The sequence below is a fragment of the Mesoplodon mirus genome (assembly GCF_964341445.2).
Source record: "Mesoplodon mirus genome assembly, chromosome: X".
In the NCBI taxonomy this organism is placed as follows: Eukaryota; Metazoa; Chordata; class Mammalia; order Artiodactyla; family Ziphiidae; genus Mesoplodon; species Mesoplodon mirus.
Genome location: NC_138981.1, coordinates 48356685 through 48478580, shown reverse-complemented (window position 1 = coordinate 48478580; position 121896 = coordinate 48356685). Strand labels below are relative to the sequence as shown.

General features: G+C 40.3%; 1 protein-coding gene across 4 annotated transcripts; it reads left to right on the top strand.

Annotated features, from left to right (window-relative positions):
* Positions 1-786: 786 nt before the first annotated feature.
* On the top strand, positions 787-92716 carry PHF8 (PHD finger protein 8). Of its 4 annotated transcripts, none has more exons than XM_082609024.1 (22): positions 787-1615; positions 2523-2712; positions 28936-29021; positions 29412-29520; positions 31644-31804; positions 32433-32574; positions 33297-33483; positions 35544-35706; positions 45069-45156; positions 45524-45630; positions 46870-46961; positions 49475-49564; positions 51280-51567; positions 52331-52434; positions 56709-56887; positions 57182-57267; positions 57780-57913; positions 58515-58828; positions 70304-70399; positions 86394-86503; positions 90206-90542; positions 91470-92716. In XM_082609024.1, exons 2-22 carry the CDS (start codon positions 2615-2617, stop codon positions 91556-91558), a joined length of 3060 nt encoding a protein of 1019 aa, XP_082465150.1. In that variant the 5' UTR covers positions 787-1615; positions 2523-2614; the 3' UTR covers positions 91559-92716. The 4 variants fall into 4 exon arrangements, with proteins under 4 accessions (XP_082465150.1, XP_082465149.1, XP_082465152.1 ...); XM_082609023.1 differs by having other exon boundaries at positions 51265-51567; XM_082609026.1 differs by lacking the exons at positions 90206-90542; positions 91470-92716 and adding an exon at positions 87270-88399 and having other exon boundaries at positions 51265-51567.
* The last annotated feature ends 29180 nt before the right edge of the window (positions 92717-121896 follow it).

The window sequence follows — 121896 nt, the reverse complement described above, 5'->3', positions numbered from 1 at the left end:
GGCCAGCTGAAGGTGCTCAATGAACGGAAACCTGTGAGTACTCGCCCCGCCTCCACCCGGGCCAAAGGCCCGCCCCCCGCCGCCACCTATTAAGTTTGCGGAGCACAGTCAGAGTTCACCTCCTCTCGTAAGAGGAAAAAGATGGTTGGGAGGAGGGAAGGGTGTGTGTGTGAGGGGAGGGTGTGTGTGAGGGGAGGGTGTGTGTGAGGGGAGGGAGTGTGTGTGTGAGGGGAGGGTGTGTGTGTGTGAGGGGAGAGTGTGTGTGTGTGTGTGTGAGGGGAGGGTGTGTATGTGTGTGTGTGTGTGGAGGGTGTGTGTGAGGGGAGGGAGTGTGTGTGTGTGAGGGGAGGGAGTGTGTGTGTGAGGAGAGGGTGTGTGTGTGTGAGGGGAGGGAGTGTGTGTGTGAGGGGAGGGTGTGTGTGTGTGTGAGGGGAGGGTGTGTGTGTGTGTGTGAGGGGAGGGTGTGTGTGTGAGGGGAGGGAGTGTGTGTGTGTGTGTGTAGGGTGTGTGTGTACGGTGTGTGAGGGGAGGGTGTGTGTGTCTGGGGAGGAGGGGAGAGAGTGAGTGACAGTGTGTCAGTGATGTTGGTGGGGGGGCGGGTTGCTTAACTCCCTGCTCGCCCGGAGTAGGGGGAAGGCGAAGGCCGGGGAAGGCGGGGAAGACTCTGGCCCCACTCAAAATGGAGCCAAGCGCCTGCCTCGCCTAAGATGGCGGCCTCCCCGCCTTTCGGTTCCGGGTTCTCAGCGTCGATTGGGTACCTGGGGAGTCGAGCGGGTCCAAAGGTGGCCGAGCCCCGCCCCCTTTCTCAAGGTGACGCTCCGCCCCCGATGGCGTCACGCGGGAGCCGGGGCCCGCCCTTCCCCGCCTGTGCCGCGGTTACCTCGCGTGTCCGGCCTTCATAAGATGGCGGTCGGGTCGCCTACCCGCGGCGGCACCGCCACTCTCAACATGGTAGCTGTTTACCCCGTATTTCTCCTCCCCTCTCCGCCTCAACTTCCTCGTTGTTTTGAATAAACTTTATTGACTACTCTGAATTGCCCATCACCACCACCGGGCTTCTCCGGGCGATTTTTCGGGCTGTTTTTCTCCAACCGGGTCGCCGGTTCATCTCCTTCCTCGTTGGTTTGCTCGCGGCGATCTCCTGCCTGCCCAGCGACGCCGCCGCTTGCCTGTTCGTCAGGCGGCCGCCGGACTAGGCCCGAGCCGCGGGCTCCAGTAGGCCCTGACGGCCGGGCCCGGGGCAGAGCTGTGGAGAAAGCTGCCCTGAAGCACCGCTGGGCGGCCAGGGCCGCGCGACCAGGGCCGCGCGACCCAGCGGGTGGCTCGAGAATAGGGCGAGAAAGGTTCGCCGCGTTGCCGTGACGATCCCAGAATTCGGTGCGCGTCGCCTGTGGGGCCGGAACTGCTGGCCGAACCTTCACTGAGCGAGGCGCTGAGCAGCTCCGGAGCGAGCCCGGCCGCCGGCGCTTCGGTGGGACTGAGCTCCGCGGGCGTGAGGAATCCCTGCGGCTTTGCGGATGAGGAGGTCCCTGTAGGGTTCCGGACCGAATACATTCTTGTCAGGTTTGGGGCGTGAGGAGGTTCCTGTCAGTTTGAGAGGCGTGAAGAGATTCTCGTAAGTTTCGGGGGCTGCAAGGATATTCCTGTCACTCTTGGGATATGTGACGAGATCCCTGTCAGTTTTGGGGGACAGGGGAGTCTTGGTCAGTTTGAGGAGGCTGTGAGGAGATACCTGCCAGTTTCAGAGCTGTGGAAGGAAAATCCTGGCTTGGTTGCAGGAGTGTGAGGAAATTCTAGTCAGTTTAGGGGTTTTGAAGCGATCCTTTCGAGTTTTGGGGGTGCAATAAGAACCCTGTCGTCTTTGAAGTAGAGGGTGAGCTGATCAGTTTTGAGGTTGAGATTTATTTCAGTTGTTGGGGAGATGAGACTCCCGATTGGTCGGGGATGGAATGATTTTGAGAGTGAAAGAGCAGATCATTTAAACTCTCACAGCAGAACCCCAGAACTGTGATTTGAGTTGGGCGCCTAGTCTTGTGTGCCTCGTTGCTGAAGACATCGAGGTAATTGTCGAGTAATCTGAGGACTTCCAAGGATCCCTCATCTCTCTCTAGTTGCGTCTATTTTGGGGGTGAGAGAAGTGGCTTTTTCTGAGGTACCCCCAGCCTCATCCTCTAGGCTATGCTTTGTGTCATAAATATTGAGAGCCCTGGGAAACAAGGTTGCTAACAAGGAGAGGGTGCAGTGAGGGATTAAAGAACCTTCTTGAAAAGGCATCAGATCTTTCCCTGAAACCCGGAAAGAAGTTATCACTGACCCTGGGGGCTGAAGGAGGTAAGGAGGGAAAAAAAGCCTCGATGGCAGAGCGCCGTTCTTTATTTGTTAAAGAAATTCTGGCGGCCGGTGGACTTTCTCCGATTGCCCCCTACAGCCGCACCAGCTGTGTTGCATCCCGGCAGTGGTAACTGCCCATTTGTGAGCTGAGGGACCTGATTCACTCTGTAAAAAGTGTTGTTTGTGCCCAGCCTTCGTCCAGAGAGGACGCGTGCTGCCGCCTCCCGCTCCCTTTGACGCTGAGACCCTGGCCCACCGCAGGACGCTCCAAGGCCAGGCGAAGATGGCCTCGGTACCGGTGTATTGCCTCTGTCGGCTTCCTTACGATGTCACCCGCTTCATGATCGAGTGTGACATGTGCCAGGACTGGTTTCATGGCAGGTAAGGAGGGCAGGGCACGCTGGACAGGGTGTAGTGACCAGGTGCTCACTCGCTTGCTCCTTTCTCAACTCTGGTTCAGGTTCCCGCTCAGAAACTTATTTCCCCTCTCTTGCAGACAGTTAACAGCAACCCACCTCCCAGACCCAGATTCTTACATCCTTCCTTGCAGACTAGGGCCTAGCTGACATTGGCCTCTGGTTTCTCCTCTTTTTTCTTTTCCCATATGTATTTCTTCTTTGTACCCTTCTTCTGTTTCTTTGTTTTTTTCCCTTAGAAAAATAGTTTCTTTCCAGCCACAAAGAATGTATCATTTTTGTATTCTGGCAGTTTTGTTTTGCGTCAGATGCTGTCTTTGGGGGAGACAGTACTGCATTTTTGAGATATCTGAGTCCAACAAATATGGATTTGAGTTGTGGTTTTGCAACTTATTATCAGAGTGACCTTGGGCAAGTTGCTTTGCCTCTCTGAGCCTCTGTTTTCACCCATGAAGTGTATCTAATACATCCTTCCTGTTTACTTAAAGCATTTTGCATGCACTCAGTAAATGGAGGCAGAAATGCAATAGTATTTTATTTCTAGGGTATTTATCTGCAGAACCATCCAGCTAAATTGAATTAAGCAGAGGAGACGTTGGGTAAAACAGGAGGAGTAAAACCACTAATGAATTCCCTCCAGCTAAACATGTGTGCACATAAGCACCTGTCACCCAGGATTCCAGAGAGGTTAGTGTGTGGAATAAACTTGTAATATTATCCCATTATTGGGACTTATATCCCAGCTCTGGAAAGAAAACCATGAGAGGGATTTGTACATTAGAGTACAACAAAACAGTGTATGGCGCCCTCCTCCTGTTGCATGTTGTTAGATTCTAGAATTTTCAGTTGTCATTAGTCCCTTCCAAAGGAGCTGTTCCTGCTATCACACCCAAGACCAAACTGAAGGTGCTGGTGCTACTAAAATTCTGCTCTTAGCAGGGACTGCCCTGTGCAGCACGTCCAAATTCATATTCAGCTGATCTTTGTTGAGTATTACTGTGTGTCATGTTCCCATGGCACTTTGTGTACATCCTTATTGAAAGTGATTATTTCATCATATCATAGTTATAAATACGTCTGTGTCACTCATTAGCAAGAGCTGCCTGAGGGCAGAGATGTCAGCTTTTCATGTTTGGTATCCTCAGAACCTAGTTCAATGCTAAACATATAATAGATTCTGAGTACATTTTTTTTTTTTTTTTTTTTTTTTTTTTGCGGTACGCGGGCCTCTCACTGTTGTGGCCTCTCCCATTGCGGAGCACAGGCTCCGGACACGCAGGCTCAGCGGCCATGGCTCACGGGCCTAGCCACTCCACGGCATGTGGGATCTTCCCGGACCGGGGCACGAACCCGTGTCCCCTGCATCGGCAGGCAGACTCTCAACCACTGCGCCACCAGGGAAGCCCCCTGAGTACATTTTTGAATGAACAAATGAATGAGTTGTCTTGAAAAAAGCTATTGCCTGTGGCCCTTGCTTTGGATTGTGTAGGTTTAAACCTGGAAAGTGAACTCCTACCCACAATACAGACACCCTAACTCTGCAGTCTGGGAATAGGAAACAGGAATGAATGCTTCCTGAGTGCTTACTGTGTTCCAGGCCCCATGACAGAGACTTGGCATACATTTATCTCACCTAATCCACATCCAAGCCTGAAAGTTAGGTATTTCTTTTTTAAATAATAATAAAAAATTTTCCCTGACTATGTGAGACATACTCATTGTAGAACATACAGAAAAAGAATAAAGAAGGAAATAAAAATCATCTGTGAGCCTACTATCCAGAACAATCTACTGTTTAATTTTTTTGTTGCATTAACTCCCATCATTTGACTTAGAATATAAACATATATTTTACAACATGGGGTTGTATTATAAGTACCATTTTGTAACGTGATTTTTATTCCTACTTAACATTATAAAGTTAAGGTCATTAAATATTGATCTAATTTCTGATGTCCCATCGTATATCTGTGTCACCAGTTACTTGGTCATTTCCTCTGAGGTTGGATACTTAGGTTATTTCTACTTTTTTATATTATAAATAATACTATGATGTGAGGGAAACTTTGGGGGTTCTGGAAATGTTTTGCATTTTTATTTGGGTGCTTGTTGAAACAAAAAAAAAACATTGCGGTGAACATCTTTGCATAGTAGAGACTTGACATTTACAAGGAACACCACTGAGGCATTTAATAATTCCAAATTTACAAATATGGAAATGGATTTATGGGCCAGGCCCCTCCTTAATCACATTTCTGTGGCGAGTCCTGTGTTTCTGTGCACACCCTGACATAAGTTAACTGCCTTAATTGTTTTTCCTGTGAAAGAGACCAAGCTTTTATCTCTTATCATGCTTTTCTCTATGGGATGCCAGAGAATAAGGAAGCCAGCTGAGAATCAGGTCCTTGGTGGGTGGCTGTTCTTGCTTACTCAGTGCATTGCGTGTGCGCGCACGTGCATGCACACACACACACACACACACACACACACCAGGCTCATAGTGCTCTAGTTAAGTCTGTACTTTAGCATAATTGAAAATTACTAAATATTGTGGACTTTTCACGGTTGTTCACAATAGGTAAGCCCACAAATGCCTATAGATGATATAAATCTGTTCACATCTCTGATGACTTCCATAGGCCAGATTTCTTAAAGTCCAGTTGGGGATTAGTAATGTCATGTTACTTCCTGGTAAGGTTATAGCAAGGAAGGTGACTATTCCATTTTGCTGGTGGGAATCTGGATCTCATGGAGGTTAAGTTACTTTCTGAGTCTGGATTTGAACTTAGAATTATCTGGCTCCAGAGCCCAGGTTCTCAAAAGTGGGGAAAAAAATGGTATAGCTCCATTCCTCTATTTTAAAGGGCTGGATTTTGAAGAGCATTTTGATTTGTAGAACAGTGGTTCTCAAACTTTAGGGTGTGTCAGAATTACTTGGAAGACCTCTTAAAAGATGAGATAGGTAGGCTCCACTTGCAGGGTTTCTGATTCAGTATGTGAGCAGAGGCCACTCTCAGAACCACTGATTTAGAGTATTATTCTGCCTCAGTTCCTTCCCTTTCTGTAGAGTGTGACAGCTTCTGATATTGGGGGATGGGTGGGCTAACATATCATTACTGTACACTGTTGTTCTCAAAATGTGGTTCATTAACTGGGAATTTGTTAAAAATGCAAATTCTTGGGTTGGGACCTGGCAATCTATATTTTAACAAGCAGGTAGGTTCTGATGTACCTTAACTTTTGAGAAACATTGCTGTACACTGGTGGAGGAAGTTAGTTGGCAAGCATTTATTGATGTCTGGGGCTTTGGCAAAGTCTCACTCCTCTACAGTTTTCCTATCTATAAAGGAAGTATTGGTTGGCATATCCCCAAGGTGGTGGCTGTGGTGTGGACTCTAAACTCTAGAGGAAATGGCACTGGCTTCAGATCTGGGTTCAAATTCTGACTCTGTTACTTTTAGCAAAGGATTTCATCTCTGTGAAGCCTCAATTTCCCCAAGAGTGGTTGTGATGATTTAAATAAAATGGTAGTGGCCCTTGTTTACTGAGCACTAGCTAGTCTGCTAGTCACTATGCTAAACACTTTGCTTAATTATCTTTAACCTTTTTTTGGAGTTTTAAAATTATGAATTCAGTTCATGTAGTAGTTATAGGACTATTTAAATTATCTATTTTGTATTGGATATGTTGTGGTAGTTTGTGCTTTCTAAGGAATTGATCTATTTCTTCTAAGTTGTCAAATTTAAGTGTGTAGAATTGTTCGTAGTATTCCCTTATCCTTTTGATGGCTGCAGGCTGGCTCTGTGGTGACATCTCATTTCATTCCTGATATTGAAAATTTGTCTCTTCTCTCTTTTTTTCTTTGTCAGACTTGCTAGAGATTTGTCGGTTTTATTGATCTTTTCAGAGTGGAAGCTTTTGTTTCATTGAATTTCCCTATTGTCTTTCTGTTTTCAATTTCACTGATTTCTGCACTTTATTATTACCTTCCTTCTGCTTGCTTTGGGTTCATTTTGCTCCTCTTAATGTCTTGAGGTGGGAGCTTAGTTTATTGATTTGAGACTTTTCCTGTATTCTAATATAAGCATTTAGTGCTATTGGTTTCCTTCTTAGTACGGATTTAGCTGTGTCCCACAAATTTTGATATGTTTTCTTTTTCATGTAGTTCAATATAATTTTTACTTTGCTTAGAGACTTCACATTTGACCTATGAATTATATAGAAGTATGTTGTTTACTTTCCAAGTGTTTGCAGATTTTCCTGTTATCATTCTGTTATTGATTTCTGATTTGTTTCCATAGCGGTCAGAGAATATACTCTATACAATTTCAGTTCCTTTAAATTTACTGGGGTTTGTTTTATGGCCCAGGATATGGTCTGTCATGGTAAATGTTCCATGGTCACTTGAAAAGAATGTATATCCTGCTGATGTTGGGAGGGGTTTTCTGTAAATGTTGATTTACTCCTGTTGGTTGATGGTGTTGCTGAATTCTCCTCTCTTTGCTGATTTTCTGTATAATTGTTCAGCCCGTTGTTGAGAAGGAGGTGTTGAAGTGTCCAGCTATAATTGTCAGTTTATTAATTCTTCCTTTCAGTTCTATCATTTGCCTCACATCTTGCAGCTTTGTTGTTTGAAAGCAGATGCATTTAGGATTAATGTGTCTTGGTGGACTGACCCTTTAATTACTATGTAATGTCCTTCTCTGTCTCTGGTAATTTTCTTTGCGTGGAAGTCCACTTTATAGGATATTAATATAGCCGTTAATATACCCACTCCTGCTTTGTTTTGATTAAAGGTTGCCTGGTATCTTTTTCTATCCCTTTACTTTCAACTTATGTCATTATATATGAAGTGAGTTTCTTGTAAGCAGCATATAGTTCAGAATTAATTTTGTCCACTCTGCCAATCGCTTTTTTTTCTTTTTTACATCTTTATTGGAGTATGAATGCTTTACAATGGTGTGTTAGTTTCTGCTTTATAACAAAGTGAATCAGTTATACATATACATATGTTCCCATATCTCTTACCTCTTACATCTCCCTCCCTCCCACCCTCCCTATCCCACCCCTCCAGTCGGTCACAAAGCACCGAGCTGATCTCCCTGTGCTATGCGGCTGCTTCCCACTAACTATCTACCTTACGTTTGGTAGTGTATATATGTCCATGCCTCTCTCTCACTTCGTCCCAGCTTACCCTTCCCCCTCCCCATATCCTCAAGTCCATTCTCTAGTAGGTCTGTGTCTTTATTCCCGTCTTACCCCTAGGTTCTTCATGACAATGTTTTTTTTCTTAGATACCATATATATGTGTTAGCATATGGTATTTGTCTTTCTCTTTCTGACTTACTTCACTCTGTATGACAGACTCTAGGTCCATCCACCTCACTACAAATAACTCAGTTTCGTTCCTTTTTATGGCTGAGTAATATTCCACTGTATATATGTGCCACATCTTCTTTATCCATTCATCTGCTGATGGACACTTAGGTTGTTTGCATCTCCTGCCTATTGTAAATAGAGCTGCAATGAACATTTTGGTACATGACTCTTTTTGAATTATGGTTTTCTCAGGGTATATGCCCGGTAGTGGGATTGCTGGGTCATATAGTAGTTCTATTTGTAGTTTTTTAAGGAACCTCCATACTGTTCTCCATAGTGGCTGTACCAATTCACATTCCCACCAGCAGTGCAAGAGTGTTCCCTTTTCTCCACATCCTCTCTAGCATTTATTGTTTCTATATTTTTTGATGATGGCCGTTCTGACTGGTGTGAGATGATATCTCATTGTAGTTTTAATTTACATTTCTCTAATGATTAATGATGTTGAGCATTCTTTCATGTGTTTGTTGGCAGTCTGTATATCTTCTTTGGAGAAATGTCTATTTAGGTCTTCTGCCCATTTTTGGATTGGGTTGTTTGTTTTTTTGTTATTGAGCTGCATGAGCTGCTTATAAATTTTGGAGATTAATCCTTTGTCAGTTGCTTCATTTGCAAATATTTTCTCCCATTCTGAGGGTTGTCTTTTCGTCTTCTTTATGGTTTCCTTTGCTAAGAAAAAGCTTTTAAGTTTCATTAGATCCCATGTGTTTATTTTTGTCTTTATCTCCATTTCTCTAGGAGGTGGGTCAAAAAGGATCTTGCTGTGATTTATGTCATACAGTGTTCTGCCTATGTTTTCCTCTAAGAGTTTGATGGTTTCTGGCCTTAAATTTAGATCTTCAATCCATTTTGAGCTTATTTTTGTGTATGGTGTTAGGGAATGATCTAATCTCATACTTTTACATGTCCCTGTCCAGTTTTCCCAGCACCACTTATTGAAGAGGCTGTCCTTTCTCCACTGTACATTCCTGCCTCCTTTATCAAAGATAACTTGACCATATGTGTGTGGGTTTATCTCTGGGCTTTCTATCCTGTTCCATTGATCTATCTTTCTGTTTTTGTGCCAATACCACACTGTCTTGATTACTGTAGCTTTGTAGTATAGTCTGAAGTCAGGGAGCCTGATTCCTCCAGCTCCGTTTTTCGTTCTCAAGATTGCTTTGGCTATTCGGGGTCTTTTGTTTTTCCAAACAAATTTTGAAATTTTTTGTTCTAGTTCTGTGAAAAATGCCAGTGGTAGTTTGATAGGGATTGCATTGAATCTGTAGATTGCTTTGGGTAGTAGAGTCATTTTCACAATATTGATTCTTCCAATCCAGGAGCATGGTATATCTCTCCATCTATTTGTATCATCTTTGATTTCTTTCATCAGTGTCTTATAATTTTCTGCATACAGGTCTTTTGTCTCCTTAGGTAGGTTTATTCCTAGATATTTTATTCTTTTTGTTGCAGTGGTAAATGGGAGTGTTTTCTTGATTTCATTTTCAGATTTTTCATCATTAGTGTACAGGAATGCCAGAGATTTCTGTGCATTAATTTTGTATCCTGCTACTTTACCAAATTCATTGATTAGCTCTAGTAGTTTTCTGGTAGCATCTTTAGGATTCTCTATGTATAGTATCATGTCCTCTGCAAGCAGTGACAGCTTTACTTCTTCTTTTCCAATTTGGATTCCTTTTATTTCCTTTTCTTCTCTGATTGCTGTGGCTAAAACTTCCAAAACTAGGTTGAATAAGAGTGGTGAGAGTGGGCAGCCTTGTCTTGTTCCTGATCTTAGTGGAAATGGTTTCAGTTTTTCACCATTGAGGACAATGTTGGCTGTGGGTTTGTCATATATGGCCTTTATTATGTGGAGGAAAGTTCCCTCTATGCCTACTTTCTGCAGGGTTTTTATCATAAATGGGTGTTGAATTTTGTCGAAAGCTTTCTCTGCATCTATTGAGATGATCATATGGTTTTTCTCCTTCAATTTGTTAATATGGTGTATCACGTTGATTGATTTGCGTATATTGAAGAATCCTTGCATTCCTGGAGTAAACCGCACTTGATCATGGTGTATGATCCTTTTAATGTGCTGTTGGATTCTGTTTGCTAGGATTTTGTTGAGGATTTTTGCATCTATGTTCATCAGTGATATTGGCCTGTAGTTTTCTTTCTTTGTGACATCCTTGCCTGGTTTTGGTATCCAGGTGATGGTGGCCTCGTAGAATGAGTTTGGGAGTGCTCCTTCCTCCACTATATTTTGGAAGAGTTTGAGAAGGATAGGTGTTAGCTCTTCTCTAAATGCTTGATAGAATTCACCTGTGAAGCCATCTGGTCCTGGGCTTTTGTTTGTTGGAAGATTTTTAATCACAGTTTCAATTTCAGTGCTTGTGATTGGTCTGTTCATATTTTCTATTTCTTCCTGATTCAGTCTTGGCAGGTTGTGCATTTCTAAGAATTTGTCCATTTCTTCCAGGTTGTCCATTTTATTGGCATACAGTTGCTTGTAGTAATCTCATGATCTTTTGTATTTCTGCAGTGTCAGTTGTTACTTCTCCTTTTTCATTTCTAATTCTATTGATTTGAGTCTTCTCCCTTTTTTTTCTTGATGAGTCTGGGTAATGTTTTATCAATTTTGTTTATCTTCTCAAAGAACCAGCTTTTAGTTTTATTGATCTTTGGTATTGTTTCCTTCATTTCTTTTTCATTTATTTCTGATCTGATTTTTATGATTTCTTTCCTTCTGCTAACTTTGGGGATTTTTTGTTCTTCTTTCACTCATTGCTTTAGGTGCAATGTTAGTTTGTTGATTCGAGGTGTTTCCTGTTTCTTAAGGTGGGATTGTATTGCTATAAACTTCCCTCTTAGAACTGCTTTTGCTGCATACCATAGGTTTTGGGTCGTTGTGTCTCCATTGTCATTTGTTTTTAGGTATTTTTTTGATTTCCTCTTTGATGTCTTCAGTGATCACTTCATTATTAAGTGGTGTATTGTTTAGCCTCCATGTGTTTGTATTTTTTACAGATCTTTTCTTGTAATTGATATCTAGTCTCATAGTGTTGTGGTTGGAAAAGTTACTTGATACAATTTCAATTTTCTTAAATTTACCAAGGCTTGATTTGTGACCCAAGATATGATCTATCCTGGAAAATGTTTCATTAGCACTTAAGAAGAATGTGTATTCTGTTGTTTTTGGATGGAATGTCCTATAAATATCAATTGAGTTCATCTTGTTTAATGTATCGTTTAAAGCTTGTGTTTCCTTATTTATTTTCATTTTGGATGATCTGTCCATTGGTGAAAGTGGGGTGTTAAAGTCCCCTATTACAAATGTGTTACTGTCAGTTTCCCCTTTTATGGCTGTTAGTATTTGCCTTATGTATTGAGGTGCTCCTATGTTGGATGAGTAAATATTTACAATTGTTATATCTTCTTGGATCGATCCCTTGATCATTATGTAGTGTCCTTCTTTGTCTTTTCTAATAGTCTTTATTTTAAAGTCTATTTTGTCTGATATGAGAATTGCTACTCCAGCTTTCTTTTGATTTCCAATTGCATGGAATATCTTTTTCCATCCCCTTACTTTCAGTCTGTATGTGTCTCTAGGTCTCATGTGGCTCTCTTGTAGACATCATATATATGGGTCTTGTTTTTGTATCCATTCAGGCAATCTGTGTCTTTTGGTGGGAGCATTTAGTCCATTTACATTTAAGGTAATTTTTGATATGAATGTTCCTATTCCCATTTTCTTAATTGTTTTGGGTTCGTTATTGTACGTCTTTTCCTTCTGTTGTGTTTCTTGCCTAGAGAAGTTCCTTTAGCATTTGTTGTAAAGCTGGTTTGGTGGTGCTGAGCTCTCTCAGCTTTTCCTTCTCTGTAAACGTTTTAATTTCTCCATCAAATCTGAATGAGATCCTTGCTGGGTAGAGTAATTTTGGTTGCAGGTTTTTCTCCTTCATCACTTTAAATATGTCCTGCCACTCCCTTCTGGCTTGCAGAGTTTCTGCTGAAAGATCAGCTGTTAACCTTCTGGGGGATTCCCTTGTGTGTTATTTGTTGTTTTTCCCTTGCTGCTTTTAATATGTTTCCTTTGTATTTAATTTTTGACAGTTTGAGTAATATGTGTCTTGGCATATTTCTCCTTGGATTTATCCTGTATGGGAATCTCTGTGCCTCCTGGACTTGATTAACTATTTCCTTTCCCATATTAGGGAAGTTTTTAACTATAATCCCTTCAAATATTTTCTCAGTCCCTTTCTTTTTCTCTTCTTCTTCTGGAACCCCTATAATTCGAATGTTGGTGTGTTTAATGTTGTCCCAGAGGTCTCTGAGACTGTCCTCAGTTCTTTTTATTCTTTTTTCTTTCTTCTGCTCTGCAATAGTTATTTCCAGTATTTTATCTTCCACGTCACTTATCCGTTCTCCTGCCTCAGTTATTCTGCTATTGATCCCATCTAGAGTATTTTTAATTTCATTTATTGTTTTGTTCATCGTTGCTTGTTTCATCTTTAGTTCTTCTAGTTCCTTGTTAAATGTTTCTTGCATTTTGTCTATTCTATTTCCAAGATTTTGGACATCTTTACTATCATTATTCTGAATTCTTTTTCAGGTAGACTGCCTGTTTCCTCTTCACTTGTAAGGTCTGGTGGGTTTTTATCTTGCTCCTTCACCTGCTGTGTGTTTTTCTGTCTTCTCATTTTTCTTATCTCACTGTGTTTGGGGTTTCCTTTTTGCAGGCTGCAGGTTCGTAGTCCCCGTTGTTTTTGGTGTCTATCCCCAGTGGCTAAGGTTGGTTCAGTGGGTTGTGTGGGCTTCCTGGTGGAGGGGACTAGTGCCTGTGTTCTCGAGGATGAGGCTGGATCTTGTCTTTCTGGTGGGCAGGTCCACGTCTGGTTGTTTGTTTTGGGGTGTCTGTGGACCTATTATGATTTTAGGCAGCCTCCCTGCTAATGGGTGGCATTGTGTTCCTGTCTTGCTATTTGTTTGACGTAGGGTGTCCAGCAGTGTAGCTTGCTGGTCGTTGAGTGAAGCTGGGTGCTGGTGTTGAGATGGAAATCTCTGGAAGATTTTCACCATTTGATATTATGTGGAGCTGGGAAGTCTCTTGTGGACCAGTGTCCTGAAGTTGGCTCTCCCACCCCAGAGGCACAGTACTGACTCCTGGTTGCAGCACCAAGAACCTTTCATCCACACAGTTCCTCAGTTTGGGATGATTTGTTGTCTATTCATGTGTTCCACAGATGCAGGGTACATCAATTTGATTGCGGAGCTTAATCCGCTGCTTCTGAGGCTGCTGGGAGAGATTTCCCTTCCTCTTCTTTGTTCTCACAGGTCCTGTGTCTTAGCTTTGGATTTGGCCCCGCCTCTTCGTGTAGGTGGCCGGAGGGCATCTGTTCTTCTCTCAGACAGGACAGGGTTAAAGCAGCAGCCACTTCGGGGACTCTGGCTCACTCAGCTGTTTTATGTTATTGAGCTGCATGAGCTGCTTATAAATTTTGGAGATTAATCCCTTGTCAGTTGCTTCATTTGCAAATATTTTCTCCCATTCTGAGGGTTGTCTTTTGGTCTTGTTTATGGTTTCCTTTGCTGTGCAAAAGCTTTGAAGTTTCATTAGGTCCCATTTGTTTAGTTTTGTTTTTATTTGCATATCTCTAGGAGGTGGGTCAAAAAGGATCTTGCTGTGATTTATGTCATAGAGTGTTCTGCCTGTGTTTTCCTCTAAGAGTTTGATAGTTTCCGGCCTTACATTGAGGTCTTTAATCCATTTTGAGCTTATTTTTGTGTATGGTGTTAGGGAGTGTTCTAATCTCATACTTTTACATGTCCCTGTCCAGTTTTCCCAGCACCACTTATTGAAGAGGCTGTCCTTTCTCCACTGTACATTCCTGCCTCCTTTATCAAAGATAAGGTGACCATATGTGCGTGGGTTTATCTCTGGGCTTTCTATCCTGTTCCATTGATCTATCTTTCTGTTTTCGTGCCAGTACCATACTGTCTTGATTACTGTAGCTTTGTAGTATAGTCTGAAGTCAGGGAGCCTGATTCCTCCAGCTCCATTTTTCATTCTCAAGCTGTCATTATCTTTTAATTGGTATATTTTGATGATATATACCTAATGCAGTTATTGATATGTTAGGGCATAAGTAAGTCATTTTCTTTTTTTGTTTTCTGTTTGTTCCCTCTGTTCATTCTGTTTTCTTTCTACTGCTTTCCTTTGGGTTACTTAAATCTTTTCAAGAATTCCATTTTGATTTATCTATAATGTTTTTGAGTGTAATCAACTGGTATTGACATTTTACCGGTTTGATTGAAGAGCAGGAACCTTACTTGCCTTTAAATTCCTTTATGCTCCCCTGCTATAATTATCTTAAATATTTCACCTACATACTTTGAGAACCATATCATATAGTGTTACAATTTTTGCTTCAACTCTCAAACATAATTTAGAAAACTCAAGAGGAGAAGGAAAGTATATTGTATGTACCCATATTTTCACTCTTTCCCTTGTTCTCACTTACTTCCTAGTGTTCCTAAGAGTCCTTCTTTTATCATTTCCTTTCTGTTTAAACAACTTCCTTTAGCCTTGCTTTTAGAATTGGTCTGCTGGCAACAAATACTCTTAGTTTTCCTTCATATGAGAATGTCTTGATTTCCCCTCGAATTCCTGAAGGGTCCTTTCATTTGATATCAGATTCTGTGTTTCCAGTTCTTTCAGGCCTTGAAAACTTGTGCTACTTCCTTTTGGCCACCATGGTTTCTGCTGAGAGATCCTGTGTCATTTAAGTTGGTGTTTTCCTTTGGGAAATGTCATTTTTCTCACTGATTGCAAGATCTTTCCTTTGTCTTTTGTTTTCAGGATTTTGATTATGCTATTTTTTTTGGCCACACTGCATGGCTTGTGGGATCTTAGTTCCCCAACAAGGGATTGAACCTGGGCCACAGCAATGAAAGCTCTGAGTCCTAACCACTGGACCGCCAGGGAATTCCCTGTTTATTGCTGTTTCTCAGTGTGGATTTCTTTGTTGCTGAAGCGCTATTCATTTTTTTCAATCTATTTTCCTTCAGTTTTATTGAGATATAATTGACATATAGTACTGTTTAAGTTTAAGGTATAGAGTATAATGACTTGAATTACATATACATATATTGTGAAATGATTACCACAATAAGTTTAGTTAACATCCATCATCCCATATAGGTACAAATAAGAGAGAAAGAAAGAAAAATAAGTTTTTTTGCTTGTGACGAGAAGTTTTAGGATTTACTCTTAGTAATTTTCAAATATACTATACAGCAGTAGTCATCGTGTTGTACATTACATCCTCAGTACTTATATATCTTATAACTGGACGTTTGTACCTTTTGACCACCTTCATCCACTTCTCCCACCCCACCCCCAGCTCTGCAGGGTAACCACAAATCTCACTTTTTCTATGAGTTTGGGTTTTGTTTTTTTAGATTTCACATATAAGTGAGATCATAGAATATTTGTCTTTCTCTGACTTATTTCGCTTAGCATAATGCCTTCAAGGGCTGTCCGTGTTGTTGCAAATGGCAGGATTTTCTTCTTTTTTATGACTGAATAGTACTCCATTTTGTGTGTGTGTGTGTGTGTGTGTGTGTGTGTGTGTGTGTGTGGTGTATTTATATATACATGTATTACATTTTTTTATCCATTCATCTTTTGATGGACATTTAGGTTGTTTCCATGATTCAGTTATTATAAATAAGTCTGCAGTGGACATGGAGGTGCAGATATCTCTTTAACATAGTTTTTGTTTCTTTCAGATACATACCTAGAAGTGGAATTGCTGGATCATATGATAGTTATATTTTTAATTTTTTGAGGAATTTCCATACTGTAAGTGGCTGCACCAGTTTGCAATCCCAACAGTGCACAAAGGTTCCCTTTTCTCCATGTCCTCACCAACATTTGTTATCCCTTGTCTTTTTTATAAACCATTATAACAGGTGTGAGATGATATCTCATTGTGGTTTAGGTTTGCATCTCCTTGATGATTAGTGATGTTGAGCACCTTTTCATGTACCTATTGGACATTTGTATGTCTTCTTTGTAAAAATACCTACTCAGTTACTCTGCCCACTTTATAACCAGATTGTTTTTTTTTTTTTTGCTATTGGGCTGTATGAATTCTTCATTTATTTTGAATATTAACCCATTATTTAACATATGATTTGTAAGTATATTCTCCTATTCCATAGGTTAACTTTTTATTGTGATGATTTCTTCTTTCTTTTTTTTTTTTTTTTGCTGTGCAGAAACTTTTTAGTTTGATGTGGTCAAACTAAATTTTTAATTAATTAATTAATTTATTTATTTATTTATTTTAGATGTTGGGGGTAGGCGTTTATTAATTAATTAATTAATTTTTGCTGTGTGGGGTCTTCGTTTCTGTGTGAGGGCTTTCTCTAGTTGTGGCAAGCGGGGGCCACTCTTCATCGCGGTGCGCGGGCCTCTCACTATCACGGCCTCTCTTGTTGCGGAGCACAGGCTCCAGATGCGCAGGCTCAGTAGTTGTGGCTCACGGGCCTAGTTGCTCCGTGGCATGTGGGATCCTCCCAGACCAGGGCTCGAACTCGTGTCCACTGCATTAGCAGGCAGATTCTCAACCACTGCACCACCAGGGAAGCCCTTTAATTTATTTTTGATTTTGTCACTGTGTGCTTTAGATGTCATATCCAAAAAATCATTGCCAAGATGCATGTTAAGGAGCTTTTTTCCTATGTTTTCTTCTAGAAGTTTCATGGTTTCAGGTCTTACATTTAACTCTTTAATCCATTTCGAGTTAATGTTTGTGAGTGGTGTAAGTCAGGGGTCTATTTTCATTCTTTTACATGTGAATATCCAATTTTCCCAGCACCATTCACTGAAGAGACTGTCTTTTCTCCACTGAGTATTCTTGGCTCCCTTGTCAAATATTATTTGAATGTGTATGCATGGGTTTATTTCTGGGCTCTCAATACTGTTCCATTGGTCTATGTGTCTATTTTTAATGCCAGTACCATACTGTTTTGATTACTGTAACTTTATAATACAGTTTGAAATCAGGAAATGTGATGTTTCCCACTTTCTTCTTCTTTATCAGGATTGCTTTGGCTATTCTGGGTCCTTTGTGATTCCATATGAATTTGAAGATTGTTTTTTCTACTTTTGTAAAAGAATACTGTTGGAATCTTGATAAGGATTGTTTTGAATCTATAGATGGCTTTGGGCAGTGTGGACATTTTAACAGTATTGATTCTTCCAATCCATCAGCACAGGATATCTTTCCATTTCTTTGTGTTTTCTTCAGTTTCTTTCATTGATGTCTTGTGGTTTTCATCAGGGATATTGGCCTGTAGTTTCCTTTTTTGTAGTGTCCTTATCTGGCTTTGGTATCAGGGTAATGCTGGCCTCATAAAATGAGTTCTGGAGTGTTCCCTTCTCTTTGATTTTTTAAAGAGTTTGAGAAAAATTGGTGGTAATTCTTCTTTAAATGTTTGGTAAAATTCACCAGTGAAGCCATCTGGTCCTAGGTTTCTCTTCGTTGGGTGGGTTTTTTTTTTTATTACCGATTCAATCTCCTTACTAGTAACTGGTCTCTTCAAATTTTCTATTTCTTCCCGATTCAGTCTTGGCAGATTGTATATTTCTAAGAATTTATCTGTTTCTTCTAGGTTGTCCAATTTGTTGACTTATAGTTGTTCGTAGTTCAGTCTGTTTTCTTTCTGTTGTTCAGATTGGATAATTTCTATTGTTCTATCTTCAGGTTTACTATTTTTTTTCTCTGTTGTCTACATTCTGCTATTGAGTCCATGCAGTGAGTTTTCATTTAAGTTGCTATAGTTTTTTCTAGAAGTGCCATTGGTTCTTTTCTATATATCTTCTATTTCTTTGTAGAGATTCTATTTTTTGCTAACACTTTTTATTTATTCATTTGTTTCAGGCATGTTTGTAATTGTTTTTTTGAAGCATTTTTGTGGTTGCTCCTTTAAAATCCTTATCAGATAATTCCAACATCTGTGTCATCTCGTTGTTGAGATTGATTTTCTTTGCTCATTCAAGTTGTGATTTTCTTGTTCTTGATATGATGAGTGATTATTTTCATCATATCTTGAATATTTTGGGTATTATGTTATGAGATTCTGGATATTATTATATCTTATGTTTTTGCGGGCCTCTTCAGACACTGCACTTCAGTGGCAGGGGAAGGGGGTACTACTTCTTTACTGCCAGGTAGGAGTGGAAGTCCAGGTTCCCCCAGTTGCTCTCTGTTGGCACTCACTACCTCAGATCCTGCTGTCATCTAGTCAGGCTGCCTTCTCTCCATCTTTCAGAGTCATCTTACCTTTTTTTTTTAATGTCCAAGTGTTTTAGCTTTATTTAGTGGGAGTAATAGGGAGAAGTGTGTTTACTCCATTATTCCAAAACCAGAAGTGACCAATTAATCTTTAAAATAGCTCTTTGGAGCTATTATTTTCTCTCATGAGACTAAATAGCTTGCTCAAGCACACAGCTAGTTAGTTGCTCAACCACAAGTCAAACCTGGGTCCCTTGGACTCTTGCTATAGGATATAATACTATAGATAGTATAAAGCACTGTTCAGGTTAAGCCATTTTCAAGGTGTTGTGGGAGATAGAGAAAATCAGGCTTATAAAGTCACATGCACTCCACATTTTTGTTCAAAGTGAAATCAGGTTAAAATGGACATCAGTCTTTTTGAAGCAGCTGAAGCAGCTGCTACACAGCTTTAGGAGTGTGTAGCAAAGGGAAGAGAAGGCCTAGCATTCATATTCAGGGTTTACTACGATACAGTGTATGGGCTGCAGAATCCCTGCCCTGGAGAAAGTCTTATAGGGTGTGGAGTTAGAAGTATCAGAAGGACAGTTTGCTCTGTCAGGGCTCACAGGATGTCTCTTGGAGTGACATATTTAAAAAAAATAAATTTTATTTTTTAATAATTATAGATTCATAGGAAGTTGCAAAAAGTGTATGTGGAGGGCCTTTGTACCTTTACCCAGTTTCCCCCATGGTGATATCTTATATAACTACAGTACAATATCAAAACCAAGAAACTGACCTTGGTACAATCCACCAATCTTATTTCAATTTCACCAGTTTTACATGCACTCATTTGTGTGTGTGTATGTGTATTTAGTTCTGTACAATTTTATCACACTTGTAGATTCATGTAACCACCACAATCAGAATACAGAACAACAGAAGGAATCAGAATTCCTTCACCAGTGGGGTAGCATAATTTTTCCTCCAACCCACCTAGAAGAAATTTGGGATGGCAAACATTTACCAAAGGATGGGTGGTCAGTATCCAAGAGGAGTATTATGAAAATTCAGATTAGGTCTGATATGCATGATGCCCAGGACTGAGTTATGGGAGCTAAATGAAAATCTGCTTTTGGAAACAGAGGCATCACTGAGTGGGGAGCACACCTGACATGTTACCATTCCAGTTATAGCAAAGGGACCAATGTTATTAGACAGAGTGAGGGGAGAGTAGCAGAAGCTGATGATAGGGGCTGAGGGTGCAAATCATGTAGGGCAGTGGTTCTCCAAGTAGGACCAGCAGGATCAGCATCACCTGGGAACTGGTTAGGCAAATTCCATTGTCCTACCCCAGGCCTACCAAATCAGGAACTCTGGAGGTGGGGCCCAGGAATCTACGGTTTAACAAGCCTTCCAGGTGATTCTGATGCACACTAAAGTTTGAGAACCACAGGTATTGGGTCCTATGGGCCATTGTAAGAACTTGGTTTTCACTCCAGATAGGATGGGAGCCATAGAAGGATTTTGAGCAAAGGAGAGTTGTGATCTGGTTTAGGCTTTGGCTGTTGTGAGGACAGACTCAAGGTGAGTATGGGATGAAGCAGGGAGAGTTTGGGGATCACTGTAGATCATTATTTCTTAAAATGTGGTCCCTGCACCAGCAGCATCAGCATCACCCGCAACCTTGTTAGAAATGCACGTTTCTGGGCCCCACCCCAGATCTACCAAATCAGGATCTCTGGAGATGAGGCTTAGGAATCTGTCTTAACAAGCCCTCCAGGTGTTTCTGATGTGCCCTAATGTTTGAGAAACACTGGTCTAATTAGGCAATGGTGACTTGGACTGGAGTCAGTGGTGATGAGAAGTGGTTGGATTTTGAATGTATATTGATACAGGATTTGCTGACAGATTGGATTGGGGTTGTGAAAGGACTCAAGGATGACTCCGTTTTGAGGAGTTTTGGTATACAGGGGAACAGAGTAACGGGGCAGTGACAGAAGGGGTCACAAGAGGATTTTTTGTTTGGTTGGGTTTTTTGGGAGATAGAGATTACAGCCTGCTTGCCTGCATGTCCGTGCACATGGAGTGATTCTGTTGGTGCATCCAGCATTTAGCGAAGCCTGTTATTGGCAAACTTATGTGCCAGGGACTGGGTAGAACAAAAAGAAACATCCCTGGTGCACTGAAACTTGCTCAGTGTCCTTTGCACTCCTCCAAGTCCTATGTGCTTGGAGGCGGGGGGGCCACTGGTGCGAATGGTGGGTGCCTCAGCATCTCGGGATGGGTCATCCCTGTTTTTATACATTGTGCTTGGCCTAATCAAGGTGTTGCAGGAAACTAGAAATTGTCTTGGATTTTCTGATATTTTTTGAATAATGAAGAAAGGTAAAATATGTTCTTTTTCCTTTTTATTGATGAATGAAGACATTGTTTTTCCAAGGCACAGGTGGTGACAGGACCTGGCTCTTTGGGAATCCTCAGAGAGCAGAGGTTGAGCAGATAAGAAGCTAGACAGGATCCTGGGCAATCTTGTCACCTCTCAGGCTTCTCCAGCCCTCAGCCCCCACCTCAGTTCCACATCCCTGGAAGGATTGAATGCCCACTTTTGTGTTCTCATAGCACTCGACTCTACTAATAATCCCACATTATATTCTAGTTATGTATTGTAGTGGTATAGTGGAGTCAATGGATCTGCATTTTTATCCTGCTCTGCTATTTATTAGTTTTGTAATGACCAACAAGTTCCCTAACCACTCAGATTTCTTATCTGTTAAATTAGAATAATATTAGTAATGTTGATAGCTAATACTTTGTCCCAAGTACTCTCAGTTCTTTACCTACTTTAGCTCATTTAAGCCTAACAACTCTATGAGGTGGGGTACTATTAATATTCTTCTTTTATAGATGCAGAAACTGAGGCACAGCAAGGTTAAGTAAATTGCCTAAGTTCACACAGCTAGTAAGTGGCAGAGGTGAAATTTAAACCCAGGCAGCTTGGCTCCCAGGTCTGCACTTTTAAACTCTGTGCCTCTAAATACTGTACAGAATGCCCTGATTTGTTGTAGAGATTAGATGTGTTAATATATGTGTGATAATATATTCACAGTTCACTTTTCTCCTCAACTCCTTTTATGCAGGCTTCAAATTCACTTACCACCCCCTTACCCTGCTTTATTTACTTTATAAATAAAGTAAATATACTTTATTTACTATAGCGCTTATGAAACTGTTCTGGTACCACCTGTCTCCCTCTCTAGAATGTCCACTCCATGAGGGCAGTAGCTATTTTCAGTCAATATTTATTGAATTTATGCACCCACTTACATCCAAATACTGAGTGCCTACCATGTGCCAGGTTCTGTGGCACATGTTGGGGATAATTCATCTTAATGTTGAGACCTGGTGCTGTGATAATTGTCCTCTTTACTAAGGAAGCAAAACAGCATTTAGGAACCTTGGTCCAGGTAATAATTATTGAGACAGTGCAGCCAGAAGCCTGATTTTCATCCATATGCCTTCCTGATGTGAGATATTATCTAGCCCAATGAATTGGGTTGAATAATAAAAAAAAGCAAGACTGGGAGATGGATAAGGTGAGGACTTGGGGTGAACAAGAGATGCTGTCTGCTGTATGTAGTAGGGGCAGATAACAAGTAAATGGGCAGTTGCAAGTCTGCAGGGTGAGTGCTAAAATATGGATAGTTAGGGGGGCGAGGCATGGCAGTAGGGAAGAGGAAGGGAAGGAATGTTCTAGGCACAGGGAGCCATGTGTGATGAGTCCCAGAGACCAGAAAGAGCATGGCACTGAGAGTCGAGCTGGGTTTTAGAGCAGGGCTGGCTTCATGGGTGTGTGACCGCTGTAGTCACACACAGCCTCATATTTGGAAGGGGGCCCCATGCCCATGCTTGAAGTTTAATGCTCTGTGGTTGTAGTCTTGAAATTCTTAATAATTTTACCTTTGAATTTGTGTTTTGTATGTGAGGTTCAAGGGACAGTGGAGTTTATCCTGGGGGCCTAGAGCTTTAGCTCACCTGTGGTCCTGCCTCTTGCTGCCTCCCTGAACGGATTCTCGACTGGCTGCTTGGGTTGCCGGGCCTGGGTGCAGGTGCTGGAGAGTCAGGGTCAGGTGCATGCACCCTACACACTAAGTCATAGTGCGTGGCCCGTGAGTGCCTGCACTTGCCCCTTGAGTATCCCCATGCCCAAGGGAACATGACAGTAATTAACAAATAAAAAGCCCCACAGCAAGTTGAGAGAGATCATGGAAGAGAGGAAATAGCTTTTCTTTGCCAACTGGGGGCCCCTGATTTTCATTTGCACCAGCCCCACAAATTTTATAGCCGATGCTATGTGTGAAGGGCAAGAGGTGGGGTCTTTTAGGCCATGATAAGTTTATACTTTACCTTAAGAAAAATAGGAAGCATGTGAGGGTTTTGAACAAGGGTTGACAGGATCAAATTTACATTTTAAAAAGATCACTTTGGCTGTACTGTGGAGGGCCATTTGGGTGAGGACAGAGTAGAGGCCAGGAACCCAGTTAGGAGGACAGGACAGTAATCCCAGTTAGAGATAATAGTGGCCTGGATTAGGGCAGAGGCAGTGAGGATGACAGAAGGATACAATTGATAGCCAGTTAGGAGATAGAAGTGATAGGACATGGTGATAACTTGGATGATAATAGCATCACATACAGAACACTTACTCTGTACCAGGCACTGTTCTAAACACTATATAAATTAACTCATTTATTTTTGAGAGCAACATTATAATACACATACAAATTTTTATCCCCACCTTAGAGACGAGGAAACTGAGGCATAGAGTTAAGTAACTTGCCTGAGATCTCACAGGTAGTAAGTGGAAAGTATAGCTAGGCTGTAAACCCAGGCAGTCTGGCCCTAAAGTCTGAGGTCCTGAGATTGAATACCTACTCAGGTATTCAGTGGAGGGAGAAGGTGAGAGGCAAGTCATCAGTGGCTGCCAGGTTTCTGGCTTAAACACCTGGTAAGGTTATGGTGCCTTAGAGAGGGAGCAGGTTTAGGGGCCAGGCAGGGGGAGAAATTGAATTTGGACGTGTTAAATTTGAAGTACTATGTAAGTGGGCTATCTAGTAGAAATATCCAGGAGAAATTTCGAGGGAGGGTCTGAAACTCAGCAGAGAGATCTGGCTTGCAGTTATAGTTATATAGAGGGCACATGGAGCCCTGGGAGTTAGTGAAACCAACGAGAGAAAGTGAGGAGAAAAGAGAGCCTAGAAAAGAGGACCTAAGAAATGTCAACATTTAAGGAGTGGGCAGGAGAAAAAGAATGCACTGGGAAACAGAAGGAGCAGCCAGACACATAATTAAGATCACATCACATCCCTGCTCATAATCCTCTGGTGGATTCCACCCAGTTCTTCACTCAGGTAAAGCCAAAGTCCTTTATGATGTCCTACAGCCGTGGTCCCCAACCTTTTTGGCACCAGGGACCGGTTTCATAGAAGACAATTTTTCCACGGACCGGGGTTGGAGGGGGATGATTCAGGCAGTAATGCGCACAATGGGGAGCGATGGGGAACGGCAGATGAGGCTTCCGCTTGCTCGCCACTCACCTCCTGCTGTGCGGCCCGGTTCCTAACAGGCCACGGACCGGTACTGGTCCAAGGCCCCGGGACTGGGGACCCCTGGCCTACAGGACTCTACTGCATGAGCCTTTCTGACCTATTATTGTCCCCCTTTGCTCTCTCTATTCGAGAACACTGTCCTCCTCTCTGTTGGCATAATAATCTAGGCACACTCCTGCCACAGGGCTTTTGTACTTGCTGTTCTAATTGGGATACTCTTCCCTCATATACATATGGCTTGCTCCTTTACTCCCTTCAGGTCTTTATACAAAAATTGTTTTGTCAGTGAGTCCTTCCCTGGCTTCCCTACCTAAAATTTCAACACCATTGTCATTCCCCTCACCTCCCACTGTGTGTATGTATACTTACATATACATGCATACATATTCCTCTTCCTGCTTTATTTTTCTACTTAACTCCTCTATCTAACGTACAGTATATTTCACTGATTACCCTGATTTATCTTGCTTCTTGTGTGCTTCATCCACTAGATTGTCAGCTCCATGAGGGCAGGGATTTTTGTATGCTTTGTTCTGTGTCTTTGTCTCTCCAGCACCTAGACCAGGGCCTGGCAGATGCTCATTAAATGTTAGCTGGAGGGATGGACCCCGGGCAAATGGGGTGTTACGAAAGTCAAGTAGACAGAGCACAGGGTCAGCACTGTGATAATGCTGCTAGGAGGTCAAATGAGATAAAGGAAGGAAGTACTTATTGCATGTTTCAGTAAGGAGGTCAAGATATCAGTGAAGTGTGTTTTAGAGAAGGTGGGGACTAAAATCAGACTGCAGCAGTGGGTGAGAAAGTGTACACAGCAACTCAAAAAAATTCTTTTCTTAGGTTTGGCCCTGGTAGAACATCTACGGATAGTACAGTGTGGCTAAGAGTAGGAGGGAGACTTTTCACTGTATACAATTCTGTACCTTTTGAGTTTCATAAAATGTATAATCAATACCTATTTAAGTAAAAGTCATTGTGAAGCTGCATAGGATTAAACAAAGAAGATATTTAGCTCTGAAGTGGCAGAGAGGGGCAGAAAGGAGGCAGGGAACGTCTTGCAAAGATCAGTGAGCTAGTTTAAATGCTATTGTGAAGGAAAAGGTAGAGAGGGAGAGGTTGAAGATACTGCAGAAAGAAAGAATTTATTGAGAAGGTAAAAAAAAAAAAAAAAGATGTGACCCAGGTGGAAAAGCTGACTTTACAAAGAAGGAAAGATAGTTCTTTCGTTGTAACAGGAGGAAAAGAAGGGTGCAGAAGGAGGTGGATTTGGTGTGAGAAGTTGAGGTAGTTCCCATCTGATTACTTCATTTTGTCTAAGAAGTAGGAGGCAGGGTCATTTGCTGAGAGAGAAGAGGAAGGCAGTGTGGGGGGGTCAGAGATTTGAAATAGCCATTGTGGATAATGGTGGAGAGAACTGAGCAGGGAAATACAGGAGAATTGTCAGGCAGCATGACCCAGATTTTTTTAAATAGACTTTATTTTTTAGAGTAGTTTTAGGTTCCCAGCCAAATTGAGTGGAAGGTACAGAGGTTTCCCATATGCCTCCTGCCCCCACATGCATAGCCTCCCCCATTAACAACATCCCCCACCACCAGAGTGGTACATTTGTTAAAGTAGATGAACCTACATTGACACATGATTATCACCCCAAATCCATAGTTTACATCAGGATTTACTCTTGGTGTTATACATTCTATGGGTTTGGGCAAATATATAATAACTTGTACCCACCATTACATCATTTTAGTAGCAGAATAGTTTCACTGCTCTAAAACTTCTCTGTGCTCCGCCTGTTCATCTCTCTTCCCCCCCAATCCCTGATGACCACTGATCTTTTTACTGTCCCCATAGTTTTGCCTTTTCCAGAATGTCATGTAGTTGGAATCATATAATATGTAGCCTGACTGGCTTCTTTCAAAGTTTCTTTCATGTCTTTTCATGGCTTGATAGCTCTTTTTTTTTAGTGCTGAATAATATTCCATTGTCTGGACGTACCACAGTTTATCCATTCACCTACTGAAGGACATCTTGGTTGCATCCAAATTTTGGCAATTATGAATAAAGTTGCTATAAACATCTGTGTGCACGTTGTTATGTGGACATAGTTTTCAATTACTTTGAGTAAATGGCAGAGAGCACAATTGCTGGGTTGTATGGTAAGAGTATGTTCAGTTTTGTAAGAAACTGCCAAACTGTATTCCAAAGGGGCTGTTTTTTGCATTCCCACCTGCAAAGAATGAGAGTTCCTGTCGCTCCACCTCCTGGCCAGCATTTGGTGTTGTCAGTGTTCTGGATTTTTGGTTATTCTGATAGGTGTATAGTAATATCTCATTGTTTTAATTTGCATTGTCCTATTGATAAAGGATGTGGAGCACCTTTTCATGTGCTTATTTGCCATCTGTATATCTTCTTTGGTAAGGTGTCTGCTCAGATCTTTTGCCCATTTTTTAATCAGGTTGTTCATTTTCTTATTGTTGAGTTTTAAGAGTTCTTTGTATATTTTGGATAACAGCCCTTTATCAGATATGTCCTTTGCAAATATTTACTTCCAGTCTTTGGCTTGTCTTTTCATTCTCTTGACAATGCCTTTCACAGAACGGGTTTTTAATTTTAATGAAGTCCAGCTTATCAGTTCTCATTTTTCATGGATTGTGCCTGTGGTGTTCCATCTAAAAAGTCATTGCCAAACCCAAGGTTATCTAGATTTTCTCCTATGTTGTCTTCTAGGAGTTTTATAGTTTTGCATTTTATATTTAGGTCTGTGATCCATTTTGAGTTCTTTTTTGTGAAGGATATAAGGTCTGTGTCTAATTCCATTTGTTTGCATGTCCAGTTGTTCCAGCACCATTTGTTGAAAAGACCGTCTTTGCTCCATTGTGTTACCTTCGCTCCTTTGTCAAAGACCAATTGACTATATTTCTGTTGATCTATTTCTGGGCTCTCTTTCCTGTTCTATTGATCTGTTTATTCTTTCATCAATACCACACTGTCTTGAGTACTGTAGCTTTATAGTAAGTCTTCAAGTCGGGTAGCATCAGTCCTCCAACTTTGTTCTTCTCCTTCAATATTGTGTTGGTTTTTCTGTGACTCAGATATTTTGGACAGTGTGAATTTATTGTGGCACCAATCCAATGGATGATTTTTCTCTAGCCATGTCCAATGGTCCAATGTTATATAGTTGGATTGAGCCAGGGTTGGGATTTGCACGTGGGAGTAATGTAAAGGCAGTGGGGCAAGTGAGTTGAAGCTATCTGTAAGAGAATGGTTGAAGTGAGGAATGATGAAACCTATGAACTAGATAGGGAAGAACGCTGAAGGCAACAGTAGTTGAATAGGTGAAAAGTAGGATCAAGGGATTTTGAGGGCAAAGAACAGGTGTAATGAATGAGAGCTGGATGGATGTACTTGTGGTCAGAGTGTGATGTATGCATTTCATATTCCAGAGGTGAAGCAGTTGCAAGTGTTGACAAGGTCTGGGGGATGGCCATGAGAGTTGGTAGCTGAAATAGGAGTGGAGGCAGCAGACTCTGAAGATGAGAAGGTCAATGAGCTAGGAGGCTGGGATATTAGGCCTTTATATCCATAATTATGCCACATGGGAGGCTGGCAGGACTTGGGATGAAGAGGAATATGTGAGCAGGTTCTTCCGTGAGTGAAGAGGGTATGTTGGGGAGATAAGTAGCTGATAGTGAAGAGGTATGTTGGGGAGATGAGTAGCTGATAGTGAAGAGGAGTGGGAAGAGCTATTGTTGGATGATACGAAACTCAGAGGAATAGGAGATCTTACACAAGGATAGAGGAGAGATGATCTCAGAGTCTCACTGGAAAGTGAGGGGGATGTTCACCCCCAGCCCAGCCCTGAGTTACAAGGGTCTGGGAGAATGTACAGCTTCTACCTGACCGGGTTCTAACACAGTGCTTCTTAGACTTTCTGAGGTGAAGGACCCAGGGTATTTTGGTTTTTTTTTTTTTTTTTAATTTCCAATTCATAATAGACCAATCCTTTTATAAAATAAAATGTCCTCAATTTATTGATGTGCAACAGGTTTACAGGGTTAGCAGTCAGGAAGGTGGTGGGGTCCTGATCCTAGGAAGTCAGTCTTGGTCGAAATGGTTGGAGCTCTGCCTTATTTTTATGCTCCCTGTTCTCTGTGGCTGACCAAAGATTTTAGATCTTAGCCAGAAGTTTTTTGGAGGGATGCCGATGACTTCTTTGGTGAGGAAGGCTTTAAATTTTGTGAGATTACCAGCTCACATACATGCAAACTTAGATTTTCAAAATTAAATAAATCTTTCTCAGACATTACAGTATGAAATAAATAACACATGTTCATTGTAGAAAATTAGAAAATACATATAAGAGAAAAATGGTTACCATAATCCTTCACTCAGAGAGAACCACTGTTGACCATAAAATACTATTTTCATTCCTTTTCATTTAATAAAGTAAATAGCTCAATAAAGTTTAAATGTTTGATTTTATGTTGAAATAATATTTTAGATATATTGGTTAATAAAATATTAAATTATTATTAAACTTAATTTCACCTGTTTCTTTTTACCTTTTTAATGTGGCTATTAGAACATTTAAAATTACATATTTAACTCACATTATATTTCTACTGGACAGCATTGCTCTAGAGGCTCTTCCAGCTTTGACCATTCTGAGTCTTAATGAAGCTTTATTGTCTGTACATTTTTAGCTCTGTCATAATTATTGTAGACCATTTGGTCCAATAGAACTTTTTGCATTGACAAAAAAGTTTGATAATCTGCCCAATATGGTAACCACGTGTGGCTACTAAGCACTTGAAATGTAGCTAGTGTGATGGAGGAACTGCATCTAAAATTTTACTTAATTGTGTACTGAACAGCACAGTTCTAGACCTTACGAAAAGTAAAATTTCCACAAACCTTGGCTGATTTTCTCTTTTCTAGTTGTGTTGGTGTTGAAGAGGAGAAGGCTGCTGACATTGACCTCTACCACTGCCCCAATTGTGAGGTCTTACATGGACCCTCCATCAGTAAGTAGATCTTGGGGTTTTTAAGAGAAGGCAGTCCAGAGGAGAGACAAAGCAAAGGAAGCTTGGAAGGAAAATTGCCTTTTCGTGAGTGCTTCAGATTTGTCTCCCTTGGGAAATAGCAGAAGCCTGTGTAGGCCCTGCAGGCCAGCAGCTGCTCCACTGAGAGGGCAGAAATGCAGAGTTTCACCTCCCTCCCTTACTTAGGGATTCCCCAGAGGAAGCACCTATCCTCACCAAGAGCTTTCCTGAGACTGTGACGGCCTCCTTGACTCCAGATGATCCAAGGGGTTGTTAGATTGGAAGAGAAGCAGGATCTGCTGAGGCGTTTGCTCTTGGAACCATAGCTTGTAGCCATTTTGACTGACAGTGTCTTGTCTTTTACTGGCTTAGTGAAAAAACGCCGTGTATCTTCAAAAGGCCATGATACACACAAGGGGAAGCCAGTGAAGACGGGAAGCCCTACGTTCATTCGAGAGCTTCGGAGTAGGACCTTTGACAGGTGAGGACCCTGTACTCCAAGGGCCAGTGAATGCCAGGGCTCTGGGAAGCTGGGGCCCATCTCTTCCCAGCTTTCCCACTGGCTGTCGCACTGGGTACCTCCACCATCTGGGGATGTCTGCAGGGCTCTGTGAGTTCCCTCTGGGGAGGGATCTTCTGTTTTAGTCAGTTTCTGAGAAACATTGCTAGAGTTTCATTTGATGTGCAGAGTACATTAAGGTCCACTTGTAGAAACTTTTGGTAGATAGGCAGTTTTTGCCTCAGTCAGGGGAAGATATTTACATGCACCCAGGGAATGCTATAACTAGAAGGAGTCATAAAAATCAGAAAGTTTAATTCTCTCATTGTAGAGAAGACGAAACTCTTCAGAAAAAAAATTTTTTTGAGTAGTCATGTATTTCTTTTAAAATCAAGAAAAAAATTTTTTCTTTTAGAAAATTAAGATGGGCTTATTAAATAAATTACTTGAATTGAGCAAAAATAACGTTAGAAAAATTAATGAATAAAGCATTCTCTTTTGCTTAGTTTTTAATTCATTTGACCTTTTCCAGCTTTCCTGTAATTGAAGTATTATTTAGGATTATAAGTGTTTCTTCAACTTAATAATTTTTGTTTTATTTATTTAAAGGCAGTGAGTCTCCTTTCTACCCCAGACCCCTCAGGTCCCTTCTCCAGAGTCAACCAATTTCTTGTGCATTCTTTCAGAAATAGTTTTTGCTTATACAAACATATATGTGTGTGTGTGTGTGTGTGTGTGTGTGTGTGTGTGTGTGTGTGTGTGTCCCCTTTTTTATTAAAAAACACAAACAGAAACACTTATTTTCCTACATCTTGCTTTTTTTAAAATCTAAATTATGTAGATCAATCCTAACAGCATATACAGATGATCTTCATTCTTTTTCATGGATGTTTAGTACTCCACTGTATGGATGTATAATTTATTTAACCAGTCCTCTGTTGATGAACATTTAAATCAATTCTGGTATTTTGCTATTAGAAAAAAAAATGCGCAGTGAATGTCTTTGTACTTAGGTTTTTGCATATGTGGGTGAGTATATGTGTAGATTTACTACCTGAAAGTGAAATTGCTAGGTCAAAGGGTATGTGCTTTAAAAATGTTTATAAATATTGCCAGATTGTTTTCAAAGTGGCCACACTATTTCATACTCCCACTAGACAATGTGTGAGGGTACATGTTTCCCTATATCCTGGCCAACACTGTTTATTATCAAACTTTTTTGCCTTTCTGATAAGATAAAAAATGAGATTTAATTGTTTCCACTTGGATTTCTTTAGTTATGAAGGAAGCATATCTATTATCATACATTTATAAGTCATCTTTATTTCTCTGTTAACTGCCTTCTCAACATTGTTTAACAGTTTTTCTGTTGGGTTACTGCCTATTTCAGACAGATTTGTAATAGCTTTCCTTGCAGAAAATTTTAATTTTTACATAAATTTACTTATTACTATTTATAATGATTACTGGGCCTTGTCTCTCTGATTATTTTTCTACTACTCTATGGCTTTATTTTTTCTAATTTGATCTTTGTTCCATCTAGAATTACTTAAAAAGTGAGATAGACTTTGATCTTAGTATTTTTCCAGATGTTTGTCCCAACACAACTTGTCAAATAGCCAGTCTTTTCTCCAGCATGATCTTAAGAAAACCCAAAACTCCTGTTTTCTAGTTAACTAAGTATGTGTGTCAAGAGAGTGGCTGTAAAAATTGTTTTTGTTTTTTAAATCAGTCTTTTCTCTTTATTTGCCAGTGTTTAAAATGGGGTAGTGCTGCTCTGGGTTAGAGTAATTTAGCTAGACTTGTCAGATATGTCTTTTCTTCCTGGGCAGGCTGTTGAGTGATTTCTTCCTTTGTCATCTAGAGAAGAGCACCATATTGACAGGCTATCCTGGATTTAGCTTCCCGCCTCTGCCAGTGACCTGGCTTCTTGCCTTCTATAGGTCATTTCTTCCCTGGCAGGTGAAGTTTATGCCACTCATTAGTTGCCAGCCAACATTAGGTCCCCTCAGGAAGACCCCACCCCTTGGGTGAGTGACAGCATCCAGTGAGGCCTTCAGTAGCAGGGCCTCTAGGGTTCAGGCTTTCTCTCATGTGGCCCACAGCTCAGATGAAGTGATTCTGAAGCCCACTGGAAGTCAGCTGACCGTGGAATTCCTGGAAGAGAATAGCTTCAGTGTGCCCATCCTGGTCTTGAAGAAGGATGGATTGGGGATGACACTGCCCTCACCATCATTCACTGTGAGGGATGTGGAACACTATGTTGGTAAGCACCACAGACCCTCTTAACTGTGACATTGTTCACTCCCATCAAAACGTATGACCCTTCCCCTCCAGTCTACGTTGTGCATTTCCTTTCTAGCCATCTTGGGAATTTGAGGTGAAGTGCCTTGCCCCAAGTCATTCTTAGGCAAAGCTAGAACCAAAATCCTAGCCTACCCTTCCTTTTCCTCCTAACACACCACAAAATCCAAGGCTGAGCCCCATCTTTTACCTGGGGAATTCCAAGGATTGTTATGGCCTCTCTGTCCTCTGTTGAGATGAGAAAGCCTTTGACTTTTGCCCTCACATGCTAGTTGTGTTCTGGACATGAGTTTTGGGGGATAGGAAGAGAAGTGAGGAAGCAGGGCCCAGGCAGGTGGATAGTACTGTGAGTGAGACACTCTCCTTAGACCTATGTGCCAGGTCCAGGCAGTTCTGTTGCCCTAGCAAGCCTGGACCTGGCACATAGGTCTAAGGAGAGTGTGAAGAATACCTACCCCCACTTCCCATTTATGCACGTACAAATACAGTGAGAAGTTTTCAGTGTAAGTTCATTTTAGGGACTGGTTAGAGGACGTGAGAGTCTTCTCTGATCCCTGGGACTTGGTGCAGAATCCATCTCTTTACTCCAGGTTCTGACAAAGAGATTGATGTGATTGATGTGACCCGCCAGGCCGACTGCAAGATGAAGCTTGGTGATTTTGTGAAATATTATTATAGCGGGAAGAGGGAGAAAGTCCTCAATGTCATTAGTTTGGAATTCTCTGATACCAGGTAAGAGGGAAAGGGGTAAGTAAAAAGCCTCACAAAGTGCCTAGGACTTGTGATATACTGAGTGTGTATTAGTGTTCCTTTCCCTTCTTCCTGGTGGTTTCTTCCTTTGGGATGAGGAGCTGGTTTATACTTTCTAGGGTAGCTGCTCACATTATAACAACCAAATCATATTTCTCCTTTACAGTTTCTAGCATAGGATAGATTATACAGTAGCTATTTTAATTAATTTTTGTTTCCTTCAAGATTTAGGACAGCGTTCTTAGACCTTTTTTTGGTGTTTAGATTGTGGCATGGTCACTGTTTAACTCCCAGGATAGGTCCTCTGTCCCAGGTAAACACTTCTTTACCTGGAACTGAGCCCTGAGAGGTTTCTCTAATTGTTCCTCATAAAGAAGACACTACAACATGGGGACAGTAAAATACTGTTAAACACCATGTGCCAAGTGAGTGGGCCCGGGTGTGGAGATTCTGAGCATTTAGTGGAGGAAATGATCACCTTTGACTGGGGAAGGCTGTGGAGCTGGGACTTGGCAATTCCAGAGCTGAGTGGAATGAGGATGCTGACTGGACTTACAAAAATGTGTCCTATGTGCTCTTTGGGATTCTGTGGAGAGAACTTCTTTCTCTTATCTGAGTCTCACTGGGATGGGGGGCATTTTATTCAGGCTTCAACCTTCAATTCCCAATCAGCTGACATCTGCTCTCCATGCCTTCCTTGATAGGCTTTCTAACCTTGTGGAGACACCCAAGATTGTTCGGAAGCTCTCATGGGTGGAGAACTTGTGGCCAGAGGAGTGTATCTTTGAGAGGCCCAATGTGCAGAAGTACTGCCTCATGAGCGTGCGGGATAGCTATACAGACTTTCACATTGACTTTGGTGGCACCTCGGTCTGGTACCATGTGCTCAAGGTAAGAATGGCTATGGCTTCTGAAGACAGCCAGGCCTTGGGCCTCCCTGTTTGTTTCAGGTGGCAGCATAAAGACAGGCTGCTAAGGCCTACCTGCGTCCCAGATTCTATTTGGGTGACATTTCCACATAACTGCTCTATCAGGGTTGGGTACTGAGTGGATATGCCATATAAACTGTCTCTACTTTACAGTTTTGATGGTTAACTTATTTTTTTTAATAACAGCAGATGCCTAAGGTTTTCTCTGACTGTTATCTTAATTGAACCAATCTGTACTCCTACCGCTGTGTATGGAAATGGCCATATTTACTGCAGAAATTTCTGGTAACATGAGAAATTCCCTCTCCCCTCCAAGTTTACTGAGTTATAATTTGTATACTGTAACATTCATCTGTTTTAAGTGTATAGTTTGATGATTTTTGGCAATTGTATAAATAGTTGCATGACTGCCACCACCATCAAGATAGAGCACGTATGAGATGTTTTTTTTTAATGTCAGCCTTTCTATAGTTTCCCTTTTAGTGGTCGTTACAATTTTATAATTAGCGTATTGATTGTCAATGACTATAAAGGATTTTTGAGGTCTGGAAAACAAATTTCTTAAGTAAGTTTTATTGTTTTCCACCACTGTTCATGCTATTTAGCTTTCTTATCAGAAACGCCAAGGAAAGAGCAGAAAACTTGGATATGGCTCTTGTCCAAATGATCACAAATCCTGAACTAGTTGTTTTCATTGGTTTATCATGAAGAAATTGGAGTGTGTAAATGAAAGTGCTATTATGCAAATGTTAGATTTAACTTTTTTATTTTTAAATAGTTTCTTTTTCATAGAAAAATTGCAAAAATAATAGGAAGATTTCCTGTGTGCCCTTCACTCAGATTCCCATGTTACTATTTTATTATACTCTCTTTCTCTGAAGCAAACATAATAAAATGGTTTTACATAAATATTTTTTCTGAAACACCTGAGAGTAGTTGCAGACAAGGTGTCCCTTTATCTCGTAATAATTCAGTGTGTATTTCTTAAAAACAAGGGTATTCTCTTATATAACCACAGTATAGTTATCAAAATCAGAAAATTAATATTTTTTTTTTTTTTTTTTTTCGGTACGCGGGCCTCTCACTGTTGTGGCCTCTCCCGTTGCGGAGCACAGGCTCCGGACGCGCAGGCTCAGCGGCCATGGCTCACGGGCCCAGCCGCTCCGCGGCATATGGGATCCTCCCAGACCGGGGCACGAACCCGTATCCCCTGCATCGGCAGGCGGACTCTCAACCACTGCGCCACCAGGGAGGCCCCAGAAAATTAATATTGATATAATACTGTTATCTAATCAACGGATCTGATTCAAATTTCTCTAATTGTACAGTAGATAATTTCTAGTAGATAATTTTCTACATTGAAATGTATTATGAAATATTGGTTAAACTAATCAAACTATGGGTTGGGGATATTTTTGTGCTAGTGGGTTTTTTTCTTTTCTACCAAATTATCTATCTGGTGATTATCCAGGCAAAACATAGTTAGGAAATAATATGTTCTTCCAACAGATAATCACCCAACATATAATCTTACAGAAGTCCTTGGGTGATTACTGAACTTTTAAACTTTTATTATTTTTGATTGCAGGTGTGAGAAGGAACACTCTCTGTAAATGGCATTTAAAGGCAAATTCAATTTTCTTCTCATTAGTAATGTGGCCTTAAATTCTCCTAGGGCTAGTAATATTGATCTACTCATCTATAGAGGCCATTTTTCATTTGGCATTGCATCTAAAATAGGAGCCTTTGGTGTACATTTGTCTTAAGTTGACAATTTTGTTTGAAATGCCCTTTCCTTTCCAAATTGTTTTTGTCAGTTTTATAGAAGCTTAAAAGTACAAAGTGCAAAAGGACTTTTGAAGTTTTCCAAATATATATATATAAATGATCCTTGGACAGAAGGAATTCTAGCATACTACATGGTCTTGGAACATGAGAGAGAGAATATTCTTTTGGAGACTCCCAGAAGACTTCTCTGGAAACCCTTGATATTTTTGACATGTCAATCTTTCTTTGTTTCAGGGTGAGAAGATCTTCTACCTGATCCGCCCAACAAATGCCAACCTGACTCTCTTTGAGTGCTGGAGCAGCTCCTCTAACCAGAATGAGATGTTCTTTGGGGACCAGGTGGACAAGTGCTACAAGTGTTCTGTGAAGCAAGGACAGACACTTTTCATTCCTACAGGTCTTCCCTGGTCTCCTCTGGGAGGGTTTGAGGAAGGTGGGAAGAGGAAGAGAGCTTGTGGCACTGGAACCAACCCCTTCCCATAATGTGTTGATCTGATTATGTGAGATATCCCTCCCATATCAGTTGAAGGCTCAGAAGTGGACATCAAGAAAATTCTAGTGGTGGCCAGTGGGCAGTGTGGTTTCTTGGGGAGGTCCAGGAGGAAGTTGATAGGCTCCTTTGCACTGGACTGATGTCAATTTGGTGGACAGATAGAAAACAGGACTCTCAGCCCCGTGACTCTAGAGATAGTGACTGAGAGACTGGCATTGTAGACTCTAAGTCAGAATGACCTGGGTGGGGGTAGGTTTTTTTTTCCCCAAAACAAAAAATGCCTAGGCTTCACCCCTAAAATTATAAATTCGTTGGTCTGGGGTGGGGTCTGAGTGTATTTATTTTGAAAGAGTCCCCATAGTTGTCTCAATTTGGGGAAAGTTGACATCTTTAGTATGTTGAATCTTCCATGAACATATATGTCTTTCCATTGATTTAGGTTTTTCTTGACTTTCTAATTTCTTAATTCCTTGATTTCAGAATTAGTGTTAAATTTTCTCAGAATGTTCAATAGAATTCTCTACTGCAGCCACATGGACCTGGAGATTTCCTTTTTGGGAAATTTTTAATTAACATTCAATTTCTTTAAACCTGTATTAGGCTATTCAAATTATCTGTTTCATATTGAGTGAATTGTAAGTTTGTGCTTTTCGAGCAATTGGTCCATCTTATCTAAGTTGTCAAATTTATGTGTGTAGAGATAGTATTTCTTTATTATTCTTTTGATATCTTCCAAGTCTCTAGTGCTACCCTGTGTTTCATTCCTGATGTTAGTAATTTGTGCCTTCTCTTTTATTCTATGTTAGTCTTAATGGAAGTTTGTCAGTTTTGTTGAACTTTTTAAAGAATCACTTTTTGTTTCATTGATTTTTCTCTGTTGTCTTTCTGTTTGCAATTTAATTGATTTCTGCTTTTATCTTTGTTTTTCCTTCTTTCTGCTTGCTTTGGGCTTATTTTGCTCTCCTTTTCCCAATCTTGAGATGAGAGCTTAGATTATTGATTTCAGACTTTTCTTCTTTTTTAAAATAAATTTATTTTATTTATTTATTTTTGGCTGCATTGGGTCTTCATTGCTGCGGATGGGCTTTCTCTAGTTGTGGCGAGTGGGGGCTACTCCATTGTGGTGCACAGGCTTTTCATCACGGTGGCTTCTCTTGTTGCGGAGCACGGGCTCTAGGTGCGCGGGCTTCAGTAGTTGTAGCACGTGGGCCCAGTAGTTGTGGCTTGTGGGCTGTAGAGCACAGGCTCCATAGTTGTGGCGCATGGGCTTAGTTGCTCCACGGTATGTGGGATCTTCCTGGACCAGGGCTCGAACCTGTGTCCCCTCCATTGGCAGGTGGTTTCTTAACTACTGCACCACCAGGGAAGCCCTTTTCTTCTTTTTTTTAATATAAACATTTAGTGCTATAAATTCCCCCCTCAGCACTGATGTAGCTGTGTCACATATTTTGATATGTTATATCTTCATTTTGTTAAATGTGCTTTAAAAAAATTGAGATATAGTGCACATACCATAAAAATTACCATGTTAAAGGGTACAATTCAGTTTTTAAAAAAATATTCATGAAGTTGTACAAACATCACCACTATCTAATACCAGAAAGTTTTCATCACTTCAAAAAGAAACCCTGTACCTATTAGCAGTCACTCCCCATTCCTTCTTTCCCCTCAGCCCCTGTCAACCACTTCTGTACTTTTCTCTGTGTATGAATTTGCCTTTTCTGAATATTTTATGTAAATGGAATCATGCAATATGTGGTCTTTTATGTCTGGCTTCTTTCACCCAACATAATATTTTCAAGGTTCATCCATGTTATCATACTTCATTCTTTAAATAGCTGAATAATAATTCCATTGTATGGATGTACCATATTTTGTTTATCCATTCATCATTTTATAGACATTTGGGTTATTTTCACTTTTTGCCTATTATGAATAGTGTTGCTATGAACATTCATGTACAAGTTATTGTGTTAACATATATTTTCAGTTCTCTTGGGTATATCTACCTAGGAGAGAAATTGCTGAGTCATATATATGGCAACTCTGTGTTTAACTTCTTGAGGAATTGCCAGACTGTTTTCTAAAGCAGCTGCATTTTCCACCAACGATTTATGAGGGTCTCAATTTTTCCACATCCTCCCCAACACTTGTTTTTGCCTGTCTTTATGATTATAACCATCCTAGTGGGTGTGAAGTTGTAGCTCATTGAGATTTTAATTTGTGCTTCTCTAATGGCTATTGATTTTGAACATCTTTCCATGCACTTATTGGATGTTTATATATCTTTTTTTGAAGAAATATCTATTCAAAACTTCTGCCCATTCTTTTTATTTATTTATTTACTTGATTGTGCCAGGTCTTAGTTGAGGCAAGCAGGCTCCTTAGTTGCAGCTCACCGGCTCCTTAGTTGCGGCACACGAGCTCCTTAGTTGTGGCATGTGAACTCTCAGTTGCGGCATGCATGTGACATCTAGTTCCCTGAGCAGGGATCAAACCCAGGACCCCTGCATTGGGAGTGTGGAGTCTTATCCCCTGTGCCACCAGGGAAGTCCCTGCCCATTCTTTAATTAGGTGATTTGTCTTTCTATTGTTGAGTTGTAAGAATTCTTTATATATTTTGGTTTAGACCTTTATCAGATGTATGATTTGCAAATACTTTCTCTCATTCTGGAGGTTGTCTTTTCACTTTCTTGATGTTGTTCTGTGAAGCCCAAGAGTCCAGTTTATCTGTTTTTTTCTTTGCTTGTGCTTTTGGTGTCATATCTAAGAAACAATTGCCTAATTCAAGGTCATGAAGATTAATACCTGTGTTTCCTTCTGAGTTTTCTTTTTAGTTCTTACATTTATGTCTTTCATCCATTTCAAGTTAATTTTTGTATATGGTGTGAGATATGGGTCCAATTTCATTCTTTTGCATGTGGATGTCCAGATGTCCCAGAACAATTTGAAAAGACCATTCTTTCCCCCATTGAATTGTCTTGACACCTTTGTCAAAAATCAGTTGACCATAGGCCATGTATTGGTTTATTTCTGGACTTTAAATTCTGTTCCATTGATCTGTATGCCTGTCTTTATGACAGTATCACACTGTCTCAGTTATTGTACACTTGTAGTAAGTTTGAAATTGGGAAGTGTCAGCCTTCCTGGGCCCCTAGAATTTCCATATGAATTTTTCAGCTTCAGGTTTTATATAGATTTTTTTTTTTTTTTGTGGTACGCGGGCTTCTCACTGTTGTGGCCTCTCGTGTTGTGGAGCACAGGCTCCAGACGTGCAGGCTTAGCGGCCATGGCTCACGGGCCCAGCCGCTCCGTGGCACGTGGGATCCTCCCAGACCGGGGCACGAACCCATGTCCCCTGCACCGGCAGGCGGACTCTCAACCACTGCGCCACCAGGGAAGCCCTATATAGATTTTTTTTTAGTGTTTGCTCTAGTTTTATGTATATATGTATACATATATAGATATTTATGTATATATGTATACATATATAGATATATATGTATATGTACATAGACATAGACATATACACATATATCTGTATATGTACATATATAGATAAATATGTATATGTATATGTATATGTGTATATATGTATATATGTACATACAGATCTATATGTATATATTTATTTAATTAATTTTTTTACATCTTTATTAGAGTATAATTGCTTTACAATGGTGTGTTAGTTTCTGCTTTATAACAAAGTGAATCAGTTATACATATACATATGTTCCCATATCTCTTCCCTCTTGCGTCTCCCTCCCTCCCACCCTCCCTATCACACCCCTCCAGGCGGTCACAAAGCACCGAACTGATCTCCCTGTGCTACGCAGCTGCTTCCCACTAGCTATCTACCTTACGTTTGGTAGTGTGTATATGTCCATGCCTCTCTCTCGCTTTGTCACAGCTTACCCTTCCCCCTCCCCACATCCTCAAGTCCATTCTCTAGTAGGTCTGTGTCTTTATTCCTGTCTTACGCCTAGGTTCTTCATGACATTTTTTTCTTATATTCCATATATATGTGTTAGCATACGGTATTTGTCTTTCTCTTTCTGACTTACTTCACTCTGTATGACAGACTCTAGGTCTATCCACCTCATTACAAATAGCTCAATTTCCTTTCTTTTTATGGCTGAGTAATATTCCATAGTATATATGTGCCACATCTTCTTTATCCATTCATCCGATGATGGACACTTAGGTTGTTTCCATCTCTGGGCTATTGTAAATAGAGCTGCAATGAACATTTTGGTACATGGCTCTTTTTGAATGATGGTTTTCTCCGGGTATATGCCCAGTAGTGGGGTTGCTTGGTCATATGGTAGTTCTATTTGTAGTTCTTTAAGGAACCTCCGTACTGTTCTCCATAGTGGCTGTACGAACTCACATTCCCACCAGCAGTGCAAGAGTGTTCCCTTTTCTCCACACCCTCTCCAACATTTATTGTTTGTAGATTTTTTGATGATGGCCATTCTGGCCGGTGTGAGAGGATATCTCATTGTAGTTTTGATTTGCATTTCTCTAATGATTAATGATGTTGAGCATTCTTTCATGTGTTTGTTGGCAATCAGTATATCTTCTTTGTAGAAATGTCTATTTAGGTCTTCTGCCCATTTTTGGATTGGGTTGTTTGTTTCTTTGCTGTTGAGCTGCATGAGCTGCTTATAAATTTTGGAGATTAATCCTTTGTCAGTTGCTTCATTTGCAAATATTTTCTCCCATTCTGAGGGTTGTCTTTTGGTTTTGTTTACGGTTTCCTTTGCTGTGCAAAAGCTTTTAAGTTTCATTAGGTCCCATTTCTTTATTTTTGTCTTTATTTCCATTTCTCTAGGAGGTAGGTCAAAAAGCATCTTGCTGTGATTTATGTCATAGAGTGTTCTGCCTATGTTTTCCTCTAAGAGGTTGATAGTTTGTGGCCTTACAAGTAGGACTTTAATCCATTTTGAGCTTATTTTTGTGTATGGTGTTAGGGAGTGATGTAATCTCATACTTTTACATGTACCTGTCCAGTTTTCCCAGCACCACTTTGAAGAGGCTGTCCTTTCTCCACTGTACATTCCTGCCTCCTTTATCAAAGATAAGGTGACCATATATGCAGGGGTTTATCTGTGGGCTTTCTATACTGTTCCATTGATCTATCTTTCTGTTTTTGTGCCAGTACCATACTCTCTTGATTACTGTAGCTTTGTAGTATAGTCTGAAGTCAGGGAGCCTGATTCCTCCAGCTCCGTTTTTCATTCTCAAGATTGCTTTGGCTATTTGGGGTCTTTTGTGTTTCCATACAAATTGTGAAATTTTTTGTTCTAGTTCTGTGAAAAATGCCAGTGGTAGTTTGATAGGGATTGCATTGAATCTGTAGATTGCTTTGGGTAGTAGAGTCATTTTCACAGTGTTGATTCTTCCAATCCAAGAACATGGTATATCTCTCCGTCTATTTGTATCATCTTTAATTTCTTTCATCAGTGTCTTATAATTTTCTGCATATATGTGTATATTTATATATACATATATATCTATCTTATGACAGTCTACTAGTATTGACATTTTACAAGTTTGAAGAAAGAGTTGAAACCTTACCTCTTTTCACATCTCTTTACCCTTACCATATGTAATGTATTTGTCTTAAATATTTCCTCTGCATACATTAGAGCCATGTCACATAGTGTTTTAATTTTTGTTTCAGCTGTCAAACATAATTTAGAATACCCAAGAGCAGGAAAGTCTATTGTATTTACCTGTATTTTTACTCTTCCATTGTTCTTCCTTTCTGGTGTTCCAAGATTCCTTCTCTTATCATTTCCTCTCTGTTTAGAGTTTCAGGGTAGGTCTGCTGGCAACAGATTCTGTTAGTTTTCCTTCATCTGTAAATCTCTTGATTTCCCTTTCACTCCTGAAGGGTATTTTTGCTGGGTGTAGAAATCTGGGTCGATATTTTCTTTCAGCACTTGAATGTTGTGCTGCTTCCTTCTGGCTTCTGTGGTTTCTGATAAGATTTTGGCTACCCTTTAAATTGTTTTTCTCCCTGTATGTGTCATTTCTTGCTACTTCCAATATTTTTTCTTTTTTATTTAGTTTTCCAGCAGTTTGACTATAATGTGTCTTGGTGTGGATTTCTTTGGGTTTATACTGTATATGTTCATCGAGCTTCTTGAATGTGTAGGCTTATGTCTTTTGCCACATTAGTGAAATTTTTAGGTATTATTTCTTCAAATACTTTTTCATTCCCTCACTCTAACTTTTCTTCTGGGTCTTTGATTATATGAATATAACACATTTTGCTGTAGTCCCACAGGTTCCTGAGGGTTTTTTTTCTGTACCATTGCATGGTTCTTTATTTTTTTGTGTCTTTTTTTATTTTTACTGGCATATAGTTGATTTACAGTGATTCAGGTATACGGCAAAAAGAGACTCAGTTATATATATAGTATCTATCTTTTTTCAGATTATTTTCTATTATAGGTTATTACAAGATATTGAATATAGTTCCCTGTGCTATACAGTTGGTCCTTGTTGGGTTCCTGAGTTTATTTTTCTCTCAGTCTATTTCTTCTCTCTTGTTCATATTGGGTGCTTTCTATTGTTCTGTTTTCAAATTCTCTGATTCTTTTCTCCATTGTCTCCATTCTTCTGTTGAGTCCATTGTTTCATTATATATTTCAGATGTAGTATTTTTTAGTTCTATAATTTGTACTTGTTTCTTATTTATAGCTTCTCTTTCTTTTGTTTGTTTGTTTCCAGCATGCTTGTAATTGTTTGTTGAAGCATTTTTATGATGACTCCTTTAAAACTCGTGTCATATAATTCTAACATCTTTGTCTAACATTATATTGTATAATTCTGGATTTTCTTTTCTGTTACTCAGATCTGTTTGTCTATTCATATATCAATATCATATTGATTTGATTACATTGGTTTTATAGAATGTTTAATATATGATGAGGCAAGTCATGCCCCCCTCCTCCTACTCCCATACCCATCTGCTTTTCTCTTTTATAGTTTTCTATTCCCATGCATTTATTCACCCATCTTTGAATTTTTTTGCTGGGTCTCACATGATTTTTTTTTTTTTTTGTACACTGGGCACTTGGTAACTGGTGAATTGAATTTGTCTACCAGAGATTTGAGTTGGATTCATTTGCATCTTGGTAGAAATTCCCAGAAACTGGGTGCAGTCTACTTAGTTCCACGAGCATTTCATGTCTACTGTCTGCCCCAACATTGGGCTAGGTGCTAGAGATAGAAGATGGATAGGCCATTTCAGTATAATATTCTAATCGACACAATAGAGGTATTCACCAGAAGTTTTGGGAGCACAGAGAAGAGCACTTAGTCTGGCCAGAGGTTTGTAAAAATCTTCTCAGAAGAGTGACACCTGAAGAGTAAATAGACTGACCAAGGAAAGAAAGGCAGGAAAGTCCTCTCAGATAAAGGGAAAGGCATAAACAAAGCAAAGATGTTTGAAGCAGTTTATGGATACTGGAGCCTAAAGACCAAGGGCTGGGAGCAGATGAAGCTGAAAAGGTTGGCAGGCTGAACTTACTTCAGAGGCAACTGGGGACTACTGAAGATTTATTTGTTTATTTAATTTCTAATGAAATATTTCAGATGGAGCAAAAGATATAAAGAATAATATAATGAACATTTATGTGTTTATAACTCAACTAAAAATATAACATATTACAAACATATTTGAAGCCTTGTATATACCTCTCCTCAATTACATTCCCATTCTGCCCTCTCAGAGCTAGCTGTTGTCCTGAAGTTGATGATATCATTCTCATGCATTTTTATTCCTTTATTACATAGGTATGCCTTAGTAAGCAGTATATAGTATTATTTTACATGTTTTTGAATGTTATATAAATGGAATCATATTAGATGTATTTTTCTCAACTTTTTTCTCTGAACATTATGATTGTGAGATCCATGTTGATACATGTGGCTATTGTTCATTCATTTCACTTGCTTTCTAGTATTCCATTGTATGAGTATACAGCAGTTTATCTATTCTTCTGTGGATGTACATTTCATTGAAGAGTTTCAAGCAAGAGGTGACATGGGCAGATTTGCATTTCAGATATACCACTTAGGGTTGAGATGTGGAGGATGGACTTCAGAGGTTGAGATTGGTGTGGACCAGTGGTTTACAAACACTTTGGACTCTGGACCTCTTTATACCCTTAAATATTATTGAGGACCCCAAAGAGCTTTTATTTATATGGTTTATATTTATTAATATTTACCATATTATAAATTAAAACTGAGAATTTAAAGATATTTATTAGTTCATTGAGGAAAAAACAAGAATAAGCCCATTACATGTTAGCATAAGTAACAATTTTTATGGAAAATAACTATTTTCAAACTAAAAAAATTTAGTGAAAAGATTGACATTTACATTTCTGCAAATCTGTTTAATATTTGGGTTAGCAGAAAACTTGTGTCCTCAAATCTGCTTCTGTGTGTTGTGATATCATGTCATGTACCCCTTGAAAAACTCCACTGTATACTGAGGGTTAAAAAGACAAATAACATCTTAGTATTATCATGAACATAGTTTTGACCATGCATATGCATATACTCTGAAAGAGTCTCAAGGAGCCCCAGGATTCCCTGGATCACACCTTAAAGAACCACTGGTGTTAGAGGAGCCAGTTTGTAGGCTGTTGCAAATAGCGTAGGTGAGAGATAATGATGGATCTGAGCCAAGCCATTAGTAGGATGGATGGATGAAGAAGGGGAGATGAATATGAGAGAGATGTAAGAAGAAAAATCAGAAGATCCCAGAAGGCAGTATAGGGTCAAGGGCAAGGAAAATAATTTAGTTTCAACTAGGTACATCCTCCACAACCAACGTGTAAAGTGGATATTTAGCTATAGGAAACGGCAAGATTTGAGCCCAGGTCTATCTAACACAAAAGCTCTTCGTTTTACCTAGCACAGAGTTAGAACGGGTAGTCATGGCAAGGAGGTGATGCCTTTCTTAGCAATAAGACAGAGGATGGGTGAGGCAACGAAGAGATTTTGAAGTGCAGAGAAGGGAAGTAGGAGTTTATTAACCCCATAGGTTGGCGCAGTTCAGGGTTATAATGATGGCAGACTTGGCTAGGATGGGCGTTGGGAGAGTGGAGGAAGCTAGAATGTTCTGAATTACTGCCAGGCTGGCTGGTCTAAGGAGATGTGTTTGAGCTGAGTGGGCAGTGGTGATGTCCAAAGAAGAAAGGCCCTCTGCCAGCTATGTTTTTTGCCTTGTTACACTGCAGGATGGATCCATGCTGTGCTGACCCCCGTGGACTGCCTTGCCTTTGGAGGGAACTTCTTACACAGCCTTAACATTGAAATGCAGCTCAAGTGAGTCCTGAAGCTCTGGTGATCCCGAGTTGGCCATTCCCATCTGCTAGAGTCCTTGAGTTCTCTGCTATTGTGAGGAGTGCAGCATAGAAGGGAGGCAAGATGATCAGAAAGGAATGGATACTGGTTTCTGATGATGTTCAGTCTGAAGATGAATACCTCTTCCTCACTTAGTAGTTATGTGAATTTTGTCAAGTCACATAATCTTTGAGCCCAAGTTTCCTAACCCTCTGTAAGGTCTTAGAGGGTAGTTGTGAGGATTAGAGATAATGGATACAGAGCATCCAGAGCAATACCTGATACATAGTAGGTGCCCAGTCAACAGGGTCCTTGTTATCATTGTTACTGTTGTGCCCACTTCCTCCAGAGCCTATGAGATTGAGAAGCGGTTGAGCACAGCAGACCTCTTCAAGTTCCCCAACTTTGAGACCATCTGTTGGTATGTGGGAAAGCATATCCTGGACATCTTTCGAGGTATGGAGCCCTTTGCCAACTGTCCTTTTTGCCCTGCTGCCCTGACCATGTGTGTGTGCACATGTGCACATAACCATCACCTCAAATCAAGATACAGTACCCATCACCACAAAGATCTCTGTAGTGTTACCCTTTTATAACCTCACCCACTCTCTCCCCCTGAACTGTCCATAACTTCAGGAAACCACTGATCTCTTTTTCATCTCTGTAATTTTGTCATTTCAAGAATGCTATAAAAATGGAATCAAAGGATGTGATCTTTTGAAATTGGCTTTTTTACTAATCGTAATGTAGGGTAGGGCATGGATTTTAACTTTTTTATTTAGCAAAGGGGACTGAGAAAATTGGATCACAGTGAAATTATTCCTATTTCCTGCCAATTAAAGTAAGAAACTCAATCGGTATAGTGTCAGGGTTCCCTGGACGTGCTTCCCCTGGGGACAAGGCCCAGTCCTGACTACCCATCATTGGCTTGGTTCCTGGGTATCAGCCCAGGTAGAAGCCAACCTGCTGGGTTTCCTCTTTCCTGGTCTGCTTGGAAATAGAGTGGCTCCCTTACTGAGACCTGAGATTCTTCAAGGTGACTTGGCCAGGAAGAGTTACAAAGAACCTCAGAGGCCAATGAGTACAGTCTCTTATGCAGTACCTCAATCCCTTATTCTGCCATCTAGGCAGACCATCACTTAAGTGTTCATTCAGAGGCTGGATGACTAACTGCTTATTATTTTCTGTTCTGAACAGCTTAGTTCAGTAGAAAATTCTTTACTGAGCCTAAATCTGGATGTTTGTTATAACCTCCTCCTGGAGTAACTCAGAACAAGGCATTAATGGCTCTTCAGATCTGTGTAGGTGGCAGTTGTCCTGAGTGTTCACATTTTGAAACCCAAGAGGCAGAGTAGTGTAGAAGGAGCACAGGCCTCAGATTTAGACAGATGAGGTTTCAATCTTGGCTTTGGCACTTACCAGGTGTGGCCTTTGGTTGTCTCTCTGCCTCTCTGAGCCTCATTTCCTGAACTATAAAATGAAGATAATGATATTTGGCTTATAGGGTTGGGTATAGGATTAAATGAGATAGTAGACGTCAAGGTAGTCATAAAATGAACACCATTATAAGAACTGAGATCTGGAGTTGTGCTCAGAACCTTGAGCATTTTCTCTGGTTGCCTGAAAAAAACTAACAAGTCCTTCACTTCCCTGCATGGCTTCTTTGACACTCTACCTTCCTCTTTCCCCCTTTAGGTTTGCGAGAAAACAGGAGACACCCTGCCTCCTACCTGGTCCATGGTGGTAAAGCCCTGAACTTGGCCTTTAGAGCCTGGACAAGGAAAGAAGTAAATATACTTATTTCTCTACCTACTTTAGAGGTCTACTCTCAGCAGGGACTGGCTTTGGGAAGATCCTCTGGGAACATGGAGGAAACTAGGGAGGTTTATGGGCTCCTAGGATTAGAGTAGAGGACTGGGCTAGGACTCCTTGGATTATATTTTTAAACCTTTCTTTCTGATTATAAAAATTAATACATGCTTACTGTAGAGAATTAGAAAAATACAGAAGAGTGTAAAGAAGGAAAAACTTCACCTGTAATTTTAACTCGGGGAATAAACATTAACATTTGGGTATACTTTCTTTTGTTTTTTTAATATTCATTTTTAAAACATGATTGCTCTCACCCTGTACATATAATTTTGTATCTGAATTGGTTGGCTTATCTTAATTTTTCTGTGTCACCAGAGTTCTCCACAAACATTAATAGTTACATGATATTCTTTTGCAGGGATGTACCATCCTTACCTAACCACTTGTTTATTGTTGCTTATTTATTTATTTGGGAGATAGTTCTAGAAAATCATGCAGTAAATAGCTGTTTGCATTAGTCTTTGTTCCTCATCTCTTGATTGTTTCTTCAGGATAGATTTTTAGAAGAGCGATCACTAGATCAAAGTATGTGAAAAAATGTAAGACTCTTGATGTATACTGACAAAATGGCTTTTTAGGATTATACCAATATCCATCTATCCAATTGAATACTAAACAGCTCTAAAAGAGATTAAGAAAGCTCTTTATGTACTGATTTGGAAAGATCTCCAGAATTTATCATGTAAAAGTGTAGAACTATGTGTATAGTGCGCTACCTTATGTGTAAAAGGGGGGAAAAGAAGAATTATATTTGTATGTGCTTGTATTTGACTGAAGACACAATCTGGAGGGATGCAGAAGAAACTAATAAAAGTGGTTACCTGTTGGGGTGGGCTAGGGGAGCTGATGGCAGGGTCAGATATATACTGAGGCTTTTCAATATATATCTTTCTATATTGTTTGATTTTTGAACTACGTGAATGGATTACCTACTCAAAATGTTGAATTTATTTAAAAACCAATTTTAAGAAGTGCAAAAAAAGGAAATATCAATATACTCTTTTATGCTTCTGATACTCTTTGTAGATTCCTTCCCCTGCATACAGTAGCCTGAGGAGACTTTTCAGCCACTGCAGGCTTAAATGTGCACAATCTCCCCATTTCCTGTTGACAGCCTTCCCCCCAGGTATCCTTGGACTTCATGTTTTGGGCCTTTTGCTCCCTGGACTCAACTGCACCTGGGCCTTAGCCTTCGATTCTGTTTTGCCACATCCCTCAGGTGTGGCTACCTTGGGTTTCATCTCTGACTCTGCATCCACACCTGACCCTCCCACGAAGTGAACTTCAGAGTGACTCTGTCCCAGGAACACCAAAAGGGAGGGAGGTGGGTAGGTCCTAAGCACTCATGTCCTGAGCCAGGATGGCCTCAGGGACCAAGGGATGGCCCCAAACAGTGTGACCAAAGGGAGCTGGAAGAGAGTAGGACACAGAACTGAGGAGCCCACACTCATGGGAGAAGTCTTTTGTGAAGTGCAGACAACTTCTCTTTTGTGAAGAGAAGGAGTTGCTCCTTCACCCTTCCAGAGCCCCTGGGCTGGGAGGAGAGAGCTGTCAAGGTTATCCAGCTGGGTCACATGGGTTCTCAGCCCCCATCACTGCCCAGCCACCAAAATAAATTCCAGATGGATTAAAAGAGTTAAAGGAATCAAACCATGGGAAGCAAGGAGGAAATGCTGAGGAATTTTTATCAGTCCTCTGGATACAGAATTCAAGTCAAAACTGGTGGAAGAAGTCACAGAGGAAAAGTTTGAGCTGTCTGTCTGCATAGAGATGTATTGATAAATAAGATTGCAAATGAATTAAAAGAGAGACAATCAATAGGTCTCTCCCTGGGTTGCTGTTGGGCTAGCTGTGGGCTTGTAGCTGCTCAACATTGAGTTCTGTCCTCACAAGTGGAGAGGCTGGGTTGTTCCCAGGGATCTTGCTGATGTTCTTGACTTTCTGAGGGGTGTGGTTCAAGCCACAACTAAGTTCCTCACACCTCTTGACACTGTCCTTTATTTTATTAGATATATGTTTTGCAAATATTTCCTCCCAGTCAGTGGTTTGTCTTAACAGTGTTTTTCTAAGAGAAGTTTTTATTTTTTAATAAGTCTAATTTATCCGTTTTTTCTTTTATGGTTCATACTTTTTATGTCCTAAGAAATCTTTGCCTAACCCAAGGTCCCAACGATTTTCTCCTCTGTTTCCTTCTAAAAGGTTTATAGTTTTAGATTTGACATTTAGGTCTGTGATCCATTGTGAGTCTGTGTGTGTGTCTGGTGCAAGATATGGAATGAAGTTCTTTTTTTGCATGTGGGTATCTGATCGGTCTAGTACCATTTGTTAAAGAGACTACCCTTTCTCCATTGAATTGCCTTGGTAACTTTGTTGAAAATCAGTTGTTCATTTATGTGTGGATCTATTCCTCATGCCTTTTGTTTGACAGGCTCTGCCAGACCACGAGGATGAGATCCCGGAGACAGTGAGGACCGTACAGCTCATTAAAGATCTGGCTAGGGAGATTCGCCTGGTGGAAGTAAGAAGCATGGGAGCAGGGGAGGCGTTTGGGAAGGGCTCAAGGCTCAAGTGGCAGGTCAGGCTTTTGCAGTTGGCATGAATGAGAGCTCAGGGGAAGGATTGGGAAGACCCCGCCAAGTACCCTATTCATTCATTCATTTATTCATTCATTCAGATAATTATTATGCGCCTCAAGTGTGCCACACGTTGGGCTAGGTGCTTAGGATACAGAAATAATACAGTGCCTGCCCACAAAGAACTCACAATCTAGTAGAGGAACCTGAGGAAAGTTAACCTGTCTGAGCCTCAGTTTCCTCATGTCTAAAGTGGGGATAACTAATAACTACTGAGGGATTATTAAGAGGATTGAGTAAAATAATACAGGTTGAGCACTAAGTATAGGGCTTGGCACACAGTAGGTGCTCAGTAAATTCTGCTGGTGGGTCATGGTGGTCGTGGGTGGCAGAGGTCATAGTAGTAGTAGTAGTAGTTGTTGTTATTAATATTTTGACTCAGTCTCTACATTCTACAAAATGACAGTTCTCCCGGGTTGAAGATGATTACAAAGCCATGTTTCAACAGGTGGCATATACCACGAGACAGTAAGGTGCAGTGGTAAGAGACTCAGAGAAACTTGGGTTCTGGTTCCTGCTCTGTCATTTGCAAGCCTTTCAGAGCCTCAGTATCCTTATCTGTAAAGTGGGGATAACACCACCTTTTCAGAGTTTTGTTATGATTAAGAGCTAATGTATATAGAGCCCCTCGCACAGTGCCTGGCAGAGTAAGTACTCAATAAATGTGAGCCATTGTTATTAATAGACTACAGCAAAGAGAGAACTCAGTGTGGGCTGGTGAAGTAGCAGAGGCACCAGAGGAGAACTGGATTTGAGGAAGTTTCAACTTTCCTTTAGCTCAGAAGCTGTAAGGTTCCATTTAGTGCCCAGGATATAGGCACTAAATCTGTGCTGAAGGGTGGTCAGAGTGAGCTACTGGGAAGTTGGGGTTCTAGCCTCACCTCCTGCAGCATGTTTCACTGCCTACACCATAGCTTACATTGTCCACCTCCTACCTCATTTTCCACCACTTCCATCTGTCAGAATCCTTCAGGGTTTTAGGCCTACCTTTTCTCTGGCTCTTCCCACTTAAACCAGTTTTATATACACAGAACTTTGGGCTGGTTGGAAGAGGGCTTAAGAGATGGATCATATCTTTTTCATTGGCTTTCAAATGTTTTGAAGCAATGAAATCCTTTTTTTCAAATGAAATCTTAATGTGGAAGCTCAATATATACAATCAATCAAAGCATAACTGCTATGACTAAGATGAAGGTGGGAGGCTAGTAGAATTAGGACTAGAACCTCTCTCCTGCTCTCAAATCCTGTGGTCCTTAGAGTTGGAACCACACATTTTAGTACTCAGTTATTTTCTGTCTCATGTCAGCTGCTCTTGGAGTCTTTTCCTCTCCGGTTTTGACAGTAGTGCTGAGCTTTTCCTCTGCTCGTCTTCTCCTTACTCGTCAATGGCTGGGTAAAGAAATGCCACCCAGTAAATTCTTGATGACTTATTGTGCCAAAACTAGGGTGTGCATAAGTGCATATGTGGAGCATCTTTAAGCCCCTTCATGGCAGTACTGCCAGTGCCATGAACAGACCTCTGCTCTTAGTGCAGAGTGAACCCTTGAGTAAGCTCTAACCCCCTCATGTACTAACACTCTTGTAGGATATCTTCCAACAGAACGTTGGGAAGACAAGCAATATCTTTGGGCTGCAGAGGATCTTCCCAGCCGGCTCCATTCCCTTAACCAGGCCAGCCCATTCCACTTCAGTATCCATGTCCAGGCTGTCACTGCCCTCCAAAAGTGGTTCAAAGAAGAAAGGCCTGAAGCCCAAGGAATTCTTCAAGAAGGCAGAGCGAAAGGGCAAGGAGAGCTCAGCCTTGGGGCCTGCTGGCCAATTGAGCTATAATCTCATGGACACATACAGTCATCAGGCACTGAAGACAGGCTGTTCCCAGAAAGCAAAGGTGGGTGCTGGCCCTTGGGTTCAGCCCAACCCTTTTGGGTCCCTTGGAAGAGCAGGGTATAAAAAGGATAGGCTCTCCTGTCCTCCCACCTCCCTTAGGGCCCCTGGTGTTTGGCTACCAGTCCCACTCATTTAACAGGCATTTATTGAGATCTTGTCTATGCTGGGCACTGTGATAGGTGCTGTGGACATAACCCTCAAGAGGCTGACAGGCTAGTGAGAAAGATAGGCATAAAAAGAAATGAGTGCAATGAAGTGTTGTGGATGCCACGATCAAGGGTGCGTGTGGTACCCTGAGACATGGGAGGGGATGATTCTATCTGGGTAGGGGCGATGGTCAGGAGCTCTTCTCAGTAAACGTGACACTTGAGATGAATCTTGAAATGCTGGGATGGGAATGACATTTGAGAGCATGGTATACGAGTGGCAGGTTGGAATCTTGAACAGGTTCTTGAGAAAAGCCCTCCTCCAGGGCTCCACCTTGCTTCAAGATTGTGGCGCCCTCCATAGGCATGTGAAGATGCTCCACCTCTTTTTAGGGAACATGTTTTGCAAGATTGATAGGTTTCCCCTGAGCCAGCCATACATTCTCAGCCTTCTGCTCCTGTGATCATTTGGGTTGGGGGTGGGGGGACAGCATAGCAGAAGGCCTTGGTTCAGGTGGTTTTGACAGTGAACTCAACCAGTGAAACCAGAGGGAACTGGTCATTCTGATTCACATGGGAGTTCCAGACAGGTGACAACTGAGCCTCCTCCTCCTACAGTTCAACATCACTGGTACCTGCTTGAATGACTCAGATGATGACTCGCCAGACTTGGACCTTGATGGGAATGAGGTCCCGCTGGCCCTGTTGATGTCTAATGGCAGGTGAGGTGGGGAGAAGAAGCAGAGATGCTGGGATTGTTGGTGGCAATATGCCACTAAGACAAGGCATGGAATTGGGACCTGGGGCTGGGACATGGGTGAGGGAGGGACTGTGCTTGGGGAAATAACCAGATATTATCAGATAACATTCCTTAGTACAGAGAACCACGGTGGTATTGGGGGTGGGAAGGGGGAGAGGTCTGGAACTAATTGGCAGTCCTGAGAAAAATCTTGTATAAGTTCTAGAAATTTCAGCAAGTCAGTGGATCAGAACTGTTGGTGGGAATAGGAGGTAGTACAGCATACTGGTTAAGAGCATTAGTTTTTTATATACCTTTTGCAATTCAGTTTTTAGGAACTTATTTTGCAGAAATATTTGCACAGGTGTGTAAAGAGAAATATTTAGTAGTCACTGTATCATTGTTTGTAATAGTAAGCAATTGGAAACGTTCATCAATAAAGGTTGGATAAATAAATTATGGTACATCTATGGAATAGAATGCTTTGTAACTTAAAAAGAATGAGTTTACTATCTACTGACGTGAAAAGATTTCCAAGATATATTTTAAGTGAAAAAATCAGGTTGCAAGATAATATATAGGAATAGTTCATTTTAACTTTTAAAAAAAGCACGTATGCACATATGTGTGTGTGTTTGTGTAAAAAAGCAACATACACACCTTTTCCTTTAACTTAACCTTTTTGAAGAGGTTTAAAATTTAATTTATGCGGTTTAAAATTCAAAAAGTGTGAAAGAATACATAGTGAAAAATTTTGCTCCCACTCCTCTCTGTTCCCAAGTTCCCCTCCGCATGGAAAACCAATGTCAACGATTTCCTTCCAGACATGTTTATACACATTCATGCAAATAAATATATTTGTCACATATTTTATACTTGTCACACCAAACTTGTAACAGTAGTTATCTCTGGAAAGTAGAATAGGGGAAGCAAGAGAGGAAATTTTCACTTCAAAAGCATTTGAATTTTATACAGTGAGCACATATTACTTTTCTTAAAATATTTTTTTTTTTTTTTTTTGCGGTACGCGGGCCTCTCACTGTTGTGGCCTCTCCCGTTGCAGAGCACAGGCTTAGCAGCCATGGCTCACGGGCCTAGCCGCTCTGCGGCATGTAGGATCTTCCCAGACCAGGGCACGAACCCGTGTCCCCTGCATCGGCAGGCGGACTCTCAACCACTGTGCCAGCAGGGAAGCCCTAAAATAATTTTTAACAGAATGTTTTCTAAAAGAATAAAATAAAAGCACATCTTGGCAAAAAGCTCCAGCTTGGGAATCAGACAATCCCGAATTTGAATCCCTGCTCTGTCACGTATTCGCTATGTGACCTTGACAAGCTAATTAACGTATCTGCACTTCTCTGTCCTCATTTTATCTATTCTATAGATAAAACTAACCTTAGGGTTGTTGGAGGACTAAATGAAGTAATGCATGTAAAGTGCCTGTCACAGGTTCTGGCACATAGTAAATGCTTGATAAATGGTCGCTCTTATGAATATGATGATGAAGTTGAAGATGAAAGGTGATGGTGGTAGTGGTGATGATGATGGTTGTGGGTATGGCCAGAAGCTAAGTAGGTCATCAGAAACCCTCAAACATGTAGGGAGGCAAAGGAAGACAGTAAAAGTTACCATCTGGACACTCAGAACACCAGACAGGAGCAGTCAAGAGTTAAGTACAGAGTATGAACAGTGTAGGAACATAAGCGACAAGGATACCTTAACAGCCTTTTTGTAGGAAAAGATTGTTTTCAGATCCCAAGGTAGTAGGTCTACCTGGCTGGGAAATAAGGGAAAAGGGAGTGGGAGGGCAGGGCAGATTCTGAAAGCAGCAGAGCTATCTTTGTTATTTGAGAACATAGTTACTGAAGAATAAGATTATAGAGACTGTTGAGCATTGCCTTTGTCTAGAACCCATGGTTGGTCTGCTGGGGTAGAGAAAATTAATAAGAGTCCGAAGGGTCCAGCCTATAATGGCTATTGAGGACACAATGAGACATTTTTCCCTTCCTCACCAGTCTTTCTTGTGCTGCTTCTATTACCTTCTTGCACCTGCCAGAGGCTGCTGCTAAGTGAACCTAGGGAGTCAAGGTATAGAAATATTTATAGACAATATGATATTATATCTGGTCTTTTCTCCAGAATAATGCCATGTTTTGTGGGGACTGAGGTGTAGAGGAAACAAGATTGGCTGTGTGTTGATAATTGCTAAAACTTAGCTGGGTCATAGGTACATGGGAGTTTTTAATATTTTATATATGTTTGAGATTTTTCATTATTAGAAGTTAATAAAAGATCAAGGTTAAATAGCTACCATTTATTGAGCACCTGCTCTGTGTCAGACTCTATCTTAGCCATTTACATACATTATTTTATTTAGTCCTCACAACAACCCTGAGGGTAAGTGTTGTTATCCCCATTTTACTAACGTGGGAAAGTGAGGCCCAGAGAACTATAAGATTAGCTACCATTGGGCCACTTGCCACGTGTCAGTCTCTACATTAGCTCGTTAATCCTCCCAGCAACCCTATGAGGTAGAAAACAGCTAATTCACTAAAATCAAGTTCACCAAATGACTATTTGCTGAATGTGTCAAGTGTACTGATTTACCAGAAACTTGTTTCTCTTAGCTATAAGGCTTATTTGAGCAGTCTCTACTGGTTAATATTGTTTACCATGTGTAACAGGATTATTTAAGCCACTTTTGAGTTCTTTCTACTTCCTTTATATATTTTAACAGCTTTTTTGAGGTATAATTTACATACCATACAATTAACCTGTTTTAAGTGTACAATTAAATGACTTTTAGTAAATTTAAAGAATACGCTGCCATCACCACAATATAATTTTGGAACATTTCTATCACACCAAATAGATCCCTCATATCCACTTACAGTCATTCCTGGTTCTCTTCCCCAGGCCCAAGCAACCACTAATCTACTTTCTATCTCTATGGATTTGCTTTTTTAGACACTTCATATAAATGGAATCATACATATGTAGTCTCTTGTGTCTGGCTTCTTTCACTTAACAGTGTTTTTGAAGTTCATCCATGATGTAGAAGTATCATTAATTTGTTCCTTTTTATTGCTCAATAGTATTTCATTGTGTGGATATACCACATTTAGTTTATCCATTCACTAGTTGATGGTCATTTGGATTGATTATGCTTTTTCGCTATTATGAATAATGGTGCTATGAGCATTTGAGTACTAGTTTTTGTGTGGACGTGTTTTTGTTTCTCAGGAGTAAAATTTTGGGTCATATGGCAACTCTGTTTAGCTTTTTAAGAAATTGCCAAAATTTATCCCAAAGCATGTACCATTTTACACTCCTACCAGCAATTATGAGTTTCTCCATATATTGGCTAATGGTTGTTATTGTCTGTCTTTTTGATTATAGCCATTCTGATGGATGTAAAGTGGTATCTTATTGTGGTTTTGATTTGCATTTCCCTAATGACTAATAATGTTGAGCCATTTATATATCATCATTAGAGAAATGTCTATTCAGATCTTTTGCTTATTTTTTAATTGGTTTTGTTTGTCTTTTGTTTCATTCTAAGAGTTATTTAAATATTCTGGATACAAATCCTTTTCTAGATAAATGATTTACAAATATTTTCTCCTAGTCTGTGGCTTGTCTTTTCATTTTCTTAATGGTGTCTTTTGAAGCACAATTGTTTTGAATTTTACCTAATCTCAGGCCACAAAGATATTTTCCTATATTTTCTTCTAGAAGTTTTATAGTGTTAGCTTTTACATTTAGATCTATGATCCATTTTTAGTTAATTTTTGTGTATGATATGAGGTAAGAGTGCACATTCATTTCTTTGCATGTGATATCCACTTATCTCAGCATCATTTGTTGAAAAGACTATTCTTTCTCCACTGAATTGCCTAATAAGCACCTTTGTCAGAAATCAACTGACTATAAATTTAAGGGTTTAGTTCTAGACTCACAGGTCTGTTCCATTGATGTGTATGTCTATCCTTATGGCAATATCACACTACCTTGATTACTGTAGCTTTATAGTAAATTTTGAAATTGAGTAGTATAAGTCCTCCAACTTTGTTCTTTTTTGAAATTGTTTTGGCCATGTTAAGTCCTTTGTATGCCCATATACATTTTAGTATCAGCTTATTAATCTCTACAAAACTAGATGGATTTAGATAGGATTGCATTGAATCTGTAGATCAATTTGGGTAGAATTGCCATCGAGTGTGACTGTTTTTATGTTCACCTTCACTCTCTCTCCAGTGCCAAGAGGGTAAAGAGCTTATCCAAGTCTCGGCGAGCCAAGATCGCAAAGAAGGTAGACAAGCCTAGGCTGGTGGCAGAACAGGTGATGGAGGATGAATTTGACTTGGATTCAGATGATGAACTGCAGATTGATGAGAGACTGGGAAAGGAGAAGGCGACCCTGATAATAAGACCAAGTGTGTACTTGTTCTTTTTCTTTCCTGCCCTGCCTATTTCAGTTTGTTTTTGGTCCGCTTGATAGACTCAAGACCTTAAGCCTGAGCTTGTTGACATTCTGATTTACCAGCTCTGTAGGCTTCCATGTATCCTTTGCTCTAGAGATTTATTTATAAGCTAATTCCTAACCTCCCTAAATTACTCGTCTGTGGTCATTACTTTCAGGAAAATTATAGTCTTATTCTCTTTCCCCTGGGTGTTTGGCTCAGATGCTAATCTTAGCTTCATGATAAGTGCATTCCATTGCTTTCTAGAATTTCCCCGAAAGTTGCCCCGTGCGAAGCCTTGCTCTGACCCCAACCGAGTTCGTGAACCAGGAGAAGTTGAGTTTGACATTGAGGTAGGGGCCTGCCCTGTTTCTAATCTTCTGCTCATTCTGGTTACGTAGACAGAATACAGATTGTCATTCTAGTTGAGGGTGGGGGAGACATCCTATGCATTCCATTCCTAAAATATTTATAAAATAAAAGACTGTGGGCTAAGTGCTCCTGAACATATAAATGGAAGATTATACTTTAGTTGAAATATTTTAAAAATTCTTTAATATAGAGTAGAATAAAAGTCAGTGTGATGTAGCAGAAAGAGTATCTGATTTGGAATATCTGTTTGTGACTTTACACAAATTATTTAACTTCACTGAGCCTTAGTTTCCTTATCTGTAAAATGGGAGTTAGACTTGCCTCACAAAGATGCTGTGGAGATTAAGATGAAAGAACAAATATTCTGCTTAGTACTTGGTAGACACTTGGTGCTCAGAAGATATTAGTATCAGGAGTGAGACTGTCAACCCTGTATTGGGGCCTTACCAGACCAACCCTGGGCAGCTGAGGTGATATCCTTTTTCTCCAACAGGAGGACTATACAACAGATGAGGACATGGTAGAAGGGGTCGAAGGCAAGCTTGGAAATGGGAGTGGAGCTGGTGGAATTCTTGATCTGCTCAAGGCCAGCAGGCAGGTGGGGGGACCTGACTATGCTGCCCTCACGTGAGTACTGGCTTTGATCTCCCCTTTCTAGGTGTTCAGACAACACACACCCCCACCTGCCACCCAAAGGGCTAGGTCAACCAATCAGTAGATATTAATTGGGTCATTTAAAGGGACAAAAATTAGCCAGGGCATTTGGGCTGAAAGAATAAAGTAGACATGAAATCTGTCCCGAGGTACTTAAGATCTGACTGAGAGAGGATATACGGACTTCAAGGGTAATAAGTTTGGGGGTTTTTGGAAGTTAGAAGAGGCATGGAAGGAGAGCTGGGCCTTTTCTGGGCCTTGCTTTAAGAAAAAAGAAAAAGGAAAGAATGCAGTATTGGTGAACAGGAAGGGAGGTGCACCCCTCTTTTTGCCTTCTTGCCTGCTGTCTATGGAGAGACTTGAGTCAAGGAGGACTGGCCTTTTTATGAAAATAGTCTTTGATACTATTTTGATCTTTAGTGTGGTTTCTGGTTTTTCGCCAGGGATGGTTCTCTCCTCCTTCCTCCCACCCTGACCCCAGCAGCTGTTGTCCCTCCTCCCTGACTCTTCTGATGACTGATTTCCTCTGACAACTAGAGAAACTCCCTCAGCATTTCTCCTCTGTCCCTTGCAGCGAGGCCCCTGCCTCTCCCAGCACTCAGGAGGCCATCCAGGGCATGCTGTGCATGGCCAACCTGCAGTCCTCATCATCCTCGCCAGCTACCTCCAGCCTGCAGGCCTGGTGGACCGGGGGGCAGGACCGAAGCAGTGGGAGTTCCAGCAGTGGGCTGGGCACAGTGTCTAGCAGTCCTGCTTCCCAGCGCATCCCAGGGAAGCGGCCCATCAAGCGGCCAGCATACTGGAGAACCGAGAGCGAGGAGGAGGAGGAGAACGCCAGTCTCGATGAACAGGACAGCTTGGGAGCATGCTTCAAGGATGCAGAGTATAGTAAGGGCAGCTGAGCACTTGAGTCCAGACCAGGAGGGCTCCCCCCTGCCCCCGTCTCAATCCCAAATCCAATCCAGGACAGCCTGTAGTGAGCAAAGGCATGGCCTTAAGCCTGACACTTGGTTTCTCTGTGCCATATTTTCTTAATCTGTAAAATGGGGATATCTCACAGGTTGATGTAAGAATTAGAGATGATGCTTGCACAGAGCACCTGGCACCATGTCTTGTTCATGGGAGGCCCTCAAAAAATGGTAGCTATTATAATTAGCTATTAACCATTTTTAGCGTTGTCCAATCTTCACTGCTGGTGACTCTTTTTTCCCTCTTGTCTATTTTACTTCCATTACCTGTATCATTTGTGTTATGTGTCATTCAGTTCATCCCTTGCAAAGGTTTATGATGACTTTTCGGTGGGCTTTTCACATTTAATAGATGACTCCTTTTTTGTAAAGTAAACTTTGTTGAGTACTACAATGTACAAAGCACTTTTTTGTATAGTGCAGCTGACTTTAATGTAGGTTTTTGTTTTAATATTATTTTAAAAATTAATCCTCATTGACCAAAATTAGAACAAGACAGAGAAGGCAGAAATTCCCTTTGACTAACACTCTTCCCCTTCTGAGAAAGGTTATCCAGAGGTAACCTTTGTTATCAGTTTGATATATACCTTTTATTTTCTTGTGTTTACACCCATACGTAGACATAAATAGATAGAGGTATAGTTTCGTTTAGTGTGTGTGGTTCTACAACTTACTTGGGTATCTTTCAACATCAGTACCTAGAGATACACTTCATCAATGCATTGAGATCTACCTGCTGCATAGTAGTCTGTAGCATAGGTATAGCATCATATGTTTAACTATTTCCTACTGATTATCATTTAGGTTGTTTCTAATTTTTAGTGTTTTGGAAATTCTTGTAAATAACCTTTTGTGCCCATGTGCCCGTTAACATTTCTGTAAGGTAGCTAGACCTGCTGAGTTAAAGGTATGTACAACATAAATGTTGATAGTGCCGAATTCCTTCCAAAAAGGTCAGTATATGAGTGGTGTATGAGATATACCTGTTTTCCGACAGCCTTACCAACAGTGGATGTTATCAGCCTTTTTAATTTTTGCCAATCTGATGGCAAAAAATGGTGTTGCAGTTTGTTTGTTTTATGTTTATTGGCTCTTCCTTATTCCTTTCCCATGAATTATCTATTCAGTTTTTCACTCATTTTCAGGATGTTAGTTTTTCTTATTGATTTGTAGGAGTTCTTTATGTATTCTAGATTTGTTGGAGTGTTTTTTATATATTCTGCAAGTGTTGAAAAATATTTTCTCTTAGTCTGTTGCTTGTATTTTAATTTTACTTATGGTATCTTTTAGCATGTAGCAGATTTCAGTTTTTACATAGTCGTCTTTATCAATTTTTTTTGTATTTTATGTTTTGTGTAAGAAGAATTTCTTATATTTTCACCTAAAACTTGTATAGAAGTTAAAATTTTAGCTTTTTTTCTGGAATTAGGTTTTGTGAATTGTGAGAGGTAAGAATCTATATTTTTTTCCACATGGATAGTCATTTGCCCCAATACCATTTATTGACTAGTTCATCAGTTATCCCCCTGATATGAAGCTCCGCTTCTGTCCTAAACTAAATTCCCATATATATATGGATTTGTTTTTCTCTTTTGGGGGGCGGGTGGCGCTGAGAGGCTTGTGGGATCTTAGTTCCCGACCAGGGATTGAGCCCACCCCCTCGGCAGTGAAAGTGCAGAGTCCTAACCACTGGACTGCCAGGCAATTCCCTGGATTTGTTTTTCTACTGTATTCCCAGTTCTGTTCCTCAATAGCTATGTAACCTTGGGCAAGCTAATTAACCTCTCTGTGATAATAGTACCTACCTCATAGGTTGTTGTGAGGATTAAATGAGTTATACATAAAGCACTTAAAACATTGCCCAGCACATGGTAAGTGCTGTGTGTTAGATACTATTAATATTATTCTGTTCCATAAAACCAACTTGTCCACTCATGTGGCACTACCTCATAGGTTAGTTACTCTAGGCCTTGTGTCTGGTAGGGCAAATCCCCTCTGCATAACTTGCTTTGGACCTGAGGAGAATACAGATGTTCAGCAAGCCCATCATCTCTGGGTTGAGCTGTGATTGGTCTTAGTTTGTTGCCAAGTTTCCCTGGCTATCCATCTTACCTTCAGCAGACAGTCACATTGACCTATAGCCAAGGAATCTGGACCTGGTCTCACTAGTCCTACCTCAGGACAAACAGCTCACTCAGCCTCTGTCTGCTTCCCCCTCCCTGCTTTGCCCAGCAACACTAGAAAGGCAGTTTAATGAGGAGGTACCCAACTACTTGTTATTATTTTTCCAGAATTTCTAGGCCATTATTGAGTTTTTTCTAGTCCAGATGGATTATAGAATCAGCTTGTCAAACTCCATGAAAAATCCTATTAGGATTTTTTATTAAGATTGCTTGGCATTTGCAATTTATGGATTAATTTATGGAGACTGACATCTTTCATCAGAGCCCTTTCTGCTACAGTGGGATATACACGTTTCTGAAAAATATCCTGAAGATTTGTACACTAAAAATAATAGGGCTTACAAGAAAAAGAAAGGGGTATACCCCTCAAAATCTCTGTGGCTTTGAAGCCAAAACACTGGCCCAGATAATGACAGTCCTAATAGTAATCCTTGCCTGGTTAGAGCCCATCGGCATTTGCACCCAGCATTGTAGTCAGTAGATCCTTTGTAGCCCTAAACTCTGCCTGGGCTCAGGTTCCTCCTTCCAGATGTAGGTCCTTGAGGGCATTTGCTTAAGGTAAATAGCAGCTTTATCAAATTAAAATCTGATCCAGAGCCTAGTCGTCAGCAGTCTTTTGTTGTTGTTTTTATTTTTTTAAATTATTTATTTATTTTTGGCTGTGTTGGGTCTTCGTTGCTGTGTGTGGGCTTTCTCTAGTTGTGAGCAGAGGCTAGTCTTCGTTGTGGTACGTGGGCTTCTCACTGTTGTGGGTGGCTTCTCTTGTTGCGGAGCACAGCCTCTAGGTGCGCGGGCTTCAGTAGTTGTGGTGCACGGGCTCAGTAGTTGTGGCTCACAGGCTCTAGAGCACAGGCTCAGTAGTTGTGGCACACGGGCTTAGTTGCTCCGTGGTATGTGGAATCTTCCCGGACCAGGGCTCAAACCCGTGTCCCCTGCATTGGCAGGCGGATTCTTAACCACTGCACCACCAGGGAAGTCCTTTGTTGTTTTTAAACACAGGGGAAAGTGTCTTCACAACGTCTTCAGCTGCACTCTCCACCATCCTCCTCTCCCAACAGAACTTAATTTTGTAGAAAACAAAGCCACCATTTACCCTTCCTCTGACGGGAGGCACTATTGCAGGATTTTTAGCATTTGTGTGTAGGTCTTCATATATAGCTAAGGTTTTCTCTGAACTGTGAGAAAACTCACCACTGATTGGTTAAAAACAACATGCCAGGGAAAATTGCTTTTGAACCAGTGCAACTTCTGGATGACATTGCTATCATTCTGCCATTTACCTTTGAGCAGCCGCAAAACAGGCCATCTTGTCCTTCTATCTTCAAAAATGGTCGATTTATTCAGGCTTTCTTGTATATCTCTTCTTCAGTTTATTACTAGGTATTTTATTTTACAGTCTGGTTCCTATTGAAAATGGCATCTTTTTATCTATTATATTTTCCATTTGGCTGTTGCTAGTATGCAGGAAAATAGTTGATTTTTCTATATTGATCCTGTGTTGGATTGCCTTATATACTCTTATTAGTTCTGTTAGTTTTTCAGCTAATTGTCTTGGGCTCTTGAGGTAGGTGATCTGTGTCCCCTATCTTAGTTTGCTAGGGCTGCCATAACAAAATACCACAGACTGGTTGGCTTAAACAACAAATTATTTTTTTCACAGTTCTAGAGGCTAGAAGTCCAAGATCAAAGTATTAGCAGGGTTGCTTTCTCCTGAGGCCTCTCCTTGGCTTGCAGATGACCTCTCTCTTGCTACCTTTTCACATGGTCATCCCCTGTGCACATGGGCCCCTGGTGTCACTCTCTATATCCTAATCTCTTCTTAAAAAGGCACCAGTCAGATTGGCTTAGGGCCTACCCTAGTGGTCTCATTTTAACTTAATTACCTCTTTCAAAGCCTTATCTCCAAATACAGTCATATTCTGAAGTACCAGGGATTAGGAATTCAACATACGAATTTTGGGGCGGGGGCACAATTAGCCCATAACACCCCCTTTCTTTCTGGTATTCATACCTCTAGATTTTCCTAGTTTTATTACAGTGTTGAGTAGTAATGGTGATAGGGGGCATCCTTGTGTTGTTTCTGACTTTAAAGGTAATGCTGCTAGTGTTTGTCCACTCAGTATGTGGGGCTCTGTAGGTCTCTGTTAGACTACTCCCATGAAGTTCAGGGGAGTTTGAGAGGTTTTTGTTTGTTTTAAAATCCAGGGGCTTACTTGGTGGCGCAGTGGTTGAGAGTCCGCCTGCCGATGCAGGGGACACGGGTTCGTGCCCCGGTCTGGGAAGATCCCACATGCCGCGGAGCGACTGGGCCCGTGCGCCATGGCCGCTGAGCCTGCGCGTCCAGAGCCTGTGCTCTGCAACGGGAGAGGCCACAACAGTGAGAGGCCCGTGTATCACCAAAAAAAAAAAAAAAAAAAATCCAGAGTGGAATTGGGTTTTATCAAATGATTTTTGGGCATCTTTTAATATAAACACATAGTTTTTCTGTTAATTTGCTAATGGTGATTTACATTAGTAGAATTACTGGTTTTGAATTGATATTTCCTTCTTGAAATTAGCTTTATTTGGTTGTAGTGTTTAACATAGTTTGTCTAGTTTATTTGATGATTTACTAATTATCTCCAGTGTTTGGTGTTTGTTTACTGTTAATTTCTGGTTTTATTTTATTCCTTTTTCTTAATGTTCTTTGTACAACATCTTGAGTTGAAAGCTCTGTTCATTTATTTTCAGTCTGTTTTCCCTTTTGATAAAGGGTTTTTTTAATTTTATTTTTAAAATTAACATTACGTAAAATTGGCTTTGTTGGTATACACACGCTTAGATTCTTGTAACCACCACCACCACCACAATGAGTAGAACACAGAACCCCTCCAGAGTCCCTTATGTTATCCCTTAGTAGTCATGCCCTCCTTCTACCCCTAACTCCTGGCAACCACCGTTCCCCATCACTGTGATTTTGCCTTTGCCAGAATGTCATATAAATGGAATTATACAGTATGTAATATTTTGAGACTGGTATCTTTTACTTAGCATAATGCCTTTAAGATTCTATCCATGTTGTTGCGTATCAATAGCTTGTTCTTTTTTGTTGAAGAATAGTTTTCCATTGTATGGATCTACCACAGTTTTGTTTTGTTTTGGGGGGGTTTTTTTTGGCTTGCCATGTGGCATGTGGGATCTTAGTTCTCTGACCAGGGATTGAACCCATGCCCCCTGCAGTGGAAGCACTGCAGAGTCCTAACCACTGGACCGCCAGGGAAGTCCCTCTACCACAGTTTCTTTATCCATTCACCCATTGAAGGACATTGGATTGTTTACAGCTTTGGGTGATTATGAATTGAGCTGCTGTGAATATTTGTATGCAGGCTTTTGTGTGAACATGAGTTTTTATTTCCCTAGGATAAATACCTAGGAATGGGATTCCTGAACAATGTGGGCAGTGGATGCTTTAACTTTATTGGAAACTGCCAGACTGTTTTCCAGTGATTGTGCCATTTTACATTCCCACCAGCAACGTGTGAGAGTTCTAACTGCTCTGCATATTCATCAGCACTTGGTATTGTCAGTATACTTATTTTAGTCATCCTAATAGGTGTGTAGCAATATCTCATTTAGCGGCTCATCTAATGGCTAATGATGTTGAACATCTTTTCATGTATTTATTTGCCAGTCATATACTCTTTTTTGAAATGTCTAAACAGGCACTTTGAACAACTGCTGCCTTTTAAAACATTAGGTTGTTTCTTAACTGTTGAGCTTTGAAAGTTCTTTATATAGTCTGGATTCAAGTCTCTTGTCAGATAAGTGATTTGCAAATATTTTCTCCCAGTCTGTGGCTTGTATTTCATTCTCTTAAGACTTTCTTTCTTAAAGTAAACACTTTCACTTTCTAGAAAGTCCAGTTTATCAATTTTATCTTTCATGGCTTATGCTTTTAGTGTCTTATTTAACGACTCTTTCTGTAAACTCAGGGCACAGTTTTCTCCCTTTTTTTTCACCTAAAAACTTTATGGTTTTAGGTTTTACATTTCTATCCATGTTCCATTTTGACTAAATTTTTACATAAGGTATGATGTTTAGGTTGAGGTTCACCTTTTTTTTGGCATATGGATGTCCAATTGTTCCAACACCATTTCTTGAAAATACTATTTTTTATTTATTTTTCTATTGACTCGCATTTGTACCTTTGTCAAAAATCGAATGACCATATTTGTGTGGTTTTCTTTCTGAATTGTTCTTTTCCATTGATCTGCATGTCAGTCTCTTTGTCATTATCTTACTATCTTGATTACTGAAGCTTTATTAATTCTTAAAATCAAGTAATATGATTTCTTCAATTTTGCCTTTCCATATAAATTTTAGAATCAGTTTGTCTGAATCCACAGCAATTTCTGCTAGGATTTTGGTTGGAATTGTGTTAAATATATAGATCAATTCAGAGAGAATTGTGATCTTTATTTTTTATCGAGGTGCAAGTCACATTACATATAATTAAACACTTTAAAGTGTACAGTTCAGTGACAGTTAGCGCATTCACAATGTGGTGCAACCACCACCTCTGTTTCCAAGATATTTTCATGGCCCCAGAAAAATACCCGGGATCCATTAAGTAATTGTTCCCTATGCCCCCCTCCCCTCATCCCCTGGTAACCATTAATCTGCTTTTTGTCCATATGGATTTGCCTATTTGGGATATGTCATATAAAGTAATCATATAGTTTGTGACCTTTTGTGTCTGGCTTCTTTCACTTACCATGTTTTTAAGGTTCATCCAAGTTATAGGATGTATCAGTATTTTGTTCCTTTTTATGGTTGAGTTAGTATTCCATTGTATGGTTATACCACAGTTTGTTTATCCATTCATCTGCTGATAGGCATTTGGGTTATTTCCACCTTTTGGCTGTTATGAATAATGCTGCTGTAGACATTTTTGTGCATGTTTCTGTGTGGACACACGTTTTCATTTCTCTTGGGCATATACCTAAGAGTAGAATTGCTGGGTCATATGATAATTCTGTGTTTAACTCTTTGAGGGACCACCAAACTGTTTTACACAAGGACTGCAAGAGAATTGTCACCTTAGGTATATTGAATCTTCTAATCTGTGTACATGGTATGTTCCTCCATATTTACTCTTTTAAAAATTTCTTTCATCAGTGTCTCATAGTTTTCAGCATACGGGTCCTACACATGTTTTTTGTTGGATTTATCCCTGAGTTGCATATTTTTTGGAGATACTGTAAATGGTACTTTTCTTAACCTTTGGTTTCCAACTGTTTATTGCTAGTATATATAAGTATGATTGGTTTTTGTGTGTTGACCTTGTATCTTGCAACCTTGGTAACTCACTTATTAATTCTAGGAATGTTTTATATATTCTTGGTATTTTTTTTTTTGTCTAGATGATCATGATCATGTCATGTGCAAGTAGGTACAGTTTTATTCCTTTCTTTCCAATCTGTATGTCTTTTTTCCTTCTTGCCTTTTTGTTCTGGCTAGGATTTCAAGCACAATGTGGTGAGAGTGAACTTACACCCTTGCCTTGTTTCCAATCTAAGGGGGAAGGCATTTAGTCTTTTCATTATTGTGATATTATCTGTATAGGTTATCAAGTTAAGGAAGTTCACTTCTATTCCTATTTTGCTGAGAGGTTTTTTTTTTTAATGAATGAATATTGAATTTTCCCCATGTTTTTATTCCACCAGTGGATATAATCATGTGTTTTTTTTCCCTTTAGTCTGTTAATATGGTAGGTTACATTGACTGATTTTCAAATATCAAACCAGAATTGAAATCACAGGATAGACCTTAATTGCTCATGGTGTATTATTCTTTTTATATATTACTGGATTTGGTTTACTAGTATTTCACTGAGGATTTTTGTGTCTGTGTTCGTGAGGGATATTGGTCTATAATTTTCTTTTCTTGTACTGTCTTTAGTTTTGGTATCAGGGCAATCAGTGCTGGCCTCAAAGAATGAGTTGGGAAATGTTCCCTTCTCTTCTGTTTTCTAGAAGAGATTATGTACAATTAGTGGGTTTTTTTAAATGTTTAGTAGAATTTTTGAGTGAAACCACCTGGGCCTAGGGATTTTTTTTTTTTAGGCCTTTACTATGGATTTATTTTCTTTAGTAGATATAGGATTATTCAGGTTTTCTATTTCGTCTTGGGTGAGTTTTGATAGTTCATGATATTCAAGGAATTGGTCCGTTTTAGCTAAGTTGTAGAATTTATGAGCATAGAGTTGTTTGTAGTATTCCCCTATTATCCTTCCAATGTCTGTGAAGTCTTTAGTGACATTTTTTTTATCTGATGTTATTTTATTTGTTTATTCTTTTTACTTTTATTCTTGATGTTAGTAATTTGTGTCTTTTTCTTTGTCATTCTTGCTGGCATCTTATCAACTTAATTGATCTTTTCAAAGGACATTTTTTAAAATTAATTTTTATTGGAGTATAGTTGCTTTACAATGTTGTGTTAGTTTCTACTGTACAGCAAAATGAATCAGCCATACATATATACATATATCCCCTCCCTTTTGGACTTCCTTCCCATTCAGGTCACCACAGTGCATTAAGTAGAGTTCCCTGTGCTATACAGTATGTTTTCATTAGTTATCTATTTTATACATAGTATCAATAGTGTATATGTGTCAATCCCAATCTCCCAATTCCTCCCACCCCCCTTCTTTCCCCATTGGTATCCATACATTTGTTCTCTACGTCTGTGTCTCTATTTCTGCTTCGCAAATAGGATTATTGATACCATTTTTATAGATTCCACATATATGTGTTAATATACCGTATTTGTTTTTCTCTTTCTGACTTACTTCACTCTGTATGACACTCTCTGGGTCTATCCATGTCTCTACAAATTACCCAATTTCGTTCCTTTTTATGGCTGAGTAATATTCCATTGTATATATGTACCACATCTTCTTCATCTTTTCCTCTGTTGATGGACATTTAGGTTGCTTCCAGAGACATGATTATTTTTGATCATATTTAAGACAGTTGATTTAGAGTCTTTGTATAGTAAGTCCAATGTCTGAGCTTCCTCATGGACAATTTTTATCAATATTTTTCCTGTAAATGGGACATAATTTCCTGTTTCTTTGCATGCCTTATAATTTTTGTTTCAAACCCAGACCTTTCGAATATTATAATGTGATAACTCTGGAAGTCATATCTTCCTTCTTCCCTAGAGATTGCTGTTGTTGCTTATTGTGAGCTACAGTTATCTATTTATTTAATGACTTTCCAAATAAGTTTTTGCAAATACCATGTTCCTTGTGTGTGGTCACTGAAGCATCTGTTCCATTGCCTCAGCAGTCAGCTGAGATTCCCTGACAGAATTTTCCTTAAATGCCTTAATTAAGCAGGCTTCTTCTTTGTTAAGCATCCCCTTTGTTGTTATAAGTTTTTGATTGGATTCCAGAGTCCCCAAAAAGTTGATTATTGTAGTTTTTGACAGCTTAATGGTTGCTTCATTGGAGGGACAGATCCTTGGAGCTCCCAACTCCATCATTTTTGGAGGAGGCATCACTCCTCCCACCCTTGTATTTTTTTTTTTTTTTTTTTTTGCGGTACGCGGGCCTCTCACTGCCGTGGCCTCTCCCGTTGCGGAGCACAGGCTCCGGACGTGCAGGCTCAGTGGCCATGGCTCACGGGCCCAGCCGCTCGGCGGCCTGTGGGATCCTCCCAGACCGGGGCACGAACCCGTGTCCCCTGCATCGGCAGGCGGACTCTCAACCACTGCGCCACCAGGGAAGCCCCTCACCCTTGTATTTTTAATATGCGTATTTTAACTTGTATTTTCTTTAAATGTCTAAAATTAATTATTATCTACATCTTATTCCATCTTGAATAAGACATGAACCTTAGAATGGAATTCCTTTTGTATGTTACTTTATACCTGTTATCTCTCAATCCTCAGAACTTTGCAAGGCAGGTTCATCTATTACTTCAATTTTATGGGTGAAGGTAGTGAGACTTATAGGAGTTCTCCTAGGCTACTAAGCTAGTGGGTCAGTCCAGGATTTCAAAGTAATTGTCTAATCCTGAGACTCAAGGTCTTTCTACTATACTACACTTCTTTCCTTTAGGTGGAAAAACTTTTCAAACCCAACAAAATAACATTGACAGCCATTAGTCTAGTAGGGATGGAACCTTTCTCAAACAACTCTGTTACCAGTAGTCATTTCTTTCTAGGGACAATTAATAAATTCAAAAAAAATTTTTAATGAGTCAAAGAGGTGTTTTACTTCTTTGCTCAAGGAGGAAGACCTGAAAAATGGACTTATTTTCCTACAGAGAGACCCTTCTGGAAGGAAGTGGGAGACTAGATTCCTCTGATGAAGTAGAATTCTAGAGAAGTTTGAAGCTGATCAGTAGGAGGAATGGGAGTAGTCATTAGGAGGAAATATTTACTCTCACTTTGCTTCTCTTTTAGTTTAGCAGCAGCAGAGTTTGACCTCATCAGTAGGACCTTTCTAGACCATTTTCCTATTAAACTGTATAGTGTTGCATGTGTATGATAAAACTGGATGTTTCTATGTATTTATATAGGTTGAGATACTTATATATGTGTGTTTTGTCATTCACATCATTCAGTTATAATAATCTTGTTCCCAGTTCAGCCTAAGTGGTCTTTTTGTTCCCTTTCTGTGAATGTGTGAACAATTTCTTTTTCCATTAATTCAAGCACTTACTGAGCACCCACTCTTCATTATGTTCAGCTCCCTTAGTTTAAAATCAAATAATACATATCCTTGCCCTCACAGTAAATTGGGGGTGACTTTTACTAATCATCTCTTAAATACTATATAACAACTCCAATAGAGGTATGCACAGAATACTGTGGAGAGTTGAGGACGCATCTGAATGAGATTAAGAGAAGAGGGAAGGCTTCTTTAGGATGTGAATCTAAAGCTGAATTTTGTACGGTCATTAACTCATGAAGTTACTCACTAAATGGATGTTGGGTGAGTGAAATCAGAGTTAGGTGATGCTGGGAGAAGGACATTTGCAGCAAGGGTACAAAAGTAGAAAGACATGAAAAGTATGTGGCATATTCAAGAATTCCTACAGTTGAGTATGGATTAAGTAAAGGGTCCACTTGTAGAGGGGTGGGAGGAGCTCAGGTAGGTATCATCCTGTCATCACCCTTCTGGATGAGATCTCATTTTACCCTGCTTTTCCCTCTCACTGCAGTTTACCCTTCCCTGGAGTCTGACGATGATGACCCTGCTTTGAAATCTCGACCCAAGAAAAAGAAGAATTCAGATGATGCTCCATGGAGTCCTAAAGGTGATCCAGTATTCTGTCCTTAAACTCTGTGGGGGTGGTTGGGGGGAAAAATATGTCCCACTGGCTAGGTGGGACATTTAATATAGGAAGACACTCATTTGTTTATTCAGCAAACATTTGATGAGTGCCTGCTGTATGCCAGGTACCATGTTAGGTGCTGGAGCAAAAATGATCAATAAGACACAGAGTTCGTGCACTCAGTTCAGCAAAATCAGAGGTAATGGAGCATGTTGCTTTTGATATTACATGGCTTGAGATGAAAAGAGGAAGACCTTGAGCAGATTTCAGCAAGCAGTCTAAGTCTCCTGAGAACATTCTGCTACCATCATCCCAGCCCTTTTGTAATAATATTGTTGTCAAAGGAGGGAAATTCCGCTAACTGTTGAGCTCTACAAGGCCCAAGACTCCTTATTGTTACCTGTACTGGCTGAGAGGCCATCTCTGAGGAAGGAAGAAAGAATGACTTTTGAGTTGAATATGGAACTTAGAGGGTAATAAAAGAATTTTATTCGTCTCACTGGCTGGGTGGTTTTTTCATTGGAGGGTATGTCAGTTGGCTTTTTTTTTTTTTTGTATATTTTACATACATGACTGGGGGTTCTTTTTTTTTTTTTTTTTTAATACACTTTAATTTATTTTTTTTTAGCTGCATTGGGTCTTCGTCTCTGTGCGAGGGCTTTCTCTAGTTGTGGCAAGTGGGGACCACTCTTCATCGCGGTGCACAGGCCTCTCACTGTCACGGCCTCTCTTGTTGCGGAGCACAGGCTCCAGACGTGCAGGCTCAGCAGTTGTGGCCCACGGGCCCAGCCGCTCCACGGCATGTGGGATCTTCCCAGACCAGGGCTCGAACCCGTGTCCCCTGCATTGGCAGGCAGACTCTCAACCACTGCGCCACCAGGGAAGCCCTGTCAGTTGGCTTTTGCTGCTTATCAAACTATCCAAAACTTAGTGTCTTAGAACAATGGTTGATCATTTCTCATGATTCTGTAGGTTGGCTGAACTACTGTTTTAGTCTGGACCAGATTGCCTGGGGCTGGATGGTCTAAAAAGATCTCCTTCAGGTGTCCGGGACCTAATTTGGGGTGTCTGGGGCCTCTCTCCATGTGGTCTTTCACCCACCTGAAGGCCAGCCTAAGCTTTTTCACAAGGTAGCAGAAGGGTGTCCAGCAGCAAGAGAGGACAAACCCAATATGCAAGCACTTTTCAAGCCTCTGTTGTGTCATGTTTTCTATTGTCCCATTGCCAAAGCAAGTTACATGGCCAAGTCTTGATTCCAAAAGTGGAGAAATAGATTCTATCTCTTGGGAGTGGGAACTGCAAAGTTTTCCTATGCACACAAGGACATGTGAGCAGATCGAGAGCCGTTACTGCAACAGTCTGCCACAGAGGGTGCTGGCATCGCAGTACCCCTGTGGTTCCCCAGGAAATAAAGGGCATGCTGTCCCCACCCAGCCTTATTTGACCTTTCTGGTATTTGCTTGGGATTGGAGGAATGGGGTGGCAGGGCAGTCCTGGGAAGTGTTCTCTTAGTGAGTCAATCAGCAAATGTTTCTTTTTTCTTTCTTCAGGCCTATTTTCTGATTTTATTTTCTCCTATACTTTCTGGCTTTTTAGCATAATAGGAAACTTGGAAAATAGAGGAAAGTATAAAGAAGAAATCACCCATGATTCTGCCACCCAGAAGCAACCACTGTTAATGTTTTGATATATTTCCTTCTAGTCTTTTCTCCTATGCATTTTTCTTTTTATGGTTGAAATCACAGTCATATATCCTACTTAAAATTTTTTTTTGCCTTTTAATCAAAATAATGTGTATATCTGGTAGCAAACCAAATAGTACAGAGAGGTTTACGATGAAATGCAATGGTCTTCTGCCTCTGCTTTCCCTACTTCCAATCCCTTGCCTGAGAGGCAAACTTGTCATTTTCATTTTTCTGGTAGTTGCCTCCAAAACTCAAGAAAATAGGGTTTATACCACCATTTCTTGATTTATTAACCTTTTTTTGATTTTTTTAAATTGGAGTGTAGTTGCTTTACTATTTACTATTGTGTTTATACTGTACAGCAAAGTGAATCAGCTATACATATATACATATATCCCCTCTTTTTTGGATTTCCTTCCCATTTAGGTCACCACAGAGCATTGAGTAGAGTTCCCTATGCTATACAGTAGGTTTTCATTAGTTATCTATTTTATACATAGAATCAATAGTGTATATATGTCAATCCCAATCTCCCAATTCATCCCACCCCCTGCCCTTTCCCCCTTGATTTATTAACTTAACCTCTGTTTCTCCTCCCGTCGGCTTTTGTCAGTCTCTCTTGATTACCCACTTTCTAAGATATGGACATTAGTGCTGTTATTCTTTCTTTCTTCCTCCAACCTTCTATAAGCTGTACTTTTTTGTTAATATTGTCAAGGTTGTTACCATTGACTTGTAATTAATACTCTATATTCACTAGAGGTTGACTGTAAAAGTTGAAAACCAGTAAATATATCTGGCCTTTTAAATTAATATTATATCATAAGCATGTCCCTGTGCCATTATTTATAAATAATATTTTAATGGCTACAAAATATTCTATCCCATGGATAAACCTAAATTTACCTGACCTCTTTAATGTAGGGCATTTAGCCGATTGCCAGGTGTTTACAATTAGTGGTAACATTGGAGTGAACATTTTTGTATGTAAGTGTTTGTACCTCTATTTATATGCTTAGGATAGATTCCCATGAAACTCTTGAAGGGCCAAGGTATATAAGGATATCCAGTGAAAAGTCTCCCTCCCAACCCTGTTCCACAGCCTTCCAATTCCCCACCTGGAGTCAACCACTATTACCAGTTTTATGTGTATCCTTTTAGACGTAGTTTATTCATATACAAGTAAATGCATGTATATATTTTCTTTCCCCCTCTTAACTCAATTGGAGACATACATTATATATGTTATGTGCTTTACTTTTCTCACTTAACAATTACATGTTGGAGATTGTTTACACTCCCACAAACAATGCATGAGAGTGCTTGTTTCCCTACACTCTTGCCACTACAATTTGTTAATGTGAATGTTTTAAAAGCTCTTGATATGTATTGCCAAATTGTTTTCCAGAAAGGTTTTACTAGTTTACGCTACCACCAGCCACATGCAAGAGTACTTGTTTATGAATCCTCACAGGCATTGAGCATATAGTTAACAATAGTCTTTGCCTATGAGTAATAGGAACCTCTCAGGCATCCTTAGTGAGTGCTTATCCCCTCAGGGTCGCAAGATGGCTGCTTTAAGTTCTACTTTAAAAAAAATATCTCTTTGGCTGAAACTGTGTCACATGGCCAAGATTATCTGCTAGAAAGGCCAAGAAGTGTAGTTTTTAGTTAGGTACATTGTTGTTCCACAAAATTATGTTTTTATTAGTAAGCAAGAAAGGAAGAATGATACTGGGTTGAAAACAAGCAGTCTGTATCATGGTATTTTTTGATCTTTGGTAATTCACAAGCAAACAACAGCATCTCACTGATTTAATTTGCATTTCTTTGATTAGACATTTCCTATATGTTTGTATTAGCATTAGAATTTCTTCTTTTGTAAATTTTATGTCTGACTTTTGCCCATTTATTCATGTAGGTCTTCAACATTTTCATATGCCCTTTTTACATATAGTAAGAAATAGTCAAATATATATATAATTTATTTATGATATTTTTTCCTCATTCTACATAAAAATATGAATATTTCTATATCAAAAGGTGATCTTATCCATTGTTTCCCTATTCCTAGAGCAGATAATTAACACTGCTGTATTTTTAACATAAATGTATGCATATATCTATGTATATTTCTCTAAAAAGAAAGCTAATAACTTTTATCACATTTTCAAAGTAGATACTTTTTTTTAACATCTTTATTGGAGTATAATTGCTTTAAAATGGTGTGTTAGTTTCTGCTTTATAACAAAGTGAATCAGTTATACATATACATATATTCCCATATCTCTTCCCTCTTGCATCTCCCTCCCTCCCACCCTCCCTATCCCACCCCTCTAGGTGGTCACAAAGCACGAAGCTGATCTCCCTGTGTTATGCAGCTGCTTCCCACTAGTTATCTGTTTTATGTTTGGTAGTGTATATATGTCCATGCCACTCTCTCACTTTGTCACATCTTACCCTTCCCCCTCCCCATATCCTCAAGTCCATTCTCTAGTAGGTCTATGTCTTTATTCCTGTCTTACCCTTAGGTTCTTCATTACATTTTTTTTCTTAGATTCCATATATATGTGTTAGCATATGGTATTTGTCTTTCTCTTTCTGATTTACTTCACTCTGTAGGACAGACTCTAGGTCCTTGCACCTCACTACAAATAACTCAATTTCGCTTCATTTTATGGCTGAGTAATGTTCCATTGTATATATGAGCCACATCTTCTTTATCCATTCATCAGATGATGGATACTTAGGTTGCTTCCATCACCTGGCTATTGTAAATAGAGCTGCAATGAACATTTTGGTACGTGACTCTTTTTGAATTATGGTTTTCTCAGGGTATATGCTCAGTAGTGGGATTGCTGGGTCGTATGGTACTTCTATTTTTAGTTTCTTATGGAACCTCCAGGGGCTTCCCTGGTGGCGCAGTGGTTGAGAATCTGCCTGCCAATGCAGGGGACACGGGTTCGAGCCCTGGTCTGGGAGGATCCCACATGCCTCAGAGCGGCTAGGCCCGTGAGCCACAACTACTGAGCCTGCGCGTCTGGAGCCCATGCTCCGCAACAAGAGAGGCCACAATAGTGAGAGGCCCGTGCTCCGTGATGAAGAGTGGCCCCCGCTTGCCATAACTAGAGAAAGCCCTCACACAGAAACGAAGACTCAACACAGCCAAAATAAAGAAATAAATTAATAAACTCCTACCCCCAAAATCTTCTTTAAAAAAAAAAAAAGAAAAGAAAAAAAAGGAACCTCCATACTGTTCTCCATAGTGGCTGTATCAATTTACATTCCCACCAACAGTGCAAGAGGGTTCCCTTTTCTCCACACCCTCTCCAGCATTTATTGTTTGTAGATTTCTTGATGATGGCCACTCTGACCAGTGTGAGATGATATCTCATTGTAGTTTTGATTTGCATTTCTCTAATGATTAATGATGTTGAGCATCCTTTCATGTGTTTGTTGGAAGTCTGTATATTTTCTTTGTAGAAATGTCTATTTAGGTCTTCTGCCCATTTTTGGATTGGGTTGTTTGTTTTTTTGCTATTGAGCTGCACGAGCTGCTTATAAATTTTGGAGAGTAATCCTTTGTCAGTTGCTTCATTTGCAAATATTTTCTCCCACTCTGAGGGTTATCTTTTGGTCTTCTTTATGGTATCCTTTGCTGTGCAAAAGTTTTGAAGTTTCATTCAGTCCCATTTGTTTATTTTTGTTTTTCTTTCCATTTCTCTAGGAGGTGGCTCAAAAAGGATCTTACTGTGATTTGTGTCATAGAGTGTTCTGCCTATGTTTTCCTCTTAAGAGTTTGATAGTTTCTGGCCTTACATTTAGGTCTTTAATCCATTTTGAGCTTATTTTTGTGTATGGTGTTAGGGAGTGATCTAATCTCATACTTTCACATGTCCCTGTCCAGTTTTCCCAGCACCACTTATTGAAGAGGCTGTCCTTTCTCCACTGTACATTCCTGCCTCCTTTATCAAAGATAAGGTGACCATATGTGCGTGGGTTTATCTCTGGGCTTTCTATCCTGTTCCATTGATCTATCTTTCTATTTTTGTGCCAGGACCATACTGTCTTGATTACTGTAGCTTTGTAGTATAGTCTGAAGTCAGGGAGCCTGATTCCTCCAGCTCCGTTTTTCGTTCTCAAGATTGCTTTGGCTATTCGGGGTCTTTTGTGTTTCCATACAAACTGTGAAATTTTTTGTCCTAGTTCTGTGAAAAATGGCAGTGATAGTTTCATAGGGATTGCATTGAATCCGTAGATTGCTTTGGGTAGTAGAGTCATTTTCACAATGTTGATTCTTCCAATCCAGGAACATGGTATATCTCTCCATCTATTTGTATCATATTTAATTTCTTTCATCAGTGTCTTATAATTTTCTGCATACAGGTCTTTTGTCTCCTTAGGTAGGTTTATTCCTAAATATTTTATTATTTTTGTTGCAGTGGTAAATGGGAGTGTTTTATTGGTTTCACTTTCATATTTTTCATCATTAGTGTACAGGAATGCCAGAGATTTCTGTGCATTAATTTTGTATCCTGCTACTTTACCAAATTCATTGTTTAGCTCTAGTAGTTTTCTGGTAGCATCTTTAGGATTCTCTATGTATAGTATCATGTCATCTGCAAACAGTGACAGCTTTACTTCTTCTTTTCTGATTTGGATTCCTTTTATTTCCTTTTCTTCTCTGATTGCTGTAGCTCAAACTTCCAAATCTATGTTGAATAAGAGTGGTGAGAGTGGGCAACCTTGTATTGTCCCTGATCTTAGTGGAAATGGTTTCAGTTTTTCACCATTGAGGACAATGTTGGCTGTGGGCTTGTCATATATGGCCTTTATTCTGTTGAGGAATGTTCCCTCTATGCCTACTTTCTGCAGGGTTTTTATCATAAATGGGTGTTGAATTTTGTCGAAAGCTTTCTCTGCATCTATTGAGATGATCATATGGTTTTTCTCCTTCAGTTTCTTAATATGGTGTATCACGTTGATTGATTTGTGTATATTGAAAAATCTTTACATTCCTGGAATAAACCCCACTTGATAATGGTGTATGATCCTTTTAATGTGCCGTTGGATTCTGTTTGCTAGTATTTTGTTGAGGATTTTTGCATCTATGTTCATCAGTGATATTGGCCTGTAGTTTCCTTTCTTTGTGACATCCTTGTCTGCTTTTGGTATCAAGGTGATGGTGGCCTCGTAGAATGAGTTTGGGAGTGTTCCTCCCTCTGCTATATTTTGGAAGAGTTTGAGAAGGATAGGTGTTAGCTCTTCTCTACATGTTTGATAGAATTCGCCTGTGAAGCCATCTGGTCCTGGGCTTTTGTTTGTTGGAAGATTTTTAATCATAGTTTCAATTTCAGTGCTTGTGATTGGTTTATTCATATTTTCTATTTCTTCCTGATTCAGTCTTGGCAGGTTGTGCATTTCTAAGAATTTGTCCATTTCTTCCAGGTTGTCCATTTTACTGGCATAGTGTTGCTTGTAGTAATCTCTCATGACCTTTTGTATTTCTGCAGTGTCAGTTGTTACTTCTCCTTTTTCATTTCTAATTCTATTGATTTGAGTCTTCTCCCTTTTTTTCTTGATGAGTCTGGCTAATGGTATATCAATTTTGTTTATCTTCTCAAAGAACCAACTTTTTGTTTTATTGATCTTTGCTATCGTTTCCTTCATTTCTTTTTCATTTATTTCTGATCTGATTTTTATGATTTCTTTCCTTCTGCTAACTTTGGGGGCTTTTTGTTCTTTCTCTAATTGCTTTATGTGCAAGGTCAGGTTGTTTACTTGAGATATTTCCTGTTTCTTAAGATGGGATTGTATTGCTATAAACTTTCCTCTTAGATCTGCTTTTGCTGCATCCCATCGGTTTTGGGTCGTCGTGTCTCCATTGTCATTTGTTTCTTGGTATTTTTTTATTTCCTCTTTTATTTCTTCAGTGATCACTTCGTTATTAAGTAGTGTATTGTTTAGCCTCCATGTGTTTGTATTTTTTACAGATCTTTTCCTGTAATTGATATCTAGTCTCATAGCGTTGTGGTCGGAAAAGATACTTGATACGATTTCAATTTTCTTAAATTTACCAAGGCTTGATTTGTGACCCAAAGTATGATCTATCCTGGAGAATATTCCATGAGCACTTGAGAAAAATGTGTATTCTGTTGTTTTTGGATGGAATGTCCTATAAATATCAATTAAGTCCATCTTGTTTAATGTATCATTTAAAGCTTGTGTTTCCTTATTTATTTTCATTTTGGATGATCTGTCCATTGGTGAAAGTGGGGGTGTTAAAGTCCCCTACTATGAATGTGTTACTGTCGATTTCCCCTTTTATGGCTGTTAGTATTTGCCTTATGTATTGAGGTGCTCCTATGTTGGGTGCATAAATATTTACAATTGTTTTATCTTCTTCTTGGATCGATCCCTTGATCATTATGTAGTGTCCTTTTTTGTCTCTTCTGATAGTCTTTATTTTAAAGTCTATTTTTTCTGCTATGCGAATTGCTACTCCAGCTTTCTTTTGATTTCCATTTGCATGGAATACCTTTTCCATCCCCTTAGTTTCAGTCTGTATGTGTCTCTAGGTCTGAAGTGGGTCTCTTGTAGACAGCATATATATGGGTCTTGTTTTTGTATCCATTCAGGCAATCTGTGTCTTTTGGTGGGAGCATTTAGTCCATTTACATTTAAGGTAATTTTTGATATGTATGTTCCTATTCCCATTTTCTTAATTGTTTTGGGTTCGTTATTGTAGGTATTTTTCTTCTGTTGTGTTTCTTGCCTAGAGAAGTTCCTTTAGCGTTTGTTGTAAAGCTGGTTTGGTGGTGCTGAACTCTCTCAGCTTTTCCTTGTCTGTAAACGTTTTAATTTCTCCATCAAATCTGAATGAGATCCTTGCTGGGTAGAGTAATCTTGGTTGCAGGTTTTTCTCCTTCATCACTTTAAATATGTCCTGCCAGTCCCTACTGGCTTGCAGAGTTTCTGCTGAAAGATCAGCTGTTAACCTTCTGGGCGATTCCCTTGTGTGTTATTTGTTGTTTTTCCCTTGCTGCTTTTAGTATGTTTTCTTGGTGTTTAATTTTTGACAGTTTGATTAATATGTGTCTTGGCGTATGTCTCCTTGGATTTATCCTGTATGGGACTCTCTGTGCCTCCTGGACTTGATTAACTATTTCCTTTCCCATATTAGGGAAGTTTTCAACTATAATCTCTTCAAATATTTTCTCAGTCCCTTTCTTTTTCTCTTCTTCTTCTGGAACCCCTATAATTCGAATGTTGGTGCATTTAATGTTGTCCCAGAGGTCTCTGAGACTGTCCAAAGTTCTTTTCATTCTTTTTTCTTTGCTCTGCATCAGTTATTTCCACTGTTTTATCTTCCACGTCACTTATCTGTTCTTCTGCCTCAGTTATTCTGCTATTGATCCCATCTAGAGTATTTTTCATTTCATTTATTGTGTTGCTCATCGTTGCTTGATTCATCTTTAGTTCTTATAGTTCCTTGTTAAATGTTTCTTGCATTTTGTCTGTTCTATTTCCAAGATTTTGGATCATCTTTACTATCCTTATTCTGAATTCTTTTTCAGGTAAACTGCCTATTTCCTCTTCATTTGTTAGGTCTGGTGGGTTTTTATCTTGCTCCTTCACCTGCTGTGTGTTTTTCTGTCTTCTCATTTTGCTTATCTTACTGTGTTTGGGGTCTCCTTTTTGCAGGCTGCAGGTTCGTAGTTCCCGTTGTTTTTGGTGTCTGTCCCCAGTGGCTAAGATTGGTTAAGTGGGTTGTTTAGGCTTCCTGGTAGAGGGGTCTAGTGCCTGTGTTCTGGTGGATGAGGCTGGATCTTGTCTTTCTGGTGGGCAGGTCCACGTCTGGTGTGTTTTGGGGTGTCTGTGGACTTATTATGATTTTAGGCAGCCTCTCTGCTAATGGGTGGCGTTGTGTTCCTGTCTTGCTAGTTGTTTGGCATAGGGTGTCCAGCACTGTAGCTTGCTGGTGGTTGAGTGAAGCTGGGTGCTGGTGTTGAGATGGAGATCTCTGGGAGATTTTCGCCGTTTGATATTACGTGGAGCTGGGAGGTCTCTTGTGGACCAGTGTCCTGAAGTTGGCTCTCCCACCTCAGAGGCACAGCACTGACTCCTGGCTGGAGCACCAAGAGCCTTTCATCCACACGGCTCAGAATAAAAGGGAGAAAAACTAGAAAGAAAGAATTAGTAGAAGTAGAAAGCAAGAAAGCAAGAAAGAAAGAGAGAAAGAAAGAAAGGAGGGTGGGAGGGAAGGAGGAAGGACGGAAGGTAGGACAAAGAGAAGATAAAGTAAAATAGAATAAAGTATGATAAAATATAATAAAGTTATTAAAATAAAAAATAATTATTAAGAAAAAAATTTCAAAACGGATGGATAGATCCCTGCGACAAATGGTGGAAGCAAAGCTATACAGACAAAATCTCACACAGAAGCATACACATACACACTCAGAAAAAGAGGAAAAGGGGAAAAAATCATAAATCTTGCTCTCAAAGTCCACCTCCTCAATTTGGGATGATTCGTTGTCTATTCATGTATTCCACAGATGCAGGGTACATCCAGTTGATTGTGGAGCTTTAATCCGCTGCTTCTGAGGCTGCTGGGAGAGATTTCCCTTTCTCTTCTTTATTCTCACAGCTCCCGGGTCTCAGCTTTGGATTTGGCCCCACCTCTGCGTGTAGGTTGCTGTAGTGCGTCTGTTCTTCGCTCAGAGAGGACGGGGTTAAAGGAGCAGCCTCTTCGGGGACTCTGGCTCACTCGGGCCGGGGTGAGGGAGGGGTACGGAGTGCGGGGCGAGCCTGCTGTGGCAGAGCCCGGCGTGACATTGCACCAGCCTGAGGCGCGCCGTCTGCTCTTCCGGGGAAGCTGTCCCTGGATCCCGGGACCCCGGCAGTGGCGGGCTGCACAGGCTCCCCGTGAAGTGCTTGTGGACAGTGACCTGCGCTCACACACTGGCCTCTTGGCGGCGGCAGCAGCAGCCCCAGCGTCCCACGCCCATCTCTGGGGTCCACGGTTTTAGCCGTGGCTCGTGCCCGTCTCTGGAGCTCCTTTAAGCAGCACTCTTAATCCCCTCTCCTCATGCACCAGGAAACAAAGAGGCAAGAAAAAGTCTCTTGCCTCTTCGGCAGGTCCAGACTTTTTCCCGGCCTCCCTCTCAGCCAGCCGTGGTGCACTAACCCCTACAGGCTGTGTTCATGCCGCCAACCCCAGTCCTCTCCCTGCGCTCCGACCGAGAAGCCTTAGCCTCAGCTCCCAGCCCCACCTGCCCCGGCGGCCAAGCCGACAAGCCTCTCGGGCTGGTGAGTGCCGGTCGGCACCGATCCTCTGTGCGAGAATCTCTCCGCTTTGCCCTCCGCACCCCTGTTGCTGTGCTCTCCTCCGCTACTCCGAAGCTTTCCTCCTCCCCCACCCGCAGTCTCCTCCCACGAAGGGGCTTCCTAGTGTGTGGAAACCTTTTCTCCTTCCCCGCTCCCTCCCAGTGGTGCAGGTCCCGTCCCTATCCTTTTGTCTCTGTTTATTCTTTTTTCTTTTGCCCTACCCAGGTACGTGGGGAGTTTCTTGCCTTTTGGGAGGTCTGAGGTCTTCTGCCAGCATTCAGTAGGTGTTCTGTAGGAGCTGTTCCTCGTGTAGATGAATTTCTGGTGTGTCTGTGGGGAGGAAGGTGATCTCCGAGTCATACTCTTCCGCCATCTTCTCGTGGTCCCTCTCAGCCATTATTTCTTGAAATAGACTTTCCACCCCTTTTTCTCTCTCCTTTTGGGCCTCCCATATGCCTGTGTTGGCAAAGTTGATCCATCCCACAGGTCCCTTTGGCTCTGCTCATTTTCCTCATTCTTTTTTCTTTCTGTTCGTTAGACTGGATAATCTCAGTTGACCTTTCTTGAAGGTCACTAAGTCTTCGTTCTGCCTACTCAAATCTGCTGTTGAAACCCTCTAGTGAAATTTTCATTTCCGTTACTTTTCAACTCTAAAATATCTATTTGATTCCTTTTTATGGTTTCTGTCTGTTTATTGGTATTATTTATTTGGTGAAACTTCATTCTCATACTCTCATTTTGTTCTTTAGACATGATCTCCTTTAGCTCTTTGAACATGTTTGAAATAGGTGGTATAAAGTCCTGTCTAGTAGGTCCAACTTTGTTCAGGTAGTCAGGGAGAGTTTTTATCCATTACTTTTTTCCTGTGTGTGGCTACCCTTTCCTGTTTTTTTGCATATCTTCTAATTTTTTGAAAACTGAACATTTAAAATAATGTGGCAACTCTGGAAATCAGAGACTCCCTACTTCACTCCCCAGGGTTTGTTTTGTTGCTGCTTGTTGTTATTTGTTTATTTACAGAATTTGTTCAGAAAAGTCAGTAAAGTAGAAGTTTCTACTCGGTTTGCTTAGTGGGCAGCTAATGATTAGACAGAGATTTCCTTAAATGCCTGGAACCAGTAAATCTCCCAGTGCTTGACAAGGGGCTCTATATGCATGTTGGGACATACCTTCAGCACTCAGGCAGGCAATTTACAACTGTGCCTTAGCCTTCACTTCCTGCTTTGCAGAGCCACAAAGTCAGCCAGAGGTGAGTGCCTGGGATTTCTCAAGTCTTTCCTGATCATGCACACAGTCCCTATGCATGCATATGGTCTTTTAGATTCCCAGAAATATGTGAGAGCTTTTCTAATCCCCAGTGGATATCTCATTCCTCAACTTTTACTTTTCAGCTTTTGGGTTAGTCTGTTGTTTGCCACAACTGTTATCCATCACCTTAAGCATCTGTGACATTAAGCACTTGCCTTTAAATATTTTTGATAAATGCTCCCCAGGGAGCACTAGGCTTTGGAAGGAAGCTTCAGCTCCTTTCTGTTCCCTACATCACTGGCAATGTGGCCTGTTATTTTTCAAGGCTACCACTGAGCTGGGGAGAAGTGTATGGGTCTAGGGCAAGTTAAAATGCCACAAAGCTCACTGATTTTACTGAGATTCAGCTCTTTTTCTTAAATAACTGCTCTCCAGGTAGCTGTAAACCTTTGGTTAATTTCCAGAGTTCTGAAAAAGTTTATTATGACAGTTTTTGCCAGTTTTTTCATTGTTTTAATTCAGAAGTGACGTTTTGGAAGTCCTTAACTTTGCCTTTTTTGTGGATTTCATCCATCGTGACATACTAAATATTAGTTCAGTATGCATCTCTATGAAAATGACTTTTTCTTTCATAACCATAGTTCCATTATTTTACACCTAAGTAAAGTAACATTTATTTCCTAATATCATTTAATACCAAATCCTTATTCTAATTTCCCCCTATTGTACCAAAAATAGCTTTTATAATTTGCTTATTTAAACCAGGATCTATTCAAGGACTACACATTTCATTTGGTTATTATAATCTCTTAATCTCATTCACTATTTAAAATTTTTTATTATGAGAACTTTCAAACATCCATAAATGTAGGAGAGTACACAAACACCCATATTCTCAATACTTAGATCGTACAGTTGTAATATTTTTCTGTATTTGCTTCATTATCTGTATCTGTCTGTCTAGTTTTTGCTGAGCCACTTTAAAGTAATGTGCAGCCACCATAACATACTATAGTATGTTATGGTGGCTGCACGTTAATACTTCAGTATCTCCTAAGAATAAGAATGTCCTCCTATATAACCACACTAACTTTGTTATACTTAACAGTTAATAATTCCCTAAGATCTTCTAATAACCCATTCTATGATCAGATTTTCTCAACTGTCCCTACAAAATGTTTTACATAGTTTTTTTCCCCCCTAAATCCAGATCTAATCAAGGAGGTTAATTTTTTTCAGATTAAAACAACTTGCTTTTGTATTATACAGGTCAGGAATTTAGAAAGGACACAATGGGGACAACTTGTCTCTACTCCATGATGTCTGGGGCATCAGCTGGGATAATTTGAAGGCTGGATGGCCAAGAGTTTGAACCATCTGAAGTCTCATTAACTCACATGTCTGGTGCCTGGGCTGGGTGGACTCAAAGACTAGAAGTACCAAGCAGAGTGCCAACATGTGACCTCTCCATGTGACTAGCTTCCTCACTGCCTGATGGCCTCAAGGCAATCAGACTTCTTATGTGGTTGCTCAGGGCTCGCTAAGTGTGAGTGTTCCAGGAAGCAGAGCAGAAACTAAAGTTGCCTTTTCTGACCTAGCCTCAGAAGTCATGCAGTGTCACTTCTGTCACATTCTATAGGCTACAAATGAGCCTGCTTAGGTTCAACAGGAGGGAACATAGACCCCACCTATTAATAGGAAAAATGTCAGAGAATTTGGGGCCATGTTTTAAAGCCACCACACACACAAAACTATGGAGAATGATATGAAATATACCCAAGAATCCATGACTGAAAATTGTGTGTTAACATTTTTGCTAGATTTGCTTCAGATCATTTTTTAAACAAGTTAAATATCAATATCACCTTTAAAGAAAGGACTTCAACCTCCTGAATTGCCTGTTCTAGAATCTGCATACCGCTTATACAGAAAGTCTCCTTTATAGCAATAACAATAGCTAACCAACCAAGGAATCTTTAAATCTAGGTGAGATACCACCACCACCTCTTTTTTTCCTGTGACATTGACTTTTTTCATTAATTAAAAAGAGTGAAATCCCATACACTCACCAATGAGAATCAACAGTTGTAAACATTTTCTCATATTTGATTCATCTATAACTTTCTTCTTTTTTTAAAAACTGTCTAAAGCAAATCCCAGATAGTGTCATTCCCTCCCCACCCCACCATGTACTTCAGTATGCATCTCTAAAGTATACATTTTCTCACATAACCACTGTCCTCTCATCATACATAACAAAATTAATAATAATTTGATAATTCCTTGATGTTATCTAATACTAAATCCGTAATCAATTTTCCTTAATTGTCTAACAAAAAAGGCATTTTCATAGCGGATTTGTTTAAATCAGGATCTGAACAGGGTCCATATGGCATTTGGCTATCACGTTTTTTGAGTATCTCTTAATCTAGAGAAATACTTTTTTCTTTGATGCTGTTGATTTGTTATAAAAACTAGTATAATTGTCCTTTAGCACATCCCACCTTCTAGATTTGTTTGTTTGCTTCTTTGTGACATTGTGTTTTTAAAGAAACCAGGCCAGTTATTTTATAGGATGACTGTTTGCCCTCAGTGTCATTTAACTTGTTTTTTTTTTTTAATCTCTGTGTTTCCTAAAAACTGGAAGTAATATGAACTGCTCACTTGATGTTAGGTCTTGGCAAAACTACTTCCCAGGTAATGCTGTAGATTTCCTATTGAATTGCATTAGGAGGTGCATGAAGTTGGCCATCTTTCTGTTAGTGACAATAAGGGGGTGATCTCCTGATCTTATCATTGTAAGGTTAGTTCTTTTTCTCAAGACTAGCAAGTCATCTGTGAGATAATACTTTGGTACTGTGTGAATATCCAATTCCCTAGAATCAGTTATTTCATTAGGGCTTACAAACCTGTGATTTTCTAATTTTGTCATTCCTTTTACATTTATTAGCTGGCATTCGTCCGTAAAGAACAGCTTTCCCTCATCATCTGGGGCTGTTTGGTTATCCTGAAATACACTTCCTATGTAAAATGTGGGATGAGTAACTATTTTTTGATTCAAGATTGTTAAGGCATTATATGAAAAAATTGTACAAGAAGGTGATCTTCTTTAGGAACTCGTAGCCTGTTTATTAGATAGAATAACACACATCAGCATTAGGGAATGAGACAGGATAGTATGTGCTATGTATTAAGTGACTTGTACATAAGTTCAGGGGAGGGGAGGGGTCAATGTGAGCCAAAGAGGTCCTAGATGTTTTGCATAGAAGATTGATTTCAGCTTACTTTTGAATAATGGGCAGGTTTAAAGAGGTGGACAAAAGGGAAAAGGGTACTGCAGGCAGTGTAGATGATGAGGATGAAGGCATGGGGGGGAGGATGAGCTGTACATGTTCTGGAGGTGTAATAAGGAAGCCATTCTGTCTGGAGAAGCTGAGGATATGGGAGTGGAAATAAGGTTGGGGAGGTAGGTAGGGAGCAGAACATGGACAACTTTACATGCCAATTCAGGGAAATTAACTTTTACCCTTTAATCAGTGTGTGCTTTGTGTACCTTGGGCATTTGTGAATTCGCTTTTTACCCAATGGGAAGCAAAATCTGGCTTTGTAAAAAGCTAGAAGCAGGAAAACCAATGAGACCACCTTTGGGGGGCCCAGAGGTAGGGAATATGATTGTCATTCAGATAAATGTCTTCATCCTGTTCCCTCTGCAGCCCGTGTGACCCCAACTCTACCGAAGCAGGACCGTCCTGTGCGTGAGGGGACCCGGGTAGCTTCCATTGAGACAGGCTTGGCTGCAGCAGCTGCAAAGTTGGCCCAGCAGGTAAGTGCTGACACTCAGGCAATGGCCCTGCCACTGATCCCAGTTTGACTTGGAGCCTCAAAACTCAGACCTCCAGGCTGACAGGATCCCACCGTTGTCTCATTGGGAAGTGGGTAACTTGTGATCTTTATCCATGGTAGTATCCCAGCTCCCTCCTATATCCTATATATACCAACTCAGTGACAAGCTACCTCCATAGGGCACACCGTTGAAATGATTTAGGATGAAAGAAAATAGGAGGCCAGAGAAAAGCCCTTGAATATATCACTTGCCTTTCTGGGTGTGTAAAAACCTCTCAGATGGGAAGGACCAAGTCTGTCCTTCGGTGAGAGCACTTGTCTTCAGATGAAGCTCCAAGGAGGTGACTCAGTTGAGTACACTCAGTTTCTCAGTCTCTCATCAGTATCGGAATTTGGTTTTTCTGGGGAGAGGCTTTTCTTGTTCTCTGTACCAAATACTTTGCCTGATCTTCACTCCATGCTTCCCAAGAAAACTTCACCCACTAATTTTTGTCCTAGAATCAAGTTGACTTCCTAGCATGTTATGGTTTTCAAAGTTCTTAAATGTGCTTGGCAACCCTGGGAGCAGTTGGAAGTGAATCTTGTGGTTCTCTCCTTATCAGTATCCCCTTAGATTCTCATGCCACATCCTATAGCTTAGAGCATTTATTGAGCATCTGCTTTATGTTAGGTGCTTCCATGTACAGTGTCTCATGTAATCTGCTCAATAACCCTTTTCAATAGGTAATATTTTCATCATTTTACAGGTGAAGAAAATGAGGCTCTCTTTAAGTGACTAGTCCAGGATAATACAGCCAGTAAATGGAGGAGACAAGATTCAAACTCATATCCTCTAACTTCAGATTTCATGTTACTTGCTATTAAAATAAAATGAAATAGTTAAATGTTTATATAATTAAGTAATTACATCCTATTTAAATAAAATTTAATAGAATGATGTTTTTCATATCATGTTCTGTGGAATTCCAGAGTTTAGAAATGTTTTGGAGGCTACTGATGGAAGCCAGCAGAGACCAACCAGGCCAGGCGGCCATTCTTTGTCCAGAACTTTTCTCTATTATGTATATCCTAGTGCCATGTAAGATGTAATTTGAAAAAAAAAAAAGGAAGTTTGACTGCTTTAAATGAACAAATTAATTAAAGGTGTGAAAACCATTTTTAGTGCCTTCTGTGGAGCTCACTTCTGGTTGAGTTGATCAGGGATGACCTCAAAGAAGAGATTTTGAAATTGGGAAGGGTTTTGCAGGCTAAGCTATTGGAGGGGAAAGGGAGGCATTCTAGGAGAAGGGGATTCCTTGGTAAGCACACAAGGCCCTCTTGATTTGCCCTCTGGTTACCTCTCCTCCCTGACCTTGTGTCAACCCTTCATGCATGCCCTTTACACCACCCATTACGGTAACTCATTGTTCATTCAGTGTATCAGACTGTCTCATGCCTCTGTGCCTTTGCACAAACTGTTTCCTCTGCCCATTGGGAATCGTGCCCTCTCAGATGCCTTTACCTAACACCCCTTCACACCATCCACCACCAGTTTATTTCAGTGGCCTTCTGTGCTTCCATAGCATTCTCATGGTACTTACAATCATAAGTGTACTTTTCTGTGTTCCTTATTAAACTGTAAGGGCCTCAAGGGTGAAGACATATCTAATTTAACTTGGTATCCCTACTATGCTAAGTGTGTGTTTAGTCGTTGTTGGTTGAGTGAATGAATGAATGAACGAATGAATAAAAGAATGAACAGATCTTTTTGGATTGGAGGCTTCTTGTTGGGGAATGGAGTAAGATAAATAGAGGTTAAAAAATGAATTCTGGAGCCAGCCTGCCTGAGTTCAAATCTCCTCCCTCTTACATGAGCAAGTTACTTAATTTCTCTGTGCCTCAGTTTCCTTGTAGACTCTGTCTGAGGATTAGATGAGGTAATATATGTGAAAGCTCTGAGAACAGCACTTGCCACACAGTAAGTACTATAGACACATTAGCTTTTCATCATTATCACTACAGGTTGGCTAGGTATAAGTGGCCAGACGATGGATGACCATAAATGTCAGGCCAGGGAGTCTGAACTTGGGTGGGGACTTGCTGATGGCCTTTTGAGATAAGGTGAAAGTGGCCCTGTCATAAGATAGTCTAGTCTTCTGTGGGGGATCTGGATGAAGTATATGAAAAGGAGATTGGCAACAAAGGTAGAAAATTTTAAACTATGTGATCTAGGTATGAAGAGATAATTTCTGGATTCAGATGAGAGCAATGGGGGCCGAAATGCAGTTCTTGGTATGGATGGAGTAACAAGCATTTTGGCTGATAAAAGAGACTCTGAAGACAGATGGCTTGGGTCTGAATCACAGCTTGGCCACTTACTGTTCCTATAACCTTAGGAAAGTGACTTAACCTCTCTGTGCCAGTTTCTGCTCATAAAAATGGAATTATAATTATTTTTTTCTCATGCTTCATAGGAGTATTAAATGAGTTAAATTATAGAACAGTACCTGGCATATATTACTAATATTATTATTCTCGTCCCACAAAAATCCCTAAGGTAGCCACAGCCTGTCAGATCTTCTGAAGGCAGGAGTAGGCCTGTGTTGCCAAGAGAAGGCAAAGAAATGTAATCACTGAGTTGGTCTCTGTGGCTGTGTAGCATTTCAGAAGGTGAAGTCGTTCACATGCTCTCAGCACCACCTTTCCAGGTTCTCAGGGGCCCAGGTGCCCACTATAAAGGTACCCACTACACAGTGGATAGTATATTCATAGAGCAATGGATGGATGAAATCCAAGATATTGTGAGAAGTGACACAACTCCTTATTCATCCCTCCCATCCAAAACAGAGATTTTAAGATCCAGTGACCTGGAAGACTCTTCTATTAAAAGAAAAGACCAGCAAGAAGAAGAGAAACCATTGTAAGAGATGAAGATAGAATAATAGTTTCCATTTGTTGAGTACCTACTATGTGCTATGTGTTTAATGTCATTATTTAATCTTTCCGGCAACCCTGAAAACCAGCTATTGTTTTGCCCATTTTACAGACGAGGCAATTGAATTTCAGAAAGGTTAGTAACTTGACCAAGGTCATCCAACTTAGGGAGCACAAGCCTAGATTTGAACCCAAGTTTATCTCATTCCAAAGCTGCTACTCTTTCACTCGCAGATGTCCCATTTTGAGAATTGTGCAGGGTGGGTGTTCAGATAGACCTAGTTGAATCCTGAACCCAACAACTGTTCAGCTGTGAGGCTTTGGGCTCAAGTTACTTAATATCCCTGTACCTCAGTTTTCTCATCTGTAAACTGAGGGATTTTCCTTCTCAGGGCTGTTCTAAGGAGTAAATGAGGTCAAACATATAAAGTGCCTCAGCTGCTGGTGTAAATTTAGCTATTATTATTAGGCATGTCCATGGTTCACCGCATAAGTGGCAATTCTAGGACCAAAACCCAAGTCTGTGAACTCATTTACCCTTCTGTTGCCACTGTACTGGTTAGTAGCAGGGTTGACTTAAGAATGGATGGTACCAAAGGACCTGAGGTATTGGAAGTCCTGTGTGTTGTGTGTACATATATCCAGGCTAAGCTTGGAGTAGGGGCAGGTTGCAGAACCACACTGACCACTGTCTAGATCCCTTTCTGGGAAATTTTCTTCTGTTTTCTTCACTCCTAAATTCTCCCCTCCCATTTGGCTTGTGTTTCAGGAGCTACAGAAGGCCCAAAAGAAGAAATATATCAAGAAGAAGCCTTTGTTGAAGGAGGTAGAACAGCCTCGCCCTCAAGAGCCTAATCTCAGCGTGGCAGTACCAGCCCCAACTCTGGCCACTACACCCCAACTTCTCACCTCCTCCTCGCCCCTGCCTCCCCCTGAGCCTAAACAAGAGGCCCTCTCAGGAAGCCTTGCTGACCATGAGTATACTGCTCGTCCCAATGCCTTTGGCATGGCCCAGGCAAACCGCAGCACCACACCCATGGCCCCTGGTGTCTTCTTGACCCAGCGGCGCCCTTCAGTTGGCTCCCAGAGCAATCAAGCAGGACCAGGTATGACTGGCATATGGTTGTAGAACTGAGAAGGATCTTAGGGTCACTGGCTTCAAACCCTTAAGCATTCTGGTAAATGAGAACACCTGGGAGGGACACTGATGGGCAACCTAAGATACTTGGACTTGACCTCATAGGCCATGAAGAGACATTGACTGGTGTTAAGCAGAGACAAACTCAGATGTGGGTTTGGAAAGATCCTTCCGGTGGGCCAGAGTGGAGGGTGGGTTGAAGGTGGGAAGTCTAGGAAGGAGGCACATACACAAGTCCAGGCTGCAGTGAAGAGAGGCTAGAGCTCTGGCAGAGGGAATGAAGGAGGGGATAAATTGATCAAATATGGAGGAGGTCACATGGGACATATGACTGATGTGGTAATGTGGTGATGAGGTGATTTGATGTGGGGAAAGAGGAAGTGGGGAGAGCTCAAGCCCTCCTTTTCCTCACTTTGGCTCTGAAAGCCCAGTCCCTAGAGTACGCAGCTCAAGGGTGATGAGATTGGTGCTTGTTTCTAATGAAACAAGGCCCTGGGAGTGGCAACTTCAGGGACACCGAGCTATAATCACTAACCAGGCACTTTTTCAATCCTGGTGGGCAGGATAAGAAGATGGAGAGGCACAATCACCTTGCAGAAGTTAGGAAGGAAAATAGGACCAAAGAAATCAGTGGGGAAAAGTAACCAGACAGAGTAACCAGGGAGTCTGTAGCCAATGCAGGAGGTCATAGGAGGAAGAGCCAAAGCATGTGGTGTTGGATGGGAGTAGTTAAGGGGGGCCTCTTGGCCCAAGATGGTCCTGGAGCCAGGCATAAGGATGGGGAGACTCTGTGGGCAGAGGAACAGAGGAGGAGGGTGGCCCAAGGACAGTTGGTGCTGGAGCTGCTGCTGGCACCCTTGCCATATCCTTTGCTTACCTCTCCCTTCCCCCGCAGGAAAGCGTCCCAAAAAGGGCCTGGCTACAGCAAAGCAGAGACTCGGCCGTATCCTGAAAATCCACAGAAATGGCAAACTGCTTCTGTGATCCCCTTTGTGTCCTGCCCCTCACCCCTTCACCCCCATTGCCTTCTCCGTTGTCAATTCTCGGGGCACTCCTGGATCCTACCTGCCCCGGACAAGGTGCTGAGGCGCATTGTCCTGCTTTCTTGGAACTGACCAAAGGCATGGACTCTCCCATGGGCCCCTTCACCTACTCCCTCAACTCCCTTCCCTACTTCCACTGGAGCATCCTGCCTTCCTTTTCCATATCTCTGAGTAGCCAGTAAATGGGAGAGGTTTCCAGCTGACTAGAGCCCTCTTTTCTGCTGCCCCAATCCATTTCCCTTTCACCAGCTTTGTCTGCCCTTTACTGTCATCCCCACTTAAAGCTGGAAAGCAGGATGAGGAGAGGCATGAGGAGAGCCTGGGCCCCTCGGTATTTCCCTGGTCATGAAGTGGGAGGCCCAGTGCTCAACACTTTCTGCGGCTCCAGCCCTGTCTCCAGAAGCCTGCCCACCTCTGCCCATTCTCCTTCCTCTTCTTAGCCCAATGGATGTGTCCCACTCAAGACTCGTTCCTGGGAGAAGCCTCTGGCCTCTGCCCCCTCTTGCCAAATGCTTCATGGAAATAAAGAGGAGGGCCCAGAGTCTTCTTACTGCCCCACCGTGGGCCATTTCCAGAGTGGCCTAGAAAGGCCATGGGCTGACTTCATTCATCCTTGGGAAGAAGAGAGATTCCTGTCACTTCTCAAGGTGGGGAGAGGACCAACACCCAAGACTTTGACCGAGACTTTGTAGCCCATTGGAGGAAACTACTTTTGGGTGGCTACAGATGAAGCCACCTCTCCCAGGGTGAGCTCCAGGGATTTGCCTAGAGTTTGAGGTCCTACAGAACATTATCCACATAGCTTTGGCTGGGCTCCAGGAGGCAAAGACCATCTCCCAAACGCCTTGAAAGCATCTGCCACTGAAGCAGATAGCCCTTGCTCTACGGCCTGATCCCTTCACCCGTACCACAAAGCACAGCCTGGACCTTCTGGAGAGGATGTGGCAGGACAGCTCACCCCAGGTTCTCCATCAGGAGCCTCCCTGCTTCTCTCCCCACCTTGAGGTCTTGGTCTGAAGAAGACTTTGGAACTCACATCTTCACTCCTGGACCTTTACACTCCCAGATGTCAGGTGGACGCTCAAGCAGAGTGCTGATGTGGGGGGAGCCCGAGCCTAGGAGCGGAGATGCCCACCTGTAAAGGAGCAGATCATCTGAACCTCCCACCCCCTCTTCCCTTTGTGAATGTTTCTATTGTCCAGACAGTGCCCACCCCCTCCCTCACCCTCCCCCAGCTCCCTCCACCTCCACCTGTCTTGCCTCCCTGGTGACCTGGACTGGATGGAGAATGTCTCCCTCTCTCCATTTCGGCACTGCCCAAGTGGAGTGCTTCATTGTCTTCTACCCCCCACTTCAACTTCACCTCAGTTTTCCCAGTGCTTCTGGGGAACTTAACAGCTACCGTGCAGGCCACAGGGAATATGTGAAGCTTCCCTGGTCGTCTTCGTGTCTCCAGTTTGTCTTTCTTTTCTCCACAGCCCGACATTTACTCTCCTTCCTTGGAATCAGGGGTCCCTTAGCCCCATATCCTTTTCCTATCTTGGGGGCCCCAGGGGCCAAGCAGTCCTCCATCTATACACACCAAAGGCAAAAAAGCCTGGCTACCTCCCCCTTAGCACGTGAGGTTCCCACTCCCCTCCCCTCTGTTTCTGCCCAGCTTTGCTTTTCTTGGGGATTTCAAAGCAACAGAGGGTAGTGAGGGGAGGGAAGGAGGGCAGCCTGTGTCCCTGTGTAGGCAACTGCCTGACTAGGCCCTGACTGCTGTAACCAAGACCAGGACCCCAGCCCTTCTGCCCATTAACACCCCCCTCCCCTTGATCTTTCAAAGGCAGCTAATTGCTAGCATATCCCCCCTGGTTCCCGGCCTCCTTCCCTTCTGTTTCTTTGTTAAAAGTTTTGTGGAGCTGAAACCCAACCTCCATTTGACTGGGTTTCTGATTAATTTAGTTGGGCTCTCAGAGCTGGCTGTTTGTTGTTTTGTGTTTTAAATGAAAAGCAAGTTTACCCTCAGATTTACGCTTTTCCAAAGAGGCTAGTGTGCTTTTTTTTTTCTTTTTCTTTTTTTTTTTAATGTTTCAGGTTCTAAGTGAAGTGAGTTGGGGAGGGGTTGGGAGTGGTTGTAACCAAGGTTTAGAACATGATGAGAGAGTTACCTCTGGTCTCCAATCTCCAGCACAGCTGGGGCTTGGATAGGGGGCAGGGAGAGAGGATTTCTATTCACTTTTAATATATTTTTACAAAAAAGCAATTTAAAAACAAGCCCACCGCTTCTGTACATGTCTAAATATATTTTTAGAAGTGGGTAGGATTGTGAATTTCTGATGCAGGGCCTTTTTATAAACAGGTTAGAATAGCATCATACAGACTTCTCTGTTGGTTTTTTTTCCCCTGTTTTTTTCTTATGTTGTGTTACTAATGTAATTTATATATTTTTTTTAGATCCTCCCTTTCCTATAGAGATAAAAGTGATTTATCTTGGCAATTGCTTTGCTCAGCATTCTTTTTTTTTTTTTTTTTTTTTGGTGGTGGTGGTGGGAGTGGTGGGGTGTTGGGGTCCAGGAGTACTGCCTTCTCTTTACATTCTGTCTCTCTCATCAACTCACCTCTTCCCCAGTGCACAGCCTTATGCCTGAGGTGGGGAGGGGACAGGATCCCTGCCCTCACAAGAGACACAGTTCACACACCAAAAACAGTCAAAAGTATAGTGAGCAGAAAAGAAAGGGGTGCAACAATTCAAAGGGGCCTGACAAGTTTGTTGGGAAGGCTTTCCATGGCTTCCATGGGCTGTTTTTACTGGCTATACCTGTATCCTCTTTCTGTGAATGTGAAGTTGTGGGGTTTTATTTTTTCTTCCCCTTCTCTCTCTCTCTCTCTCTCTCTCTGACATGTTTCTCAAACCTGAACTTGATTACTGTGTTAGGGCCAGTGCAAAGGATATAATTATTACAGCTAGCATATCATGCTCATTTCCTTGTGCCAGATACTGCTCTTAGTGTTCTATGTATATTGATTCATTTCATCATCACCAGTATCCTCATGCTACTGATGAGAAAACAGGCAAAGGAAACTTCTGGCATCACACATCGTACGTTGTGGAGCCAACCTGGTTCCACAGTCTGTGTTCTTATTACTCTGTTCTAGCACCTCTCACTGATAACCACTACTGTTTAAGTGCCTTTTCTGTGCCAGGCGTTGGGCTAGGGATTTTACCTAGGATATGTCATTTAATTCTCACTGACAACCCCAGGAGATAGTTACTAGCCCTATTTTACAGTGAAGGAGACTGAAGCTTGCCACTGGCCTTCCACAACAGGATCTCCCTGATGCCAAAATTCATGTTCTTTCCTCTCATCATGTTAGAAAATCTTCAGCAGCTCAATGACCCAACAGAAGTTTATTGCGCACTTGTGTGCAAGACGTAGCGTTGAGAGTTGTGTCCTGAGGAGAGCCCTTGGGGTGATGTCAGAAGCCTCAGTTCCAAATTTACCACCACATGGACTCTCTGTGACTGACAGCAGGCTGCTTACTGTCTGAGGGTCACTGTAAAAGAAGTTTGAACCCAATCAGGATTTCTTCATCCTGGAGATTTTGCTTCTGTAGGCTCTGGGGTGAGGCTGGCTGGGTTTGGCACCTACCGGCTAAATGACCTCCTCCAGCTCTCCCAATATGAATCTTGGTATTGGGCAGGATTTGGATAGAGAAGGTTCTTGTCTGGGGCATGGGGAACTGTGTCTCCTGGTAGAGAGGCAACAGGGAAGAGAGGAGGGATTTTAGAGCCCTTGCAGGAATGGTGGGCTGGGTTCTCTCTGTCACCAACTCCCACCCCACCCTTTCCAGTAAGGGGCCAAAGCACTGTCACCAGCCTCAGGTTAGAGGATAAGCTAGAGTCTTGGTCACCTTACTCTTCAGTCTAAGAAATGGAAGGAGAACAAGAACACCCAACTTCAGTCTTCTCTCTTTCCAATATGGAGTGGGAAAGTGCACAGGACTTGTCACTAAGAGCCTGCCTTCTCAATGATTAACCAAGTAATTTGGGGGAGATTGCTTGTCTTGATATCAGATGGAATGATCTCACCTATGGAGCCCTCTAATGCATGGTCACTCCTAAACTTCCTGGATGCTGTTAATTCCCATACTGAATCCTCTAGCCCTGACCTGTCCTGAGTACACATCACACACACTTCTGCTTGCCTGCATTGTGTTCCCTGCTTCAAGTACACAGGCTCCTCCCTTTCCATCAGGACCCTATTCACACCCAGTTGACTGAAATGGCACTTGTCTCCAGTAAGCTGAGTGGAGGAGAAGAGCACCGTATGGTACAATGTGATGATAGAGATGAGCACAGGATGCTGGTCAGGGAATCTGTCCCAGGGAAGCTGGGAGTTCAGACAAGGCTTCCTGTCAGGGGTGGTGTTTGAGCTGAAGGATGAAAATTAATTAGCCAGGCAGAGAACGGTGGGAAGAGTATTCCAAACCAAGGCAATAGCATGAATAAAAACAAAAGTGGAGGCAAAAAAAAAAATCCATGTGCATATAGACAGGCAATTTAGTATAACTGCAGCTGTAACTTTCATCCGGGGGAACATATGCAGAGTCTCCAAGAAGGAATGTATAGTTTGAGAAGACATATGATCCAAATTGATTAGTTTTTAGACACAATATTTATTTTAAAACCTCAGACAATGGAGGATATGTAATTTGATGTTTGTCGAAAGACATAGCTATATCCCATGAATGACAGAGAATCATTAAAGGGGTTTAAGCAGAAAATGGCACGATCCAACTTGCTTTTTAAAAAGATCCCCTTGCCAGTCATAGGAGTGGATTAGGAGGGAGAGAGATGAAGATAGGGAGATGAGTGAGGAAGTTACTGAAAGAAGGATGGGGAGGGCACCATCTTATCTTCTAATGCCCCATCAAATGCCACTTCCCTAAGGAAGTCTTCACCCAACTCTGCAGTCGATTCTGACCTTTTCTTGACTTCTACATCTCATAAAGGGTGGATATTCCAGGCCATTTCCAGGAGGCAGAACCATGGAGTCAGCCACTTATATAACCCAAGTGATAGAAGTTGCACCCCTTTATCCCCATTTTCAGCTTTTTAACTCTCAAGAAAGCTCTCCTTTCCTATAGGGCCACAACATAATGCCAGCACTCACCAATGAATGTGATAAGAGAGATACAATACCCATTTTATATTTTCCTTGTCAGGAGTCCAGCAAGCCTCCATCACATTCCATTCCATTCTATCATACACAGCCTTTCAGGGTTATCTCCCCAAAGTCCTCTCTTCATCATCTCTTCCTGCATAAAAACATCCATGGCTTCCCACTGCTTATTACACCTTCTGGGTTTCAAGGCTTTTCAAACCTGGCCCAACCTGGAGACAATGGGCTGTGGTGGAAGGAGGATGTACCTGGGAGCTGAGAAAACCAATGACTCAATTCCAACTCTGCCACCTATGGGATATTGAGCTGGCTACTTCATGTTTCCTTGACTCAGTTTCATCATCTATAACATGAAGATATAATTCCTACCTCATAGTATTGTTGGGAGGAATTATATCAGTGTCATTAAAGAACTTAATTCTATGACGAGCACTCAGGTCATCGGTAAATCTAGTTTAATTTTCCCCTGTTAAAATTTGCCCAACAAGGCCTATAATCTTATAAAGATTACAGAGAAAGTAAGCCTTTAAAGGAGTCAGAGAGAATATTTCAACCTGGGGTGGGAAATCAAGTTGGCTTCATGAGGAACATGTTTGAAGGACATAGAAAGATGGCTGAGTCAATAGCTGTGGTGAGCCTTACACTCTGTAGAGGAAATACAACTAAATCTATGACACAAAGTTGCTGGAAGGTGCCAGAGTATCATCCATGCCAGTTCAATATCATTGGTTCAGTTCTACAATGGTTTATCAAAGCTTATTTTGTGTCAAGCCCTGTGCATGCCTTTGGAGGACTTAATCCTAAGGAGCATGTGGTTTAGTACACAGACATGGAAACCCAAGTACAGCAATACTAGGATAAATACTGTTACAAATAAGTATAGGGTGCTATGGGAGCATGAAGGAAGGAGACCAAACCCAGTCTGAGGAGAAGGAAAGTCTTCTAGGAAGAAACAACACCTGAGTTGACTGTTGAAGGGCAATTCACCAGGCAAGGGAAGGCAGAAGGATGAGTTGGAATAGCATTACAAGTAAAAGGAACAGCATAAGCAAAAGTAGAAAATCAAAGCAGCCTGGTTTGTGGGTGGAACTATAAGACTTTGAGTTGAGTTGGTGTACAGGCTGGGGTGAGATGGCAAATGTTGGGGGATGAAGCTGAAGAGGTTGGCAGGAGCGCAATCGTGAAGGTCTGGTTTATGTTTCAGAACGTTCTTTCTGGCGATCCTTGGGGTGGTGAGACAAAAGCGGGTTAGTGTGGAGGCCAGTGTGAGGGTGGTTGCAAGATTCCAATTAAGATGCAGTGAGGTCTAAACCAGGGTAGTGGCTATGAAGATACTAGAGATGTTAACCCACACCTCTCTTTTTTATTTCCCTGATATTTTACTATGAACATTTTCAAGCATTCAGAAAATCAAAGTAATTATACAGTGAATACCCATATATTTACCATCTAGATTCTACAATCAGTGTTTTACTACATTTACTTTGTCAAATATATCTATCTATTCATCCCTCTATCCATCAACCCATCTTATTTTTTATGCATTTCAAAATTTGATACCTGTAACCCATTCTCTTAAACACTTCTGCATGCATGCCATAAACTAGAGTTCAATATATGTTTGTGATTCTTCTTTAGCTAAAATATTCACACAATGAATACAACTTTCACATACTTTAAGAGTATAATTTCATGTTTTGATAAATGTATATACCTGTGTAACCCACACCCCTATCAAGACACAGAACATTACCATCCACCCAGAAAGTTCCCACATGTCTCTTCCCAATCACAGCCCTTCTCCCTGCCACAGTAGGTCTTGAGTTTGAAAGGGTAGGATTTGAAAATAGATGATCCAGGAGGAGAGTCTGGGTGGCTTCCCCTTTCAGCAAAGTCATGAAGGCAGGTAGCCATGGGGTATACACAAGCATTAGTAAACAAGCTTGGATGGATGGATGCCTTTCAACCTCCCTCCTCTCCCCCTCCTGAGCCTCATCTTTATGGGTCAATTCATGAAATGGTGAGGCAGAGAGGAATTGAGTCAAGAGACTGCCGGGCCCTCAGGAACTAACAATCTTGTGGGGGAGACAGAGAGAAACAGGATCACAATTCCATGTGACAGATGTTGAATGTTGCATTGTACCAGGGTCAGTGCTATAACAGAGGAAAGAGTGGAAAGTGAGATAAAACAACACAGAAGCTCCACAAGGGTTTGGGGTGTGTGTAGGTGGGGGGAGAGGGGAGAGATAAGGCGAGTGGCTCAGACTCTTGGGAGGGACTGGAGGACTCAAAGGAAAAAGGGAGGAAGAGTATTTAGGAGCCATGAAAATTTACCTGGAGGTGAAAGGACTAAAATCTTGAATGATGTTGACTTTGATAATATGTGTCATAAACACAAAGCTATTTTAAGTTGCAAGTAACAGAAAATGCAAGTCAAGCATGGGACATTGGCTTATGTAACTGAAAAGCCTAAGAGTATGTGGATTTTAGGAACAGTTTAACCAGAGCTTTCGTATGTGTTAGCTTTGTCTTCAGGATATTTCTTCATGGTTAAAAGATGGCTGCACACAACAGCAAAAGAAAACATAAAAACAAAACAAAACAAAAAAACCGAAAAGACAACCTACAGAATGGGAGAAAATATTTGCAAATGATACGACAGACAAGGGCTTAATCTCCAAAATATACAAACAGCTCATACAACTCAACAGCAACAACAAAACCAAAGAACTAGGGACTTCCCTGGTGGCACAGTGGTTAAGAATCCGCCTGCAAAGGCGGGGACATGGGTTCAAGCCCTGGTCTGGGAAGATCCCACATGCTGTGGGGCAACTAAGCCCATGTGCCACAATTACTGAGCCTGCACTCTACAGCCCATGAGCCACAACTACTGAGCCCGCGTGCCACAACTACTGAAGCCCACACACCTAGAGCCTGTGCTCTGCAACAAGAGGAGCCACCGCAGTGAGAAGCCCATGCACCACAATGAAGAGTAGCCCCCACTTGCTGCAACTAGAGAAAGCCCACATGCAGCAACGAAGACCCAACATAGCCAAAAATAAAAATTTAAAAAACAACAACAAAAAACAACCCAATTGAGAAATGGGCAGAAGACCTTAATAGACATTTCTCCAAAGAAGACATACAGATGGGCAGTATGCACATGAAAATATGCTCAACATCACTAATTATTAGAGAAATAGAGAAATCAAGACTACAATGAGATACCACCTCACACCGGTCAGAATGGCCATCATTAAAATGTCTACAAATCACAAATGCTGAAGGAGGTGTGGAGAAAAGGGAACCCGCCTACACTGTTGTTGGGAATGTAAGTTGGTGCAGCCACTATGGAGAACAGTATGGATGTTCCTTAAAAAGCTAAAAAGAGGGTTACCATATGACCCAGCAATCCCACTCCTGGGCATATACCCGGACAAAACTATAATTCAAAAAGATACATACACCCCTATGTTCATAGCAGCACTATTCACAGTAGCCAAGACATGGAAACAACCTAAATGTCCATTGACAGATGAATGGATAAAGAAGATGTGGTACATATATACAATGGAACACTACTCAGCCATAAAAAAAGAACGAAATAATGCCATTTGCAGCAACATGGATGGACCTAGAGATTATCATACTAAGTAAGTCAGAAAGAGAAAGACAAATACCATATGATATCACTTATATGTGGAATCTAAAATATGGCACAAATGAACCTATCTACAAAACAGAAACAGACTCACAGGGCTTCCCTGGTGGCACAGTGGTTAAGAATCTGCCTGCCAGTGCAGGAGACATGGGTTCAAGCCCTGGTCCGGGAAGATTCCACATGCTGCGGAGCAACTGAGCCCATGCGCCACGACTACTGAGCCAGTGCTCTAGAGCCCTCGAGCCACAACTACTGACCCTGCATGCCACAACTACTGAAGCCTGCATGCCTAGAGCCCATGCTCTGCAACTAGAGAAAGCCCACGCACAGTGACGAAGACCCAATGCAGCCAAAAATAAATAAATAAATTTATTTTAAAATACCACACACACACACACACACAGACTCACAGACATAGAGAACTTGTGGTTGCCAAGGGGGAGTGAGGTAGGAGAGGGAAGGACTGGGAGTTTGGGATTAATTAAAAAAAAAAAAACAGTGGTGGCACACAACACAGTGCTTCCATTTGTGCTCATTTTTCATCTTATACATTCCCTTTAGTGAAGTGCCTATTGAAGTCTTTTGATATTTTTTTATTGGGTTGTTTGTTTTCTTGCTATTGAGCTTTGAGAGCCTTTTATATATGTAGGATACAAATTATTTGTGGGATATGTGATTTGCAAATATTTTCTCCCAGTCTGTAGATTCTCTTTTTATTCTCTTATCAGTATCTTTTGCTGAGCAACAGTGTTTAATTTTGATAAATTCCAATTTTATTTATTTTATGGATCGTCATGTTTAAGAATTATTTGACTAACCCTAGGTCATGAAAATTTTCTCCTATGTTACCTTCTAGAAGTTTTATGTTTTACATTTAGATCTATGATCAATTTTGAGATACTTTTTGTATACTGTAAGAGGTTTAGGTCAAAGTTCTTTTTTTGCCCATGAGGTGTTCAATTGTACCAACATCACTTGTTGAAAAAACTGTCTCTGTTGAATTGCTTTTGTCCCTTTGTCAAAAATCAGGTAGCCGTACTTGTGTGGGTCTATTTCTGTAATCTCTAGTCTGTCCCATTAATCTTATGCTTCTGTACTTCCACCAATACCACACTGTTTTGATTGTAGCTATATAGTAACCCTTAATATCAAATAGAGTTATTCCTCCCACTCCATTCTTCTTTTTCAAAATGGTTGAGCTATTCTAGAGCCTGTGCCTTTTCATATAAATTTTAGAATAAGCTTTTCTGTGCCTACACATACCTTGCTGGTATTTTGAAAGAAATTACATTGAATCTATAGACCAATTTGGAGAGAACTGACATGTTGAGGATTTTAAAATATTTTTAGATTTTTATATAATTTTAAATTGAAGTATAATATACATAAATAGAAGGGCACAAATTCAAAATGTACAGATTAAGGAATTGTCATAAAGTGAACACCTCCCTGTAATCATTACTCAGTTCAAGAAATATGATGAGTAGCACCAAGGAGATTGTGTCTTAACACAAAAGAGATAAGAGATGAGCTCTTGAGATGAAGAGTCCCTTAAAGAGCTATACCCTCAAGGAAAAGGATGAGAAAATAGCCTTCCTACCGGCATAAGGACACAATGAGGCAGCTTGTCTGTCTTGACTTGGGCTTTGGATGGGGGACAACTTTTTCTTAACTGTGTAACTGAGCTTCACATGTGTTTGTGGTTCAAGCCCATACTACTTACATGGGCTGAGAACCTACAACTTGTAAAATTAACAGAAAAACTGATCTCTCTGGGGGATCTGACAAAAGCAAACACCAAACCTCAGTATGAACAAGCTTGCAAGCCAGGCTGAACAGGAATTTCATAGATAAAACCCAGTTGAATGTGAACAAAATAATCCACAATAAGCAATAGTCATCAAACAACAAACAGTAGGATTAAACCTTTATGAACTTCAGATAATTGAAGAATCTAAGAGTTAATTATGTTAAATTTGATTAAGAACATAAAAGAAGAAATAAAAAAACATAAAAGAACAAACACTATTTTTAAAAAGAGTAGGCAGATTTGAAAAAAGAACTAAAGCTGACTTCTAGAAATGAAAAATGCAGTAATTGAAAATTAAAACTCAGTGAATGAGTTAAACAGATTAGATACTGTTGAAGAGATCATTTAATTGGAACACAGATCGGAAATTACTCAGGAGATAGCAACATAGAGTTAAAGAGAGAAAAAAGAGGCTAGGATATATGGAGGACAGAATGAGAAGGTCTCACAAAGGATTAATTGGAGTTGCAGAAGGAATAAATAGGTGGGAAAGAGGGGGAAGGTAATATACAACTGCCAACTCAACATTTTCACTTGGAAATATATCCAAAATGTAACGCATGATCTTCCCGCCTCAAAACTGTTTCTCTCCTGGTCTCCCTCATATTAGTAGATGGCAACTTCATCCTTTCAGTTGCTCAAGCCAAAAACCTTAGGTAGTCCTTGATTCACCTCTTTCACACCCCATATCCAAGCTGTAGGCAAATCCCACTGGCTTTCCTTCAAAGTATTTCCAAAATCTGTCCACTTTTCACCATCTCCACTGCTACCACCTTGGCCAGAACCATCATCATTTCTCACCTGGAAAATTACAGTAGCCTCCTAACCCATCTCGCTGTTTCCTCCATTGCTTCTCTATAATCTAATTTCAACATGGTATCAAGAGAGATCTTTTTAAAAATATAAGTCAGAGACTTCCACTTGAGAGAAAATGGAGAAGACATACTTTTCTCTGTTCCATCCACTAAATACAACTTGGGTATTACATATAAACAAACACAAGACTTTGAAAGGCAGAGAGAAGGCAGATCAGCTACGGGCATTGACACCTGAGAAACAGCACAGTGATAAGTTCCTTGGTTTGTTTGTGTTTTGTTTTGTTTTGCCTCATACATCCAGACTGGATACTGGAGAAGCTGGCAATCCACAAACACCAACAGATGCAGACAGCAAAAGATCCAAGAAAAGCCTGCTTTCTCTAGCTAAATGATCCATAAAGGGGTAACCTAGAAACAGAGAAAACTTTTAGACGATGACCATTTTACTCCAGCCAATCGCAGAAAAACTGTGGCTCTACCCCTACCCTCACCAATAAAGACTGAGTGAAGAGCCTAGACTCTTTGTGGGCTGTGATGAGAGGCTCCAACCTTCAACATGGTGGTGTCAGAGAAAGCCAAGTGGAGAACCTGGATTTCCACTCCCACCTAGCAGTAATGTTGTGGCACCCTAATTTCCCTTATCAGAGTCTTGTCAGAAGAGGCCAGCTCCAACAAAAGATTTAACTAAGGTCCAGAGTCTGATAACAATACCCAAGTGTCCAAGTTTCAATTAAAAAAAAGCACTTGTACTAAGAACCAGGAAAAGATCTCAAATTGAATAAGAAAAGACAATCAACCGATACTAACAGCAAGATGAAATAGATGATTAGATCTTCTGACAAGTGTAAAAGAACCATTATAAAAATGCTCAACAAGCAATTACAAACCCACTTGATATAAATGAAAAAGAAAAGTCACAGCAAAGCAATAGAAGATATAAAGAAGAAAATGAAAATTTTAGAACTAAAATGTTAAATAACTAAAATTAAAAACTCAATGGAGGGAGTTCCCTGGTGACCTAGTGGTTAGGATTCCGGGCTTTCACTGCTGTGGCCTGGGTTCAATCACTGGTCAGGGAACTGAGGTCCCACAAGCCATGCAGCGTCCCAAAAAACTCAAACCAAAACAAACAAATAACTCAATGGATGGATTCAACAGCAGAGAAGACAAATGAGAAAATAATCAGAGAACTTGAAGATAGAACAATAGAAATGACCCAGTCTGACCACAGCTCCTGGAACTGATAGGTGACTTCGGCAAGGCTACAGGATACAAGATCAACATACAAAAAAATCAACTGTATTTCTGTATACTAACAATCAATACCTGGAAGCTGAAATTAAGATTATGTAAATTTAAAATGTACAATCACTTAAAAATGCAATACTTACATGTAAATCTAACAAAACATGTATAGGACTTGTATGCTAAAAATACAAAATGCTGATGAAAGAAATCAAAGAAGATCTAAATAAACAGAGGCAGTTTGTGCTCATTGATTAGAAGACCCTACATAACAAAGATATCAGTTCTCCCCTATTGATATATAAGTTTAATACGATTTCTGTCAAAGCTCCCAGCAAGATTTTTTTTGTAGTTAGACAAGATTATTCTATTTGTATGGAAAGGCAAAGGAACTAGAATAACTACAGTGGGTTGAATGTTGTCCCCACCTCCCACAAAGATATGTTCACTTCCTAACCTGCAAAGCCTGTGAATGTGACTCTATTCAGTAAAAGGATCCTTGCAATTGTGATTAATTTAAGGATCTTGAGATGAGAGCATCATGGATTACCTGAATGAGCCCTAAATGCAATGACAACTATCCTTATAAGAGACAGAAGAGAAGACACAGACACAAAGGATAAGGCTACTTGAAGATGGATGCAGAGATTGGAGTTATGCAGCCACAAGGCAAAAAACACCTGGAGCCACCAGAAACTGGAAGAGGAAAAGGATTCTCCCCTAGAGCCTTTGGAGGGAGGGCCAACACCTTGATTTCAGACATCTGGTCTCCAGGACTGTAAGAGAATAAATTTCCGTTGTTTTAAGCCACCAAGTTTGTGATAGATAATTTGTTATGGCAGCCCTAGGAAACTAATAAAACAGCTAAAACAATTATGGAAAAGGAAAAAAAGTGGGAAGAATCACTCTACTTGGCTTTAACACATTGTATAGCCACAGTGATTATGACTGTGGTTTCAGTGGAGAGATAGACACAGAGATCAATGGAACAGATAGAGAACACAGAAATAGGTAACCTATCTACACACAAATACAGCCAACTCATTTTTTTGGACAAAGGTGCAAAAACAATTTAATGGAGGAAAGATAGTCTTTTCAACAAAAAGGTGCTGGAGCAATTAGATATCTATAGGGGAAAAGTGAACCTTGACCTAGACTTCACACCTTATGTAGAAATTAACACAAAATGGGTCATAAATTTAAATGTAAACATAAAATTATAAAACCCTCATAAGATAATGTATGAGAAATCTTTGGGACCTAGGGCTTGGTGAAGAGTTTTTAGACATGACACCAAAAACAGAAAAGAAAAAAATTTGATAAATTGGACTTCATTAACATTTTGCTCTAAGACCCTGTTAAAAGGCAAACTAAAGACTGGGAGAAAATATTTGCAAATCACAAATCTGACAAGGGACTCATATCTAGAATATATATAGAACAATCAAAACTCAATATTAAACAAACAACCTAATTAGAAAATTGGTAAAAAAAAAAAACAAAAAAAAGACATTTCACTGAAGAGGATATACGGATGACAAATAAGCATGAGAAAATATGTCCAATGTCATTAGCCATTAGGGAAATGCAAATTGTGCCTATGTTGGAACATCTCTACACACCTACTAGAACAGCTAAAATAAAAAATAATGATAGTGCCAAATGCTGGCAAAACTGAGGTGAAACTGGATCTGTCATACATTGCTGGTGGGAATGTAAAATTGTACAGCCACCCTGGAAAACAGCTTTTCAGTTTCCTAAAAAACTAAACATACACTTACCATATGACCCAGGAATTTTGACTCCTAAGCATTTACCCTAACAAAATGAAAATATGTCTGCACAAAAATCTGTACCCATATGTTCATAACAGCTTTATTTGTAATAGCCAAACACTGGAAATGAACTTTTGATATACACAAATTGTATGGGCCTTAAGGGCATTATGTTGAGTGGAAAAAGCTGGTCACACACTGTATGTCAATAGATAAATGGTTAAACAAACTGTGGTACATCCATGCCATTGAATACTATTCAGCAACCTAAAGCCGTAAACTATTGGTGCATGCAAAAACTTGGATGGGTTCCAGGGTCATTATGCTGAATGAAAAAGTCCAATCTTAAAATGTGATGTGCTGTATGATTCCATTTTTATAATGCTCTGGAAATGACAAAATTATAGAAATGGAAAAAAAAGATTATTACTGGTTGGTAAGGATTAGGGATGGTGGCAGGGAAAGCGGGAAGTACAACTACAAAGGGGAAGCATGAGGGAGGTCTGTATGGCAATGGAATAGTTCTGTATCTTGATTGTGGTGGTTACATGAATCTACACATGATAAAATGACATAGAATGATACACAAGACAATGCAAAAAGTGTCAAATTCCTGGTTACACACACAGAGTACAATATAATGTTGTATCATAATTATGTAAGATTCATCCATTACAGGAAACTGGGTGAGCACAAGACCTTCTGAACTATCTTTGCAATAGTCTTTAAAATTTCAAAATTAAAAGTTTAAAAATGTAAGTCAAATCATATCATTCCTCAGCTCAAAATCCTGCAGTGATTCCTTATCTTACTCAGAGTAAAAGTCCAAATCCTTAGATCCCTTACTTGTTGCCCCTGTCAACTCTCTGACCTCTTCTTCCACTCTCCCTTCATGCACTCTAGTCAAGCCACACTGACCTCCTTGCTGTTCCTTGAAATTGCCAGGCATACTCCTGCCCTTGCTTTAGCTAGAAATTTATAAACATCAGTTCTGGGGATTTTTCTTTACTTTTTGATCATTTCTTTCCTTTTCTCCTGTTCTTTCTGGAATCCCTTTTATTTGGAAATTAGCTCTTCTGGTCTGGACCTCTTGTTTCTTCTTGTTCCTTTCCTAATCCTCTAACTCTCTCTCTCTCCCTCACTCCTTCCCTTCCCTGCCCCCCCATATTATTTAATTATTTGTATTTACTTCCTGGAAGATTTCTTCAAACATATCATCCAAACCTTCCAACAAGTTTTTCGTTTCTGCTAATGTATTTTTAATTTCCAAGAGCATATTTTCTGTTGTTTTAAAAATTGTGTTCTGTTCTTGTTTCGTGAATATATTATCTTCTGAGAAATGGTTAATAGTTTTTAAAAGAGGTTTCCTCTTACTGCATAGTTTCCTTCAAGTTTCTTCTCATCCCTCTTTATCTTTCATGTTAGAGACTTTACTCAGGAGAATAATAATCTATTCGAACATGTTCTCTTAACTCCCTGTTGCAATATAGGATTACTAATCTCAATTATACCTAGAGTTCCCCATTCCAGAGACCCTGTTTTACCCTATTCTAAAAGTAATCATTGAGTCTTTTTGCCAGGATACAGGAGATAAATCACCCAGTTTACAGAATGAGGAGGGGATCTGGAAATCTAAATGCTTCTTAAACAGACTTTCATGCAAACCTTCTCTTTTTAGCCCCACTTTCATTACCACTTCCAGAAGTATCTGAAGTATCCGATGACCCTTTCTACAAAAATAAAAAAAGCCAATCCTAAATTCATATGGAATTGCAGGGTACCACAAATAGCTAAAAAAATCGTGACAAGAGCAAAGTCGGAACTTACCTATTTTAAAACATAAAGCTACAGTAATGAAAATAGTGTGGAACTGGCATAAATATGGATATATAGACCAATGAAATAGAACTTAGAATCCATAAATAAACCCATGCATATATGGTTAATTGATTTTTTAACATCTTTATTGGAGAATAATTGCTTTACAATGGTGTGTTAGTTTCTGCTTTATAACAAAGTGAATCAGTTATACATATACATATGTTCGCACATCTCTTCCCTCTTGCATCTCCCTCCCTCTCACCCTCCCTATCCCACCCCTCTAGGTGGTCACAAAGCACCGAGCTGATCTCCCTGTGCTATGCAGCTGCTTCACACTAGCTATCTATTTTACGTTTGGTAGTGTATATATGTCCGTGCCACTCTCTCACTTTGTCACAGCTTACCCTTCCCCCTCCCCATATCCTCAGGTCCATTCTCTAGTAGGTCTGTGTCTTTATTCCTGTCTTACCCCTAGGTTCTTCACGACATTTTTCTTTCTTAGATTCCATATATATGTGTTAGCATACGGTATTTGTCATTCTCTTTCTGACTAACTTCACTCTGTATGATAGACTCTAGGTCCATCCACCTCACCACAAATAACTCAATTTCATTTCTTTTTATGGCTGAGTAATATTCCACTCTATATATGTGCCACATCTTCTTCATCCATTCATCCGATGATGGACACATAGGTTGCTTCCATCTCCTGACTATTGTAAATAGAGCTGCAATGAACTTTGTGGTACATGACTCTTTTTGAATTATCATTGTCTCAGGGTGTATACCCAGTAGTGGGATTGCTGGGTCATATGGTAGTTCTATTTTTAGTTTTCTAAGGAACCTCCATACTGTTCTCCATAGTGGATGTACCAATTCACATTCCCACCAGCCGTGCAAGAGTGTTCCCTTTTCTCCACACCCTCTCTAGCATTTATTGTTTGTAGATTTTTTGATGATGGCCATTCTGACCGGTGTGAGAGGATATCTCATTGTAGCTTTGATTTGCATTTCTCTAATGATTAATGATGTTGAGCATTCTTTCATGTGTTTGTTGGCAATCAGTATATCTCCTTTGGAGAAGTGTCTATTTAGGTCTTCTGCCCATTTTTGGATTGGGTTGTTTGTTTTTTTGTTATTGAACTGCATGAGCGGCTTGTAAATATTGGAGATTAATCCTTTGTCAGTTGCTCCATTTGCAAATATTTACTCCTATTCTGAGGGTTGTCTTTTGGTCTTGTTTATGGTTTCCTTTGCTGTGCAAAAGCTTTTAAGTTTCATTAGGTCCCATGTTTTTATTTTTGTTTTTATTTCCATTTCTCTAGGAGGTGGGTCCAAAAGGATCTTGCTGTGATTTATGTCATAGAGTGTTCTGCCTATGTTTTCCTCTAAGAGTTTGATAGTTTCTAGCCTTACTATAGGTCTTTAATCCATTTTGAGCTTATTTTTGTGTATGGTGTTAGGGAGTGTTCTAATCTCCTACTTTTACATGTAGCTGTCCAGTTTTCCCAGCACCACTTATTGAAGAGGCTGTCCTTTCTCCACTGTACATTCCTGCCTCCTTTATCAAAGATAAGGTGACCATATGTGCATGGGTTTATCTCTGGGCTTTCTATCCTGTTCCATTGATCTATCTTTCTGTTTTTGTGCCAGTACCATACTGTCTTGATTACTGTAGCTTTGTAGTATAATCTGAAGTCCGGGAGCCTGATTACTCCAGCTCCGTTTATATTTCTCAAGATTGCTTTGACTATTCGGGGTCCTTTGTGTTTCCATACAAATTGTGAAATTTCTTGTTCTAGTTCTGCGAAAAATGCCAGTGGTAGTTTGATAGGGATTGCATTGAATCTGTAGATTGCTTTGGGTAGTAGAGTCATTTTCACAATGTTGATTCTTCCAATCCAAGAACATGGTATATCTTTCCATCTGTTGGTATCATCCTTACTTTCTTTCATCAGTGTCTTATAATGTTCTGCATACAGGTCTTTTGTCTCCTTAGGTAGGTTTATTCCTAAATATTTTATTCTTTTTGTTGCAATGGTAAATGGGAGTGTTTTCTTAATTCCACTTTCAGATTTTTCATCATTAGTGTATAGGAATGCCAGAGATTTCTGTGCATTAATTTTGTATCCTGCCACTTTACCAAATTCATTGATTAGCTCTAGTAGTTTTCTGGTAGCATTTTTAGGATTCTCTACGTATAGTATCATGTCATTTGCAAACAGAGACACCTTTACTTCTTCTTTTCCGATTTGGATTCCTTTTATTTCCTTTTCTTCTCTGATTGTTGTGGCTAAAACTTCCAAAACTAAGTTGAATAAGAGTGGTGAGAGTGGGCAACCTTGTCTTGTCCCTGATCTTAGCGGAAATGGTTTCAGTTTTTCACCATGCATGAAGATGTTGGCTGTGAGTTTGTCATATATGGCCTTTATTCTATTGAGGAAAGTTCCCTCTATGCCTACTTTCTGCAGGATTTTTATCATAAATGGCTGTTGAATTTTGTTGAAAGCTTTCCCTGCATTTATTGAGATGATCATATGGTTTTTCTCCTTCAGTTTGTTAATATGGTGTATCACATTGATTGATTTGCATATATTGAAGAATCCTTGCATTTCTGGAATAAACCCCACTTGATCATGGTGTATGATCCTTTTAATGTGCTGTTGGATTCTGTTTGCTAGCATTTTATTGAGGATTTCTGCATCTGTGTTCATCAGTGATCTTGGCCTGTACATTTCTTTCTTTGTGACATCTTTGTCTGGTTTTGGTATCAGGGTGATGATTGCCTCATAGAATGAGTTTGGGAGTGTTCCTCCCTCTGCTATGTTTTGGAAGAGTTTGAGAAGGATAGGTGTTAGCTCTTCTCTACATGTTTGATAGAATTCACCTGTGAAGCCATCTGGTCCTGGGCTTTTTTTTGTTGGAAGTTTCAATTTCAGTGCTTGCGATTGGTCTGTTCATATTTTCTATTTGTTCCTGGTTCAGTCTCGGCAGGTTGTGCATTTCTAAGAATTTGTCCATTTCTTCCAGGTTGTCCATTTTATTGGCATAGAGTTGCTTGTAGTAATCTCTCATGATCTTTTGTATTTCTGCAGTGTCATTTGTTACTTCTCCTTTTTCATTTCTAATTCTGTTGATTTGAGTCTGCTCCCTTTTTTTCTTGATGAGTCTGGCTAATGGTTTATCAATTTTGTTTATCTTCTCAAAGAACCAGCTTTTAGTTTTATTGATCTTTGCTATCATTTCCTTCATTTTATTCATTTATTTATGAGCTGAACTTTATGATTTCTTTCCTTCTGCTAACTTTGGGATGTTTTTGTTCTTCTTTCTCTAATTGCTTTAGGTGCAAGTTTAGGTTGTTTATTCGAGATGTTTCCTGTTTCTTAAGATAGGATTGTATAGCTATAAACTTCCCTCTTAGAACTGCTTTTGCTGCATCCCATAGGTTTTGGGTCGTCGTGTCTCCCTTGTCATTTGTTTCTAGGTATTTTTTGATTTCCTCTTTGATTTTTTCAGTGATCACTTCCTTATTAAGTAGTGTATTGTTTAACCTCCATGTGTTTGTATTTTTTACAGATCTTTTCCTGTAATTGATATCTAGTCTCATAGTGTTGTGGTGGTAAAAGATACTTGATACAATTTCAATTTTCTTAAATTTGCCAAGGCTTCATTTGTAACCCAAGATATGATCTATCCTGGGGAATGTTCCATGAGCACTTGAGAAAAATGTTGTTTTTGGATGGAATGTCCTATAACTATCAATTAAGTTCATCTTGTTTAATGTGTCATTTAAAGCTTGTGTTTCCTTATTTATTTTCATTTTGGATGATCTGTCCATTGGTGAAAGTGGGGTGTTGAAGTCCCCTACTATAAGCATGTTACTGTCGATTTCCCCTTTTATGGCTGTTAGTATTTGCCTTATGTTTTGAGGTGCTCCTATGTTGGGTGCATAAATATTTACAATTGTTATATCTTCTTGGATCGATCCCTTGATCATTATGTAGTGTCCTTCTTTGTTTCTTGTAACAGTCTTTATTTTAAAGTCTATTTTGTATGATATGAGAATTGCTACTCCAGCTTTCCTTTGATTTCCATTTGCATGGAATATCATTTTACATCCCCTCACTTTCAGTCTGTATGTTTTCCTAGGTCTGAACTTGGTCTCTTGTAGACAGCATATATATGGGTCTTGTTTTTGTATGCATTCAGTCAGTCTGTGTCTTTTGGTTTGAGCATTTAATCCATTTATATTTAAGGTAATTATGGATATGTATGTTCCTATTCCCATTTTCTTAATTGTTTTGGGTTTGTTATTATAGGTCTTTTCCTTCTCTTGTGTGTTTTGCCTAGAGAAGTTCCTTTAGCATTTGTTGTAAAGCTGGTTTTGTGGTGCTACACTCTCTCAGCTTTTGCTTGTTTGTAAAGCTTTTAATTTCTCCATCAAATCTGAATGAGATCCTTGCTGGGTAGAGTAATCTTGGTTGCAGGTTTTTCTCCTTCATCACTTTAAATATGTCCTGCCACTCCCTTCTGGCTTGCAGAGTTTCTGCTTAAAGATCAGTTGTTAACCTTCTGGGCGATTCCCTTGTGTGTTATTTGTTGTTTTTCCCTTGTTGCTTTTAATATGTTTTATTTGTATTTAATTTTTGATAGTTTGATTAATATGTGTCTTGGCGTCTTTCTCCTTGGATTTGTCCTGTATGGGACTTTCTGTGCTTCCTGGACTTGATTAACTATTTCCTTTCCCATATTAGGGAAGTTTTCAACTATAATCTCTTCAAATACTTTCTAAGTCCCTTTCTTTTTCTCTTCTTTTTCTGGGACCCCTATAATTCAAATGTTGGTGCGTTTAATGTTGTCCCAGAGGTCTCTGAGACTGTCCTCAGTTCTTTTCATTCTTTTTTCTTTCTTCTGCTCTGCAGTAGTTATTTCCACTATTTTATCTCCAGGTCACTTATCCATTCTTCTGCCTCAGTTATTCTACTATTGATCCCTTCTAGAGTATTTTTAATTTCATTTATTGTGTTGTTCATCTGTGCTTGTTTCCTCTTTAGTTCTTCTAGTTCCTTGTTAAATGTTTCTTGCATTTTGTCTATTCTATTTCCAAGATTTTGGATCATCTTTACTATCCTTATTCTGAATTCTTTTTCAAGTAGACTGCCTATTTCCTCTTCATTTGTTAGGTCTGATGGGTTTTTATCTTGCTCCTTCATCTGCTGTGTGTTTTTCTGTCTTTTCATTTTTCTTACCTTACTGTGTTTGGGGTCTCCTTTTTGCAGGCTGCAGGTTCGTAGTTCCCGTTGTTTTTGGTGTCTGCCCCCAGTGGCTAAGGTTGTTTCAGTGGGTTGTGTAGGCTTCCTGGTGGAGGGGACTAGTGCCTGTGTTCTGGTGGATAACGCTGAATCTTGTCTTTCTGGTGGGCCGTTCGACGTCTGGTGGTGTGATTTGGGGTGTGTGTGGCCTTATGATTTTAGGCAGCCTCTCTGCTAATGGGTGGGGTTGTGTTCCTGTCTTGCTAGTTGTTTGGCATAGGGTGTCCATCACTGCAGCTTGCTGGTGGTTGAGTGAAGCTGTGTCTTTGTGTTGAGATGGAGATCTCTGGGAGATTTTCGCCATTTGATATTACGTGGAGCTGGGAGGTCTCTTGTGGACCAGTGTCCTGAAGTTGGCTCTCCCACCTCAGAGGCACAGCACTGACTCCTGGCTGGAGCACCAAGAGCCTTTCATCCACATGGCTCAGAATAAAACGGAGAAAAAGTAGAAAGAACGAAAGAAAGCAAGAAAGCAAGCAAGAAAGAAAGAAAGAAAGAAAGAGGATAAAATAAAATAAAGATAAAATAAACTTTTTAAAATAAAAAATAATTATTAAGAAAAAAATTTTTTACGTAAAAAACAAACATCAAACAAACAAAAAACGGACGGACAGAACCCTGGGACAAATGGTGAAAGCAAAGCTATACAGACAACATCTCACAACAGCATACACATACACACTCACAAAAAGAGGAAAAGAGGAAAAAATAATATATCTTGCTCTCAAAGTCCACCTCCTCATTTTGGGATGATTCGTTGTCTATTCAGTTATTCCACCGATGCAGGGTACATCAGTTTGATTGTGGAGATTTAGTCCACTGCTCCTGAGGCTGCTGGGAGAAATTTCCCTTTCTCTTTGTTCGCACAGCTCCCGGGGTTCAGCTTTCGATTTGGACCTGCCTCTGCATGTAGGTCGCCGGAGGGCGTCTGTTCTTCACTCAGGCAGGACGTGGTTAAAGGAGCTACTGATTTGCGGGCTCTGGCTCACTCAGGCCCGGGGGTGGGAGGGGTACGGGGCTGGCCTGCGGTGGCAGAGGGCAGCGTAATGTGCATTCTCCCAGGGAAGTTGTCCCTGGATCACGGGACCCTGGCAGTGGCGGGCTGCATAGTCTCCCCAGAAGGGAGGTGTGGAGAGTGACCTGTGCTCGCACACAGGCTTCTTGGTGGCTGCAGCAGCGGCCTTAACGTCTCATGCCCGTCTCTGGGGTCCGCTCTGATAGTCGTGGCTCGTGCCCATCTCTGGAGCTGCTTTAAGCAGCGCTCTTAATCCCCTCTCCTCGCACACCAGGAAACAAAGAGGCAAGAAACAGTCTCTTGCCCCTTCAGCAGCTCCAGACTTTTCCCCGGACTCCCTCCCTGCTAGCCGTGGCGCAGTAACCCCATGCAGGCTGTGTTCACACTGCCAACCCCAGTCCTCTCCCTGTGCTCCGACCAAAGACCGAGCCTCAGCTCCCAGCCCCCGCCCACCCCAGTGGGTGAGCAGAGAAGCCTGTCAGGCTGGTGAGTGCTGGTCGGCACCGATCCTCTTTGCGGGAATCTCTCCGCTTTGCCCTCGCACCCCTGTTGCTGCGCTGTCCTCCGTGGCTCTGAAGCTTCCCCCCTCCGCCACCCGCAGTCTCCGCCTGCGAAGGGGCTTCTACTGTGTGGACACCTTTCCTCCTTCACAGCTCCGTCCCACTGGTGCAGATCCCATCCCTATTCTTTTGTCTCTGTTTACTCTTTTTTATTTTGCCCTACCCAGGTGGGGAGTTTCTTGCCTTTTGGGAGGTCTGAGGTCTTCTGCCAGCGTTCAGTAGGTGTTCTGTAGGAGTTGTTCCACGTGTAGCTGTATTTCTGGTGTCTCTCCTTCATTCTTGAAGGATATTTTCAGACACAGTATTAGGGGTTGACAGTTACAGTCTTTCAGCATTTGAAAAATATTCTGCCACTTGCTTCTGGCCTCCATTGTTTCAGGAAAGAAACCTACTGTCATTGAAACTGCTGTCACCCTCTTGTCATTTTCTCTTACTGCTTTACAATTTATTTTTTCTTCTCAGAAATTAATTATAGGGACTTCCCTGATCACGCAGTGGTTAAGAATCTGCCTGCCAATGCAGGGGACATGGGTTCAAGCCCTGGTCTGGGAAGATCCCGCATGCTGCGGAGCAACTAAGCTCGTGTGTCACAACTACTGACCCTGCACTCGAGAGCCCACAAGCCACAACTACTGAGCCCGCGTGCCACAACTACTGAAGCCCACGTGCCTAACACCCATGCTCTGCAACAAGAGAAGCCACCACAATGAGAAGCCTGTGCACCACAAAAAAGAGTAACCCCTGCTTGCTGCAACTAGAGAAAGCCCACATGCAGCAATGAAGACCCAACACAGCCAAAAATAATTAATTAATTAATTAATTAAAAAGAAATTAATTATAATATGTCTTAATGTGGATTTTTGGGGATTTGCTCACTTCCTGAATCTGTGGGTTAATTTATTTTGTTAAATTTGGAAAGTTTTCAGACATTATTTCTTTGAATATATTTCCCATTTTCTTTCTCCTCTCCTTTAGGGCTCAGTTTCTGCAAATTTACTTAACTGGTTTATCAGTTTTAATAGTTTGTTTGGGGATTTATTGAATTTTTCTATGTTCAGGATCACATCATTTGCAAATAGAAATAGTTTTATTTATTGCTTTCCACTCTAGATGGATTTTATTTATTTTATTGCTTAATTGTATGGCTAGAGCCTACAGTAAAGGTTAAATAGAAGTGGCAAGAGTGGACAATTTTGTCATGTTGCTGATCTTAGGGGAATAGCATGCAGTCATTGGCCTTTCAGTATGATGTTAGTTGTGAACTTTTTGTAGATGGTATTTATCAGGTTCAGGAAGTTCCCTCCTACTCCTAATTTCTTCTGTTAGTTCTTTTTTTATTCACGAGAGGGTATTTCATTTTGTGAAATGCTTTTTCTGCATCTATTTAAATAATGAAATAGTTTTGCCCTTTATCAGTACATTATGTTATTTGATTCATTTTTCTATGTTCAAACAATCATGCAATCCTGGTATAAAACCTAGTTAATCATGGTATATGCTCTTTTTACATCATGCTGAATTCAGTTTGCTAATGTTTTTTGAGGAGTTTTGCATCTATATTTATAAGGGATATTGGTCTGCTGTTTCCTTCTCTTGTGATATGATCCTGGTTTTGATATCAAGATAATACTGACCCTATGTAATGAATTTGGCAGTGTTTCCTCCCTCTTATTATTTTGTAGAGTCTTATGTAAGTTTGTTCCTGTATTTCTCTACTACTGCCTTCTTTTGCCTTAAATCAATATTTGCTGGTATACTACTTTAAATCCCTTGTTTCTTTTGAGTTATTCTCTTAGTCATTGCCTTAAAAATGACAATTTCTATCTTAAAATTAAAACAATCTACTATGATTAATATCAAATTAATTTCAAGAAAACAGGGCTTCCCTGGTGGCGCAGTGGTTGAGAGTCCGCCTGCCGATGCAGGGGACACGGGTTTGTGCCCCGGTCCGGGAAGATCCCACATGCCGCGGAGCAGCTAGGCCCGTGAGCCATGGCCGCTGAGCCTGCGCGTCCGGAGCCTGTGCTCCGCAACGGGGGAGAGGCCACAGCACTGAGAGGCCCGCGTAACGCCAAAAAAAAAGAAAACATTGCTGAGATTCATCTCCATTTCATCCCCTTACCATAATATTGTTTTCACACAAATTACATCTTTATATATTATAAGCCACCAACACAGTATTATGATTACTGTTTATGTAATTGCTTTTAAATAGGTAGAAGGAAAAAGTTAACTACAAAATACCTTAAAACTTTCTTCTATATTTACTTTTGTAATGCCTTTACCAGTAGTCTTTATTTCCTTATTTATTGAAGTATAATTGACTTACAATATTATGTGTCAGGTGTATAATTACAGTGATTCTATATTTTTATACCTTACAAAATTATCACCACAATAAGTCTAGTTATCTGTCACCATACAAAGTAATTACAATATTGTTAACTAAATTCCCCATGCTGTACATAATATACTTGTGACTTATTTATTTCATAACTCAAAGTCTCTATATCTTAATCTCCCCTCATTTATTTAACTCATCCCCCAACCCCCTCTCCTCTGGCAACCACCAGTTTGTTCTCTTTGTTTATAAGTCTGTTTATGTTTTGTTATGTATATTTGTTTTGTTTTCTAGATTCCATATATAAGTGAAATCATACGATGTTTGTCTCTCTCCATATGACTTATTTCACTTAGCATAATACCATCTAGGTACACCCATATTGCCCCAAATAGCAAGATTTAAATTTTTAATGGCTTAATAACACTTCATTGTATATATATGTGTGTATGTATGTATATATATGTATATATATATCTATCTCACATCTTTATCCATTCATCAAGTGATGGACACTTAGGTTGCTTCCATATCTTAGCTGTTGTAAACAATGCTGCAAGGAACATAAAGGTGCATATATCTTTTTGAAATAGTGTTTTTATTTTCTTTGGAAAAATACCCAGAAGTGGAGCTGCTGGATTGTATGGTAGTTTTATTTTTAAATTTTTGAGGAACCTCCACACTGTTTATCATAGTGGCTGTACCAATTTTCATTCCCAACCAACAGTGCACAAGGGTTCCCTTCTCTCCATATCCTTGCCAACACTTGTTATTTGTTGTCTTCTTGATAACAGCCATTCTGTCAGGTGTGAAGTGATATCTTATTGCTGGGTGTGATTTGCATTTTCGTGATGATTAATGATGTTGAGCATCTTTTCATGTGCCTGTTGGGCATCTGTATGTCCACTTGGGAAAAATTCAATTCAGATCCTCTGCCTGTTTCTTAATCAAAGGTTTTTTTTGATATTGAGTTGTATGAGTTCTTTGTATATTTTGGATACTAACCCTTTATCAGATATATAACTTACAAATACTTTCTCCCATTCAGTAGGCTGCCTTTTCATTTTGTTAATGGTTTTCTTCATTGTACAAAAGCCTTTTAGGGTCTTCCCTGGTGGTTCAGTGGCTGACTCTGTGCTCCCAATGCAGGGGGCTCAGGTTAGATCCCTGGTCAAGGAACTAGATCCCACATGGATGCTACAAATAAAAAGATTCTGCATGCCACAGCTAAAGATCTCACGTGCCACAATGAATATCTCGCATGTGGCAACAAAGATCCTGTGTGCCGCAACTAAGACCAGGCATAGCCTAAATAAACTAATTAATTAATTAATTAATATGTTTAAAGCTTTTTAGTTTGATGCAGTCCCACTTATTTATTTTTGCTTTTGTTGACCTTGCCTCAGGAAACATATCCAAAAAAAATAATACTAAGGCTGATGTCAAAGTGTGTACTGCCTTAGTTTTCTTCCAGATGTCTTAAAGTTTCAGGTCAAACATTTAACTCTTTAATCAATTTTGAGTTTATGTTGGTATATGGTGTAAGAAAATGGTACAGTTTCATTCTTTTTCATGTGGCTGTCCAGATTTCCCAATGTCATTTATTGAAAAGGCTGTCTTTTCCCAATTGTATATTCTCAACTAATTTGTAGTATATTAATTGATCATTTAATTGTGGGTTTATTTCTGGGCTCTCTATTTAGTTCCATTGATCTATTTGTCTTTTTCTGTGCCACTACCATACTATTTTGATTATTGTAGCTTTGTAGTATAGTTTGAAATCAGGGAGCTTTATACCTCCAGCTTTGTTCTTTCTCAAGTTTGTTTTGGTGTTTTGGGATCTTCTGTGTTTTCATACAAATTTTGGAATTCTTTTTTCCAGTTCTGTGAAAAATGCCATTGGTATCTTTATAGGGATTGCCTTGACTCTGTAGATTGCCTTGAGTAGTATGCTCATTTAGCAATATTAATTCTTCCAGTACGTGAGAATGTATTATATTTCAATTTGCTTCTGTCACCTTCAATTTCTTTAATGAATATCTTATAGTTTTCCGAGTACAGGTCTTTTACCTCTTTGGTTATATTTATTCCTGGGTATTATATTCCTTTTGATGCAATTATAAATGGGATTGCTCTCTTACTTTCTCTTTCTGATAGTTCATTAGTCTATGGAAATACAACAGATTTTGGTATATTAATTTTGTATCCTGCAACTTTACTGAATTCACTTATTAGTTCTAATAGTTTTGGGGGGGTCATGATATATAGTATCATGTCATCTGCAAACGGTGACAGTTTTTCATCTTCCTTTTCAATTTGGGTTCCTTTTATTTCTTTTCCTTCTCTGATTGCTGTGGCTAGGACTTCCAATACTATGTTGAATAAAAGTGTCAAGAGTGGGCATACTTGTCTTGTTCCTGATCTTAGAGGAAATGCTTTCAGCTTTTCACTGTTGAGTATGATGTTAGCTTGGGCTTGTCATGTATGGCCTTTATTATGTTGAGGTATGTTCTCTCTCTACCCACTTTGTTAAATGTTGTTATCATAAATGGATGCTGAATTTTGTCAAAAGCTCTTTTCTCTATTTGTTGATCATATGATTTTTATTCTTCAATTGGTTAATGTGGTGTATCACATTGATGGCTTTGCAGATATTGAAACATCCTTGTATCCCTGGGATTAACCCCCCTTGATTTTGGTGTATGATTTTTTTAATGTATTGTTGAATTTAGTTTTATAATTTTAAAAACATTTTTATTGGAGTATATTTGATTTAAAATGTTGCATTAGTTTCAGATGTACAGCAAAGTGAATCAGTTATACATATACATATATCAACTCTTTTTTAGATTCTTTCCTTATATAGGCCATTAGAGAGTATTGAGTAGAGTTCCCTGTGCTATACAGTAGGTCCTTGTTGGTCATCTATTTTATATATAGTGGTGTGTATATGTCAACCCCAATCTCCCAATTTATCCCTCCCCCCCTTACTCCCTGGTAACCATAAGTTTATTTTCTACATCTGTAACTCTATTCTTGTTTTGTGGATAAGTTCATTTGTACTCTTTTTTTAGATTCTACATATAAGCGATATCATATGATATTTGTCATTCTCTGTCTGACTTACTTCACTCAGTATGACAGTCTCTAGATCTATCCATGTTGATGCAAATGGCATTATTTCATTCTTTTTTATGGCTGAGTAATATTCCATTGTATATATGTGCTACATCTTTATCCATTCCTCTGTCGATGGACATTTAGGTAGCTTCCATTTCCTGACTATTGTAAATAGTGCTGCAATGAACATTGTGGTGCATGTATCTTTCAAATTATGGTTTTCACTCGATATATGCCCAGGAATGGGATTGCTGGATCATATGGTAGCTCTATTTTTAGTTTTTCTAAATGAACTTCTAACACAATCATAGTAGGGGACTTTAACACCCCACTTTCACCAATGGACAGATCATCCAAAATGAAAATAAATAAGGAAACACAAGCTTTAAATGATACATTAAACAAGATGGACTTAATTGATATTTATAGGACATTCCATCCAAAAACAACAGAATACACATTTTTCTCAAGTGCTCATGGAACACTCTCTAGGGTAGGCCATATCTTGGGTCACAAATCAAGCCTTGGTAAATTTAAGAAAATTGAAATCGTATCAAGTATCTTTTCTGACCACAATGCTATGAGACTAGACATCAATTACCGGAAAAGAGCTGTAAAAAATACAAACACATGGAGGCTAAACAATACACTACTTAATAACGAAGTGACCACTGGAGAAATCAAAAAGGAAACTAAAAAACACCTAGAAACAAATGACAATGGAGACAGGATGACCCAAAACCTATGGGATGCAGCAAAAGCAGTTCTAAGAGGGAAGTTTATAGCAATACAATCCTACCTTAAGAAACAGGAAACATCTCGAATAAACAACCTAACCTTGCACCTAAAGCAATTAGAGAAAGAAGAACAAAAACATCCCAAAGTTAGCAGAAGGAAAGAAATCATAAAAATCAGATCGGAAATAAATGAAAAAGAAATGAAGGAAACGATAGCAAAGATCAATAAAACTATAAGCTGGTTCTTTGAGAAGATAAACAAAATTGATAAACCATTAGCCAGACTCATCAAGAAAAAAAGGGAGAAGACTCAAATCAATAGAATTAGAAATGAAAAAGGAGAAGTAACAACTGACACTGCAGAAATACAAAAGATCATGAGAGATTACTACAAGCAACTCTATGCCAATAAAATGGACAACCTGGAAGAAATGGACAAATTCTTAGAAATGCACAACCTGCCAAGACTGAATCAGGAAGAAATAGAAAATATGAATAAACCAATCACAAGCACTGAAATTGAAACTGTGATTTAAAATCTTCCAACAAACAAAAACCCAGGACCAGATGGCTTCACAGGCGAATTTTATCAAGCATTTAGAGAAGAGCTAACACCTATCCTTCTCAAACTCTTCCAAAATATAGCAGAGGGAAGAACACTCCAAAACTCATTCTACGAGGCCACCATCACCTTGATACCAAAACCAGAGAAGGATATCACAAAGAAAGAAAACTACAGGCCAATATCACTGATGAACATAGATGCAAAAATCCTCAACAAAATCCTAGCAAACAGAATCCAACAGCACATTAAAAGGATCATACACCATGATCAAGTGGGGTTTATTCCAGAAATGCAAGGATTCTTCAATATACGCAAATCAATCAACGTGATA

Bases quoted from the DNA above. Each gene is read 5' to 3' on its own strand.
- PHF8 (XM_082609023.1), top strand. From the start codon at position 2,615: ATGGCCTCGGTACCGGTGTATTGCCTCTGTCGGCTTCCTTACGATGTC. The intron at 52,435-56,708 runs GTGAGGTGGGGA...CTCTCTCTCCAG, and splicing joins CTGTTGATGTCTAATGGCAG to TGCCAAGAGGGTAAAGAGCT. The intron at 90,543-91,469 runs GTATGACTGGCA...CTTCCCCCGCAG, and splicing joins GAGCAATCAAGCAGGACCAG to GAAAGCGTCCCAAAAAGGGC.